This window comes from Dermacentor variabilis, chromosome 2 (assembly GCF_050947875.1).
Source record: "Dermacentor variabilis isolate Ectoservices chromosome 2, ASM5094787v1, whole genome shotgun sequence".
Taxonomy (NCBI): domain Eukaryota; kingdom Metazoa; phylum Arthropoda; class Arachnida; order Ixodida; family Ixodidae; genus Dermacentor; species Dermacentor variabilis.
In genome coordinates, this window is record NC_134569.1 from 201,508,785 (window position 1) to 201,652,963 (window position 144,179).

General features: G+C 47.3%; 1 protein-coding gene across 1 annotated transcript; it reads left to right on the plus strand.

Annotated features, from left to right (window-relative positions):
• Positions 1 to 44,320: 44,320 nt before the first annotated feature.
• On the plus strand, positions 44,321 to 114,009 carry LOC142573039 (cytochrome P450 4V2-like). The gene is made up of 11 exons (XM_075682539.1): positions 44,321 to 44,634; positions 76,098 to 76,207; positions 77,599 to 77,687; positions 83,961 to 84,160; positions 85,539 to 85,608; positions 85,976 to 86,102; positions 86,885 to 87,073; positions 89,916 to 90,089; positions 91,103 to 91,169; positions 111,471 to 111,650; positions 113,775 to 114,009. Exons 1-11 carry the CDS (start codon positions 44,391 to 44,393, stop codon positions 113,939 to 113,941), a joined length of 1,617 nt encoding a protein of 538 aa, XP_075538654.1. The 5' UTR covers positions 44,321 to 44,390; the 3' UTR covers positions 113,942 to 114,009.
• The last annotated feature ends 30,170 nt before the right edge of the window (positions 114,010 to 144,179 follow it).

Consider the following 144,179-nt stretch of genomic DNA (forward strand, 5'->3'; position numbering starts at 1 on the left):
TTCTGCTTCCGACTGCCCTTGCGTACGGTAGGCTGGGAGGCGTCCGGAATGCCCAAGATGTTTTCGGAGTGTTGCGTCTTAGCGTGCGTTTGACGGATGCGTCGCTTATGTATGACAGCCACCTGTGTCATCGTCAGTTTTGTCGTCGTAAATTTTCGGGGTAGCATCTTCCTCCATGCTTTCCCCGGTCGGAGTGTCTACCTCTCGTTGCTGGGAGGGAAAATTGGCGACGATGCGATTGGGGGCCACTCCCGCGGTATCCACCTCGGGCGTCTTCGTTGTTGTCGAGGGACGGGCGGCGGCGTTCTGCGTCGCCGATTGCGTCTTCTGCTCGTTGGAAAATGACGTTGCGGTAGATAAATGCTCCATCGGAACAGAGCGGTGAATTGGCCGAAGGCCTTTTGCACGCCCATTTAGAACATGGGCCTCGGAAGAGCTGGTCGCTTGGCGCTCTTGGTTCATGGTGTAGAAAACACGCCAAGGCAGCTATGGCCCCGGCAAGGGCAGCCGCGTTGGAACTGCTTCAGAGCTGTAGAGGCGCGGGGAGCGGCAAAAAGTCCCGGGAAGAAAAGGCGTCGGTGGGAAACGGCGAGAAAGCCGCTTCCCATATGACTCCCGGCGAAAGCGGCCCGGGCAAAGGCGGTCAAGGGCGGTCAAGGGCGGTCGGTGAAGGTCGCGAAGTCTCGGTGGTTGCGGAGCGCGCCGACGACACGTTCGTTCACTTCGGCCGACTGATTGTAACTGTAGATGAGGAGACGCGCGCTCGCCTGTTCCCCGAAGCGTGCTTGATCGCGAGACCTCCAACAGTGGACGCACAGAAGGAAAACGGGCATCATGCCATCATCGTTTTCCCCTAAAATTGCAGACAGCTGACAAATTTCAAAAAGAATTGAAAAGCTTCATGTTAGCTACCTCTGCCTAAGCTAATTAACTCATCGCGTCTTCGTTATTCTTGCTGCTTTTTTTCAGGCTTCCTTTTTCCTGTTAACGAAAACTGTCGAATTGTATATTCGTAAATTTAATATTTTGTTCGCAGCCATGCCCTGTACGTGCATAATTTGTATCATTATCATCATCAACAACAGCCTGGTTACGCCCACTGCAGGGCAAAGGCCTCTCCCATACTTCTACAACAACCCCTGTCATGTACTACTTGTGGCCATGTTGTCCCTGCAAACTTCTTAATCTCATCCGCCCACCTAACTTTCTGCCGCCCCCTGCTACGCTTCCCTTGCCTTGGAATCCAGTCCGTAACCCTTAATGACCATCAGCTATCTTCCCTTCTCAATAAATGTCCTGCCCATGCCCATTTCTTTTTCTTGATTTCAACTATGATGTCATTTACTCGCGTTTGTTCCCTCACCCAATCTGCTCTTTTCTTATACCCTAACGTTACACCCATCATTCTTCTTTCCATAGCCCGCCGCGTCGTCCTCAATTTAAGTAGAACCCTTTTCGTAAGCCTTTCTGCCCCGTACGTGAGTACTGGTATTACACAGCTGTTATACACTTTTCTCTTGAGGGATAATGGCAACCTGCTGTTCATGATCTCAGAATGCCTGCCGATCATGCCTATTCAGCCTATTCTTATTCTTCTGATTATTTCAGTCTCATGATTCGGATCCGCAGTCACTACCTGTCCTAAGTAGATGTATTCCCTTACCACTTCCAGTGCATCGCAACCTATCGTAAACAGCTGTTTTCTTCCGAGACTGTTAAACACTACTTTAGGTTTCTGCAGATTAATTTTTAGACCCACCCTTCTGCTTTACCTCTCCAGCTCAGCGAGCATGCATTGCAATTGGTCCCCTGAGTTACTAAGCAAGGCAATATCATCAGTGAATCGCAAGTTACTAAGGTATTCTCCATTATCTCTTATCCCCAATTCTTCCCACTCCAGGTCTCTGAATACCTCCTGCAAACACGCTGTGAATAGCATTGGAGAGATTGTATCTCCCTGCCTAACGGCTTTCTTTATTGGGATGTTGTTGCTTGCTTTATGGAGGACTACGGTGGCTGTGGAGCCGTAATAGATATCTTTCAGTATTTTTACATACGGCTCGTCTACACGCTGATTCCGTAATGCCTCCATGGCTGCTGATGTTTTAACTGAATCAAACGCTTTTTCGTAATCAATGAAAGCTATACATAAGGGTTTGTTATATTCCGCACATTTCTCTATCACCTGATTGATAGTGTGAATATTGACACGTGTACTTATCTTTATCGAGCGACCACGTTTCGCCGCTTGACAAATGTTATCGCACAGCGCGGGACGTGCCTGCATGTATCCGAAGTTTCTGGAAAGTTATCGATGCTTCTATCCGCTGTCTGTTGTCGCCGAACCTTGTGTTATCTGATTTCATCGCCTGACGCGAATGGTGTAGAACATTGTGGAAGGCACGCGGGTCCCAACGATTAGTCTGGAACATTCGACTAGTGCTGTATAAAAGCCGACGCGCTTGACTCGCTGATCAGATTTTCGACGATCGCCGACCGTGTTCGCCGCTATCGTTGTGCTGTAAGTGTAGCCTGTTTTGTGGGCACAGGTTCGCCCAATGAAAGTTAGTTTTGTCGTTCACAGTATTGCTACTGTGTTCTTCAACGTCACCACCACGTGACAATGTGGTCTATTGTTGAGTAGCCTTTGCGGAATCCTGCCTGGCCCTTTGGTTGACAGAAGTCTAAGGTGTTCCTGATTCTATTTGCGATTACCTTAGTAAATACTTTGTAGGCAACGGACAGTAAGCTGATCGGTCTATAATTTTTCAAGTCTTTGGCGTCCCCTTTCTTATGGATTAGGATTATGTTAGCGTTCTTACAAGATGCCGGTACGCTCGAGGTCATTAGGCATTGTGTATACAGGGTGGCCAGTTTTTTTAGAACAATGTGCCCATCATCGTTCAAGAAATCTGCTGTTACCTGATCCTCCCCAGCTGCCTTCCCCCTTGGCATAGCTCCTAAGGCGTTCTTTACTTCTTCCGGCGTTACTTGAGGGATTTCAAATTCCTCTAGACTATTCCCTCTACAGCTATCGTCGTGGGTGCCACCGGTACTGTATAAAACTCTATATATGAACTCCTCAGCCACTTGAACTATCTTCTCCATATTAGTAATGATATTTCCGGCTTTGTCTCTTGGTATCATGACATTTTAATAGATTTTATATTTTAATGTGTTTTGCTTGCTGCTACGGTTAAATATTTTTAGTCAACACGCACAGGAGGTGCCGTTTCGGTTTCGAACTACGGGACCCATTTCTGTTTCGCGCGGTTCACTGCCAGGTGGCGGTCGCACCATCGCAGCCTGGACGGCCCTCGATTACACAAACTGCTCTGTTGGTTGGGTCTCTCAGCTGCCTTGGTAGCTGCAGCAGGGACCATTGATTGGGGACTCGCTACAACTGGCTCCGGAGTCGTTCCGGGGCCTTCTCCTATCCCTCCGAACAGCCTCCAATCTACAAGCCAGTGGAAGCCCGCATACCGTGCCCCTTCTGCCGCATGGCATAGCATGGCAAGAACTTTATTTTAGTCCAGCGAAACTAGGGTCCGAGGGCACAAGCACCCAGGCTAAGTCGGTGGCTCCGCCCACGTAGGCACCGGTAGGCCAAAGGCTTTCCCGATCTCGTGCGCTCTCCGGACGGCCCGGAGCTGATGTTGGAGGACTTCGCTGGATATGCGCCGACTCCAGTCCTCCTCACTGCTGAGATCCGAAGCCCTTTGGTTGGGGCACAGCCAGAACATATGATCAAATAGACACGGAGTGTGTCCGCAACTTTTACATTCCGCGGGAAAATCCTGGTCAATTTTGTTCAGTACAAAAGGTGTGGGATAAGATTTAGTTTGAATCATTCTTAATGTGACTGCCTGAGCTCGGTTGAGTTTCTTGCGTGGGGGAGGAAAAAACCTCCTGCCGTCCCTATAGTGTGAGGTGATCTCGTGAAAAGTAGTAAGTGGGTCTTTGTAGGAGCCGCAGTCATCTTGGAGCAGTTCCTGATCTGATGCGCGGCATGTGAGATCTCGCACAGCAGAGTGAGCTTGCTCGTTAGGATTGCAGCCATTGGGGCTGACCGAGTGGCCCTGATGAGCCGGAAACCAGACTAGGTGTGAGCTATCCAGTTGGTCGTAATTATGACTAATAATACTGTGTATAAGTAACTTGTGTGCTTCCATTGAGATGAAGCCGGCTGAGTAATTCCTAATAGCTGTACGGGAATCGGAGAAAATCGTGGAGCCTCTCCTCATTGTAATTGCAAGTGCTATGCTTGCTTCTTAAGCGGCGTGAATGGAGCTCGTTCATAGTGGCGCCGCGCTTATTAATTTACCGCTGTCATTGACCACGGCAATAGCGTAGCGGTGGCCCGATCCATAACTAGTTGCATCGACAAAAAGAGCTGAGCTTTGTTGTTGGTGCACTTTACCCAGAATGGATTTGGCCCTGGCGTCCCTTCTGCCTTTGTTGTGGACAGGATGAATATTTCTAGGTATGGGGTCTACAACTAATTGTGTCTCCACCTCCTTGGGTATTTTGAACTTAGAGACGTCTCCTCCTCGAGGCAGTATTCCGACTTCATCTAGAATTTTGCACCCTGGCTTAGTGTTGGAGAGTCTTGCAATTTGTGACATCGAATGTGCCTCAATGACCTCATCTATAGCGTTATGAAGTCCTAACTTGTTGAGGAGTTCGGTACTCGTTCCGTCCTAGAGCCCTTTGGAGTCCGGAGCGTATAAGTGCGTTTAGCTTAGCCTTCTCTCCTTTCCCCCCGTTCAGGTATGAAGCAATGTACGTCACAAGACTGATGAAAAATGCATTATATGCTCTGATGAGATTGTCCTCCTTGAGACCTGCATTTCGATTTGAGACCCTGCCCAGGAGCTTTAAAGTACCTGACCTGTGAGACGGTTCAGGGCCGTAGCATTACAGCTCCTTGCGTCAATGAGAAGACCCAGAATTTTAATTTTCTCTACTCTGGGTATGACCCGTCCTGTGCTGTCTGTGATATTAATTGGCAGAGTTTCTAAAGGCGCAAGGTTTCGAACACCTTGTCTCCCCTGTCTAAAGAGCAGCAGCTCAGACTTACTAGGTGACAGCCTGAGTCCGGTGCCCTTAAGGAAGGATTCTCTGGTGTCTACCTCTGCCTGTAGTGTCTGCTCTACTGCTGCGAGTGACCCCCTTGGGACCCACACTGTGATATCGTCAGCGTATATGACGTGCCCCAAGCTCGGGATCTTGAACAATTCCTGCGAGAGCCTGTGCATGGCAATGTTAAAGAGGAGTGGGGACAATACTGAACCTTGTGGTGTGCCGTTTTTGCCTAAATTGTATGGACCGCCTGTGACTATCCCGAGTTTGACCCGAGCTGTCCGATTAGCTAGAAAGGATGTCACATAATTGTAGAAATTGCTTCCCAGGTTCAAGGTTGAGATTTCATGTAGGATATGTTTATGTGCAACCGTATCGAATGCTTTGATAAGATCCAGACCCAGGAGGTCCTTTACGTCCCTGCTAGGGTCGTTAATAATAGCCCGTTTGATCATGAGCATGGCGTCCTGTGTGGATAATGCCTTCCGAAAGCCTATGAGATTGTGCCTGAAAAGCTCCTGGTTTTGTATGTGTTCTATTATCCTGTTATGAATAGCATGTTCGGCTACTTTGCCAATACAGGATGTAAGTGATATGGGCCTGAGGTTCTCCTTTGTTAGTGGTTTGCCGGGTTTCGGTATAAACGTCACCTTGGCCTCCCTCCATTCCGGTGAGACAGTGCCGGATCTCCAGTGACTATTAATTTTGACCGTGATTATGTCTATGGCATCATCGTCCAGGTTTCGCAAAAGTTTATTTGTGATGGCATCCGGACCCGGGGTAGATCTCGCATTTAAATTAAAGAGTACATGCCTTATCTCAGCTGCAGTGAAGTCACTGTCCAAGTCCGGTTGCGATATTCCGGAGTAAGGTTCGCTTATTTCTTCTTCGTTTTCATATTCATTATTAAGTGGCAGGTACATGTGTGCGAGGTCGTTTGTGACGTCTCTTGCTGTCCGCCCTATAGCTATCTGTTTATTAACGAGTCTGTTTATGGCGAGGTTTGTAGTGCCTCTGGAGAGCTTGTCATTAAGTAGGCTCTTCAATAGATTCCATTTGCCTCCTCTGCGCAATCTGCCGTCTGTTCCTGAACACGTTTCGTCCCATTGTTGACGTGAAAATTGAGCCGCGTATGTTTCCATATCACGATTAACTTGGGCGATCTTGGCTCTAAGTCTTCTATTAAGTCTGTGACTCTTCCATCTGGTTAGAAAGGAATTTTTCGCTTCCAGCATGTCAGCTAGCTTGGAGTCCATTTTTGGGACTTTGATTTCTGTTGAGACTGCTTTAGTTGCCTTTAGTTGATCTAAAAGCTCCTCATAAGATTCATCATCTATGCTGGTTTCCTTACGCAACTTACGAAAGAGATCCCAGTCCACGTACTCATATTTCCTTAGTGGTGGTGGTTGCGTCTGTAAGATGACTTCAATTATGTAATGATCACTTCCTAAATTCTCCTGCAGATTGTCCCACGAGCCTTCAATTCCCCGAAAGAATGTTAGATCCGGGGTTGTATCTCTGGTAGTGGAGGTACCAGTTCTCGTGGGGAAGTCAGCATCTGTAATAAGAGCAAATTTTAATTCACTTGCCATGGTTGCTAAATTAGTACCCCTGACGCTCTGATGACCATAGCCCCTTTCTTTGTTGGGAGCGTTGAAGTCCTCAGCCACTACGAGTGGGGCTGTATCTGCCTTACTGGAAATGCGGCCCAAGAGGGTCTTAAAATCCCTTTTCCTATCTTGCGGAGAGCTATAAACGTTAGCTATATACACGTTAGCTGCTTTTTGGTTCTTCAGGATTAGTTCGATCATTTGTGCTTCTAGACCAACCTTTTACTTGGGAAGCTCGTGAGTTTCATAGGAGGTACCCTTTCGAACCAAAGTCGCTATTCCCCGACCCCCCGGAATGGTCAAGGTTTTGGAGTTGTAACCCGGCAGAGAGATATCCTCTTTAGCTAGTGTTTCCTGTAAGAGAATAACCTGCGGCTTAACTTTGGCCGATCTGATGGGCTGCTGCAGGGGAGCCTTGCGCCTTCGGAAACTCGCACAATTCCACTGCCATATTTTAATGTTATTTTTGTCGTTTGAAGCCATTATGATACCACTGGTTGACTACCCGAACCCCTAGAGTCCGCGCTCGGGCTACCGTTTGTGCCTCCGTGGACTGCCGATGCAGCCGCTGCGCTTGCCTTTGCCTTAACTTTGGGCCTTTCTAGTTGACTCACTCGAGCATCTAGATTAGTGAAGAGCTCCATGATTTTCGCCATAGTCCTGTCTATTGTTGCTAACCTTGCGGCTATTCTGACTTTTCTGTGTTTGGGGTTGCCTCACTCTCTCCCATCTCCTTTGCCTCAGAAGTTTCTAAATCTTCCTCCTCTGTTTCGCTAATGGGAACAGGGTGGGGGCTTTACGTTTAGGTTTGCCGGCCAAGGTTTTTGGAGCCGTTGTCTCCGACTACGGGGTGTTTCGGACCCTTCTTTAAAGGATTTGAAAGCCTCCCTGAGCTCAGACAGTTCTTGCCTTAATTTCCGATTTTCTGTTTCTAATGCCAATATTCGGGGATTTGACTCACGTTCCGGCTGTGCCCTAACATTAGTACTCCTAGACCTTGCCCTTGTCGGTTGTGCTGGTTTCCCTAGGCCTCCGTTCTTGACTCGATCGGCCCTTCTGCCGCGTCTAGGAAATATTGCGGCGCGCTCATCGAACTGAATATCTGCGCCGGGCCAGGCCCGCCGCCACTACGCTTTCCAATCCTAGTCTTCAGCTGCCGGTTCCACGCACTGTGGAGGCCGCTGTTGCTCTTCTCCGGTCATTGCGACCACACCTTCTTCGAGAGGAGGCCTGTGCTGCTCACCAGGAGCGTCCGCCGCATGCGGAGAAACTTACTCCACCTCAGCTCACATTCCACGCGCCACGTTGGGCACCAAGTGAGGGCTCAGTTGGGCCACATTGGGCACCTCATTAATGTCATATGTGGGCACAGCTGATGCTCTCAGAGGTGACACGGGGTGCAAGAGCCATTCAAGAGACAACCTTTACTGGTCGAAGGCCCAGACCAACCGGGCTGCATCCTGGTCGTCTCTCCTCGCGCTCCGGCCCCAGGTTGACTGCACGTGGGACCGGTGCATGAGCCAGGCGAAAAAAAAAAATGGAGGACGCTTAAGCTTCGTTTTCAAGAGTGGAACGCGATAGCGTTATCGCGCCCCGTTCGCACCACCCACTCATTCTCTCGGCATGCTCTTGAGTCACACAAAGACGAAACGTGCGCCTGAGCAAGCGGAACGAACCAAAGAACTCGGTGTCTCGGAGGGAGAAACGATCTACGCGAGCCAAACGTCGTGATCGGGACGGACAACCGGGCCGCGACGCGCCATGAAGGCGGACGTGACCTTGAGGCTTGCGCCTCGATGGGATCGTCCTCTATCTGACTTGGAAGTACCACGCAGACGCATGACTCCTCGCCAGCAGCCCGGCACACATCGCATGGGACGCTTTCCCACCAGACGCGCTACGGCGCAGCGATTACGTCAGAGGCGTCCCGCATCGGACGCTGCAACTAGGAATCGCGCTGTGAGCGGAAAGAGGAGCCGCATCGCGCGGGCGAGTGGCGCGCCATTTGTCGGGGCAGCGCCGTACATTGCGAGGAGGGGGTCTTCTGTGTTTGCCGCAAGATGGGTCTGCGCGCGCGCGCGCCAAGCGCACTAGAAATGTAGCGGAAACGTACTTCGCTACGCGTTTAACTGCGACTTCTGTAATTTACATGCTCATAATTACCGATATACACCGCAGTATAACTTTCTACGGCGCGTTTCTGAGGCAACACCGTATTCACTACAGGCGCTTTTGTCCCGCTTTGAAGCATCGAACTCATGGCTGAGTATGTATGATGTATTTCGCACATGCACGATCATATACTAAAAGCAAGATTTTCCAGTGAATATCTGGCCGCTGTTACTAGTAAGAAGTTGTATAAAGATCTTGTTGATGTATTCTTGCCTGTACCGTTGTATCGTACAGTATTTGTTTTAGGTTCAGAACGAGATGTCCTTAAAGGGAAGCTGAAAGCTTTTCCAGAAAAAATGAGTGAAGAGCAGTACGTCGTAGTTTTCAACCCTCTGAATTCGAGTATCGCATCGAAATTGAGCGAAAGAAAGCGCAAACATATTTTATTTCGACGAAAAGTGCAGCAGCAGATACGCCCAGCTCGCGCGCCTCGTTTCCGCCTGTGCTTGGTCGGGCGCCTCGTGACGTCAACAATGGTGTTTGTCCGGACCGAAGCACGGTGCAAGGTAGTTTGGTGCTGTTTTGCCGAGACGGTCATGGAAAATTTCGTGAGCTTGCGTTTCTCTGTGGAGTTCGGCGTTAAGTCCGAACTCCACGAGAGCGATCTTGCGCGCGACGGTGACGGGCGACGGCTTCGAGCGACAAAACGGGCCGTCGCTTGAACAGATCGCTGCGTGTTGTGGCTCGATCGCACGTTTCTAGAAATCTAGAACTCGTCGCTCGGAAGTGCTATTAGCGACTAGCAAATAGTGCGAAGCCGGAACTGGATGTACATAACTCAAATACTACTGTTAGTCGCACGGAACGAGCAAACTATTGAATTTTACACGTGCAAGAATAAGAACCTAGTGCAAGACCTTCAGAAATATTTTATGCTCCTTTTTCAGCAAAATACTTCAACTTAAATTGATAAAGCATGCGTCACGCTAGTTTCGGCGCGTATATTGCTGCCCTCATACCGGGAAGTCGCCGCTCAAAGCCGTCGCTCGCGTGGAGTTCGGTTCGCAGGCGACTAGTGAAAGCGACAGCCATCGCCTCGCTTGTCGCGCTGTCACTGTCGCGTGCAAGATCACTTGTAAGGGGCTTATTGGCCTCGAGCTCCACCACTGGAAAAGCTGGCGCCACCGTCGGCGTGACGTGCTATTAGGGATCACGTGGACATAGCTTCCGCACCGGCTGCTTCCGGAGCGCCGAAGTGAGCTGAAAACGAGAGTTTAAATTCCCTCGTACGCTGCGGTCCTCATTTAGTGGCGAGATTCTCCCGCTTCGAGTGTCTCCTTTACAACGCTTGAAAGCACCACAATAGGTAGTGGCTGCCTTTGAAGGCGCGCAACATGGTAGGCTACTGCTCGGTGCCGCAGTGCCGGACGTACGCAACGGAGCCCGGTGTCAGTCTTATTCACACGTAGCCGCAGGACTAGAAGCTGCGTGAAGCTTGGCTCGCGAAACATAATACCGGCAAACCGCCATCGGCTACAACTCGGGTATGCAGCAAGTACAGACGCGAGGGAGATTTCTGCTACGGCGCCGTGTCTGTGATGTTCGGAAAACGCGCACTGAGACGCTCGCCCGAGTCCGCTGCCCGACTAATGTCATGACGGTTCGGTCCATAAACTTGTCGATGCTATAGATACTGGCAAGTTCACTGGAGTGGAAAGGGAGCGGTAAGAAGCACATTAAAAAATCATGGCATATTGTCATGTTTGTGTTATGAATTAATGCAATGGATTACAAAAAAGAAGCAGCGGGAAATCGCACGCTCAGGACACCGATAAACATGCAGTGCGACGCCACTCGAGAAATAATAATATTGAAGCGTCCAAGAATTTAGAAGAGTAAAAAAAAAGATTGAATCACAGTCCCCGTCGAAGTCTCTACAATGAAATTATTTTTGAACAACTCTGATAGCGCCCACGCAACAATGGTTGCTTGCATACTGTTAAATGCTCATATTCTGCGGCCTAAAGCTCATGGCACGGTCCGAAAATGCGCACGCGGTGAAAGCAAAACAGTGCGCGGACAAGCATGCAGATGCGCAGTCGGTCGCTGCGAATATGTGCGATCGTTGCATTGAGGCTTCATTCTATTACGCTCCATTCAGTTATACAAACACTATAAGAACATATTTCACATACTTTGTTCTCAGCGTTTACATGTCTTTCACGCAAGAAGCCGGTTCGGGAAACTCCATCGCGACAACCGCGCGCAGTGGCGTTCACTGTACGTATTCGGTAACGAGATAGCGTCTGTAAACGATTCGGTACTTTCAGTTTGCCCATGATTATTATTAAGACAGTAACAAACTTCTCTCGTTTAGAAAGTACTTACAGAAATGTCCGGGAGAGCTCGTGCGTGGTGTTTTCAGTGAGCGCTGACAGCAAAACCTATGAGGAGCGCGCAACGTGATCCCTCATACTACGCCAGCCAGGCGCTTCCGATAGATGGCGACTCCGTAACTCCTCGCCGCCAATACGTTACTCCCTACATGTACGAGCACATTGCGAAGAGCCGGCCTCTCCAAGAAGCAAAAAATGCTGGTGCAAGCACCGCTTTCCACGCGAACGAAGGCGCAGTGTAAGCGTCTCCTTGTGTTGGAAATGTTCTTTGGCGAGTATGTTTCTTTTTTTCTTTTTTTTTTTTGCTAAGCTGCATTCAGCGTTCCAGTGAGTACATTTCCGGGCAACCAACTGTAGTGTTATGTTCCTGCATGCCTCCTCGTAGAAAGTAAGCGGTGATGCGAGCTTCGGCATTTGTGCGCTACCCCAAAGCTGTCGGCAATCTACACAGACGGGTTAAACGCGGGAAAAGTTTAGCGGCTGTTGTAGCACGTGTAGTATAGAACCTTCATCAGCGCGCCATCCGCACGCTACTCGTAGCCAGCGAATTCCGTCGGCTACGTGAGATGGTCGGTTTCTTCATGTGTGCAAGAGAAGGGGGAGCGCAGCGTCCTGGCGGGAGCAGGCTTTCCAACACATGTAAACTTAACGCTTGCACTGCGTTATGGTAGCTGCATGCAGGCTGTTTCACAACACACGCGCGAATAGAAAATTCGCGGCGCTTGGCGATGAAACCTGCGTCAAGGGTGGGAGATAAACATGTACCTTCCGTTCAGCGTTCTAACACGAATGAGAACCCAAAGCACGCATTATTGATAAACTCCGGTAGTAATCGTCACGGAAGTGGTTAGAGCACAACAATGTTCTTCTTGAGCGCTTTAAGTTGTTTCGCTTCACAGCAGCCTCCCACTTAGCTGAAAGCTTCTTGTCTTGCAAGAACTAATGGAACATCGGAACATCGTCGCGGCCGCTGGTGTTCGTGCAAGCGTAGGCTGCACAGAACACCGGCATGATCGGCCTACAAGTTCAATTGACGCTGCGCACGTCAACTACCACTCCTATATACACACAAACAAAGGAATGTAGGGTCGAGTGAAGCAGATTAGGATGGCGCGCACGCAGGAGTAAGCCCGGTCAGGCACGGTCGCGGAGACTGCGAAGAAACGGAACACCAGTGCTGACGTCACTACGCCGCGGTTTCCGGTCTCCGCTCGCATCGTCAGCATCAGCAGCGCGCGGCGCTCGACTGTGGGGCGGAGCTACAGCGCAATTTTAACCGACGATTGCGTCGCTCCTAAGTGAAATATCCCCCCAAAATTTTACCTGCATGGTTTATAAGGTTCCCGCAACCGTAAATGAGCGTCTTATTGAATTCTACAGACTCTTCAGCTTCCCTTTAAGAGAGTTAAACGAATGCCGGTAAGAACGTCTGTTAAATTTTTCTTTTTTCAACTACATACAGGCACTCTCCGAGTGAAACCGTGGCTGCAAAGCAAAGACATTTTTGAACCTTGGTCTGTGAATTGCTTTATATGCAAAAAAAAAACGGAGACGATTGAGCATATCTTTTTGGACTGTCAGGATGCAGTGTTTTTGTGGGATATTCTAAAACGTAGCTTTAAAAAGCAGTTGGCGTTAAGTGCTTTCAGGATACGCTCCCTGCCATGCGCGGAACCAGAGGGAGTGCCTGTCGATCTGTTAATGCTTCTGTGCATGCACAGCGTGTGGCGAACGCGTATGGATATTAGACATGAGCGCATTGTTCAGGCCCCAGCACATGAATACTTCATTGAAAGTGTGTTATATATACGCAAATTTTTCTGTGCACAGAGTGATCCTCCTTATTGGATAAGTGCTTTGGACAAAGTGACTAGCCTACATCGTTCTTATCACACCACGCTGGTCCGGCATTGACTAATTGTTTCTTATGGGCTTGTAATATTCCCATTGTACTTTCTTTTGCCAAGCCGGTAACAAAAAAAAAAACTCATGGTCGAGTGGTAGCGTCTCCGTCTCAAACTCCGGAGACCCTGGTTCGATACCCACGCAGCCCATCTTGCAAGTTGTTTTTATTTATGAATTGCCTTCCGCCATATTTCGCTCACGGCCAAAGCCGCCGACGCTGACGACACCGGCTTTTCTGCGACACGAGCTCCTTAACGCTAACGCGTTGAAATAGTTTGCACGGATAGCAGCTCAGCGGCGCCGCCATGCAGCCGGTGTCCCCGTAAGTCATAGTTCGTTTCGCTCCGTGCACCACGAACGCTGCCCTAACTTTCAACAATAGAAGCACTGCCGCAATACATGTTGTAAGAGCACTTGCTCTTTCACCAATCCGTTATGCAGTGCATTGGTTGAAAGAGATCGACCGGCGTCAAATTTACTTTCGTAATCTACATCGATGACAAGAGAAGCCCGGATAGCCATACAGGGAAGTACAGAAAATGAAAATTGCTTGTGGAGATGACCATATATCTGGTGGCTGAACAAGTAAGTGCCTTAGTAGGTTTTTACTAAATTGTAAGTGGGTAGTAACGCTTGGTTTTCACTTTCGACAGAATTTTCTCAAAACCTACATTGGTCCCACTATTTGGAAAACTACTTAGGCTAGAAAAAGATGTTTTTCCAATGATGAGCAAATGATTATAGATATCTACTTCAGTAAAATTACAAAAAAATCAATGAAAGGAATTATTTCTGCAAAATAAATTATCATTATTAATATTACCAGAAATTTGCACCCTTTTGGCAAAAAGATTAATACAAAAATAACTGCATACAACCGAGCAATAATTCTGCTTAGGTTAAGAGAGCTGCGAATTCTGAATAAAATAATAGCAGTATGACTACTTTCCCTTGCTCAGTTCCAAAGAAAACGGGTCACGAACATGCGTAAGAATACACGCAAATATAGGGCTTATTATGTTCCCTTAATGAAATTTGACGGAGTATTTATTTTAACATTGCGAACGCCCCATGTGAGACTCGCAAGTTTTTGAGAACTACATTCGCATCGAAGATTTTTAATTTGATGTGCGCATATTAACTGGTGGCGACAAACACGCCGTGAAACTCGGTTGTGCGAGTTGCGGTGTGACCACCACGAAATGACAACCACGATAGCGGTCAAAAGAGTCGAAAAAAAGCGACCCGCTTTATAACGCGCACCTCATATGCGTGAAAGGCAGGCTCACGACATGCCCTCGATATCGCCAGGCTCCTTGCGAAGGAGCGCCGTAGACTCGCTGCTGCAAGGGGATGGTTCTTTACGGTACACGTTTTAGAAGCGCCCGCCTCTTCCTTCTCACTGAGCACTACTTTTTGCGGGAAGTAATTTACATGCACTGCACAATTTGATGCCGTGATATCATTCAGCATGCGATATAAACGTAATACCGGCATACGGCGGATCAGGTGAGTACCTGAGGTTATAGGAAAGTGAGAATTTGTGCAGATACTGGGCGTACACTTGATTATTTATTATAGTTTGGTGCCTCTTTCATGACACCAAAGGGAAGCGGAGACACGAAGATGGAACCCGGGGCTCGCCGAGGCCTCTGCGATCTGCGTGCCGGAGTGCATAAGATCGGCTGTGCACTATAATGCACGCGGCAGGCTCCGGCCTCGGTGGTCCCATTTAACGGATGGCCCGACTCCAGCTTTGATCTCGCCTAGCGTGACGTCAAGGTTATCGCAGTTTATAAGCAGGAGAGGTATTGCCGCATAAAAAAAGCTGCGTTATAGATGGGGCGGACACGTGCAGTGTCCGGCCCATTCATATTCATTTGATATTCATATTCATATTCATATTCAGTATTCATGTGCTGGGGCCTGAACAATGCGCTCATGTCTAATATCCATACGCGTTCGCCACACGCTGTGCATGCACAGAAGCATTAACAGATCGACAGGCACTCCCTCTGGTTCCGCGCATGGCAGGGAGCGTATCCTGAAAGCACTTAACGCCAACTGCTTTTTAAAGCTACGTTTTAGAATATCCCACAAGAACACTGCATCCTGACAGTCCAAAAAGATATGCTCAATCGTCTCCGTTTTTTTTTTTTTGCATATAAAGCACTTCACAGACCAAGGTACAAAAATGTCTTTGCTTTGCAGCCACGGTTTCACTGGGAGAGTGCTTGTATGTAGTTGAATTTAACAGAAGCTCTTACCGGCATTCGTTTAACTCTCTTCAAGGGAAGCTGAAGAGTCTGTAGAATTCAATAAGACGCTCATTTACGGATGCGGGAACCTTATAAACCATGCAGGTAAATTTTTGGGGGGATATTTCGATTAGGAGCGACGCAATCGTCGGAACTGAGCAAGGGAATGTAGTCATACACCCGAAGAGCGACATGCGTACGACGAGCGCTGGAGTGAACAGCAAGGAGAATGTAAACGGCGCCGGCTCGAAATGCACTTCGCTTTTCGTTTGACAGCTTTGAGTGCCGTCAGCTTTCGCTGCCATTCCATCTTCACAGAGTGGAATTGATGTCATTTTTTTTATCATCCTGCACCTTCATCACGTGCAGGGTAGCCAACCGGAAGTACCTTTGGCTGGCCTCCCTGTCTTTCTATGCGTCCTTTCTCTCTTCCTCTGTGCCACCCGCTTTATTACATCATCATTGCTTCCCATGAGACCTCGATTTGCCGATATTATGTTTTTATTTTGGCATGCTAAATGATCTCGCAGGAAACAATCACTCGGGTGCTTAGATTTAGGTGGGCGTGAAACAAACCCAGGCGGTCAAAATTATTTCCGAATTCCTCAGTAAGACGTGCCCTATAATCATATCGTGATTATGACACGTAAAGCCACAGAATTTAAGTTTTGAATGTTAACCAAATCCCAAAGAAGGTAGAGGCGTGTGCAGAGAGAAGGTATAGGCATGCCCTCCTGGATCGTACTGATAAGGAACCGGTTGCGCGTCGATGCCACCTTCGACTTCTGGTAAATTTGCTGGTTCAATAAACATGTTAGAAAAGCAGTCTGGTAAAATACATTCGGCGTATTCTTGTGGTTCATTGCTTTTGTGCAAACCAAAAAACACGGAATTTCATCCTGAATGCGAGGCATTGATTACAAGAGCAAATTATTATACAGCTACACAAAGTAAGGTTAGCAGTTTCAACGGCCACACAAATTACCCTAAATGTTCGCTCACGAACTAAGTTAACAAGCACGATGTCATGCGCGTATCGGCTAACATAAATATACCTCAGTCGATGACCGCGGACACTGGCTATCAGAACGCTGGCCTGAGAACAGCGGCAGCAGCGGCGAGCGAACACTCCGTGCTGCCCCCAGCTTGAACGTTTCTCTGAAACTAGAGATTACGCGACCTCCAACAAATGGGGGGGCTAGAACACATACGGCGCGTGGCCGCGATATTATCGCACTTTATACGGAACTTTACGACAACGACAAAAATTCGCTTTGAGTGTCCGTGCATTTACTATAGTAATAAAACGCTGTACAATGGTCAGGTAAGACAACGGTGGAAGAACAGGTAAGGTGTATGAACGAGGCTGCCACACTAGCGATTGTTTCGGTCGTGGTTTACGTCTATCTCGGCAGATGGCCCGCATTATTGCGGGGTCAAAGACCTGCGGCGTCACTCACTCGAGTGACGCCGAAGGGAACAGACGTCCCGAGTGGCGGAGCCTTCTCAACACAGCAGGAGCAGCGTGCCGAAGCGACAACTTTTCTATTTCGTATTTCGCTCATTATTCTTTTTTTTAAATGTTAGGTTAGCCGAGCAGTGTCTATAATTTATTTTTCATGTTTTTCAGTTTCTAAGACTTCTTGCTTAGCTATAAGTAGCTAACGTATAATTGTATTTTTTTTTTTTCACAAGTAGGGTTACCTTGTACTGCACCTTGTTAATACGAGATGATGGTTGGTGCTAAGGGGAACCACGCGTGCGTTGTTCTGAGTGCGAGCGCTCTTATGCGTTGGAAGAAAGGCAGTTTGAGTAAGTACGCGAATGGGAACGGTGCAGCTTTCACCTTTAGGTTGCGTGTGTTAGGGTCATGGCCAGACCATCTAAAGCAGGTGAACCATAAGCTGGGTAAGCGGGTCGGAAAGTTATCTAAGGAACTCAAGAGCGAACAGAAGCAGAGTCAGCACCGCGAACGGTTCTGGCTCCGAAGCGAGTACATCGCGCCCCTGCGGCTCGCTTAGCTGCGCAGCTAACCAAGCCGAAACCACCACGCATGAAAGCAGTGGTGGCAACGTCAATGGCGGTAACGAACCAGCTACCACTGAAAACAAAGCTAAGGGCAAGGATAAGACAGGAGGAGAGGTCATCGCGGCCTCCGGTGCTGCTTTCGGCGGCAAGGACGAGGAAAGGCGTCGCTTTGTCATTGTTGGGGATTCGAACATGCGTGAAGTAGAACCGGCGATAAAAGAATCGGGGCAGGCGAACGAGTCCAGGTCAACACGCTTCCGGGAAAACCGACTAGGGCGGTGACAGCGAAACGAAGCAACGCATGCGGTACACGATGGAGGAGAGCGATTGATTGACGGGGTGATTGAGTAGCGCAGCGATTGACATACTGCAAGGACGAGGGGCAGGGATCGCGAAGCAAATAGTCAAAGGGGTCACCGACCTATGGAACGCGTCAAAAAAAGTACACATCGCCATGTGCATGGTGCCTGTGGCTGAAAGGCAGGGGTATGAAATTGAAAGGGCAGTGCTTGCAATAAACATCGGAATTCGGGCTCTAGCTAAGGCAACGAGTTTTACGGCCATTGACATCAACCGTGAAGTGCACAAAGCAGGCCGCGAAGGCCCACTTTCGTACGTTACAGCACACATTTTAGTGAAAATGTAGCAACACCGCTCGCACGTCGAATCGCGTCGTGGGCTGTAGCTTTTTTCAGGCGGGCCCCAGGTGATCAGGAAGGAAGATTAACTGTTTTCTATAGTGACGCACCAGTAAAGGACAGAATTAGACCACAAGGAGATAGGAAAAGGTGCACAAAGGACGAGAATAGAGAAGGTAAAATTCGCTACATAAACATGCATAGTGGTCGCAAGCCGTAAACATGGCTCGAAATTTGAACGCACCTGAATGACGAAGCGATTAGCGTGTACGCCTTGACCGAAACGCATCTACCATCATTTGGAGCAGTCGCCTGTTACTGACAGTTTTCTATGGGAAGGGTGCAAAAGAATAAGTGGGTCAAGGAAAGGTGGAGGCGTAGGCATGCTAATTAGGGGGGGGGGGGGTCTGAAGTGGCAAAGGGTAAAAGAGACATATCAGGAGCGTTAATGGATTGGCGGCACATGGCAAGGCAAGAAGACGTGGCTGGGAGTAGCTTACTTGTGGACAGGCAGTGATAGCAGAGATAAATATAAGGGAATGATTAGTTGCGCTAGAAGCAATTTTAATGAGTTCAAGGAGTCGGCCCAGGTGATATTAGTGGGAGATATGAACGCACACCGATGATTTAGATGGATATACTGATTACAGCGGTTCTCTAGTTCTGGATCTCTGTCATGAACAGAACCTTATCAGGCAGTAATATATAGACTGCGCCTTACTCTCAGAAATGGTCTACAAACGACTAGGCCAAATGATGATAAGCAAACACCGAAAATATAGCCCGGATAGCGATCATAAACGTTTAACCTTAAGATTTTGGAGAGATATTAACTCGAAACATAAACCAATAGCACTAGTATTTATAAAAATGAGTGAAAAGCAAATAATAGAGACAGCAAAGAACAGAGAAGAAAATGTGAACTTTTTCTACAGCAGTCTGGGAATATAAGGTACTGGCAGACGTTATGCAAAAGTATATAAGAGCTATAAAAAAAAAACTTTAGGTTTGGAAAGACGAAACCACCTAACTGGGGGAAGAAGGAGATAAATCAAGCTATAGAAGCGCTTAAGCAGGCGCCTAGGGATCATCGAGAGGCCAAAAAGTTGGCATTACGTGATGAGGTGCTCCTTAAAGGGAAGCTGAAGAGTCTGTCGAATTCACTAAGACGCTCATATACGGATGCGGGAACCTTATAAACCATGCAGGTAAAATTTTGGGAGGGATTTTTCACTTAGGAGCGACGCAATCGTCGGTTAAAATTGCGCTGTAGCTCCGCCCCCCGTCGAGCGCCGCGCGCTGCTGCTGACGCTGACGATGGAAGCGGAGACCGGAAACCGCGGCGTAGTGACTTCAGCACTGGTGTTCCGATCCTTCGCTGTCTCCGCTACCGTGCCTGACCGGGCTTATTTCTGCGTGCGTGCCGTCCTAATCTGCTTCGCTCGACCCTACATTCCTTTATTTGTGTGTATATAGGAGTGGTAGTTGACGTGCGCAGCATCAATTGAACTTGTAGGCCGATCACGCCGGCGTTCTGTGCAGCCTACGCTTGCACGAACACCAGCGGCCGCGACGATGTTCCGATGTTCCATTAGTTCCTGCAAGACAAGAAGCTTTCAGCTAAGTGGGAGGCTGCTGTGAAGCGAAACAACTTCAAGCGCTCAAGAACAACATTGTTGTGCTCTAACCACTTCCGTGACGATTACTACCGGAGTTTATCAATAATGCGTGCTTTGGGTTCTTCGTGTTAGCACGCTGAACGGAAGGCGCATGTTTATCTCCCACCCTTGACGCAGGTTTCATCGCCAAGCGCCGCGAATTTCCTATTCGCACGTGTGTTGTGAAACAGCCTGCATGCAGCTACCATAACGCAGTGCAAGCGTAAAGTTTGCATGTGTTGGAAAGCCTGCTCACGCCAGGACGCTGCGCTCCCCCTTCTCTCGCACACATAAGAAACCGACCAACTCACGTAGCCGACGGAATTCGCCGGTTACGAGTAGCGTGCGGATGGCGCGCTGATGAAGGTTCTGTACTACACGTGCTACAACAGCCGGTAAACTTTTACCGCGTTTAAACCGTTTGTGTACATTGCCGACAGCTTTGGGGCAGCGCACAAATGCCGAAGATCGCATCACCGCTTACGTTCTACGAGGAGGCATGCAGGAACATAACACTACAGTTGTTTGCCCGGAAACGTGCTTATTGGAACGCTGAATGCAGCTTAGGAAAAAATCATACTCGCCAAAGAACATTTCCAACACAAGGTGATGCTAACACTTCGCCTTCATTCGCGTGGAAAGCGGTGCTTGCATCAGCATTTTTTGCTTCTTGTAGAGGCCGGCTCTTCGCAGTCGGCTCGGACATGTAGGGAGTAAAGTATAAATCCCTTACAAGTGATCTTGCACACGACAGCGACAGCGCGACAAGCGAGGCGATGGCTGTAGCGTTCACTCGTCGCCTGCAAGCCGAACTCCACGCGAGCGACGGCTTTGAGCGACGGCTTCGCGGTATGAGGGCAGCAATATATGCGCCGAAACTAGCGTGACGCATGCTTTATCAATTTAAGTTGATGTATTTTACTGACAAAGGCGCATAACATATTTCGGAAGGTCTTGCACTAGGTTCTTATTCTTGCACGTGTAAAATTCAATAGTTCGCTCGTTCCGTGCGACAAACAGTAGTATTTCAGGTATGTACGTCCAGTTCCGGCTTCGCACTGTCGGCTAGTCGCTATAGCACTTCCGGGCGACGAGCGACGAGTTTTAGATTTCTAGAAACGAGCGATCGAGCGACAACACCGAGCGATCTGTTCAATCGACGCCCCGTTTTGTCGCTCGAAGTTGTCGCCCGTCACCGTCGCGCGCAATATCGCTCTCGTGGAATTTGGACTTAACGCCGAACTCCACAGAGAAACGCAAGCTCACGAAATTTTCCATGACCGTCTCTGCAAAACAGCACCAAACTACCTTGCACCGTGCTTCGGTCCGGACGAACACCATTGTTGACGTCACGAGGCGCCCGACCAATCACAGGCGGTAACGAGGCGCGCGAGCTGGGCGTGTCTGCTGCTGCACTTTTCGTCGAAATAAAATATGTTTGTGCTTTCTTTGGCTCAATTTCGATGCGATATTCGAATTCAGAGGGTTGAAAACCACGACGTACTGCTGTTCACTCATTTTTTTCTGGAAAAGCTTTCAGCTTCCCTTTAAGTGGGACAAAAACCAACAAAAGTAAAGGGGTGACGAGTGAGCTCTTGCAAGAGAAAACTAAATGAGCATGGGGTGTATAAGAGAGAGAGAGAGAGAGAGGGAGAGAGATAAAGAGGAAAGGCGGAGTGGTTAAGCATATATCGGTCTCCGGTTTGCTACCCTACTCTGGGGATGGGAGATAGGGGTTAGAAAGAGGACAGATAGGAAAGCGTTAAAAAAAACGCGCACACACGGAGGCACGCACACACAAGGGGCGTTCCAGTTAAAGTCGTTTACAAAGGCTGGTAGATCGCAAAAAGCGCAATAGTGCTTGCATGGCCTTCTTCTGTGACGGTAGGCCCTTTCGATGGTGTAAAATTCTTTCTTCTGATAGCGGTTGGTCGTCCAGCTGGTCAAGTTCGTGGCGAAGGCATTCCCTCTGTGGACTGTACTACGGGCAGGCGCACAAAATATGGTCAGTTGATTCTTCCTGGCTGCCGTGGTCACAGGTTGCGGTGTCGGTCATCCCTATGTGGAATGCATAGGCTTTGGTAAAGGCAACGCCCAACCAAAGTCGATATAGATGCGCGGCGTCTCTACAACGAATCTAATTAATTAGTTTAATTATGGGGTTTTACGTGCCAAAACCACTTTCTGATTATGAGGCACGCCGTAGTGGAGGACTCCGGAAATTTAGACCACCTGGGGTTTTTCAACGTGCACCTAAATCTAAGTACACGGGTGTTTTCGCATTTCGCCCCCATCGAAATGCGGCCGCCATGGCCGGGATTCGATCCCGCGACTACAACGAATCTGTGATGGCGCTGGATGACCTAATGTGGGATCAAGTGAGTACAGTCGCGTATTTCTTAAATGTGGCTCATTCCATTGCGACGCGGTGCACTGCCGAGCAAGTAGGCGGAGCTTCCGTGCTGCATCAGTTCTATAAAGAGGAATTGGGACGTGGTGCTCCTCAGTATGGGCTGTAAGAGTTGAGGAGGACCTTGGGATGCAAACTTGGGAGGTTTATTTCCATTATTTACAGTGAGACGACCAAGAAATTAACAGTCATAGAAGTCATTACGGGCCGGCAGCAACTCGGACGCTGCGGCCCGTGGCAAGAAGCTCGAAAGAGAAGAATCAAGGAATGCTCTAGGAATGCTCTGCTGCTGCTCCCGGTCTGTGTCTTTTAAGCCCTTCGGTGTCTCGAAGACACGTCACATTCGGCCAATGGGAGAGCCCGCTCAGGTGACGCCATATTCGGCCAATCGGCGAGCCCGCTCAGGTGTGGTCATTTTCGGCCAATAGTAGGCGCCCGTGCGATTGTGTCACACCCGGCGAAGACAGTCGCTGCTTGGTCCCGAATTGTCCGAGGGATTACTTCTCCCTGCGGTCTTGCCTTGCTGACTTGCAATGCGACGTCACAATAGGCGGGTGGGGGTGACGCTGCCAGGTTTTCACGGTGCATTACACCCGTCTTGCCTCTTGGACCCAAGTTACCTGGAACAGTGCCAGGCTCTCGCTTCACTTTCGGGAAGAGTCAAGCAGTGAATAGCTCCACCTGCGGCACATGAGGTGGAGCCGCCAATTTGTTTGCACGTGCCGCGCCTCTGGAATATGGTATCCGTGCTTCTGCGCTTCTTAATTAGCTGTGGCGCGATTCGATGTGGTCTGGTGAACTCGAAGTAGCTCAGGATACGGTCCCGTATCTAACAGGGCTGAGCGGGCAGCTTGATCCGCCCGTTCATTGCCGATAATCCCGCAGTGACTTGGAAGCCACTGGAAGGTTATTTCATGGCCTGCATCGCTTATATGGTGTAACGTCTCTGTAATATGAAATATTAGTTGTTCGTGCTGTCCGCGTCGTAAAGGTGACAGTAGAGACTGCAGTGCCGCCTTTGAATCGCAGAATGCCGTCCACTTGTGTAGCGGTTCATCACCAATGTGATGAAGGGCAGTAAAGAGCTCTGCAAGCTCTGCTGCTGTCGATGTTGTGGCGTGGGTTGTATTAAATTTGGTTGTTGTAGCTTTCGTTTGTATGACAATTGCCGCCGCGGAGCTGCTTGGAAGGACAGATCCATCAGTGTAAATATGGGGTGTATAACATTTGCGAAAGAGACAAAGGCGCTCCACAAAGTTTCTAGAACCACGTGAGAAGCTCGGAGCTCCAAGTAAAATTCGCAAATGGCTATGAGGGATGGAGGCGGTAACATCTACGAAGGAGACGATGCGCTGCGGTACGTCACAGACGTTAGTATGGATAACTCCGGCATTAAAGAAGGCTATAGTTCAGGCTCAAAGACATCTAGCAACAACAGAGAAGCCTGATAGATCAGAATTTAGCATGGGAAGCTTTTATTTGTAAAAAGCAGAAGAAAATGCCCCTAATAACTCGGCAGCAAGACCTGATGAAACTCCAATACAGCTAACTAAAAAAAATTCTGTCCAATGAGCAAGGCACTGCTGGCTAATGCCATAGAGCAACTGATTAGAACGACGAAAATTTCAGTTGGATGGCGTGCTAGCGAGGTGAAGCTCATCTACAAAAGCAAAGCTGACAAGGGTAAGACGAGCTCGCAGAGGCCAGTTACTGTAGCGTTGGTGATATATAGGGTGTCGCACATAACTTGATCCAAACATGAAGATATGCAAATGCCACGTAGCTGGGCAGAACCAAGGTAATGTTGTTTGCCGTCGCTTGGAGATGCCCATATTATAATTTTTTTTCATTCCGCCTAATTAGACAATTAGCCTTAATTAATTAATGAACTTCTCAAACGCTATAATCAGATTACAAGTGTCAGTGACAAAATTGTAGAGAAACATGAAAAACTCCCGACAAAGGTTTCTGTTGCTCGTCACGTGCTACAAAAATGTGTTTTTCCGACCGTGAAAGAAGCCCGCGAATACAAGCGAAGTGCCTCGAGCGGCCAGTCGCGTGGCAATGTCGCGTGTATTTTCGGGCTTCTGTCACGCTCGGAGAAACATTTTTATGTAGCATATATTGAGCAACAGAAAGATGTATCGGGAGTTTTTCATGTTGCTCTACAATTTTATTACTGACGCTCTTCATCTAAATAGAACTTTTGAGAAGTTTATCAAATAATTGAGACTCATTATGTAATTAGGCGGAATGCAAAAAATAATCAGTATCTGCAAGCCACGGCAAGCAACATTGCCTTGGTTCTGTCCAGCTACGTGGCATTTGCATATTTTTATATGACAGTTGGGACGGGGCTCTGTATACGGGGCCATCATATTTAAGTATTACGGAGTTCTAAAGGTAGGCTGTGGTAGATAATATAATTCTAGTTCTTGAGCGGGATTAGTCAGAGAGGCGAACATTACTTGCACGGGAAATCGACGCACATGTTCGAGTAATTAGCAAAGCTCCACTAATTATCTTCTTAATTAGCTACCTTACAACACATATTGCAAGTAACCCATTCTAGCCGGTGAGTTCACATAGCCTATCCACCTAGGTTGAATTTCCAGTCTGACACTAATTTGGAGCTACGTGCCCTCAAACTCGCCGCAATAATGCACTGTTGTTCCACTTTGTTTTTTTACCAAAATGCTCCAGTACGCATTGAAGAACAAAAGCAACTAAAACGCCCACGTATTCCATCCCACATTTTGGGAAATGGTATGTCGAAACTGGCGTCATCAAGGCAATTCCCTTCGAGTGGATCCGTCTTGCAGGTTCACCGGGGGCGATTTGTAAATTTCAATATGCGCTGTTAAGTATGCAATTAGGAAGTAAAGTAGTGATTTTTGTTAATTGGTAGAAGATCTGTTTTGATTTCACGTGCTAGTAATATCCTGATCAAATAATCCAGCTTAAAACAAGAAATATGCTATCTGCCACAGGACCTTCTTTAACAGTTACGTAAAAGTTAAAAATTATTACCCTGTATAATGTGCAAACAATACAGCAATAAAATAAAACCGCAAGTCCATATGCTGCGGATACACGGCCCGTTCTTTTTTACTCAGCAAATTCAGTTGGTTTGCGTCTCCCGCCAACATGCAATGAAGTGAAGTTCAAGCGTGAACCAAGATATTTCAATGGTGGGACTCTAATTCTACTATTTCTTTTTCCTTGGTGAAAACGCAAATTGCTTCGTCTGAAAGTTCCGTGGCTAAAGTTATTACGCTTCTCAATAGAACACTTTATATCCGCTTTTCTGTGTATTTTTCCATAGAACACTTTAGTATGTCACCAACGTCTTAACATACGCCAGAATAGCGTTTCCGCCAAAGTCAGGCTTTTATTTTAGAGGCTGTGTGCAGCACGTTGGCGAAAATAATTTTTTAGAAAATATTAGGTTCTAGGTAAAGTTCTATAAAAATAATTCCAGGTTTCCTTCCGTGACCGTGTTTCCTGAAAAATTTTGCAAGCACGTTATATTTTGCGCATTTTTACCTCGGTGCTAGGGATTGAAAAATATAGTGGAAATTTGTGAAGCTCATTTATAAGAAAAATCCCTATGTTCATGGAACGTAAAAACGTAAATGTTGAAAGAATGCACGAAGCGGTCGATTTTTGGCATCTTTGTTTCGCGCCCGGTTTTCCCCTGTTTCGTGAAATTCAAATGACCCTCACAGGCTCAAAAATATTTATCCGCTCAAAATATTTTGGGAAAATACTGTGCAAGTAATGCGTATATGCGTGTAATTTTTTCAAGTTTTTGGAGAGAAATAGATATCGGTAGGACGCCACGGTTGGGGCAGTTGGCGACCCATATATTCGAGCAGAGAAGCTGTAATTGGGCCCGAGCCAAAGCTTGCTCTTCAGGTGCTGAGTTAAACCAGGTGGCGTTCCAGTTTGTTCAAAGCCCAAACATATGGCGCTTTTTACGAGGCCTCCAGGGAGGATTAGATATCTGTCGAGTTAGTTTACAAGGAGGGTAGTCGTATGTGCATTTCTCCCGTCTTGAGTGCTTCTACTATAACCGACACCCTCTTGAGCATTATGTGTCCGAAAGTGGTTACACAAGCAGTTCGTATTTCAAATTACCTATTTACTCGATGCTTACGTGACCTTGATTGTAACGCGCCCCTCGATATTCCTTCTTAACGATATGCTAAGTGCAATATCCTCGATTGTTCTCTCACCATATTGTATTTCATTTAGCATTCTTTGAAAACTTAAGCCGCTTTGAGCGTAGTCCGTCCGTCCGTCCGTCCGTCCGTCCGTCCGTCCGTCCGTATCCATCCATCCGTCATAAACACGAGCATTTTTGCATTTCACCCCCGTCGAAATGCAGCCGTCGACCCCGGGATCGAACCCGCGAACTCGAGCACAGCAGCGCAATGCTGTAGTCACTGGGCTACCGCGGCAGGTAGTGCCTGCCCTCGGAGTGATTGTTTGAAATGTGTGACACGGCAATAGGTGTCAGCGATGTGTGACATCCACACATGCAGTGAAAATCCCCTTCACTGAATGAATCTCATACGAAGTACTCAATGATAAAAGTAGCACCTAGCAATGCCGTCCTGCAACAAAAGCGGCATTTTCACCTCCCTTATCCGCCCAAGGAGGAAAGCGCTCTAAATGCGTCGGCCCAATTACCTGAAACGCATATGGTCTCTCGCAACTTTAGCCACGCGTGCTTGCAAGGTCAAAGCCACTCGACGCAGCTCGGAGCGGTATTTACGTGCTTCGCCGTTCGCCTATCCATGTGCCCGAGTAATACGGGACTCGCATGCGCTGGACCCAGTCCAACGCCGAGGCAGCGCGTCAAGGGATTTAGGAAAACGGATGACGCAGAATTCGAGTCACCTCGCGTCCGAGTTAGCTGAAGGCCTCGCACTCGCACGTGTTTCCTTATTGAATAGCGCGCGTAAAAAGTCGTGACGGCGGCCCACGAGCCACACCATCCTCCCTACATTTATTTTGGGCGACGGCGGTGAGCGGAGCGGCGGCTGCGGCGACGCACGTTACAGGCTTCCAGAACTACGCATGCCGCGCTGTTATTCCGCCTAGAAAATACGCTCAGGACACGCGCAGAGAAATGAGACACCAAAGAGCGGCTACTGCGGCCGTACACGCGGCGTCAATGTCGTGTTCCGGAAACACGCACACACACTGATGGCAAGACTGATGGATACATGGTGACATGTATTTGGCGCAGAAAGAGAAGTTCAGGTGGAGCAATTGCCGGCAAGCTCGGCCAGGCTAAACCTACCTGTAGCAACATCACCACTGTCACCACATTAAAAACCGACTAAATGTCTTTATTTCAATTATAATTACGGAAAGGGGAAAAATGCTACGTAGTATATAGTTAATATGGCCTCAAGGCAAGGGGACCAGCTCCCGTACGTTCATCGGTATGGTATGTGATCGCGCTGCGCACGATTGTAGATGCAGTGCTCAATATATACACTCAACATCGGCTACCTCGGCAGCCGGTTCCCTCAACGATGCTGGTCGACGATCACGTCGACAGCTAACCGACGACGAAATGCGCCTTCCCTTCGCGTAGGATCCCTGTCGAAGGCACGGAAAACTGTCACAGCAGCCCTTAATAAGAAATGCAGAAAGAATCCGTGGCTGCCGACATTGCCCAATTATGACAGAAACCTTCACTGCATAACATCCACCAAACGTGCAAGTTTCGCTGTCTATCACGCTTCGACATCATATCAAGCGTTCATTGTTTCTTATTGGCTTCTCCTCAGCAGAGAAAACAAGATGGTGCCTAGCACAAGGTCAAGAGTTTTTTTCTCCTTTTTTTGCAGGTTCAGGCGGCTGCATTCCAACAGAGGCAAAATGCAAAAAAGTGCTTACGCACCAATATTGGGGACCGGTAATAAATCACAGGTTGGTGACGTCAGGGCCTCGAGCCCCTAAATACGCAGTCTGTCATAGCCCAAGTGGCACCGCATAGAAGTCAAGGCTGTTCAATCAACATCACCATAATGATCAGTACCAGCATTTCTATGACTTTACCAACCTCATAAGAACACACGTTCAACCCGCCGTGGTTGCTTAGTGGCTGCTAAGCACGAGGTCGCGGGAACAAATCCCGGCAACGGCGGCCGCATTTCGATGGGGGCGAAATGCGAAAACACCCGTTTACTTAGATTTAGGTGCTCGTTGAACAATCCCAGGGTGCCCAAATTTCCCGAGTCCACCACTATGGTGTGCCTCATAATCAGAAAGTGGTTTTGGCACGTAAAACCCCATAATTTAATTTTAACACACGTTCAGCTTTACGTTAAAATACTGCACACGCGGCTTGTTAGAGTTTTAGAATCGCGTTCGCAACCAAATGCAAACGCATCGTTGCGCACGCAACGAAGTAGCGTTGTCATCACTGTGCGCTAGCAGCACACGTCACAGGAAACGCTGGCTGCGCCACGTGTCCTGGTACGAAATGAGAACACGTATCGAGCTACGCTCAAATTTCGCATTAGGGAGTATCGTAATTGCCGGACACATTTTTTTGTTGTTTCATCTTGCATGAAGAAATATAGCTTAAAAGAACTATTCGCAGCCCCATAAGCACGAGTAAGGTCAAACTAAAAAAAAAATAAAAAGAACTGTACAATGCATCAAAACACACCAATGACAAGATTGACAGTTCTCAGGGTCGGACACTACACACTACTATTTGCTAAAACCCAATACAGTGTCATGACGAGTATGAAAAGTTCGCAGCACAACTTCAACGTTACTGCCTTCCAAAGCAGCGCACACCCAATACAGTTATGTACCTAACTGCTCAATGCATTTTGAGATCAGAAGGGAGAGCGTACCGCAGAGGTACAAGCAGGCGCCATCTTTGGCTTTAAGCGCGTTCCAACGGCTACTCGCGTCAGCTCGACTGACGCAGATAGAAATATCTATGTTCGTAAAACGGCTACCACCCTATATCTTGGCCTGATCTTCGACAGTGATCTCTCTTGGAACTCGCACCTTTCTTTCGTTTGTCAAAGACTTCGTGCTGTATCTTGTGTCCTGTATAATATTAGATATTTTATGCCTTTTTCTGTCCGTAAATGTGTTACACACGCTCTAGCCTATAGTGTACTAAGATACGGAATCACTGTTTATGGTCACTGCACTGTTCGCTGGCAGCGCAGGGTGAATTCGCTTCTGCGTTTACTTTTAAAAAATATTGCCTACGACCTGCCCATCGGTAATAACATTGATATTTTCAGAAGATTAAAGTTTCCAAATTTTAACGCTTTATTAACAGAAACTATTGCGCTTAAACATTTTTGGTGCAGTCAGTTCACCATTCCATATGTTCCTGCACGTGATTTAAGACCAAAATACCGTTACTGCATTCCTCGCTCCTCAACCCGGTACGGAAAGCGCACACGTCGATACTATGTACCTGCCTGTTTCAATATTATGCCACCTAGTGTATTCCGCATGAGAACAAAATACACCCTGAAAAAAATTTTGCGGTACGTCTCTGCGTTGCTTCCTACCCCGTAATTATTTAATCGAGTGTTACTATCTTAATTCCATATTGTTCTCATCCCTTTTGATGTTGTAATAGTTATGTCTCCATATCTGTCTCTCTGAGTTGTTAAATTTTCTTTTTTTTGTTTGCTTGTCGAGTTTGTTGCAATATCTCTATTCTTTGTTTTGCTAATATTCGCTGTCTGCCAGGCGCTGCCACTCAAGCCCTTGGTGAGGCTTTGGTAGGCCTGATTTTTGTGTATGAGAATTGATACGAATAAAAGTACTATCTATCTATCTATCTACCCTATCGTAGAAATTTATTCTTACATTGTCAGCTGCGAATACTGTTTAGGTTTTGTGAATCGACTTACGCTTACTATTGGCGCAAGTACGCAATTTCGCACCTGTGGTACCATTATAAACACGCCTTTTTTTTTTACTACAGTTCTCATCATTGCAGCGGCGGGCGCCGCAAGCTTGCTGATCTTGAGAACAGTTTTAGCTTCGTGAATACGCATTTCGCGTAAAATTTCTCTTATTACAAAATTTGTTCGTAAGGTCGCTTAGTGAATTCCGCCCCTGAATGGTAGCTAAACACTGACTGCACGATATGGCACAAGTGGTTGATGTGACGAGAAACGGAAGCGTTAACGAAATGGCCGACCACACTGTGTTAGAGCAGCATGTGACCGCAGACGTGCAGGGCACTACCACGTTGTCCCTTGTAACCGAGCGTACGAACACTGCGAAGGTTGAAAGCGAACGCGGAACGCCGCGCGAGATGAAAGACGGCGATAGCGAAGAGGCCGCGAGGAGGGAAGCGGAGGAGGAGGGTATGGCGTAAGCGTGAGAAGAAAAGCGTAGTGCCGCGCAAGACGGGCTTTGCGGGAACGATGACTGCAAGATGGCGCCAGAGTAGCGCGCGTTGTCTGTATGGATACAAAGCACTGCATGAGCAGAGGTCTGTCGGCGGCGGCTACTGTGACTCGCACCCACGCGTCACCCACACGCCGCCTCTCTCCATCTCCCGATTAGCGAGGCAGTTGTGTCGGACATCGCTTCCTTTGAAACGTGCCGCACGAGACAGATTACCCGCGCCAGACAATATATCGGAAATAACAACACGTGTACAGCCGGGCTTAAATTTCGCTTAGGGAGCATCGTAATCGTTGGCGGCATTTTTGACCATAATATATATTAACGATTTAATCGCCTTCAAGAAATAATGTAAAAAATTAACCGCTGAGGTCAAAAAGGCGAAGGCATGCTACTACAATAATTTTTTCTCTAAAACTGACAGGCGACGCCCAGAACGAGTATGAAAGATTATCAACGATGTTCTAAATCGTAGAACCAGCACGAATATGTTAACGGAAATAACGTTAAATGATGCGGAAATTACCAGTGCGTTCTCAGCAGAACAGTTCAGTGAGCATTCTGAAAATTTGCTGCAGCCACTGGGCAATGCTACTTCTGCTCTACGAGAAGAAAACCAGAATGCTGACACAGCGTTTATTGCGCCTAGAGTTGCTACAGTAGTGTGCATACATTTATGAGTTTAAGGAATAGTAAGGCGAAAGATGTTGATGGCTTCCAGGCAGAACCTCTTAGATGGGTAATTGACCTTCTAGCTCCTTGCCTCGAATATGTGTTTAATATAGTTTCAGAAACGGGGTGCTTTCCAGATTATATGAAGATTGCAAAAGTTTCAGCGATTAATAAAGACAAAAACAAAAGTGATGCCAATAACAACAGGCCAATCTGTACTCTACAACCATTTCCGAATGGGCTAGACAATATCGTATTCTTCCGAATCGGCAATTACTTTCGTAAAAAATAATATAATTTCTTAATGTCAGTATGGCTTGCGACCCCGTAAAGCTACCCACAGAGCATTGCTCAAACAAAAATAGCTAGTAATTAGAAACATTGTAAAAATAAATGTTAATACTTCATATCTTCGTTGGCTAGAGCAAAGCGTTCGATACTCTGAGTGATCATGTGCTCCTGGATGAGATGCACTCTCACGGTGTTCGTGGTGTAGCACATTCGCAGCCTCTGCGGTGGCTTAGCGGCTATGGTGTTGCGCTGTCAAGCACGAGATCGCAGCATAAAATTCCGGCCGCGGCGGCCGCGTCGCGATGAGGCGAACAGGCAAAGCGCCTGTGTTCTGCGCACTGTGGACACGTTACAGATGACCTGGTGGTCGACATTAATCCGGAGTACCCCCTTACGGCGTGCCTCAATACCGAATCGTTGTTTTGGCATGTGAACCCCAGCATTCAATTCCGCGTATTCGCTTTTTTTCCCTATTTCACTTGTAGAAAATAGTGCGTGCTATTGATAAGCATTTCTCTACTTGCAAACCTATGTTGGAGGGTGTACCTCAAGGTAGTGTATTTGTACCACGACTTTGAAACTTATATGTAAATGATGTTCGTGTTAATACTGATGTGTCTTTTTCTCTTTACGCCGGCGACACAAGCATACTTGCATCAGGTTCCGACGTAAATGAAATTACGGCGAAAGCCCTGGCGGTGTCGTCTGATTCCTGCAGCTGGTTAAGTTCAAACGGTTGAAACAATAACACAAAGGAAACGAAGGCGGTGTTATTTAAGGCCGTAAAGAAAGATGGAAGAATACATGAACCTGTACTACTCGGTGGCGTGCACACTGACATAGTCGACAAGCATAAAATACTCGGTGTGACGTTTTATAACAATACGAAATGGACATGCCACGTTGATACAGTGCTGGAATACCTTTCTAGTGCAACAGGTGTACATTCACGTTGCATACATTTGCTCCCACAAAACTCGGAACTGAATATTTTTTTTTCGTCCCTTTCCACACACATGAACTACTGTACACTAACTTGGGGTATGACCAGTCTACGGAACGCAGACGCAATTTATTTTCTGATGAACAAAGCCTTTACGTGTATTGCCAAGGTATCCGGTTCTTTCTCAGCCGACCTGATGTTCTTCCTTTACAATGTGGCAAGTGTGAAGCAAATATTTCATTTTCGAGTGCTTTTTTCTTTCTTCTATGCAGTATATAAAGGAGTTTAAATGTGATCAAGACAAGAAATGATAAGGAGCGACCCGAAGGCGCCCGCCTTATGTAACAGCAGTTCACGTCTACCGTGCACAAAAGTCAATATGAAAACGCACAGATGCCACGACTGTTCGTTTTCAGGACAGCTTGAATGTATGTGAGTTTTGCATACGTGTGTGTCAGAAAAAGCACATGTTGCCGCGACCTAGAAACTGCCACAGTTTACTATAGGTGACTATAATATTTATTCCCACACATGGAACCTTTGCGAACGTGCAGTTTGGCACAATGCCCACTGACGTCCTACTCAAGACAAAGTACTACGGTCAGTTATCTATCGCAGAAAGCGCCAAGTTCTTGTTGAAGTGCCTCGAGCGAACATTATAGTGCTTCTGTCAGAACATTGTTATATTTAAGCCAAAGAAGCTACTCATTATTAGTATATTTCGAATGTTCTTAGAACGCCTCCTAACCTCCTTAAATATTCTCTCACTTTTAAAAGAAACTTGTTTACCCTTGCAGTGAAGGAGTACAGCAGTTGTTGTTGCAAAGTATATCGTTAAACTTATTCGTAATTGTCCAAATAATTCAGCCTTTTCAATGGCATCTCTCGACGTGGTCACTGCAGTAAACAGTCGCCGTTTATGTTTGACCCACAATGATTTCTTTCTTTCTTTTTTTAGCGGGCACTGTAATGTTACCACATGACTGCTCATGCGACAGTCGCGGCTCCAAGGCAATCCTGCGACTTCATGTCCGGCATAGCAGGGCTCCGCAAAGCCACCTCTACGGCCTAATTAATTAATTAACTCATTCGTAAGAGTCGTGATGCACGAAAACCACGCAGAATAGAGATAGGAAAAAGATCGGCTGCCTCTCGTTTGCAGTATTTAGGCAACCTTGGAGGAAAGCTGGACACGATGCACTTATTGGGGTCGATTTTAATGCGGAAATATCCCATGCTGAGAAGCAAGGTTGCGTGTCCTTGCTCTGTATGTTTCCCTCTATCTCTCTTTCAAAAAAAACTTAAATTATGGGGTTTTACGTGCCAAAACCACTTTCTGATTATGAGGCACGCCGTAGTGGAGGACTCCGGAAATTTCGACCACCTGGGGATCTTTAACGCGCACCTAAATCTAAGTACACGGGTGTCTTCGCATTTCGCCCCCATCGAAATGCGGCCGCCATGGCCGGGATTCGATCCCGCGACCTCGTGCTCAGCAGCCCAACACCATAACCCCTGAGCAACCACGGCGGGTATCTCACTTTCCATTGGCAGTGAACACGAATCCACACGTATACTGAATTTGGTGATCTCAAAGTGTATACAACCGCCCTCAGTCGACGAACATAATACCGCGGTGAGTACTCTCAACGAAGTGCGTATTGCACTGACTAATGACCTCAACGGATGATTCTCTTCTTTAAAGTTAGGGGCTCTTGCTCAATCGGGCTCTAACAGGCAGATTGCCTGACAGACGTAAGGGCTCAAGGTGAACATCAATATAGGCAACACTAACGCTCTAGCACATTGAGCCGGATATTTATGGCTGATTATTTAGGAAATCTCTAAATTTACCCCACTTATATCGTCAGGAGAATCGGCCACGCAGTGCAAAATTTCCGAGAACGAAAAAAAAAAATTCATATAATGGTCTATACAAACATTTTCATGCGAAGTGTTTTTGAGACAATTTGCGATTGCTAGCTTCGTTAGGTTGCTGTATCACCTCGTTTACGGTCCCTTCAGTAAAGTATATCGTCTGGCAAGATTCCAACCAGGGTACTTACAGGGAGTCGGAATTATTTTTCCCCCTTGGGCCACGGAACCTGGCATGGAATGAGTGAATAATTGCTGACGTCACCACCTTCCTTTCCTGTAGCAACTGGTGCGCTGCGAGGCTACTGGCGCGTGCGCCACGTGGCCTAGAAATTATTTGTTTGCGAAAGTGAGGACAGCTGCGCACGCGTGGCAGTTTCCTTGTCGTCTCGAGGCGAGGACTTCGTTGCTACTGGGAAGTGGGCGTAGACGAAGCGACGTGAGGGCGCGTCCTGGCACAAAAACGCGAATTCGAATGATTTGCATAACCCATTCTCAGCACGGCTTAAAGTGAGCCATTCTTAAATTGCCTATTCGACTCGCCCACAAGTAACAAATAAAAGTAAATAGCATGCCCCAATGAATACGAGTGTTCTTCAGCCTTGGTCGTTCGGAAAGCGATAGTCTGTATACACGGTGCTTTTTGATTCACCGGCATCGGCGGTGCGCCTCCGTTTTGTGATGAGTGAGTGACTGAGGTCGGGAAATAAGTGGGTTGGATTACGGCCCAGAACAGTTCGATGTTCTAGGAAAGGCGTAGCGTGCCCATATGACACAATCAGGGGATGTTAAAAATCAAAGGTGAAAAAAAAGATGACTGGCGTTTTAGCTGTACATGCGCGAGAAATGCGTATTACGTCGAACCTTTTTGAAGTTCCGGATGCATATTCTAAAGCGTGTTCAGCACTTTAAAATTGTTGAGGAGCTTGCGTCCTGCCTCTTCGAGGAGCGAAGTGGTAGGACGAAGAGTGTGTGTGTGTGTGTGTGTGTGTGTGTGTGTGTGTGCCGCATTCCATCTCTACCTTTACCAAGTGTCCGGCTTACCGCACTTTACAGACAAACTTTTCCCCCCACTTAGACACTCCTAATGCTCACTCATAAAAGCGTGCAATGAGAGTTGGTTCGCTGGTTGCACGTATTTTCGACCCGAAAGCTGCTATTCTAGTTTCGCCAGCGCCGGCTGATGGAAAGCCAGTCGCAGTGCGACAAGTTCTAGAATATTCGTCACCTTAATTTATATGATGGCGACTGTGACCTGAGGAAGTGCAAATGAAACGAAGTCCGCACAAGTCGCCACGTCGCAAAACTTCCTTCTCGCGGACATATGTAAGTAGAATCACTGGATGTCGCGAGATAGGTGAATACCTGTACGTCAATTCATCAACGAACTGATTCTTACTTAACCAATTACGTACTTATCAATTAATACTTATTATAGAGAATTAATTAGACAGTCAGTTAACTAATCAATCAATAAATAACTAACTGGCTCAATAAGCGACTAACTAACCATTTCAAGGTACGCCCAAAGGCCTTCAGTACGAAGGTATTACACGAACGGAGGCGCAAAGCCATTGGTCACACATTATAGTTGTCAGTCCTACTAGAAACAAAAGAAAGCACAAAATAGTAATTGAGTGAAAACATAGGTACTACGCAAAATGAGTCACAATGATTGCAGAGAAAGGATTAGTACGTATTCGGAGGATATGAGGCAACTGCAGCGAAAAGCAAACAGACCACCGATTCCGCGAAAAGGCGTGCGAACTTTTCCCTTCCTTTACGGTGGTCGTCAAAATCCTCACGGTTCGACCCACTGGTAGCACGCACGTGCAAGCTGCCATCAGAAGTCCAAGGACCGGTTGCCGCGACCCAAGGGGGCGGCGAGGGGCGCGTTGAGAGAGCTCGCGGGTATTCTGGGCACCTCTCCGGGCCGTCATTGACGGACAACGTCGGCGCGAGCGCGCGGGACCCTTTGGCGACCTTGTCGGCGTCGCACACGGCGAGCCCTGGCCGATAGCGAGGCTGTTTTTCTACATCGGATCGCGAGGCGAAGGTCGCGCCGCGGTGCGTCGACGTCGAGCAAAGTGCGCGTCTGCGCACCGTATAGGCGGCCCGCGTCTGCGCTACCGGCATCCTTCGTATCCGTCAAATACCGTGAAAGCATCGAGACAGTTGTCGCGCTGCGCGGCCTTCTTCTCTGCGGGAAGTCGGAGTGGTGCGAATTGGAAGGCTTTCGACTTAACGTCATGAGGAAGCTGTTAAGTTTCGGTTTATTGAAAACACCTGGGGGCGAAAGGGGGGGGGGAGGGAGGTAGCACACGTTTGCAAGCTGCGCGGAAGAAAGGCGTTCCGGCTTTTCAAATTTACATTATCTAAAGGCGCTGGGAATTGACTATCTCAATGACGAGCCTTAGCGACGGCTTCTCGCGGAGCCTCAATGGGCCGTGAACATGCGTGAATAACTGCGCAGTATAGCGCGAAAGAACGCAATATATAAAGAAATGGCTCATTCGTTTTCCATTTACAAGTTTTGTTTTAATGACGATGACGTCCTGGAGTTGTCAAAGCTGCGAACGGAGCGCTTGGCTTTGAAAATGAGCCATTTTGTCCGCAAGGCTTTCACACGGATGGTCAAAGATAAGCGAGCTTATTCGGCGTGATTAAAGAGTTACTGGTAGTGAAAAATTATCCTCGAAATTTCCAATGTGTCTGTATAGCCCAGTGTAACGGTTGTTGTCACATAAATATATGCAGCAGATGATGATCTCACTTGGTTGCATTTCCGATTCGGTATTTTCATGCCACGTTGATTTTCTTGCATCCACGTTTTCATTCGCTCGCGAGCAGTTCTTGTGTTTCTTGAACTACATTATTTTCCATAGTAAAAGTAAATTCACAGTAAGAAGTCGCAAGCCGTATCCACTTCTTCCGTGTGTTTCGATATAATCGTTACACGATATATCTGTCATTCCACCCATTGCAGAAAATATTTCATTCGCAACAGCTAGTAGCAGTAGCTAAAGGGCAACACCTGCTAAACGGTGATGACATCATACGTTTCAAAGGGAGCTTGTCAATCAGCCGCACTGCCAAGACCAGAAGTCTATTTGTGAATCGATCTGCCACATTTTCGATGAAAGGAGCAACGAAGTAAAAAGAGAGAAAAAAGAAAAGAAAGAAAGAAAGAAAGAAGGAAAGAAAGAAAGAAAGAAAGATCCACTAGCTCATAGCCTTCACGACCTCGTTTTATATCTCCTTTGCAGAGGCTAGGTAGGTATGGACTCAATGGGATCCAAATGCAGAGGTTCGAAGCTCTACGAGCAGTACGACTCTGGCTGCTGTATTCAACTTATAGGGAAAATAAGAATTTGCTTAGAGAAATAAATAAGATAAAATGGAATAACAACAATAATAAATCAGGACCTGAATTAAAAAGGAGACATTTAAAAAAAGAGGAAGTTTGATAGCTCGTGCGTCAGTTCGCCTTCGATTGCACTTGCATCTCGGGAAACAGCATATCTTAACAAGGTTTCAATGGCAAACATCCAGTGTGCACTGTCGGCACGTGGCTATCATTATTTGCATTGGAATAGATGGTCAAAGTTTTTGCCGGTTATTCACATGTTGCGCGTAGTAGCCCCTTGAGTATTTATTCCTTCATATCTTAATGAATAAACTGTTGCAAGTCGCTCTCTCGTGCCGCGGTCTTTTTGGCGCTGTGTTCTTTTTTTTTCCACTGATTCACCAACCCACCCAAGCTTCCACGCTAAGTCAAACATTTCAGCTTGGCAGATGGTACGCATTGATAGCACTGGCTTATCTTCGTCTCACGGAGAAGCAATCACGGCTTATATGCACTCAGCGGCACGTAAGCCTCGTAGTGAGTCAAGATACACTTTTGCGCCTACTTGGTAATGAATTATAAAACTTCCAAGACTACGCACTATCCCCATACAGAGGGAGCATGGAATAACCCGAGTGTCCTTGTAAAATCAACTAACGGGGCCCACTTGTAAGTCAGGGACACAAAGTGGCTCGTAACGCATAACCTTGACATGCGGTAACATTTACACATGTAAAACTGCTCGTGCAATGCAGTTTTGAACGACGCAGCGCTTACTCTGCACTTCCCATTCAACCGTGGCATAGGAAGGCTTTCTCGCGTGACTTTGTAAACAGTGTAGGTGTGTTTGCCGCGCTTCGAAGAGCGCAAACACGCCGCGGTGGCTCAGTGGATATACGGCGTTCTGCTGCTCAACGCGAGGTCGCGGGTTCGTTTCCCTGCCGTGGTGGCCGCATTTATATGGGTGAAATGCAATAACGCTTTATATTTAGGGGCACGTTGAAAAATAATTTGGCGGTGAAAGCTAATCCTAAGCTCTCCTCTGCGGGTCCCTCACAGCGTCAGAGCTGCTTTGGCAAGTTAAGATCAATCAATCAATGGACACATGAATGAGTGAGTGAGTGTATTCATTGAGGCCCTTCATATAAATGGCGCAACGAAGGTTGCGTCAGCTGTGCTCCGCTGGCATTGTCTGATAAAGAATAAATGCACCGTAAAGGTGTAACTGGCGCATGTTTGCAGTGATTGATGTCCAGATGTGGTTACTTTCGTGTCACTTGTATGCTTTGATTGCGTTCCCACGTGTTGTATACCGCATGTCTTTTCTTTAAGTTCAGACAGTTTATTTTAATAACCTGTGCAAGATGGCACTGCTCCGTCTTTCCAGGAGGATTTCAGCAGGATGCAAAAATCGCCTGCTTGCGAGACTGCGACGTAGAGGTTGTTGATTGAGACTATTTATTATTAATCCTTTAATTATTTAGGTTAGGACCCGTATCGAAGTTGCGAAATTAAAACGAAACAGGAGTGCGGCCATCTGTGCATATTAGACACGCGAAGGCTAGTAGCGCTTCCGAGGTATTCACCCTCTAAACCCGCTGAAAGTCAATTGGTCTCGCAGTCAATATCGTCCTGAACTGCTAAAGTGAGGCTTTTGGTAAAGTTAACTGGAAGTCCTACCAATTCCGTAGCACACTTTTAAGGACAAATATTTTGGAAATGGCGTTAGACTTAGCATTTCTGCTAGGCAAACATTACACTTCGCTACTGTTATACAATTCAATTTCGTAATTTCGGTGTCAACGTAATGTGAAACATCTCAGAGTTAACAGCGATCTTTAATTAGCGACCTAGACATGCGATTTGCAGCTCCTACAGCAGTGAATGAGTAGCCATGTCGTTCCTGCTGCTGAGCACCAAGTCGCGGGTTTGACTCCCGGCCACGGTGGCCGTATTTTGATGGAGTCGACATGCAGAAACGCTCGTATACTTGTGGCGAATTCCACTGGCCGATGTAGAGCAAGTTTGCGTTTCACTGGTTTATCCGCATCAAATCGCGCCTCGACGGCGCGCTCCTCGTTGATCCGCTGAGCAGGGACTGATTTCACCTGAACTCCAACCACGCGCTTCCGTCACTTCCGGATTGGCTGGGTGGCTTGGCTGTTTTCAGCACTTCTTGAGGCGTTCTCTCATATGACCGGCGGATGCGAGGCCCTACTTTCGCGGTGCTGCCTTACGGAGCATGCTGATTTTTCGCAAGGTCGATCCAAATAGGTCGCGAAGCTTCGGGCGAAAAGCGCTCCAGAATAAATTGTCGCCAACATCAGCTAGGTTGGTTATGGGAGCAGCGATTAATTGAAGCACGACTATGTTTGGAGGGGACAAAGACAGGGAAAGAAAAAAGCGTTATTCAATTAAAAGGAGACAAAGTTACATTCATTCAACGAAAATAATATTCCCAATCAACTTGATGTATGCATGGCGAATAAAGAAAATATAACTGTATTTGATTTTGTCATTATCAATAAATACATTTTTTCAGCGCCCAACGTAAGTAGTGACGCCGCTATCACTTGCAATGCAATGCAGCTCTTGAAGTGTGCAGGAAGGTGCGTTCGGGAATATCAAATGTCGCAATATGCCCCCTCTCACATGTCGTGCTGTTTCGCTTGTTGACGCTTGTGTGGATGTGGTGACGCGGGCAGCTTCATCGTTTCTTAACTTGTACAGTCAAAAGCAGAGAGTTACGACCGCCAGATAATTGTTTACTTTAGTTGTTTTCGCGCGATTGCGCAGGCCGGTGGGCTTGGCGTCCGACGATAGGACCAGCACTCTACACACAAAGCTTTCATCGGCATCCAAAGAAGGTATGTTTTGTGCAGGGGTGCGATTTCGACAACTGTACGGCTCCATGGCCTTTTCTTGCATGGCTTTCTGCGCTGGAAGCTCGAAACGCCAATCAAGTCACTTCAATGGCAGGCCACCAAAACAAAGTTCACGCCTCTGAGAACAAAATGACGTCACTTCTGTTTTTAGTGGATATGGCGTCACATTACTTTTCGTTCTGCCGAAAGTGTTCCCTCCGCACACAGATGGCTCTAAGCCCCATGAACCGCTGCTGAACCGCGATGTTTTGAACGTGTGGGCTTCTATGGAAGCTTCGCTACCAGGTATATTTAAATTATTTTTCGCTCTTCAATCTGGATTCGCTCGCCACGTGCCGCATTTTGTAGCTCTCGCATGGATTCGACGCACTGCTCTATAGATCGACCTGTGGAATTCACTATTTGATTGAATTGCACTTTAATGAACTACAGGTAGCCAAAATAATTCGGAGCCCTGCTTTACAGCATTCCTGGCAAGACGTGTACTGCTTTCCGATGTTGAGTATAGCCAATCTTTCTAATTAACATCACAGCCTTTGTTTTGTACCCTTGAACACTATAATTCGATCCGACTTCTCGTACAAAGAATGTCCATCGCTTCAGATATAATCCGCCTGTATAGATGCGAAACTGTGCTATATGAGCAAGGCGATTTTTTTATGCTTCTTTTACGAAATTATAATATTAAGAAGAAGGAAAAGACATTCGGTATATATATTCGCCGTAGGATAACAAAACCTGATGCTGGAAGTCAGCGCTTTAAATTATATTCGTAACAAAGCCCGTCACCCCGCAGAGAACGATGCAGACAGTCCTTACGAACGGAAAAATCTCGCCAATTTGACCAGTGGGCCGATAGAGGAAAAACTTTGTTACCGTAAATGAGGTTCCTTGTTTCGCCGACATCTTGGTGATCGCTTGGCTGGTGTTCTCAATGTGGCCCATTGTACACACAGAGTTTACGACAAACATTACTTGAGGAAACTGTGCCGCTAGTGTTTTTCGGGAGCTGCAAAGCATGTCGGTTCGGCCAACGTGGGAATGATGGACAGTGCATGGGCTTGGCTAAACTTCGACCTTCTGGCTTTCAAACGGCTCCGTAGATTTTCCAACCAATCACTTTCAACAAAGTACGGTGTTGTAAGCGAGGATAAATAAATAAGCATAAATACTATTGTCCGAACGCACGATTCAAACAGACGATCTCTAGCACAGAGTCCCGATATTGAAATCATTACGTCACGGGCGCATTCGTCGACGAGCGGTATAGAACGCCCATAAGAAGTTCCCGCGGGCAAGCCAACGCGTTTCGATTTGGCCACCTAGACATGCGGAACCACTGCAGTTAATAGCTCTTATGCATGTTAGCAGAAGTTTATTGCCTTTTACATCGAGAAGAGTATACATTGCTTTGAAATTTAATCCAACAAAGGCAGATAAAGCGTAGTAGTAAACAAAGTCACAAGAACGTCTGAAGCCACACGCACGAATATCAGACAAATTCTTATAGTAAATATCACTCCCATGGTGTCTGAACCATTGCCGCGCCAACGTGCCATCTAGTAATTTTTTTATCGTAACTCGATGATAATAAAGGCCGGCGCGGCTATCGGTGTGATGTTAGATACAACCAGGCGACAGCAGCTCATTAGGTTAATTAATTAGGTTAAAATTAGCGTACGCCGCTAAACCACACTGTTACCATGTTTTCTTTATAGCCGTAGAAGTTTTTGTTAGTACGCTGGTCAAATCGGGGTTGAACAATGGGGCCCTAAGCTAGAATTCACTTGCGCTACACATGTTCGTAACAGCAAATTCTAGCCAATCCTGTTGCTTTGAGAATGTGGCCTCACATCGAGAAGTACTGACTGTTGGGCGTGTTGGTAATCCATACTCAATGAAGAATGGCGCAAGCGAATAGGGACGATATAGAGCAACACGAAGGGAAGAAGACTGGCAAGGACGGTTTATTGCGAAAAAGACGCAAAATACATATTCTGACACAAAAACGTGTAACAGCTTAAATATCATTGGTTAAACGATCAATTTCTAGTTCGTGCAAACTCACGTCCCAGATGTCTTCCGGAGCCAGCGTGTGGACAAATTCCTGAACGTTATTTTTATTATTAATAATAGTTGCTTTCCCCTTTGCTGTGAGTGTGCATGCATTCGAACTTTTGTTAATACGTTTATTTTCGTTCAATTTTGCGCTTAGATTTGACATCACGTCACCACGCCATTTGTCGTTGTTGTTGTTGTTGTTGTTCTGAGTGGTTGTGGCGCATGCCCACAGTGAGGGATTAGCGATGAATCGTGTGGGTAAATTAAGCGGATAAAAGACGAGGGAATAAAATTTTCGATGTTGCAACTGTTCTAAACGAAGGTCACTCCTGCTGATGCGCGCGACATCACTTCGTCTCCGTGCTGCTATATATGTGTACAAAAGAAAATCGTGCGTTCAAGAAAAGCAAGAACGGCTGTGTGTGTATGTGTTCTTTCGTCTAATAGTAATCAGTGTAAAAAAAAAAGAAACAAGGATGTCTTTTTTTGTTGTTGTTGTTCATTGCCATCCTATATGTATAAGCCAATCCTTTAAAATTTTACCTCAATGTGAAACTTACGAGGGCCAGGGAATTCCAGCGAGCGAGTCACGGTGCTGTTTCGTCAAATCAAATTATTTGTTTTAAAGTCTCAAAGCAGCACACGGGCTATATGCTAGATGTTGTAGTGGAGCGCTTCGTGTTATTGTCGACGATCATCTCCACTTTTATTTATTTATTCATTTTGCATTCTACTGACATCATAATACAGCAGCCTCCGAGGCCCCAAATGGAAGCCGCAGCCTCGCACCCGGCAGGGTGAGCGCCACAGCTACAGTGCGCTGCTGCAATGGGTATCCCGCTGTTGCGTCGTCTGACCGGCAAGCATCCCACTGTGAGAATTCTCTGTAGATAGCTTGGGCTCCAGCAGAGCAACGGAAATTCTGACTGGTTAGTCACTAGTAATTAGGAAGTAACAGTTGCTCAAAACACGGCACGCGCCGAAACCGGATAAAGTATACGCAATGGCTCTGGCGCTTTGCGTGGTCGGGCGCGCGACCTTCCTGTGGTAAAGCGGCGGCTGAACAGGAAGTTTCGACGGGGCATTCTATGTTTCTAATTCGACGCGCGCGATAGGAAGGAGGTGCGCATATTCCAAAAGGAGGAAAAAGAAAAAAAAAAAACAATCAGTCCGCGTAAAAGGCCACCGATGAGCTGATGACGTATTTTCTGTATTTCCTCACGATGACCTCTGCAGCAGCCTGCGATGCAGTAGAACTACCCCCTTCTTCCTCCCCCTCCCCCTAGATGAAGAAGGGTGCCTAGCAGAAGGCGAGACATCAGATAAACAAGTTGTTTCTCCTGATGACGGAAACAATTTGCGTATTGCTCTTTCGTTTCAAACGACGAAGAGGCGCCAACGGGCGAAGGAAACTATCGTGATTCGAATTTCAAGGACAGCTTCTGGCGCGCTAAGTCCCGTGCCAATCGTAAAGTTCCGTTCATCGCCGCCTGGAAGCACAACTGGACGCCATACATTGCTAGCGGAGCCGGGGAGTGCTAGCTGTTACTTATTCACCAAGACAGGGTTGGCGTCCTTTCCTTCTCTCTCGCTCTCTCCCGTCTTCTTTACATTATGGCAGACAAGTCGAAAGACGGTAAAACTGAGGGGATCGAAAAACGAAGAAACGGAAAGGTGAAGGGGTGGTCGGTGCCCGTCACGCCCCGACGTTATAAAGAGGCGGCCAGGCGTCCCGCAGCGGAGACGGAATATTTTTCTTCGAGCGGCGCCGGCAGGAGTGACAGCTCGCGCGCGCAGAGATGGCCCAACAGCCGCTGCTCGCTTCGATTGCGCTCCCCCAGCTGGCCGCTTGGCCGGCGCTCGCGTGGACGGTGGCCGCGCTCTTCGCTGTGTGGTTCGCGAAGAGATACTACTTGCCCTGGCTCAAGACGTGGCTGGCGTTGAAAGCAGTGCCCGGACCCTGGGATTGGATACCGTTCTGGTACCTCGCCTCCGTGTACTGGGCGAGGAGGAAGCAGCTGAACGCGGATAATTTCACGGCAGGTGAGCGTTGCGTTGGAAGCCGGAGTGCTTGAAGCTGACGCAGCGAATGATCACACCGGCGAGGCACTTAAAGGACGTGAAATATTTAATCCTCTGAGAAACGGGACATACTGCGAGTCCGAAACTTGTCAAAATGATTTCTGCTGCGTAGCCTGTTACCACTGTCTTAAATGAATGGATACTGCACTAATCGAAATGTTCAACTTACGACAAAATAGAAAAAAAAAAGCTGTACAGGGATTCCCAGCTAACTTTAACCAAGGTTTGAAAAAACGCCGTAGCACTTTAGGAGTACATAACGAAATGCATGTTGTTGGCTATCACATTAAGCAATTTACACTATTTTTGTATTCTGCTTAATTACGTAATTAGTCAAAATTAACCAGCTTCGCAAGCAGTAGTAGCTTTGGGGCCGAACTTCCGATAAGAAAGTTTTGGAGCGTTCTTGGAAATGTCTAATTTAGCAGCTTCGAACTTCCTACTTGCTATGTAATTATTTTGTTCGAGTCCTAAAAAAAGCCTGCGATAAAGAAAGCACGTGACATTCCTGCTTGCGCGCCGCGACAGCATGTACTCCCAACAATGCCACGTATGAACGGACAGCGCATTTATGGTGGCGTGCTGCCGTCTAAAAAATGAGAGGGCAAATAAGAAGGCAGCCACTGGTGTGCTTTCCTCGCGGCAGTTCCCAATGGCGATAAATACAAATGACGGACAAAGCGACGCATACACCATAAACAAAGGAGTTCCGCAAGGAAGGGTATTAAGTCCACTTCTCTTCAATGCAGCCATAGCAGCTTTACCAGCAGTACTTCCAGCAAACATAAACATATCTACGTATGCTGATGACATTTGCACATGGACATAGAAGAAGTCTAGAAGTTGTCAAGCATCGGCTATAGGGAGCTTTGAACGCAATACGTGATTATTTAAGAGAACGGGGCATGAAGATAGTGCTACGAAACAGCCACCACAGTGTGGCTGCACTGAAGAGGAGAAAGACGACGTGGACCCGCTTGATATAGCGTCGCCATTTTGGCCTTCCGTTAGCTTCCTCTAAATAAATTGTATATAGCATTGGGCTACAGCTACACGTAACATTAATTTGGTGGAGGTGGACGTTCCCCGTACACGTCATGGAGCTTCGCAGCGGTCGCAACGGCGACAGTGCAACTTCGGCTCCTGCTGGCGGCACTTCATCTACACAACCGTCTCCGCCTGGAGCCCCGACCTACGTCCCCCCCCCCCCTCGGGATCCTGGTGTTTTCAACGGAGTCGGCAGTCCTAATGTTGACGACTGGCTCTGCTTATACGAACGTGTCAGCACCAGTCACAGGTGGGATCCGACTATTATGCTAGCGAACGTTCTTTTTCTACCTCGACGGAGCTCCACTTGCATGGTTCCAGACTCACGAAGAGATATGGAGCTGGGATCTCTTCAAAGAGAAGCTCCGCGACCTTTTTGGCAATCCGTTCGGTCGCCAAGTCAATGGCAAAAAAGCCCTTGCCACACGTGTACCGATGTTGACCGAGTCCTACGCGTCGTACATTCTCGACGTCTTGGCCCTTTGTGCTAAGGCTGACCCGACCATATCTGAGGACGAGAAGGTTAATCACGTTCTCAAAGGCATTGCTGACGACGCCTTCAATTTACTGGTATTTACGAACGTCACCAGCATCGATACGATCCTCAAGGAGTGCCGCCGTCTCGAGCATGCTAAAACCTGCCGGGTGTCCCAGCACATCACGCGACTTCCCAACACAGCTGCTACGTCATCCTGTGACGACCTCTACCACCAGCCGTCGCGATGTGACCACTTGACCCGCATCATTCGTCGTGAGGTCGAAGCTGAACAACCGGCGGCCCCTTCATTCCCGTTACCTGATCATTCTCCGGTGACAATCTCCTTGATACAGATCGTCGTCCGTCAATAATTGTCCAACGTCGGCCTGCAATCGATTCGTTCCGTACGCTCGGAACCTCTCTCTCCACACACGTCCCCACCGCACTCTTCTTACTCTTAAGGACAGCGCAACCCCTCCGAATGGCGAACCGTGGACGACAAGCCGATCTGTTTTAACTGCCGACGCATTGGACATGTCGATCGCCACTGCCGCAGCCGCTGGACTTCTCCGACGCGCTATTCTCCTGATTACCACCCTCGCCCCTCTAGCGCGTCCTTTCCCTTCGCCCCTTCGATGCCCGCTCCATCATCTGACCCTGCGACACCTTTGACACGACCCCGCTACTCCCGCTCGCCTTCTCCCTCCCGTCGTCAATCTCGTTCGCCCCCGTCACGCCGTGCTCCTTGTCCGACCTACTCGCCGCACCCCCGACCGGAAAACTAGACAGTGCAGCTTCTGCAGGTGAAGCTGCAATGACGACATTGGCACGAAATCCTCGCTTCACATTACCCACGAACAAGAATCTTTTGGACGTTCTCGTCGACAATGTTCCTGTGTGCGCGTTGATTGACACCGGGGCGCATGTGTCCATTATGAGTGCTGGTCTTCGCCGTCGGCTCAAGAAACTTCTGACGCCCGCCGCGAAGTGAGTTGTACAAGTCGCCGACGGAGGGACTGTCGCTATTGTTGGCATGTGCTCTGCCCGACTCGCCATTGCTGAGAGACACATTGTCGTTCTCTTCACCGTCATCGAGCATTGCCCTCACGAACTCATTCTCGGTCTGGATTTCCTTGCCAATCATTCTGCCCTCATTGACTGTTCGGCCGGCTCACTTCGCCTTGACTTGCCTCTTCTTGCCGACCCTGTGGACCCGCCTCCAAGCTGTTTGAGCTGCATGGACTTTATTCGCCTACCGCCCCACTCTGCGACACACGTCGACTTATTGTCCTCAGCAGCTGTACCTGACGGTAATTTATGTAGTCGCACCAATTCCGGTAGTTACACTTACACGTGGTGTTACCGTGCCGCACACTGTGCTGACAATTACTGGCAACCGCACCTGCCTTCCCCTTGTCAATTTCGCGCTAACCGCGCAAGTTCTGCCTCAGGGGATTTCATTGGCTATAATTAGCGCTTTGCAGGATGATGAGATCGAGCCATTCACAGTGGAAGATCGTCACAGCTCAGCGCATACCGTGATGTCATCGCACGGTACTGACGTCGACATTGAGAAGATGGTTTCCTCTGACCTTACACCTGCTCAAGCTGAAGCTCTTTGCCGCGTTCTTGAAGGCTATCGCGACATTTTTTACTTTGACAATCGACCCTTAGGTCAAACGTCCGTCGTGACCCATCGCATAAACACTGACGATGCGAACCCTATTCTCCGATGTCCATATCGTGGTTCTGCGTCCGAACGAGCTGTTATCCAGCAGGAAGTCAAAAAGATGCTTGCAAAGGACATTATCGAGCCTTCCTGTAGTCCCTGGGCTTCTCCCGTCGTACTTGTCAAAAAGAAGGATGGAACGTGGCGTTTTTATATATATTACCGCCACCTGAGCAAAATCACAAAAAAGGACGTGTACCCTTTGCCACGTACTGATGACGCTCTAGACTGCCTGTACGGTGCCACCTATTTTTCTTCTGTCGACTTACGGTCCGGCTACTGGCAGATATCCGTCGACGACATGGACCGAGAGAAGACTGCATTTGTTACCCCTGACGGCCTTTATCAGTTCAAGGTGATGCCTTTCGGTCTCTGTAACGCACCCGCCACCTTCGAACGAATGATGGGCTCCTTGCTTCAGGGGTTCAAGTGGTCCACCTGTTTGTGCTATCTGGACGACGTCATCGTTTATTCGCCCACTTTGGCACGCACCTAGGCCGTCTTTCAGCGATTCTTGACGTGTTCCGCCGCGCTGGTCTCCAGCTGAACTCGTCAAAATGTCACTTCGCTCGCCGCCAAATCACCGTCCTTGGACACCTCGTGGACGCCCGAGGCGTGAGACCTGATCCGGACAAAATTCGCGCCGTTACGAACTTCCCTGTTCCGAAGTCTACCAAGGACGTTCGTACTTTCGTAGGGCTGTGCTCTTATTTCCGACGCTTTGTGAAGGATTTTGCGACCATCGCGCGTCCCCTTACCGATCTCTTGAAGGAAGACGCCCTATTTTCTTGGGGACCTGACCATGCCGCATCTTTTTCGCAGCTCACTACTCTCCTTACCACGCCTCCATTTCTGGCCCAGTTTGACCCGTCTGCCTCAACGGAAGTTCGAACTGATGCCAGTGGTCACGGCATAGGAGCAGGGTTAGCACAACACCAGCGTGGACATGATCGTGCTATAGCCTATGCCAGCCGACTTCTATCACCCGCCAAGCGCAATTATTCAATCACAGAGCGCGAGTGCCTCGCTCTTGTGTGGGCTGCTGCGAAGTTTTGTTCATACTTGTACGGACGCCCCTTCTGTGTCATCACTGATCACCACGCGCTCTGCTGGCTATCCTCGCTTAAGGACCCCACGGGACGACCTGCTCTCTGGGCGTTACACCTGCAAGAATATACCTTCTCCATGGTATATAAGACGGGACACTTGCACCAGGATGCCGATTGTTGGTCCCGCTACCCCGTCGGCGAACCGGCTGATGCTGACGCCATCGTTTGCGTTTTCACTCTGTCCCAGCTGCTTGAAATCGGCAACGAGCAACACCGCTATCCTTCATTATGAGCCCTCATCGACCATCTGGAGTCAACGCCTGGCGACGTCTCTCACCGGATGTTTCTCCTTAAGGAGGGGACATTATACCGCCGCAATCTCGATCCACACGGCTTCGACCTTCTGCTCGTAATTCAATCGCACCTGCGTTCGACTGTCCTCCAACAACTTCACCACGCTCCCTTGGCTGGACACTTGGGCGTCTCGCGCACATACGACCGTGTACGACGTCGATACTTTGGCCGGGTCTCGCCCGCTCCGTGTGGCGCTACGTTGCAGCTTGTGAGCCCTGTCAGCGCCGCAAGAAGCCCTCCACACCTCCAACTGGATGTCTCCAGCCGATCGACATCCCACCGGAACCCTTTTCCGTGTTGGTCTAGACATGCTTGGACCGTTTCCTCTCTCGGGCTCCGGAAACAAACGGGTCGCCGTCGCTACCGATTACGCTACGCGGTACGCAATCACCAGAGCCCTTCCGACAAGTTGTGCTACTGACGTTGCTGACTTTTTGCTCTATGACATCATTTTAGTGCACGGTGCTCCGCGCCAATTACTCACTGACCGTGGCCGCAGCTTTCTGTCGGCAGTCGTCGAAGACATCCTCCGCTCCTGCTCGACAAAGCACAAGTTCAGCACGTCCTACCACCCACAGACCAACGGCCTCACGGAGCGCCACAACCGGACCATCGCCGACATGCTTTCGAAGTACGTTGCGACCGACCACCACGACTCGGATCTTCACTTACCATATGGGACGTGCGCGTATAATTCATCGCGTCACGACACCGCCGGCTATTCACCATTTTATCGCCTATATGGCCGAGAACCCGCGTTGCCCTTAGACACTTTGTTGCCCTCTGCCACACGTTCAGCCACTGAATAGGCCCGCGACGCGATCGCACACGCCGACTACGCGCGCCGGCTCGCCCGCACCCGCCTCGAGGCCTCACGGGAGCATCAGAGACGCCTCTATGATTGCGACCATCGCGACGTGCACTTTACTCCGCGTTCTCTGGTGCTTCTCTGGTCAGCCATTCGACGTGTGGGCCTTTCCGAAAAGCTGCTGTCACGCTACACTGGCCCATACCGTGTAGTGCGACAAGTGACCGATGTCACGTATGAAGTCGTCCCCGCCGACCTCTCAGCGTCATCGTCGGCTGCAAGTGACATCGTTCACGTGGCGAGACTAAAGCCGTACCATACACCTTTCACCGCGGATGTGTAGATTAAGCACCGGGACGGTGCTTCTACTGCCGGGGGTGATGTTACGAAACAGCCACCACAGTGTGGCTGCACTGAAGGGGAGGAAGACGACGTGGACCCGCTTGATATAGCGTCGCCATTTTGGCCTTCCGTTAGCTTCCTCGAAATAAATTGTATATAGCATTGGGCTACAGCTACACGTAACAATATCTTACGCCAAATCAGTGGTTCTGCCTTTCACAAGGAAAAAGGTTAGAAATTTTGGTCTTTCAACAGACGGCCATGAGATCTAGCTGGTTCGGAAACATCGTTTTCTCGGCGTGATTTTAGATCACCAGCTTGGATGGACTCATCATTTGACCGCCCTGGAGGACCTAATTAGTTTTATTATAAGTGTTCTCCGCAGAATTGCAGGCACGAAGTGGTTTGGAACAACTGCATCCCTGCTTCACGTCCACTCAGCACTTGGCGTCAGAGAATTGCTTACTCCGCCCCTATATTGCACAAATTATCTGTCACGTCCCTCCATCGGCTGCAGCTGTTGCAGGCTTGGAGTTTACGAGTGTGCCTAGGAGTCTCGCAAGTTACATCGAGTCACCTCACTAATGCAGAAGCGCGAGAACCGCCTTTCACGGTGATTCGCAGCCTGGAAACATGCCGACATCTGTTCGGAATTTCTACTCAGCATTCTGCACATCCCCTTCTCTGTCTGGCAGGGAACCGTCCGGGTGCACAGATACACGCCTTGTTCGAAGAGCATAAAGCACGACTCGCACGATCACTTCTTTTGGCACTCAGACCTCTGCTACCCACCATGGCTTCTGCAAGCGCCGAATATAGAAACGTCGATCGAAGGGCTTAAAAATAAAAGTGACGTTTCCGCATTAGCAGCAAAACAATTAGCGTTAAATCACCTATTTGACAAGTACCATGAATCTATTTACGTCTACACGGACGGTTCTGTAATAAAAAAAGTGCGACTGCAGCTTATGTTATGCCAACTTTAGAGGTAGAGTACGGCTGTCGACTAGGACACACGTCGTCACCAACAATAGTGTAATTAGTGGCAATTCTCCAAGCAAGTCATTTTATCATAAGATATCAGACACCAACAGAGTGAGTAATATCCACGGACTCCTTATCGGCTTTAGCGTGTCTTGAAAATATCGATGACAGGTAACCACACCCACGAATAACATACGCTGTACTGAACAGTTTAACTCAGGCTAATGAAAGGAAACATGAAGTGATATTACAGTGGGTCCCGGGCCATGCTGGCATATCAGGCAACGAACTAGCGGACTCATTGGCAAAATGGGCCCGTAAAGATGCAGAAATTCAACTCACCCCTTTACCACCAATGGACACAAAACGGATATTGGGAGCACCAAAGACAGAGTTGTGTATGTCAACATGGTTTAATGAAAACACTAAGGAATCACTCCTTTGCGAAGTGGACTCTCAACTCAAATACCAGCTGGATGTACAACTTTCTAAAAGTACCGAGACACTGATTCATCGACTGCGCCTTGAGACAACATACACCACACATTTCCTATATCGCATCAAACGGGCTCCTTCCCCGGCTTGCTCCTGCGGCCACGACGATGAGGATGTTCGCCGTCGACTCCTTGAATGCCCCATATATGAGATGCAAAGACGGCAGCTAAAGCAAGAGCTACACTCCATTGGTCTTCACCGGGCTTTCTCTTTCGCAAAATTGCTGGGCCTATGGCCATCGAAAATAGCACAGCGAAAAGCATTGAACGCACTTGAACATTTTTATGAAGAAACAGGCATCCTTAACAAATACAAGGTATTGCACTGAATAATCACACTATGTTACTATAACGTTTTTCCATTATTTGTAATTATTAGTGCTCGTATATTACGTGTTATACATTTTCTTATTTATTTTCCTTTTTGTGCGTGAATTATTTGAACACTGTGTCATTCCTCATCTGTTTATATGCTCATCGAACTCTACATCACGACCGTTTGTGTGTGTTTGTGATTTTGGTCACGAACTCATTGTGGTGCAACTTGCATTTGACTTTTATACTGTTATGTTCATGTGCGTATAGGACTGTGCTGTGTATTTCTGACCGTATGAAGTGATTTATTTTCATTTTCCTACTTATTTTTTATATTGTTTCCGCTATGAGAAAAAGAAATAGCCGTCACCATTATTAAGTGACTACGTCTCTTTCTTTTATTTTCATTTCAATAAAAAAAACAGATAAAGCGGACCAGGCAGTATATCAGGCTAAATGCGCTCTTCACGTGGTTTTCAGCGAGCATGTCACATGTTCGCTTTTTCTTTTCGTATTTCGCAGGCTTTCTTAAAGGGAAGCTGGAAGCTTTTCCAGAAAAAACGAGTGAAGAGCAGTACGCCGTGGTTTTCAACCCTCTGAATTCGAATATCGCATCGAAATTGAGCGAAAGAAAGCGCGAACATATTTTATTTCGACGAAAAGTGCAGCAGCAGACACGCCCAGCTCGCGCGCCTCGTTTCCGCCTGTGATTGGTCGGGCTCCTCGTGACGTCAACAATAGTGTTCGTCCGGACCGACTGCTGCCGCTACACATGAAGCACGGTGCGAGGTAGTTTGGTGCTGTTTTGCTGATACGATCATGGAAAATTTTGAGAGCTTGCGTTTTTCTGAGGAGTTCGGCGTTAAGACCAAACTCCACGAGAGCGATTTTGCGCGCGACGGTGACGGGCGACGGCTTCGAGCGACAAAACGGGCCGTCGCTTGAACAGATCGCTCGGTGTTGTCACTCGATCGCTCGTTTCTAGAAATCTAGAACTCGTCGCTTGTCGTCCGGAAGTACTATGAGCGACTAGCCAATAGTGCAAAGCCGGAATTGGATGTACATAACTCAAATACTACTGTCAGTCGCACGGAACGAGCAAACTATTGAATTTTACACGTGCAAGAATAAGAACCTAGTGCAAGACCTTCAGAAATATTTTATGCTCCTTTTTCAGTAACATACATCAACTTAAATTGATAAAGCAAATGTCACGCTAGTTTCTGCGCGTATATTGCTGTCTTCATACCGGGAAGCCGTCGCTCAAAGCCGTCGCTCGCGTGGAGTTTGGCTTGCAGGCGGCGAGTGAACGCGACAGCCATCGCCTCGCTTGTCGCGCTGTCGCTGTCGCGTTGCAAGATCAGTTGTGGGGGGTTTATACTTTACTCCCTACATGTACGAGGCGATTGCGAAGAGCCGGCCTCTCCAAGAAGCAAAAAATGCTGGTGGAAGCACTGCTTTTCACGCGAACGAAGGCGAAGTGTTGGCATCTCCTTGTGTTGGAAATGTCCTTTGGCGAGTATGTTTTTTGCTAAGCTGCATTCAGAGTTCCAGTGAGTACGTTTCCGGGGCAAACAACTGTAGTGTTATATTCCTGCATGCCTCCTCGTAGAACGTAAGCTGTGATGCGAGCTTCGGCATTTGTGCGCTACCCCAAAGCTGTCGGCAATCTACACAGACGGGTTAAACGCGGGAAAAGTTTAGCGGCTGTTGTAGCACGTGTAGTATAGAACCTTCATCAGCGCGCCATCCGCACGCTACTCGTAACCAGCGAATTCTGTCGGCTACGTGAGATGGTCGGTTTCTTATGTGTGCGAGAGAAGGGGGAGCGCAGCGTCCTGGCGTGAGCAGGCTTTCCAACACATGCAAACTTTACGCTTGCACTGCGTTATGGTAGCTGCATGCAGGCTGTTTCACAACACACATGCGAATAGAAAATTCGCAGCGTTTGGCGATGAAACCTGCGTCAAGGGTGGGAGATAAACATGCACCTTCCGTTCAGCGTGCTAGCACGAAGGAGAACCCAAACCACGCATTATTGATAAACTCCGGTAGTAATCGTCACGGAAATGGTTAGAGCACAACACTGTTGTTCTTGAGCGCTTGACGTTGTTTAGCTTCACAGCAGCCTCCCACTTAGCTGAAAGCTTCTTGTCTTGCAGGAACTAATGGAACATCGGAACATCGTCGCGGCCGCTGGTGTTCGTGCAAGCGTAGGCTGCACAGAACACCGGCATGGTCGGCCTACAAGTTCAATTGATGCTCCGCTCGTCAACTACCACTCCTATATACACACAAACAAAGGAATGTAGGGTCGAGCGCAGCAGATTAGAACGGCACGCACGCAGAAATAAGCCCGGTCGGGCACGTTCGCGGAGACTGCGAAGGAACGGAACACCAGTGCTGAAGTCACTATATGTATACGCCGCGGTAGCCGGTCTCCGCTCGCATCGTCAGCGTCAACAGCAGCGCGCGGCGCTCGACGGGGGGCGGAGCTACAGCGCAATTTTAACCGACGATTGCGTCGCTAAGTGAAAAATCCCCCCCCCCCAAATTTTACCTGCATGGTTTATAAGGTTCCCGCATCCGTATATGAGCGTCTTATTGAATTCGACAGACTCTTCAGCTTCCCTTTAAGGACGCAGAAGAAATTATGTTCAAGTAGGAAATTCGTTGCTGCTGAATTAGGTGTTTACTATAGAACGCTCTACAACTTTCTTATTAGAAACGTTGCCCTAAATTTAAGATTGGCGAAGTCGGTGAAATAATATAGACTAATCAGGCAATTAGCAAAATAAATTCTGGTGTTTTGCGTGCTAAAATCCCTATGTGATTATGAAGCACGGCGTGGTGGGGGACTCCGGATTAATTTGGATCACTCGGGGCTCTTTAACGTGCACGCCATGTAAAGCGCCCCGTAGTTTTTGCATTCCGCCGCCACAGAAATGCCGCCGTCGCGGTCATAATTTGATACCGCGCCCTCGGGCTTAGCAGCGCCACACCCTGTCCACTACGCCACCATGGCGGGTACAATTATGGAAATAAGCTGAATGCAAAATTTAGCGCGACTTGTCCCGTACAACAGTTGATAATACGTATTTGGTCATATCCTCCTAGAGTACTTCGGCATTATTTTAACGCTCGGCTAAAGCTAGCCTGGGCACCCTGTATACAATACAAGCACTGTAAGCGTTGGCACACACGTCGTTCTTTAGAACTGACTACGAAGACCAAATCATTGTAAAGAGCGTGCCTAGGTTTCTGAACTCATGCCTTGACTTTAGTCTTGACGTGCAGACGCCGACCCCAGCGGAGCTCCCTCTCTTGTTAAACCCTCCGTTATCCATCCTACCCGGTATTTCTCACTGGGATTAGGAATTGCGTGTCAGTGGACCTTATCACTTTCTTCCTTGTTTCTATAGCTCTGTGATATATGTTAGACTGCTCATGTTTGTTCAACTCAATACACCGTGCTGCCTTTGCAGCAGTTGAGGTCCATCCGATCTTCGCCACAGCAGCTTTTTCGTCGGCCTCTTCCGTTCTTTTCTTTTTTTGTAATTTGACTGATATCAATAAACGAAAAAGATGGCAAGACAATATCTGCAATATGGAGCGCGGGATTGGGATTGAGAGTGCTCACAATAATCGGCATGCGTGAAACCTCTACGGTGATATTATAGCGTGAGCACAAAGCATAAAAAAGTGGTTATATATACACCCTCAGACTCTAGTTTTGGTTCACACCAAGAGGGTGAAAAACACATACCCGCCGTGGTTGTTCAGTGGCTATGGTGTTGGGCTGCTGAGCACGAGGTCGCGGGCTCGAATCCCGGCCACGGCGGCCCCATTTAGATGAGGGCGAAATGCGAAAACACCCGTGTACTTAGATTTAAGTGCACGTTAAAGAACCCCAGGCGGTCGAAATTTCCGGAGTCCTCCACTACGGCGTGCCTCATAATGAGAAAGTGGTTTTGGCACGTAAAACCCCATAATTAAAAAAAAACACAGACACAAGGTGTGGTGTTGATCTCTGTCTAGGTGTCAGCGTTTATCGCGCTCTTGATTTTGACAATGCGATACCAACAAGTCCAAGCATCCGATATAGTGCTCGTGATTCTTTGATGCCTTTGCAGCGCTGTGTGGTTGCGTTATAATTCCACCATATTCACCTACCATACTTACTGAGCCATTGATTATATTATAGGGAGTCTCGTGTGATAAAATAATACTGGTAGGTTCATTTTCATTCATGGAATCGTACGATATTAAGGTTCACACAACTTCACCGAAACTTTCGTAACCTTTCTTTTTTTCAAAAAGTATACACACCAGCATCACTTCTTAAACAGTCTTTGCTTCACATTTTTACATGCATTTGAAAGCCGTCACACGTCATAATAGCAGATCTATCTTGATGTGCCTATGTACCGGGATAGCTTAATAAATCGCGTTATACCTAAGCTTTTCCTTGATAAACTTAGACTTCTACGCTTGTACCTTGAAATATTATTTTTAATGTACCTTCCCATTTTCTCTCGGGAATTTTGTTTTATGGCAATTGATCGCATTTGCGGCTCCTGCTGCTCGAATATGAAGAAACTTAGAAGCGTTGTGACACGAAAGTATACCTGAAGGCTTGGAACTCAACTAAAATGAAAATAAAAATAAAGAGTGCGAGGAACCGATGATCCGGATATTGGTAAGGCGCATGAAACCGACAGACGATAAAGCCACGCGCACGTCACATGAACATTCTGGGTTCGACTCCAACCCGAGGCAAAAATTACCTGTTCCTCCATTTTCATTTCTATGTTCTGTTATTTAAGTATGAGATATTTATAGTAAATTTAACTAGGTATCATTTATAAATGTCTACCGAGTTCAATGAAAATAAAAAAAGTTGATGGTCCCTTTAGTTTATACTAAAGATAATGAAGGCGAAAGCCTGCGCACTCACAAGACATTAATAAAATTACTTGACATTTTAATTCAAATGCGTTGTTACTTTTTGTTGTTTTCTCCCATCAAAAGATCGTGGGTACGAGTTCCTTAGTTAACTATAATTTACACAAGTGTAACTTCATTAACTTCGTTGTAAATACCACAAAATGTCGTGGGTTCAATTATCAATGGTGGCACCATCAATTTTGGTACCATTGAATTTCGGTCCCACCAAAGGTCGATGACTGGACGTCTGTCAAAGGTCGTGTGTTCGAGTTCCTTATTTAAGTATATCTTAATTAACGTCGCTTTAATTAATACCAAAGGTTGTGGGTTCGATCATCAGTGGTGGCACTATAAATTTTCATGCCATTCAATTTTGGTCCCATCAAAGGCCGAGGTTTCGACTCCCGCCAAAAGGTCGTGAGTTCGAGTGTCTTAGTTAACTTTGCCTTAATTAAAGCCAAAGGTCGAGGGTTCGACTCCCACCAAGCGGTCGTGGGTGGCACCATTAATTTTGGTGCTATTGAACTTTAGTACCATAATGTCCGACGGTCAATTTTTCTATAACGCCGGACGACAGATTTTTCGACTCATAAAGACCTTAAGGCTTTCGTTGACTTCAATGAGCGCTAGCCTCTTTCTTTCATTCTGTAATTTTCAAATGGGTGGGCGGGTGTCTTCTTTAGGAGGCAATTGCTAGTTTGCTTCTCTTTCTCTGTGTGCATGTCTGGTGTTTATAAGTGTTTATATGATTAATAATAAAAGGGCCAATTGTCTGTGAAAACAGCCTCTTCGAGAAGGGCCCGGTGGAGAGGCCAACACATCCCGCCTTTACGCGACTTCGGTTTTGAGATATCACCCACTTATTTTTCAGAATAACCTCGCCAGCGCACGATTCGCATCAGCGCCGTCCATTCCCCGCTGTAGTAAACTCCTCAGTTGATGAGAAAGTGCGGTACAACCCCGAAACGTTGCGCATAGGAGAGTTTTCTAACTATTCGACCTTGTTATATACGGGACTTTTTCCTGAGCCTGCTTCGAGTTCACCAGACCACATCCAATCGCATCACACCTAATTAAGGAGCACAGAAGCACATCTACCACGTTTCCGAGGCGCGGCCCGTTCAAACAAGTTGGCGTCGCCCACCTCGTGCGCCGCATGTGGAGCTATCGTCCCACTGCTTGACTCTTCCCGAAAGCGTAGCGAGAGCCTGGCACGGTTCCAGGTAACGTGGGTCCCGAGCCAAGCTGCTTTGCGGCTCTGACAGGTCACTCGAAAGCAAACCGCCTGCCCCCGCTGTACGCTTGCAAGCCGCGAGGCAAGACGGCTGTAATGCACCGTGAAGCCCTGGCAGCAAACCCCCACATCCGCCTTTGTGTCGGCAGTTCCAGACGAGGAGAAGAGAGAAGCACTCCCTCGGATAGGTGGAGACAATGGAGCGACCCTCTGCGCAGGGTGTGACTTACATTCGCACGGGCGTCTACAATTGGCCGAAAATGACGCCAGCTGAGCGGGCTCGCCGATTGGCCGAAAATGACGACACCTGAGCGGGCTCGATGATTGGCCGAACGGGTTAAAAGCCAGAGACCGGGAGCAGCAAGAGGCATTCATTCCTTCATTCATCTCTTTCGAGCTTCTTGCCACGGGCCGCAGCATCCGAGTTGCTGCCGGCCCGTAATGACTTTATGACTGTTAATTTCTTTGTACTCTCACTGTAAATAATGTAAATAAAGCTCCAGTTTTCATCCCAAAGTCCTCCTAAACCTTGGCCAACTCCCGCACCCAACGGCAAGGTCCAAAAATCTGGGGGACAGCAAGTGGGATTGTCCTCCAGATCCAACAACCTCCGCTAGTAATTTTTCCCAGTAGGCCGTTGCTAGTAGTGGTCTTCGCGAAAGCACGTTATCACTCACAGGAATGGCTGACAGTGCTCCATGCGACATATCCTCGACCTCAAAAAGAACATTTACGGCGCGTTGTACCACCACTTTATTTTTCAGACCGACCATCCGCGGTTGCCGAATGGCTACGGCTGAGGTCGAGTTCGCAGCTGTGATTCCGTAAGTTCAATTCCGATCCTACGTGAAAGGAAGGCGACGACTCTCGCGTACTTGCTTACATTCAGATGCGTGTTAAGGAACCCCAGGCGATCAAGACTATGACGGAGCCCTTCGTTACGGCCTAACTCATCGCCCCAGTATTGCGTAGACGCGTTAAATCTCACGAATAAATAAGTCACCATACACTTACGTTGTATTGGGGCGACTAGACATTAGAATAGACAATGTAAGGATTCTTGGTAGGGGCAAGGGCAATGAAGAGCGAGAAATACTGGAAGCGTACTACATCAGTTTATTAGGTGACGTCTGCATTAGTACAACCTCGGTGCGCTTACTTGAAAAAGAATTTGCATTTCTAGGTCGGTCACGATAGATGCGATATATTCTCTTTTCATGCTCTGTGATTAGCGATGATGTAGTTGCGCTTGCTCTGCTGGCCTTGCTGGGATTACGCCTTTTCTAATAAAGCTCAGTTGATAATCCAGTCGTTGTGGTGTGAACCTCTCCTCTTTGTGTTTTTTGACTGGTGTTTTCCTCAAAGTCAATAGAGTAGCATCCTTTCAAAAGATACTCAAATACTGACATCAACAATCACCGGCGCACAAGGCACTGGAAAGATTTCTGTGATTATCGATAGCAACTCGCTGGTTCAGACACCTTTGACTACGCGGCGCTGTTCCTGTGCGCGAACGTGTTCACTCTAGATCTCCTTGCGGCACATCTGAACGCTCGTGGCTGATATCAGTGCCTTCACCTACAAGATATTTTTCTTGCCACCAACACACAATGCCTGGCCAATTAATATTTGATTACGAAACAATACGTAGTCCTGTGTTGTGTCTGTCTGACCGACCCTTCCTCCTTCTCTTTGTCCCTCTAATATTGACCGCGTAATCGAGGATTATTGAACTCTGTGCCCTGTAGCACGACACGCAAGAGATGAAGCTAAATGACAGACGAAGCGCTTCGAACTTTCACCTTCACTTTGTTTCATGTCAGTCGCGGTACGGCACAGCACGTTCATTCGACACCAACTGGCCAGACTTTCTGTTCTTCTAGGCGATTATCGAATAACGAAGCTTTACAACCAAGAGGTTGGCCTCAACTACGAAAGACTCTGAAGCTGAGGGTTGCATTTCAATTTTGACAAGGGAATCGCGTTGAAAAGCACTTTGGCGGTTAGCCATTGTCACACTCAGCACGAAATAGTAGTTCACAGAGTTTACATGTAAGTCAGCGCTGCATAATGAATTTTAGGGATTGGTTCGCGTGAAGCCCATACCCGGACACCTTTAGCAACATTGTCACCGGTGTTATTCTTTCTCGCGAATGCGAAAGCGTCAAATAAATGAAGACGCGCACCGACAAATAATCATAAAATATAAGTAACAAAGAAAAAACACGAAATAGCAAGTTCAGGAGCCATCTTGGTTGTCGGCTTCTGCGTGTATTCGTTACCCGGGTGCTTTCTTTTTTCCTGCTTGGGCGCAACTGCATATCAGTCGAATCAAGGTCGGCTGCAATTACCGTGCGCGTGTGCAAGACATAGGGGAGACGTGAGCTCTTGGGCGGACTTTCCGGAGTGTCAAACACATTTACAGGTTTCGCTTTTCCTACGACGCTGCTAAGAAACTTCAAATGACGGTTCCCATCAGCCATAGATTTTTTCTCGCGGTATATCTTCCATTTTCTGACTACTTCCTCCTGCAGCAACCGCCCTTTCTTTTTTGTTTGGTGGTGCTCTCGTGATGTTTTCTGTCGTTCGGCGATGGCTACTCGTATTTCCCTGTTCCGCCAGATTTTCGCTCTCTTTTATCCTTTCCAACAGACAGGTCGCTTCTTTTTCCCATTTCTCTCGTAATTACACTTAGAAGCTCACTATATTCCCACTCTTTGTTTTTCAATTTGCCGAGCTCCTCCTCGAGTCTTGTGATTATATATCTGATTTATTCAGCGTTGAAATTTGGACTGAACATTCTTCGCTCTTTGCTCTCTCCCCCAACTACATATCCCATTTTCAAAATGATGCGTTTGTGGTAGCTCCCTACGCTGCTATAACCTTCCTTGTCAATGACCACTTCTCTCAAGTTATCATAAATTCCTTCTGTCATCAGAGAGTAATCAATGGTCGATGGCCGGTTTCCCTCTACCAACGTCGTCTGCTCATCACAGTTAGGCCCTGTATTCACGACAACGAGGTTATGTTGCTCACAAAGCTCTAGCATTGACTTTCCTTTGTTGTCGGTATTATTATCTAGGCCGTGTATGTGGGCATTCATGTCACCTAACAAGATAATTTTGGCGTCATTTCCGAAACCCCTAATATCAGCGCATATAAGCCTTCCACTAACTCTTGATTCTTCTCCCTGCAATTATTTCCGGCCTACAAACACGTTATGTCCAGCCAAAATTGATGTCCACTCATTGTACATAATAACCAAACATGCTCTTGAAATTTTGAATTTACTCTTTTCCACTTGGCTCCCTGATGGATGAGCATTCTGACTTCCCCACCCTTTCTTTCAGATTTAGTTTTGTTGCACCCTTACCAAACATAATTCTCAATCACAGGCGGCTCTTAGTCTCTAAGGTGTGTTTCTGTTGCAACTTCACGTGTTTTCGCAGTGCGCGCTCCTTTTATCGCCTCATCTGGCGATCCTTCAGAGTTCGGACTATCACTGCTAACACGTGCTCCTTCCTATCTTCCTGCCACTCGGCTACTTATAAATACGCTCTACACCTTTGAATAAACGTTCATTTTGTTCTACTGACTACGCTGATGCTTCGCTGGTCTGGCGTTATTGCGAGCACGCCATGGCTATGCCACAGTTTCTGTAACCACATACGCCCCTATTTGTTCTCTATTTAGCTGCTCCTCAACCTCTATCCACTTCTCCTTTCTTCTCTTCCCTGCATGCTAATGTAGCCTATTTCGTGACGAGCTTTTTTGTTTTCCTCCTTTTACTGTTATTGATGGCAACAGTTCTGAGCTTCCCATAGGGGACCTTCTTTATTACTACCTACCCTGGCCTCCTGAGCTCCTGTGGGCCCCCCCAAAAAACCAACTGCGCGACCAGCAAGTCGCCAGCCCACTTCTCATTCAAGCCCGTGATTGAAGTGGATCCCGTCCCGTTCAGAACCACCATACCTCCTCACTTCCCTGTTTAATTCTGCAACCTCGAAGCCTTGCTCTCGGCTCAATCTCCATATAGTTTCATTTGCAGCCACAAAAGCTCTTTGTACGTTAATCTCACGTAAAAGCACCTCCGGCACCGGGCATACAACAATCCGCGCCTTAGGGGACGTCTCGCGCAAGTAGTCTACCCCTTTCACCAAGCGCTGTGCTAGTAGCGCCCCTTTTCTGTTTAATCCGTCATTTAGCCCGCCTTCTATTACTACAAGGTCGCGTCCGCGGGTATTTTCTGCGACGCAACCTTTTGCTTGGTCCATGACGGCGCCCATGTCCGCCCTTGATATGTTCCTACTGCCACTCTTTTCTCCCTTTTCACCCTCTCCACAATTGCCCCTGAGCACCTAGCGAGGTTTGAGTCGCCGGCGATAGTCACCTTTTCACTACTGCCGAGGCCTCTCCCTGCTTTCCTTTGTCCTTCTTTTCCGCGTGATTCGGACTTTACAAGGGACATTGACCCCTGCGTTCCTGCTTTTCCTTTGTGGCCAATTCAAGGTAGGTGAAGCGCTTTCCAGAAACCAGACAATCGAGCCCTCTGTTTGCTACCCTGCACTGGGGGTAAGAGAAAGGAGGAACATGAAGAAGAAAGGAGGGAGAGAGTGACCACTGAGTGCACGTGGGATTATGCACAGGGACACTGTAAGCGGTCTCTTAAACCGGTGCCAGTGACGGGTGTAGCCACGGCTCAGTGGCCATAGCGTACAGCCGCTGAACACTAGGTCGGGGGTTCAATTTCAGCATTGCCATGGCGGCAAATTGCAAAAAGAAGATCGTGTACTTCGATTTAGTTGCACGTTAAAGTGCCGCAAGTGTTGAAATTAACGTGGAGCCCTTCACTACGGCGTCTATCATCGCCCCAGTGTTAAAATTAACTATCTATCTATCTACGCCCGCACGTACGCACACACGCATACCCACAGGTATGTATGCATGCATGCATGCATGCTGCATATGCGCGCCATAGCGCAAATCATTGGCGAAGTGACAGGATACCGTGCTTTTTTGGCCATCTGTTATCGCACTGCGGCTTTCTCATGTGGGCCGGCAGTTAGCTGTCGAGAAAAGACATAAAGAAGCAAGCTTAGTGCCTTCCTTCTTGGTGTGGACTTTAGCGTATCCTCGCGAAAAGCAGCCGCAATCGTGGCTGTCCTTTTCGCAGCGATGCTTCTTGTTGAGGGGCGCGCTGATTCGTTCGTCGTGAACGGTGGCTGGCAGCGAAAACAGATGACGCACACATACATTCTCGAGTTCTCCGAATAAAGTGTGTCTTGGGTGTTCAGCGCTCCTCCCGTCTTTGCGTGGCTTTCTGCGTACCGTTTGTTTGCACTGCTGTAGACCACGCTCTCAGTCTTCACAACTTTCCTCTCTTCTGCATTTTGTGTTTTTTTACGTCCATAAATATAATACTTTCCGCGTTGTATGTGACATAGTGACCTAAGGAAACAGCGTTTACATTTTTGCAATCACAGGCGGTCATTTTCAACCATAAAAGTAAGGGGGGGGGGGAATTGGCTCCGTACAGTATTGGGATATGGCACAAACAGACGTGAAGCATCACCAAAGCCAAATGCGCGCACAAATTTGTATGTGTAATGACGTAGAAAGAAAAACCTGCAAGGTAATAAGCGAACAAAACTCAAACATAAGCACGCACTCAAGAGCGCTTCCAAGCAGTGTAACTATTATTTCTCGTTTTTCTACTTTGTTACAAGAATATCGACACGCGTACTTGTTCATCTTTCACCGGTGACCACTTTTCACCAGCCAACAAATATTATACGCTCTCGTTCGGCGCAGGACGCGCCTGCATCAGTCGGAAATTTCTGGAACGTGCTATCCGTTGTCTGTTGTCACCGAACCTTGTTTAAACTGATTGTGTGCGCGTGATACTAATTGTGTAGTCCTTTCTGGAATGCACGCTGACATCAGTGACTGCGTTGTAACCTTCGACGAGTCCTGTATGAAAGCCGACGCGCTTGACCCACTGATCAGATTTTGATGATATTGTCACCTCGTAGTGAGGGTTAAGAAGGCAGAAAAACTGTGATTAACGAAACGAGCGTTTTATTGGGCGAACTTGTGCCCTCAAAAACAGGCTACACTCGAAGAACAACGGTAGCGGCGAACACACTCGGTGATCGTCGAAAATCTGATCAGCGGGTCAAGCGCGTCGCCTTTTATACATCAATCGTCGAATGTTCCAGACTAATCGTTGGGACCCACGTGCCTTCCACAAAGTTCTACACCATTCGCGTCAGGCGATGACAATAGATAACACAAGGTTCGGCGACAACAGACAGCGGATAGAAGCATCTATAACTTTTCAGGAACTTCAGATACATGCAGGCGAGTCCCGAGCTGTGCGATAACATTTGTTAGGCGGCGAAACATGGTCACCCGTTAAAGATAAGTACACGTGACAATATCCGGCTGTGGTTGCCATTATCATTGAACTGTGAGTGTAACCAGTTTTTTTCGGGCGCAGGTTCGCCCAAGAAAGAAATAGTTTCGTGATTCCCAGTATTGCTACTGTGTTCATCCCCATCACTGCAACGTCGCAATATTCGAAATCATTGCCCAGAGTGTAGTAGCTAGCTGTTGTATAGTTTTAAGGATTCCATTCACCTCACAAGGTCCTTTGCTTCAGAAGGCACAAAATTGTTGAGAACCGAACGAAATATTTTTTGCCAGTATGTACGATACCATACATTAAATCAATCAATCAATCAATCAATCAATCAATCAACCAACCAATCAATCAATCAATCAATCAATCAATCAATCAATCAATCAATCATAATATAGAAGGCGACGGCAATTATGTCAGAGCTGTATGAAGCGAACGATTTCGATTGGTTGGCGTATCACCTATTCCAAGATAGAACTAGATATGACTTGATCTGAAAGCACAGACCATCTGTTTTTTCACAAAGGCTGACGTTGGATACTTGACTGCGGAATGGTGGCGTTTCCATGGCGAAATACATACCGTGTCTGTCAGCTAACGTTGGCCAAGCTGTTTAAGGAAGAGAACGATTAAACAATCAGGGTGCAAGATACGACTGTAAGACCTACGGTGTTCTCTCGTAAAAGCTCTAACAACCGAAGAACGTAAGTCCTAAAATCGTATCTCGCAGCGTTTTTCTTAAATCTTTCTCTTTATCATAAAACCTTGGATACGGTTAGCTGGTACACTCTGTATTCATAAGGAAATGCCCGGAAGCAGACGTACATACTTGAACGAGAACTGACATAACTACAAAAGATATTACAGGATGCATTCATTAAGAGGCCTTGACACAATTTGATGCACTTTAAGGTTTGTAGTACAGCTGCAAGGTCAAGGCTTAACTTAAATTTCACGGCAGAATTTCCTTATTTTTGAATAGAAGTGGATTATTGGAATAATGATCAACACGTGTTTGAATCGCACCGCTGGTACGAGTTGTTGTGGTCGTACCCGCTGGTACGATTTGTTGGGAACTCGGCGCTGACGCCCGTGGTTGTACCTGGGTCGCAAGCCCCAAGGGTAGCGTTGGCCTGGCGGCCTGGGGTACAACTGGAAGCATCCGAAGGTCCCGGCAAAGCATGAGTCGACTGGTAACAACAAAACAACTTGTTTATTTTAACATCGCAAAGAGTTGGCGGTCAGGTTGACCGAAGTAGAGAGACGGGAGAGCACTTTACTCAACAGAAGAAATCGGAGCCCTCCTTTTGGCGTCCGGGGGCAGCTGTTTTTATACTCTCGCAGTTGAGGGCAAGAAGGAACCCCTCAATAGACGAGCACGTGATTGTACAATGGGCTAAGGTGACGCACACTGTCGTAGCGCCGCCGGTCGGGCACAAAGACTGGGAGGAGAAGGTAACCTCGGCTCTCGTAACGCCTCTGGTCAGGCACAATGACTGGAAGGAGAAGGTAACTTCTGCTCTCGTAGCGCCTCTGGTCGGGCACAATGACTGAGAGGAGAAGGTGACCCCCTGCTGTCGCATCGCCGCCGGTCGGGCACAATGGCACATACACTCACACACGCACATGAAGACACGTGGCATCGGAACATGCCTGGAAACGCCTGGAAACGCCTGGAAACGCCTGGAAACGCCTGGCGGGGAGCGTAGCGGCGACGCCGAACGGGCCAAAATGTCTGCCGCTTTGTTGCAATCGCGCCGGCTAAACCGCGCGTCGTAGGCGAAACGTAACAGACCGCCCCGCCGGGGGAAGGAGATCCCGATGGACAGGGGACTGCATCCGCTGTCCGGAGGGATGTCGCTCGATGATGCTCATAACCGAAGTCGGGAGTCCCTCGACGTTTCTTGAGCGCAGCGCACAGAGAAGGCCTCGTTCTCTCGTTCAGGTTCGCACGGGACACTGCAAAGTGACTTCGGGAGAGTTCACATTCTTGTTCTCGTTCCCGGCAAGCGTTAGAACTACGCTGAAACTCAACCGCTCAGTCAGCAAGCACGGCACAACCCTCACTAAGCCCTGCCAGGCTCTTTCCCCTGTTTATACCACTGCCTAGTTCCTTACAGTAGTCTAGCATCACTCAGAACGCGTCCACAAATTGGAAAATTGCACTAGAAAGCATATCATCACTTTGAAACACTAAACAAAAGCAATATGTTAAACAATCCTGCCTCAGGAAGAAAAACATCAGTAACAAACAATTTTGAGGCTGATTCCTACGTTAGGGGCTTCGACTTAAGCCATCGGCGTTACCGTTGAGACTCCCCTTTTTGTAACGCACCTCAAAGGAATATTGTTGCAAAGCGAGGCTCCAGCGCAGGAGGCGGCCATTTTTGGGAGAGATGGTCTGCAGCCATTGGAGAGGGCAGTGATCCGTCTCAATGATAAACCTCGAGCCGGCTAGATAGCATGACAATTTCTGAACGGCCCACACGAGACATGCACACTCTTTCTCGGTGGCGCTATACGCCTGCTCACGACTGGTCAGCTTACGACTAGCATACAGGACGGGGTGTTCTACTTCTCCCTTTTCCCGTTGGCACAGTACAACGCCCATGCCTCGCTCACTAGCATCGCACTGAACAACGAACCCTTTTGTATAGTCTGGCGATCGTAGCACAGGTTGGCTTGTTAGGGCACTCTTTAGGGTGCTAAAAGCTCTTTCCTTTGTCTCGTCCCAGACGACTGTTTGAGGCTCTGTTTTTCTTAGAGCATCCGTCAGGGGAGCCGCGATATCAGAGTACCTGGGGATGTACCTCTGATAGTAGCCGGTGACACCTAAGAACGACCGAATATCGGTCTTCGTGCGCGGTTGCGGAAAGTCTCGCACAGCGGCCACTTTTATTTCAGAGGGGCGGCGACGACCCTGACCAATCACGTGACCGAGGTAGACAACCTCGGCCTGTGCTAACTGGCACTTAGGAGCCTTGACTGTCAAGCACGCTTCGCGCAGGCGGGTTAGCACTGCCCGCAAGTGTGCCATATGCTCAGACCAGGATGCGGAGAATATCGCTACGTCGTCTAGATACGGTAAAGCGAATTCTTGCTGTCCCCGCAACACTTTATCCATGAGGCTTGAAAAACAGTATGGCGCGTTCTTCAAACCAAAACTCAACACTTTAGGACGGAATGTTCCCATTGGTGAAATGAACGCCGCATACCTACTAGCCTCTTCTGTAAGTGGAACCTGCCAATAACCCCTGACAAGATCTAGGGTGGAAATAAACTGAGCGCTACTAACTTTCTCAAGGCGCTCCTCGATGTTAGGGATCGGATAAATTTGATCCTTAGTGATGGAATTAAGCCTGCGGTAGTCGACGCAAGGACGAGGTTCCTTGCCCGGTACCTCAACTAAAATCAAAGGGGAGGTATAATCACTCTCACCTGCCTCAATAACACCGAGCTGTAGCATTTTATTTACCTCAGCCTCCATAATATCGTTCTCGCGGGGTGACACCCGGTACGCCTTGGATCGTACTGGCTCTGGGGAGGTAAGTTCTCTATCATGAGTAAGTACAGAAGTCCTACCAGGCCTCTCAGAGAACAGACCTTGAAACTCTTGTAATAGCTGGTGTAGTTCGGTTTTCTGCTCAGGCGACAGCGGTGCTTTACTGATAAGGTCACTAATGACTTGACCGGTGTCTTCCCTGTTCGTTACTGAGCCTAGTCCCGGAAGCTCGACCGGAAGCTCTTCAGGAACGTTTACCATCATGCACACCACTGCTTCCCTTTGTCTATAAGGTTTGAGCAGATTACAGTGGTAAACTTGCTGTGCTTTCCGCTTTCCTGGCAGACTTACCACGTAGTTAACGTCCGACAGTTTCTGAACAATTCGTGCTGGGCCCTCCCACTGCACGTCTAGTTTGTTGTTTAGCGATGTGCGCAATATCATGACCTCATCGCCCACCTCAAAACGACGGGCCCTGGCGGTCCGATCATAATAAACCTTGGCCCTCTGCTGGGCCTTTGCCATTGCTTCACCTGACAACTCCTGTGCCCTTCTTAAGCGTTCGAGGAGCTTAAGTACGTACTCCACCACGACTGGGTCGTCGCCCCTGCCTTCCCATGATTCTCGAAGCATGCGAAGCGGAGATCGAAGCGAGCGACCGTACACCAGTTCAGCTGGCGAAAACCCCGTAGCCGCATGCGGCGCGGTTCTTAATGCAAACATCACCCCAGGCAGACACAGCTCCCAGTCAGTTCGATGTTCAAAACACAATGCTCTCAACACGCGCTTCATGACGGAGTGGAGCTTCTCAACGGAATTCGACTGTGGGTGGTACACTGAGCTGTGTAGCAGCTTTACCCCACACCTTTCGAGAAAAGTTGTCGTCAACGCGCTAGTAAACACTGTGCCCTGATCTGATTGGATTTCCGCAGGAAAACCAACTCGCGCAAATATGGACAGTAGTGCATTGACTATCTCAACTGAGCTGAGTTCTTTAAGCGGCACTGCTTCAGGGAACTTTGTCGCTGGGCAGATCACAGTCAAAATGTGTCTGTACTCCGTGGCTGTTACCGGCAGAGGTCCCACTGTATCAATAACGAGCCGTCTAAAAGGCTCCGTAATGATAGGTACCAATTTCAACGGCGCCCTCGATTTGTCCCCTGGTTTGCCCACCCGCTGACAGGTGTCACATGACCTCACGAAGTGGTCTGCGTCCCGAAAACACCCTGGCCAATAGTACTCTTGCAAGAGACGGTCCTTAGTTTTCTTAACTCCTAGGTGTCCGGACCACGAACCCCCATGCGACAAGCGCAACAGATCCTGACGATAGCATTGAGGAACGATCAGCTGATCGAACTCCACTCCTCTTCGGTCTAGATACTTCCGGTACAGGACTCCACCTCTTTCCACAAAACGCGCATTTTTCTTGGCGATACCTTCCTTGACATTGCAGCGTATGTTTTCTAGGCTACCATCCTTCTTTTGCTCGGCTATCAAAGCCGACCGGCTGACTTTTAGCAACCTATCAAGTCCGTCTGACGTAGGCGCGATGAGCAAATCAGTAGATAGCTCTTCTAACTTTCCCGTGTCGGGCGTTTCCTCTCCAGTATCTGGCGCCTTCAAGGCTACAGGCTCAATTTTATTCAGTTCGTCAGCTTGCTGCACCTCTGACCCTTTTTCATTGTTCGATAACGTCGGCCCCGCAACTACCGCCTTTGCAGCGAGCTCCCGAACCTTCGATCTGGTTAAGGCCTGAACGCTAGCCTCACCAAACAAAAGCCCCTTCTCGCGCAGGAGGTGATCGGACCTGTTTGAAAATAGGTACGGGTACAGGGGTGGCAGCATAGATGACACTGCCGCCTCCGTCTCAAGCGCTCCGAAAGGTCCTTCAATAAGCACCTTTGCTACTGGCAGACACACGCTATGAGCTTCCACGGCTTGCTTGATCCATGCGCACTCGCCCGTGAACATATGGGGTTCTACGTAAGAGGGGTGAACTACATCCATCGTAGCTGCGGAATCGCGAAGCACTCGGCACTCTTTCCCGTTCACGAGGAGGTCTCGCATGTAAGGCTCGAGAAGCTTCATGTTCTCGTCAGTGCTGCCTATTGAAAAAAACACAACTTTTGGTGTTGTTTCCGGACACTGCGCCGAAAAGTGACCCGGCTTCTGGCACGTATAACAAACGCGCGCTCGCCTCATCTCGAACCGCTTTCTGCGTTTGGCTGCCGCCGTCTCTTTACGTTTGGTCGGACTGCTTTCACTCGCATCCTCACTACGCGTGTCCCCCTTTAATCTCATGGGCGTGAATTTCGGCCTCTCAAACTTCGAGCCAAATTCACCCTTTTGACCGTCCTTAGCTCCGCGAGCCCGACGCGTCACAAACTCCTCGGCTAGCTCAGCGGCTTTAGCCACCGTACAAACGTCTGGCCTATCCAAGACCCAGTACCGCACGTTCTCCGGTAACCGACTATAAAACTGTTCTAGCCCGAAGCACTGCAGAACTTTATCGTGGTCACCAAACGCTTTCTCTTCTTTGAGCCACTCCTGCATGTTTGACATAAGCCTATACGCAAACTCTGTATATGACTCACTTTTGCCTTTCTCATTTTCCCGAAACTTCCGACGGAACGCCTCCGCAGACAGCCGGTACTTTTTTAGAAGACTCGATTTCACTGTGTCGAAATCCTCTGCCTCCTCTCTATCCAAGCGAGCGACTACGTCGGCCGCCTCGCAGGGTAACAAAGTGAGCAAGCGCTGTGGCCACGTTTCCCGAGAGAACCCCTGCTTCTCGCACGTTCGCTCAAAGTTAACCAGGAACAAACCAATGTCCTCTCCAAGCTTAAACGGCCGCATCAGGTCAGTCATTTTGAACAATACGCGTTCTCCTGCACCGTGTGCCTGACTTCCATTACGAGTGCGTTCCATCTCTACCTCAAGACGCTTCATTTCCAAAGCGTGTTGACGGTCACGCTCTTGTTGCTCTTGCTCTTTCTGTTCTTTACGTTCACGCTCTTCTTTTTCTTTCTGTTCTTTACGTTCACGCTCTTCTCTTTTTGCAGTCTCCCTTTCCTCAATGGTCTCAAGGCATTCCGACAGCTCGTCATCCTCAGCTTCTAACTCAAGAATAGCCTTTAGCAGTTCCGGTTTTCTGAGTTTGTCTGAGACATCCAGACCCAACTCTCTTGCAAGCTCCAACAATTTCGGTTTGCGCAACGACTTCAAATCCATGGCTGCTCTGAATGCTGCTTTCTCTACTGCTTACTATTGTCTTGCCGCAAACTAACCCGGCAGCAACGACAACCACAATTACCAGCTCTGTTTCTGACACTAACAAAAGCCTGGCAAAGCTCAGAAGAAGAAAGTCCCGCACTCACCAAACCTCGCAGGCAGGAATTCAGCGCAGTCGTTCCGCTGCAGGCAACCAGTCATCACACAGGGCTCGTTGCACTGCTCCCGGATCGTTGTTGAGCTGCTCAGCATACAGTCAACTGCATATCTTCGCGGCTGGCCTCCGTTGTCGCGATCTCACCGCTGGCAGACATTTGTTTGAATCGCTCCGCTGGTACGAGTTGTGGTCTTACCCCGCTGGTACGATTTGTTGGGAACTCGGCGCTGACGCCCGTGGTTGTACCTGGGTCGCAAGCCCCAAGGGTAGCGTTGGCCTGGCGGCCTGGGGTACAACTGGAAGCATCCGAAGGTCCCGGCAAAGCATGAGTCGACTGGTAACAACAAAACAACTTGTTTATTTTAACATCGCAAAGAGTTGGCGGTCAGGTTGACCGAAGTAGAGAGACGGGAGAGCACTTTACTCAACAGAAGAAATCGGAGCCCTCCTTTTGGCGTCCGGGGGCAGCTGTTTTTATACTCTCGCAGTTGAGGGCAAGAAGGAACCCCTCAATAGACGAGCACGTGATTGTACAATGGGCTAAGGTGACGCACACTGTCGTAGCGCCGCCGGTCGGGCACAAAGACTGGGAGGAGAAGGTAACCTCTGCTCTCATAACGCCTCTGGTCAGGCACAATGACTGGAAGGAGAAGGTAACTTCTGCTCTCGTAGCGCCTCTGGTCGGGCACAATGACTGAGAGGAGAAGGTGACCCCCTGCTGTCGCATCGCCGCCGGTCGGGCACAATGGCACATACACTCACACACGCACATGAAGACACGTGGCATCGGAACATGCCTGGAAACGCCTGGAAACGCCTGGAAACGCCTGGAAACGCCTGGCGGGGAGCGTAGCGGCGACGCCGAACGGGCCAAAATGTCTGCCGCTTTGTTGCAATCGCGCCGGCTAAACCGCGCGTCGTAGGCGAAACGTAACACACGGTAACTTTATTCTAGCATGGTTCAAAGGCTCATTTTGCAAGCAATATTCAGACTTTTTTCTAGTAGGGCTTGTTCAACGTTTTTTGAAGTTGAGAAAACCTCTCATTATTATTATTCTAGCAATAACTAGAGCTCGAGCCCGCAGACGGACCTCGAAAAGATAGAAATCTGCTGGAAGAGCTGTATCGGCTAATCTACAACACAAGCAGATGTGTTCAAATTGTCCTGACCTAAACGCCACTAAAAGCCCTGCCTCTATAAGTGGATTATCCCGTACACACAGGTATAAAGTTCAGCTCGAGGATCGATTCAAAGCATGTCGAATCATTCAAACTTCTGGACGAACGGCCTGATATTAATAAATGAACCGCGTATGTCGAAAACGCGTAAATGTCCGGTGTGCACGTGATCTGGAATCTCAATTGTTCGTGAGGAGCTCAGCCTGCTACCATATTTTGTTCCTTCGCGACTTCCGCAGTCCAAGAATTTCAGCGGGTTGCGCTGTAGGTGTTGCTAGCAAACGAAAACGTGACAGTGAATTTTTGCAAGTCCTTCTTCAATCGTCGTAAAATAATTACGTGTATTGCCTCATTTGCTGCCTTGGCTAAATGGCGGAAACATATTTCATAATATCAGTTAATTGGCGATTTTTTTTCATGCAGCGTACTAAATATTGCTTTGGACACGATGGCAACGGTGCTATCCTCCAGAGCTGCACCACGAGCTGCATACCGTCATGACGTTATGATATATTGTCTGGTTTCCATTCCTGCGAGAGCTGCTGTTTCCACACAGAAGCGCACCAAGAAGAAACGCGAGCTGTTCTCTCTCTCTCTCTCTTTTTATATGAAGCGTCATCACTTACGTTACCTTTCTACAAGACACCAGCGAATTCTGCTCTGCCACGATGTGGCGATAATATCTGTGACGCCATCTCAGGTGCTTTGAGACTTACTTTATTATCAAATTCAAAATTAAAACATCTTTTAAGAGTTTCCCAACATTCATATTTGCTAAGTATCATCTTCTAACGGGCGGGAAACGTGTATGAGAGTTTCTATAACTTGAAAAATATGCGTCAGTACTCTGGTAATATTACTCAGTACTCCATTAGTATACTGCACAGACAAAGTTCGACCATTCATTGCCAAAGGCGACTAGAATTTCCTGAATTAGGCAGAATACTGTCCCTTGAAAGAACAGTGCAAAATGTTCGAACTTTTATAAGCCCACGCACACGCGAAAAAAAAAACATTCCCGAAGTTTTAAGCAGTCCACATTAGTGTTGCAGGAAGTCTTCACCTGTCGAGTAGCGTTGCAAGGTGTGACAGTCAGTCGGTCTTTACGTCGTATTGATACGATCACCGCTATGAAGTATGCGCGATTGCTTTTTGCTTTAATTCAAGACAATGGCCGCGGGGCGTTCATAACAAAATATCAAAGAAAACCAACATAAAATAGACGCATGCAGCTCTATCAATACCAGGAATTTTCAACATTGCCCCTTCGACACTTTATTGGGCTTCACCATCATACACAAGCCTAAGTCAATTGACAGCGTTTAAGTATTACATTTCCGAAGATTGCTCGAGTTTTAACACATCTGTGTTAGAATCGCCAAGAGGGTGCTTCTTTCTATTACCACACGCATTTACGACACTTAGTCGACACTTAGTGTTGCGTTATCGCTGTCTTTTAATCGGCGTCAGAACACATGCCATAACGCTCCACTAAGTGCCGACGAAGTGCCATAAATGCACATGTTATTAAAAGAACGTGTCACTCTCGACGTTGCTATTTGACACTTGTCTAAATTCGCTCGATTATTGGCTTCTTTTTTTAGATGCTGCGCATTCAGTTACGCTGATGTATTACCAGGAAGTTTAACAGACTGCTGAAGGGAAAACGTCAAAAGCTCCTTGGCATGGGGATGCAGATACTGCAGTAAAGGGTTTGAGCATTTTTCTATTATCCCCCGGGTTTAGTGCTCTGGACCATCAGACCTAAGTTTAGCCTCCCTGAGGATCTTTGAATTGAATTGAATTGAGTTTATTTCCATATTGTATGGGGGAAGTGCGAACTAAAAAGTGAAAGTTAATTCACTGGATAAAGGTTCCGATCCCCTTTACAAGGCATACAGTAGGATAAACCAGGGATACTCCTAACATTTCAAACATAATGGGAGCATGAGAAGCGTTAAAAACAAAACAGCATACATTTCAATATCAAAATTTCAGGCACAAACTACTGTTTCTTGTGCCTAATCTTGTGCCTAATATTCCGTGTACCAGAGCACAACTACACAACGTGATGATTGTTCGTCGTAGATGCAGGGTCCAGGCACTTGTGACATGTTCCAGCATTATATGTTGCGCAATTAATTGTACGATATTGTTACGATGAGGCGAAGAAGAGAACCACGACGCTGCTGAAGACGATGAAAAGTGGACACAGCATGGCTAGGCTCTATTCTTTCTCCGCGAACGTTCACTCTTTGTAAATATATTCTAAATGGTTTCATACGCGTAACATTATGTTTTATGCGTTTACACGTGCTTCGCATCGTCGTAACATACTCTGTAAGGCGGGTATAAAGTTTCGCGGTAGCTCCTTTGAAGTGCACCACTTGTATTTGGGCTGTGCAGCAGCACAAGAAGTACTTCTCGTACGGCGATGGGGATCTTAGCCCTGTTACTGGACACTGGCTGTGAGCTTGTCAACTTAATTACCTGTTACAGTGTGTGCTTCTGTACGCTGCGTGCGCATGTATACTGCGTCTGAACGATTCATTTCATGTAAAGTCGAACGCTTTCACAACGAAATGACCTGTATAACGAATGAATAATCCTGTTCCGGTTCTATTGTGAGCTTTGCGGTGCGCGAATGTTGCAACGAATTGGCAGGTATAACGAATGATTTAGTAGGCCCGAAACACTTCGTTGTAAAGCTGTTCGACTGCGCCCCCCTTCTCATTTGGACTAGCATTCAATAAGTGCATGGCCAGGCAAAGGGCTCCACTGCGAGTTGGAACAGATTCTGCCTGTGAGCGAACAGTAAGAAAGACTTTAACGAATGGTGAAATCGACGGCCGTGGGTAGAGCGGAAAACTGACGGGAGCACCAGGAACGCCCGTGTCGTTTGTCCCTCGTGTTTCCACCAGTTCTGCACTATACCTATGGCAGTGATCTCCACCATCAGTTGAAGACTCTCCGTTTTTCCTTGTTGGCTTAGAAAAACATCACGGAACGAGCCGTCGGGATTTCTAGTACTGGCAACCGGAAGACGTGCTATATCATGACAACACGAATTGGTACAAATATTGACGATCGTATAGATTGCAAACGCGCAGAAGTATACGTTGTAACCCTTGGCGTCCCTCCTTGTCTCCGTAGCCGTGTTCAGCGCCGTATGCGACGTGTGCAAAGCGTACGAAGGGAAGACCTTGAAGGGATACATGTTCCTGACGCCCATCGTGGGAATTCACACGCCTGAAGCGGCACAGGTGACTTCCATTGCAATACTGCGTTGCTCTCAGTAGCTTGTTGCATGACTGGATGTTCCATGTGGGAACAGAAAGCGTAAATCGCACAATGCCACAATGCAGAGCTATAGCGGATTATACAGAAGTGTTTCATCTTCGTCGTAGAGTTACCGCGAATAATGGCCAATCATGCCCATTAATAGAAAGTGCTCTGAAAAATCTGCCTAGCGCGATGGAACAGCACTATGAACTATGCATTAAGAGCAGTTAGGTATCATTACGACAGACCGGTTAATTTGTTTTTCTTATTTCACTGATCAGCTTGAGATCAAAAAAGCAAAAGAAAGAATACCCCGATTCGTGCCTAATGTTCGGGATAGACTGAAAAAGATCTTGCGAAAACTCATATCCAATAACTAATTTCTGTAAATGTTTTAACATAGTCTGAAGTTTATTCTAAAGGAAGACTAAGCCCGATTGTAGATCGGCTGCACAACCTGTTATATTGCGAAAGATCTAAGAATGCGAGAGAAAGCAGAAAAAGGAGGACAGGCGGGAAAGTCTGGCCGGCTAACGTCTTGTTTGCTATCCTACATAGAAGTGAGGGAGAAGGGAATGTAAAGGTGAAACAGAAAAGCGATATTTATATCACCGGTACAATGCACCGAACACTCTCTCTCTCTCTGCAGCGTATGAAACAGCAAGAAAGAAAGGTTATGTAGATAATTCAGTGACACGTGTCAGAAAATATCGATGTACGGCTCCTGTGCATGCTTCTATACCTGCTATCCCAACTTAATGTCGCTAAGGAATAAAGGTAATGGAGGGCTTTTCACGAACAGCGCCCACTGTAGGTTAAAGGACGTTGTTCACTGTTTATGCTAATCATGAGCGTTCATGTTTTTGTATTCCTTGTGCACATATAATTTTTTTTAGTTTATTAGCCAACATTCAGTTAACTCACCCAATCGATAAGCTATCAATGTAAAAAAATATTGAGAAATGCCGGATAGCAGCGTTTAAAGCTATCTATATCTTTTGTGTGCGTGCGTGCTGCGTGCGCGTGTGTGTGTGCGCGCGCGCTTGTGTGTGTGTTTGTGTGTGTGTGTGTTTGTGTGTGTGTGCGTGTGTGTGTGTGTGCGTGTGTGTGTGCGTGCGTGCGTGTGTGTGTGTGCGCGCGCGCGTGTGTGTGTGTATGTGTTTGTGTTTGTGTGTGTTAGCTAACAGACCACTGATATCGCGGTAGCGATATCAGTGGTCTGAAACGTAAACCACTTCGTACAGTAAACCATTCATGTAAAGCCCTCTGTTATGCTTGTTTTTTGGCGACATTTAGTTGAGACAGTCCGTGCAATAATGAAGGCTCCTTGTTTACGCCTCATCAATGTGCGGAATGTTCGTGCATCTTCCAGGCACTCCTCATGGGCAAAGTGAAGTCGGACAAGCCTGTCCTCTACAGGTTCCTGAAACCATGGCTCGGGCACAAAAGCCTTTTGATGATGTGAGTGAATCACGCCTCCTTTTTTTCATGCACAGTAAAAATCCGTTCGGACGTATTGAAATATTACGAATAACGCATCACGTCGGACATATGCGACTTTGTAAAGGGCAGACTTACAAGCCACGAAGCAATGTGCAACTTTGCAATGCCTGTCGATGTCTGTAGCATACGTTGACTGAGAACGAGCGTGCTCATGACACGTACGACTGTGTAAACAATAGGCTAGAATTCCTCGACCAACCGACTCATAGGCATCGTTAGCGCTTCATGCACAAATCACTTGATTGCGCATTTCAGCTGCCACATGTATACCACGCGTCCCAGCTAACGTTAGTTGAACGGTTCAACGAAAAAAAGAAAGATTAATAAAGACACTGTTCCAGACCGACTTATGAAACCTATGGTATTCGGTTGCCAGAGGTATGACGACGAAACATAGCAGATTTTAAGATCATATCTTGCATCCTGTTTTCTTAATTCTTTTTTTTTTGTTGGACAGCTTGGATAGCGTTAGCTATGACACCTTATACAAAATTGCGAACATTTTATCAATTCAGTATGAAATAAACACCACCTGCGTTTTAATTTAGGGAGTAGTTACTTATTCCATTAGATGCGAGAATGCGTAGATGAATACCCTTTTACCGACGGTATTCTGCAATACACTGAACGTCTTGACCATTTTTTATTTCATTGTCTACGTTTATTGGATATTTCTGCCTTTAAAATATGCACAAGCGGCTCGTTGGACTCCTGTATGTATACGTACTTAATCTTTCTCGTTTTTCTATTGTTTTCACGGTTTAATGGAGTTAGACGAATAGGTAAGGCTAGTCTAACGGGCTCATCTCTGGACACTGGCCACACTCTCTTTAACAAAACCGCCATGTTTTTAGACTGCCTCACTCTGAGAGGGAGGGGTTGAAAGATTGAGGGAAACTGCAAGGTGGCGAAAGAGCCTTGACCCACGTGTAGCAAGCGCCTTTATTTCTCACATCCGTCCTTGTACGAGTGTTGTCAAGAACGTTGAAAACCCACGCAATCCTATGCGGCCATGCTCGAACGACAGTGCAAAGCAGACCCTTACAAAGCGCTAGTAGTTGATAGGTGGGTTCAATGAAAAGAGGGATATATAGACGAAATGAACTAATACATCCTCGGTTCCTTTCCTGAGCGCTATTAGCTCTATTTCACGGATAAATATTTATGATGTAAGTGATCGAGTGTTTATATGTTACACATTTCTATTTGCATTATGTGGATGCGTGTTTAACCTTTACGAATGAATCATTAATCATGCACGAATGAATCATGTGCATTTCTGCATTCACATCCTGAAACTGACGACTTACTTGTAAAATGGGGGCGGTCATTGTCAAGATAAGTATTGCCTTTTTTTCTTCCCGAGCCCCCAGCATCATGTGTGCTTACATAATGATGAATAGTTTTTTTCTCCTAAAAAGCAGCGTGCGGCAAGTGGAGAGACAGAGGCGTAGCAAGGAGAGGAAAGATAGGGAGGTTCACCAAACGACCATGTGGTTCGCTACAGTACCATGTGGGAAAGGGGGATAGAAAACAATGGCAGAGAGTGAGCGTCGTGTACCATGCAGTACGATGCATACGACCAGAAACGGCCACCGAGTCCAGTGCGCCCTCAAAAACTGCACTAGCGCACGAATAGCTTTCTGCGCCAGCGAAGGATGTGGTCACGGTCTAAGAGTCTGGCCTGCTTAGTGGCGGTGCATAAAGAGATGCGCTATGCGCACGCGCTATGCGCACGCGCTATTCAAGTCCACCTCGGCCACACGTCTGGCTTATCGGTCGCTTCAATACGGCAACGGTCAGCGTCCGCAAATGCCACTCCCAGCTGCAGCCAGGGCATTAGAAAGTGCGGGGAGAACATGCAATGAGACTTCTCCATGAGTGATGGTCTTCTCTTTGTACACGGAGTTGCTACCGCGCACAGAGCTCTCCGATTAAACAGGTCAGCGAATTCTGGCCTTTGTGGACGAAGTGTGGGCGGAGAAACGTGCGGCGACATATTTCGCGACCCAGCGCGTGCATCGCTGGCATCGGCAAACATGGGGACGCGCCGTGAGGCACGATCATCTAGCGCAGACTCGCGTGGCCCGTATCTCGCTGCGGTGAAACGCGCACCGGGAAAGGTGCTGTACGTGCATGCGAAAGTAGATGCCACTCGGCCCACGAGAGGTGGCACGTTGGCAACGTTAAGATTCGCGTACCTCCAGAGAGCATGGTCTCCCAAGTCGTTAACGGATTGTCTCACTTTGAAGGAACACTATTTAGCGAGGTAAGGTGTCATAATAAAATGTGCTTTTGCAGCAGTTAAAAAAATGTCAAGCTTCTGTTTTGTGCGACGTGGCTCGTTAATATAGAGAATGACCAAAAAACGAATAATCGGGGGCGGGGGGTTCTTCGTCCTGAAGTTTTTTCGAGCAACAGATCGCCATGAGGTCTTGGATTTTGGCAGCCCCTATTTTTGGTGTAGTGCATTGGTTATCGCTAAAACTGCACTACATTGCATTCTAAAAGAATGGCAAACTCAACACAGTAAGCTTTGAGAACTTTTTCTTGAAAAGGCCACCTACGAAAAATACTCTGAAATCCTTGACGACACCATGGCTCATCCACATTCAACTTCCCACGCGGAATTGAAAATGAATGAATGAATGAATGCCTTAGCCTTGGAAAATCTTTGCAGAAGTGGACTGGGGCCAAGCTAGCGCAGTGAAAGTAGATAACCGGGAGAGGAGAGTGCTGTTGGGGGACGTCACGAATGGTCCGCTTGCCCTCGCTTAGCTTGTGGTGGCAAGTCGGAAATCGCGGCGGCCTGCAACGGGGAGAGAAAAATGCCGCTAGAACGGATCATCAGCGAATAAGAGTTGGCAGAGCGACGTCGTATACTTGCCGAAAGGGCTCGGTGACGCATTACTGCTACGCAAGAATTTTAGTTATACGCAAAGAAATCCACTCTCCTCGGCAGCTCCGAGTAGCCAGTGACAGAGTGACCGGCGGGCAGACTTCTGTTTCTTTCGGAACCAGCAGTTTGCCGCTACTCCGGAAACATTACTTTTGCTCATCCCTTTAATGTGTCTTTAGTGAGCGCACAAACGAGAAGAAAGGGGGTTAACCGAGGGACCCGATCTTTATTAGTCAAATCATAAGAAGCCAACAAACACTGACACCAAGGGCAACATAGGGGACATTACTTGTGCTTAATAAATGAAATAATGAAACGATAAATTAATGGCAATTAAAGTTGATGAAAATACAACTTGCCGCAGGTGGGAACCGAACCCACAACCCACAACCTTCGCATGCGAAGGTTGTGGGTTCCGTTCCCACCTGCGGCAAGTTGTTTTTTCATCCACTTTAATTTCAAATAACTTATCGTTTCATCATTTCATTTATTAAGCACAAGCAATTTCCCCTATGTTGTCCCGGGTGTCACTGTTTGTTGGCTTTTTAGTGAGCGCATGTCACTTTGACTTGGCAAGCTTTCGCGGTTTCCTGATATCCAGTGATAGACAGGGAAACTGGGCGCAGCCCGGCAAATTTTTATCGATATCGGTGAGCTAATCTTAGAAAGGCGTAGGATCGGGCATATTCGTATCACGTCTATTTTGCATCATCATGCATAATCAGTGTGCACGCGTCGTATCAGATGCGGTGTTTTTGCAGTTTTAGTGAATTCGCGTGGGAGACAGGCGCAGTAACGCTAAGGGCCCCGTGCCGCAGAAAATTCGGTGCCGGCGTCGGCGCCGCTGCCGACGTTGGCGTCCCTTGAGCGCAAATTGCCATACGCAGGGTGTTTCACGTAACTTGAACCAAGAATTTTAAAAAGCCGCTTGACCGCAGCTAAATGAAACCAACGGCATATGGTTTGCCCTCATGTGGCGCTCCTTAGAGTATTTTTGTTATATCCCGCTTAATTAGTCAATCAACTAAGATCAATTATGCAAAATGTTTAATATTCACTTTAGGGCCAAATGCGTTTCGTTTCGTTGTAGAGGGAGTTCGGAAACAACCGATCTAATTTTCTGCCCCAACGTACATGCTGCGTGGCGATCATTTTTTTTTTATTTAAAGAAAGCCCGCGAAATAGCCTTTAAAACCACGTGACTGCACTCGTGCGCTATCGTATTGCAGCGCTCTCAACCGTGCGTCGAGCCTATTGCTTATCAGAGACGACGGCGCTTCCTTTCCGTGTGTTACCGCCAAATATGCTGACGCACTGCGAGTCCCATGACTGGAGCCGCGGCCGCTCACTTCACCACGGTCCGCGCGCACGGTTCTTTCGCACGAAGCGCGGTTGAGAGCTTTGCAGTACGATAGTGCATGAGCACAGTCACGTGGTTTTATTGCATATTTCACGGCTGTCTTTAAATGCCGAAAAAAAAATCGCCACGCATCATGTACAGTCGCGGTCAAAAATACGCGGCCCACGGCTCCAGTCGGCGGAGCGGCCGCGAGCCGCACCGCGGCGCTCGCGTCGGCGCTGCGAGAGTTTGCGCTCTGACGACAGGTATCTCCCTCGCTCTCGGGCGGATACGTAACGGACGATACGTAACGGGCGGATACGTAACGGATACGGACGATACGTAGGGAGATACCTGTCGTCAGAGCGCAAACTCTCGCAGCGCCGACGCGAGCGCCGCGGTGCGGCTCGCGGCCGCTCCGCCGACTGGAGCCGTGGGCCGCGTATTTTTGACCGCGACTGTACGTACATTGCCACAAAAGAATTCGATTGCTCGCAATGAAATTGAATGACACAACGAAACGGGCACTTGGCCCTAAATTAATATTAGAAAGTTTGCATAATTCATCTTGGTTAATTAACTAAAAATACTCTAAGGAGCGCGACATGACGGCAAACCATATGCTGTTGGTTTCATTCACCTGCAGCTAACCACTGTCTAATCAGCTAACCACAGTTTTTAATCATTGGTTCAATTTACTTCAAACACCCTGTATGTAGGTAAACGTATATGTCAAGCCTTGCTATGTGACATGCCGTATAAGCGGGTTACATTGTCGCAACATTTTATCAATAAGTTGCTCATATCTTATCTTACATTTCTGACAAAGTTATTCCGCGAAATTTTGAGAATGGCAACCCAAAAACAAACGTCATCTGACAATACACTGACGGCGCATGCCTTTTATGTTAAATCCTCTCAGACTGGAATATTAAAAGTGCGAAACAATAACAGAAACATCAAAAAGATGTTAATTTTTTGGCGCGGCTTTGCACAACCTAAGCTAAGCGACCTCCGAAATTTTCTTCTTTCTTTTTTTTTCTTTTACAAATCGTGGAAGGATAATGGCAGGAATGGAATAGAAACAGATTGTAATAGCTTCGCGCTACAGCGCCCTGAGTTGCACAGGGCTGGAGGAGCGTAGCTGTTTGTGTACTTGGTATTGCGTCATGTTTGTGTGTGTTCTTTGTTTTCTTCACGCAATCTCACTTAACATAATGGCAGATTAAGTCAGGCCAAATAAACAAGCCTGAAGTCAACTTACATGTAGTGGCCTGAAAGTATAACTCACACAAACACACTAAAACACAAAAGTTAGCAAGTAAGGCCAGTACATTCATTATCGATGATATTGCATCTTGCAATGGCTAGTATCTAGTATGAATGTCTTTACCGTCAGAAAGTATTGGAAAGGCCATGATACTGTTGGTTCGGTTCAGCATAAAGAAACGCATTTGTGCTCGGGTGGGCGCGTAATTGCGTGTGTCTTTTGCCGCTAAAACGAACCCTGCTAAATGGAAGCTTGCGTGTAGACTCCGACAGTTCTGGACACTTTAACTTCTCGAGGATTCAGTGCACTTTTGCTAAGCTGAGTTTTGCGTTAACAGATTTGGAGGTGGCTGTAGTTTCATATTGTACGTGACTTTCATAAGTATAATAAATTGCATCTTCTGTTTCGGTCGCGACAGGTGCGTACCCATATAGCACATTTCTGAAATCCTTGACGTCACTGTGGCTTAACGGCCCTCAAACTTCAGTGCAAAATTTAAACCGACCGTATGACTGCTGCTCGTCGAACTGCGTGCGCGCAGAGTCTCTTTCTCTCTCTTCCTCTTTCTATTCCCCTTTTCCCTTACTCCCAGTGTAGGGTAGCAAGCCGGACGCTTGTCTAGTTGACCTCCCTGCCTTTCCTCTCTTTGCTTTTCCTCTCTCTGGTTAAAATTCTGCCTCTTGATTCGTCCGGTGTTTGACCAATCAATCTCTTGCCGTGCAGCGGGGGCGACGCGTGGAAGACCAAGCGCAGGATCTTCATGCAAGCCTTCCACGCAAGCGCCATGGACGGCTACTTGGGCTTCATGCAGGAACACGCCGAGTGCCTCGTGGCGAGGGTCGACCAGCTGCTGAAGGAATCGCCGGGCGAGCCCGTCGTATGCCTCCAAAACGTGCAGAAGTGCGCGCTGGACATAATCGGACGTGAGTACGTGTGCTGCCAGCTGCAGAGGTATCGTAAACGCCCAACAATTGCATGACGGGCTGGATAGAGTGACTACGGACAGGCTTTTATTTTTTAAAATCTAATTCAAATTTTGAGTTCGTACAATGCCTATCAGACAAGCACTATTTCCTTACGGTAACAATGGGGATACAACGAACGTTAATCAAAGGATGATTAAATGTCACGATGGTTATGCCTGCCGATCAGGTGTCAACTGCTACTTGCTGGCTTGTTGCGTTTGCCCCTCCTTCTTTGTCAGCATCTTTGTATCCACGAAACGTTGAAACAGAAAGGTAAACTTTCACAGGACTGCTGCTCCGTATGTAGACAGGAACCCTGCATGATCCCGTGTTGGCCGTGAACGGCGTTTCTGTCCGTATTTGGACGGTAATATGCTGTGCCTACGGACACGTCAGTAAACAGAGAAACATAAGTCATGTAGCACTAGGCAGAATTGGCGACATCTGAACACTGACATAACTATGAACGCAATTATGAACACAGGCATAGCTTTAACAGCCAGAAAGAGAGCGGTTTGAATCAGAGAGCGAACGGGTATAGGCGACATTCTGATTGACATAAAAAGAAAGAAATGGCGCTGGGCAGGTCGTGTAATGCGTAGAGTAGATAACCGTTGGACCATTACGGTGATATAATGGGTACCAAGAGAACGGAAGCGCAGTAGAGGACGACAGAAAACTGGGTGGTGCGACGAAATTACGAAATCTGCGGGGGCTAGTTGGAATTGGCTGGCGCAGAACAGGGGTAATTGGAGATCGCGGGAAGAGGCTTTCGTTCTTCAGTGGACATAAACGATGACGATGATGATGAGGATGATGACGACGACGACAACAACGACAAGGATGATGATGATGAACGCTGGTAACTCTTTGGATGCATAAGATCATGCAGCGGCCCTTGCACCGAATATCTGATCGTGCGAGGTGATCAGGGGTCCGAGAGTGTGCCACCAGTGCAGTGAGATACGTATCCTAGTGACGTACTTCCTAGTCACCTGATGAGCCCGAATACCGAAGTAAATTTCTGAGCTATAAACATTCGTACTGTACTCTTTGTGGCTCAACTTCCGAGAAACGTAATTTTAACAAATTTACACGTGAACAGCACACATACGGCGTGTGGTATAGACCTGCCGTATATGATTATGGCCTGCGCTATAGGCAGAGAGGCAGTGAGTAACCAATGAACGCTGTACCAATTTCTCTTGTCAATTCAGTAAATAAAATCTAGCATATGAACTAGACACTTAATAATGCACCTTTGAGCGGCTCATGTGCTTGAAACAGAATGTCAGCGAACGGGGCGCCATCAACCAATTTTACATTTTCATTTCAGGCTTTGCCTTGGGTGAAGAGCTCGGTGTTCAAAAGGAGAAGCATGGAAACTATGGCACCTACTTTCACATGTGGGTAGCATGATGAATTCACAAGCCTTGCTAATCTTTTTTCATATTTTGCGCTTTTCGCCTATTCAGTACATGTATAGAAACCTTAAACAGGCAACAAGAAAGTTGGTAGTAAGTAATTTATAGCGAAGGTTATTGGTGGCAAAATGTTTCTTGTGCATCGTTTGTGAAATTCCGTGAAGGTAAACCAAATTCTAGCTTCTTCTCTAAGCTGATTACTCTTGCATGTTTGTCTGATTTATTTCTCTGACAAAACAAGTGTATACATTTGTCCCATGACGCGTGTTTGGCCTTGAACCTGTATGGGCAGGGTCACGCTTCAAACCTAATTATACTCCTTGTTTTATTGTTTTCTTTTTACGTACAGGTTGACAGTGCTCATAAGCTCACGGACATTTCAACCCTGGAACTGGCTGGACACAGTCTACAACATTACCCCCAGTGGAAGACTCTTCCAGAAAACACTGCAAAAAATAGAAGCAATCGTCAAAGGCGTAAGAAATTGCTTACTGGCCGCATAAAGCTGCATGGCACGTCCGTAAGGCACTGCAGTTCGCAGCAATAAGTTGGACCGTCGTAGTTGGCTTAGACGCAACAGGGCTCACAACTATTGCACGAGAGCGCATAAGCGCTGTCATGCATTTATGCAAGTCAGAAAGCAGCGTAAATCGCATAGCGAGCTCGCGTATACTGATATAGCGTTCATTCGCGTTACATTATTTGTCATCACACAATAGAGCGACAACACGAAAAGTGCAACACTGAAGATATTTAACTCCGCAAAGCCCAGTGTATTGCTTTTGATACGCTGAATTTCAAGCCTAAAGACTGATTTAAGTGCTGGAAACCTAATATAAAGCCCATACTAGCGTTTTTGATAGACGGGAAGGAGTTTGCAGTTATGGATAGTTTAGCAAATCGAATACTAAGTAAGCATTTGATCGTTAATAAATGTTTATTCGATTATAATTTCGCTGCGCTTTCGCATACCAGTGGTATTCTACGTGGGCAGAAAAAATGAAAGGCTTTGTGTGCCAAGATTGTGTGGCAGAAGGCTAGGCGCTGGCTTAATGCAGCCCCCAAACGCGGCCAGCCATTTCATGGTACGCTGAGTCCTTTGTAGAATAAAAACAAATAAACGTCTACAAGGAGAATGAAATCATGAAAAGAAAATAAGTGCAATGTTACAACCATTTCCCACCATGCCTAACTATTCCAATAATCTTTGCGCTTTTTCCTAATGTGCATCTCTATTTTTCTTTTCTTTTTAATAAAGGTAATGAAGAACCGCAAGAACGTGCTCCAAAAGCTCCATGATGAGATACAGGACCACGAACAACAAGCTTTGCCGAACAGCGACGGCGACGGTTCTTTGTTCCTAGATAGTCTTCTGCTGGCCCACATAAAGAACCCGTCGTACACACTGGATGAAGCAAGGAAAGACGCAGACTTCATGATGTTCGCAGTGAGTCAGCCTCTGGCTTTCATACAACACTTTGCAAGTGTGCCTTATTTTGTAAACGCAAAACGCATACAGTCGTGCCCGCATAATTCCATGCGATATGATTTATTGCACGCTGCATGCAAGGACTTTTTTCTTTGTAGGTACTATACAGTTGTTCTGGTAAACAAATCTTGCTTCCCATTTCTGAACACGTTGAAGTTTACTGATTGGGCATTTATTGCTGGTGAGATGCCAAATTACATTGGCGTATTCAAAGGCTGGGCCTATCATAGCCTTGCAAGCTTCAAGTTTCACGCTTGGCGCAGCAGGTGATAGTTTTCAGAAAGCCTAGTTTGCGTTGGGCCGCTCCACAGATATTATCGATGTGATTTTTCCAATTTATGTTGTCTGTGATCGTTACACCGAGGTACGTAAGTCATTTGTTTCTTTTTTAGAATTTCTTTGCCGTTTACACCGTATCTAAAATTTAAGTAAAATGTATTATTTGAGAACGTCACGTAAATGAACCTATCAAAGTTGTTCTTCATGTCCTATCTGGAGCACCAAACAAATATTATCTGCGAGGATTAATTAATTAAAACTTTATTGCTGACGCTTTGCACACGACAGAACAGCAGGCTGTCCTAGGCAAATATTGATATTGATTAATATCATTCGCAATGTAATTTACCTAAAGTAAAAACAAGATAGGCCCAGTACCGAGCCCTGAGAAAGCCCCGATGTTACAGGCAATGAGATGAACATTCACCAGCTATTTCAAATAATTGTTGTCTTTTACTAGAATATGCTTCGACCCATCTGATGCTTTGTATATTGATGAAGAATGTCTAAAGCTTTCCAACAACATTTTGTGTGGAACTCTATCAAATGTTTTTGAAAGAACCGGGGATGTTAAATCGATGTGTTCTTAAGAGTTAATGACCTTGGCAATGCAGTGGACCATTTCGCATAATTGAGTGACGGTTGATAAGCGCTGACGAAAACCATGCTGTTTAGTATAAAAAAGATTATTCCTTTCTATGTGCTCTAGTAGCTGTTTGGAGATTATATGCTCTAGTGTTTACTTAGTGAGCACGTAATGGAAACAGGGCGACAATTTCGAACGTCAGGCTTACTTCCCGATTTTAAAACATGCACAACACTAGCCAACAAGCAGTCACTGGGAAGCTTGCTGTTCTGTAATGAGGCCGTAAATATTGTCTAAAAAACATGGCACCCATTCACAATATCGCTCAAGAAATTCATTAGGAATCTCACTGGGACTGCATGACTTCTTGGTGTCTAAATTCAACAAAAAAGACCAACTACACCTTCTTTCGAAATAAAAATGTCGCCATAAGGTGTCTGCGGCATAATTTCGGGACCAGTGGTCGATTTCGAAAAGACTGATGCAAAGAAGTAATTCAAGGTTTCAGTAATTAACGCGGGTTCACTGCATACGATTTCGTTCAAAAGAACGGCATTGATTACTCAGCTGTTACCAGATAGGTACTTCCAAAACTTTTTCGGGAGAATCAGACATGTAGTCGGTCAGCACAGCGGGAAAGAAATGCCTCCTGGAACCCTTTGGCCCGCATCGCACTTGTGCAAGGAGACCAGCGCTTTTCTCTGCGTTCTTTGGAATTCGTCGTCGTGCGCGACGTCGCCTTCGTTTTATAAGAATAAGGTCGCGGGTCATCCACCGATGGCGTTTTCCACAGGACTTATCTGTTTTCGACGCAAACCATGATAAGCAGTGATGTACGGTGTGCCGGCAGTATTTCCACAGCTTACTGACGTCCTCTTCATGCGATATCATGTCGAAAGCGATTTCTAGGCGACAAAGAATTGATACGTCATCAGCTCGATTGAAATTGTAAACCAGCACGGTTTCTCTTTTGTCCAAGCATCTCTTGCTATATTCAAGACTAGCTACTCCTATATATATTGTGGTTCAATACTCCTCCACCAATATCAATATCAATGTTGCGTTGCTCAGAAAGAACAAATCGAGGACCGCGTTCACTGATCACTCTAAAACTGTCGGTTCGTTAACCACCTATATCAGCCCCTGTTTTGTCATTGCTTCGAACATTCTGCGTTCGGTTTGTCCACTAGGCCCGGTATTCGTGGGTTACAACCTGCATCAGGTAAGTTGAAATCTCCGGTGATTATGATTCTAGTGCGGTCGTTGAAAACGGCCGCTAAGTGTCGAGGTCTTCCAGAAACTGGTCCGGGATACTCGGAGGGCGATGTACAACTTCGATTAGTATTATCATACTGGCAAAAAACAAATTATACCACCCATTTTTCTATCTATTCAAAGACGCAGGGGCCAATACTTTAGCGGTTCCTTAACAACGCCACACACCCGCCTGTCGTCAGTCTATCGCTCCCGAGATACACGGTACGAGCCAAGAAAATATTTCGTCATCTGTAATTTGCTGATGCAAGCATGTTTGAGTAATAGCAGTTATGAGCGAATAACGTAGTCAAGATAGCACTCCAAACTGTTCACACTTGTTTACAACGCTTCGGCCGTTCAGATTTAGTAGTCGAATTTCGCAGCTGCTATCATGTAAATCATTATGACGAGTATCGGCGTCTTGGTGATCACGCAGTTTTATCCTGTAGATCTCGAAATTCCATCCCACGTGCGGACATCGCCACTGACGCGAAGCCTATAGTGAACGAGCTGGATCACTCTGGAGACTTAAGCGTCAACTTGGGATTGCGTTTGGAAAGATAGGCAGCACTTATTAGCCGGGTTAAGGTTCTTGCGCTTGCCATCGTAGTTGTCGTTCTTGCTGTTTGTTTGTTTGCATTCGGTTTCTGCAGTTATCCAGTACTGAAATAATTGCAGGGCAGCGACTCCAGTTCGTGTGCCATTAGCTGGAGCCTCTACCTTCTCGGTCTCCACCCGGAGAAGCAGCGGAAAGTGCAACAGGAATTGGACGATGTCCTGGGCCACGACACAGACAGGTTCTACACGATGGATGACCTAAAGCGCCTGGAATACATGGAATGCTGTGTAAAGGTAGTAGCCGCTGTTCACCTAGCTCATTTCGCTGCATGCTATGAGAATTGCCCGTACACTCCGTTTTCACTAGCCAAGAAGCTGCTATACAGAGGACGTCATTTAGATTTACTAGATTTCTTCAGCGGCCACTAGAGCATGCACATGTCTTTCGCGTTGCTTTCTCGACATGCAGCGTGCTAAGCTGAAGCGATTTCAGGAAAAGTCTAGACACCCATAAGCAGTGCAGAAAGTGCAAGACTAGCTTCGGTTAACTCGAAATGCATGGTGCAAGTTTTCCTGCGAATTGTCGCTGTAGATTGTTCCCGAACATATTATTTTCACATTACTCAGGATGTTAGGCATAAGATGCTCAAAGAGGCCAGACTGAACTTGATGCTTGAGAGGACTATATGCGTTGGACCATCATCATCATCTATTTGTCTTTGTGTCCACCGCAAGAGGAAGGCCTCTTCCAGCGATCTCCAAGTACCCTTGTCTTACACTAGCTGATTCCAACTTGCGCATGCGAACTTGCTAAACTATCGGACAACGGGCAACAAATGCGATAATAAATTAGCTGCAGTACGTGCATGATAGAGGGTAGCATATTTTTATTTGAAGTTCCCTTCCTTAATTTTCTTGTACTTCATGCGCCTTGCATGAAAGCCTCTAAATAATATATATATATATATATATATATATATATATATATATATATATCCTTTTGAAGGCGAGATTCGCTTTTATTTGGGGCGCATATTGATCGCTGTTCCTGATTTACTTGCTACTTCCAGATAAGTGATGATGGTTGTGTTGCAAATTTTGCGAGATGAATGTTCAGTGGCAAATACTTTGTTGAACCAGGGTGCCTAAAGCATTACGAATATTGATTTTACTGAGCGCGCTAAGGCTGATAAAGTCAGGACGTCGCTCAAAAGTCATGCGCAGCAAGTGTCCAAATATAAAAAAAAACATTAGTGACCTTTCGTATGCTACGAAAAGACCTTCATAGTGGTTTCTGTGAATCGCAGGAGACACTACGCCTGTGCCCGCCGTTCCCCTTCATCGGAAAAGTTCTTGATGAAGACCTAGTCATTGGTAAGCCACTTATTCTTTACCCCCGTAGACTCCACTTGAAAGCTGACGTAACCATTTCTGCCCATCAGCGAAGTTCCTGATTGCAATCGTATCATCATCATCATCATCATCATCATCATCATCATCATCATCATCATCATCATCATCATCATCATCATCATCATCATCATCATCATCAGCCTGGTTACGCCCACTGCAGGGCAAAGGCCTCTCCCATACTTCTCCAACAACCCCGGTCATGTACTAATTGTGGCCATGCCGTCCCTGCAAACTTCTTAATCTCATCCGCCCACCTAACTTTCTGCCGCCCTCTGCTACGCTTCCCTTCCCTTGGAATCCATTCCGTAACTCTTAAATGACCATTGGTTATCTTCCCTCCTCATTACGTGTCCTGCCCATGCCCCCATTTCTTTTTCTTAATTTCAACTAAGATGTCATTAACTCGCGTTTGTTCCCTCACCCAATCTGCTCTTTTCTTATCCCTTAACGTTACACCTATCATTCTTCTTTCCATAGCTCGTTGTGTCGTCCTCAATTTGAGTAGAACCCTTTTAGTAAGCCTCCAGATTCCTGCCCCGTAGGTGAGTACTGGTAAGACACAGCTATTATATACTTTTCTCTTGAGGGATAATGGCAACCTGCTGTTCATGATTTGGGAATGCCTGCCAAACGCACCCCAGTCCATTCTTATTCTTCTGATTATTTCCGTCTCATGATCCGGATCCGCCGTCACTACTTGCCCTAAGTAGATGTATTCCCTTACGACTTCCAGTGCCTCGCTGCCTATTGTAAATTGCTGTTCTCTCCCGAGACTGTTAAGCATTACTTTAGTTTTCTGCAGATTAATTTTTAGACCCACTCTTCTGCTTTGCCTCTCCAGGTCAGTGAGCATGCATTGCAATTGGTCCCCTGAGTTACTAAGCAAGGCAATATCATCAGCGAATCGCAAGTTACTAAGGTATTCTCCATTAACTTTTATCCCCAATTCCTCCCAATCCAGGTCTCTGAATACCTCCTGTAAACACGCTGTGAATAGCATTGGAGATATCGTATCTCCCTGCCTGACGCCTTTCTTTATTGGGATTTTGTTGCTTGCTTTATGGAGGACTACGGTGGCTGTGGAGCCGCTATAGATATCTTCCAGTATTTTTACATATGGCTCATCTACACCCTGATTCCGTAATGCCTCCATGACTGCTGAGGTTTCGACTGAATCAAACGCTTTCTCGTAATCAATGAAAGCTATATATAAGGGTTGGTTATATTCTGCACATTTCTCTATCACTTGATTGATAGTGTGAATATGGTCTATTGTTGAGTAGCCTTTACGGAATCCTGCCTGGTCCTTTGGTTGACAGAAGTCTAAGGTGTTCCTGATTCTGTTTGCAATTACCTTAGTAAATACTTTGTAGGCAACGGACAGTAAGCTGATCGGTCTATAATTTTTCAAGTCATTGGCGTCCCCTTTCTTATGGATTAGGATTATGTTAGCGTTCTTCCAAGTTTCCGGTACGCTCGAGGTCATGAGGCATTGCGTATACAGGGTGGCCAGTTTCTCTAGAAACTGGCCACCCTGTATAACTGCACACATATACAGTTTACGTATGGAAGTATTGCACTAAGAAATCTTATCCCATTATGATAACAGCACATGTCGTCATAGGTAGATAGATCCATGCTGGTCTCCTGGGCGGGTATGGCTCTGCGTTCTATATTTTTATCATCCAATATTCTCGACAAGTAGCACAGAACCAGATCTAGGTCGGGGCTATAATTGAAGATATGTCTTTAAATGAGCTACCATATAATAGGAAACATATTCTTACATAGGAAAACGCAAAAAAAAAGAAGTGTTTTAAAGTAGAGGAAAGACTTAAGCGGAAAGAAGTTTATTCATGCCCAATATGTTTTAAGGAATTGTTACCAGTGATTGTAGCCGGAATCACAACCAAAGCAGCTGTGGTATGTGCTGTTTTGAAGCGTGTGCACACGTCAGTGACTACAGCTACAAGACAACTGCAGACGGTTTTGTGACAGAGCTCCTCGTCGACGTGTTTTCCGCTATACTGTCATCCACCGTAAGTTTAACACGAAGCACTTACAGGAGCTCGAACGCCACAGATGTTGCAGATTAGTGACAGCTGTGGCCGATGCGTACGCCTCTCACAGCAGCTCTTTGACGTGGCGAGAGAGCAACCGAGCGCGCCGGCGCATTTCCCCTTTCCACATGCCGATGCCTTCGAGAGTGCAATGAGCTCAAGGACCAGTGTTCCTCTGTACACGAGCTGCTCGCTTACGGCAGATGACGCACGCACCGCGTGAGTGACAAGCAGGCCTAACGCGTGAATGGGATAAGGTGTCTTGAGAGACGGCAGACGTTGTGCAGAGAGCGCACTTCACCTGGTATGCACAGCCTACGTCGGTTTGTCTGAAAAGACCTTCAGTTAAGGCCAGTAGGAAGTAGTCGGCCAAAATACTGTCAGCATTTCGTTGCTATCACGGCTTTGTGAAGGCAGCATTAAAGGGGCTCTTTTCAACAGAAACAATAGATCACTTTGGGCTCCTTGGCGCCATAGAATCAAATATTCGTGGAGGTTATGAAGGCGTAGCAGCGTCCTCTGATAATGAAAGAAAGTCTGGCTATAACTCCAATTTTTAAGTGAGCGCCTAACCCGCTTTGTCAAGGGTGCCCGCACGCACGAGGTCAAGATTTTGTGGTATTTTCGCTTCTTCAGACCATTTCAGTACACAAAAACTGTCCGAAATTTGCTTCCGTCACATTTGCGTTTGAATGCAACGTCACAATTAACTAGTTCCGGATAGGGCCTACCAATATCCAAGGTCACACGAGGATTTGATGCTGGAATGTTAGCACAGCAACGCTTCCAGCCTTTTGTCTTCGCGTCTTTTGTGGCGTGATAAGCTTGTTAACGTTAGTAAACTAAACTGAAAACGTTAATAAGACTGACTAGTCGGTGATGCAGAAACCCTAAGGGCAGAGCATATTGTACTGTTTCTCTTAGTTTCCGTTTCGAACTTTCTTTTGTGACCAGAGCAAGTATGCAGCCTCCTAAAACAATTTTTTTTCTCGTTAATGCATCCAAAGCAGGATTAGCATGCGCATTCTTTCGTGAGACAAGAGGAGGGAGGAGGAAAAAAGGAAGGAAAGGTTGGGAGGTCAACCAGATGCACGTCCGGTTTGTTACCGTACACGGGAGAAGGCGTCTAAAGGATGGAAAGAAACAAGGAGAGGGGGAGAAAAGGTACTGTCAGTGTGAACACGTGTGGTTGTCCATCATTTCGCGCCTAAAATCGGTCACCGAGGCCAGTCGATTTCATGAATCGTAGCAATGCCCGCGTCGCTTTCTAAGCCTGCGACGCGTGGGGTCATAGTCCAGCAACGGTTGTATCTGAAAATGGCATACTGTCTAGTTGGTTTAACACACTCAGAAGAACGTCGCGTTCGATTTCATGAAGATCACAAAAACACAGCACGTGCTCCATCGTCTCTTCACAGTTGCATGAGTAGCAAACCGGTGCATCAGACATTCCAATAAGGAATGAATAGGCTTTCGTAAAAGCCACTCCTAACCAGAGGTAGCACAGTAAAGTTACATCACGACGGAAAAAGTGCGATGGAGTCTGCAGCTTCAGTGTAAGGTTCAGCCGGTGGAGACGACAGTTTGAGAAAATCGGGGTGTCCCATGAAGTATCAGTCTGGGTTTGAGCAAGTAAACAAACGCCCCTCACATCGTCTGCCTGTGATATGGGTATAGGAACTGTCAGGGTTTCTTTATGATTAGGAGAGCAGATAGTTGAACTAGTTGGTTGAAATGCATACTTTATGGGTTGATCGGGAGGCATCATCAGCAAGGTCATTACCGACGATGCCACAGTTCCCTCGAATGCATTGGAAGATGATTTCCTGTCCAGTTACGAGGACTTAATGGCGAACCTGTCTACTTTCAAACACCAGTTATTCATGGGTCTGACGCCGTAAGGCTGACCGCTGACTCTGGACGGCTGCCTTGGAGTCTCAAAAAACGACCCACTTTCGAAGTTTTGCTTGTGTGACGTAATTAAGAGCGGTACGTAGGGCTGCAAGTTCTGTTGCCGCAGAGGTCATTATGTGAGGCACTTTAAACTCCATTGTGACTGGTAGGGCAGGAATGATAACAGCACTTGTGTTGTTGTTTACTGAAACAGATGCGTCGGTGTAATGTGTGTTCTGTTTGTAACGTTCGTAACTGTCGGACGGCGGGACTTCTTCGTAATTGTCGGAATTGTGAGGTGTACTTGTGACGGTTGCAGCCCTCACAGAGGTAAGAGTGGCTACGGAACTGGTGTAAAGCCCGACAGAACACAGCCTTGATGAGTCGCAACAAGTATTTAAAATGTGGCTTGATGTCCTTGGGCCGGCGAAGCAGCAATATAGTAACTGGGTACACGACACAGAGAGCGAGGAATATAGGAAGGCAGGGATGTTAACCAGTCAAGGGTCTGGTTGGCTACTCTACGCTAGGGGAAGGGAGAAGGGGAAGAAAGAGAAGGGAGAGAGAAGGTGCATATACGTGTACAGACAGTACTTGAGGTAAAGCCGCTCGCGCGAAACAGACGTTCTGAGAAAGCACAGAAGTGCATTCACTGCCTTCTGAGTCGATGATCGGTGGGGACGGTGCCCTAATACTATCTGTGAACTCAGAGGATGATCATCTAATTTCCTCAGTGTGGTGGACAAAGATTGTCTTTGTGCTGGAAATTGAGGACAATGGCCCAATAAGTGGTCAATGTTCTCCTCGCATACGCAAACATCACATTTAAGACTACCAGTCATTCCAATCAGTGCTGAGTAGGCATTCATGAAGGCAACTCCAAGCCACAACCGACACATAAGAGACGCTTCGCGTCGGTGCAGACCGGCCGGAGGTCTGAGTTGCAGTGAAATCATTTCAATTTAAACAACTAAAAGACCACATTTTATCATCTGCAACCACTTAGATAAGTATATTTCTCCTTTTTTCCCTTCCAAATGTACATTTGGTTGCGCTACACAAATAGAAGTTCATTTGGTTATGTCTCATTATCCATTTATTTTCATAATGGCGTTATAGTTCTGTAATTAGACGAATGTAATAATAATTATTATACTTTTTTACTAGCATGTCTGCAGCTGAGTTGTATAGTACTGCCAAACCTAATGCAATACTAAGTTTGTTATCTTTTGAATATTTTACACTATTAGTTGCAACTGTTGTTGTTTATAGTTTTACTTATACACTGTACAGGAAGTCCCATTACAGTCTTTGACCTTGGGAACTTCTCCTGTATATTATTGCCTTGTACTATATGTTGTCTATTAATAATAAAACCTCATTCAAGACGGATTCACTCTTGTGCGGCTTGTATGGGCGGTATTCCACTCTGCTAAGGAGATCGTGCGAGAGACTGCGAAGTTGTCTCGCGGCGTCGGTCCTTGAGAAAGGAATGGGGACGCAGCGGCCTTCTTGGTTTAACGTTCGAGCTGACTTGTCTGCGTCATCGTTTCCTATGATACCACAATGGCCTGGTATCCATTGAAAAGAGATATCATGACCTTTTTCTCTTAAGTGATGGACAAGTTCCACGATTTCGCACGTGAGCGGATCGTGAGGTCTATGTCGGAGAAACGACTGCGCACATTGCAAGGCCGGCCTTCAAACGCAGAACACTGCTTATTTTCTAGAACTTTCAGCATTCATCACATGAAGCGCGTCGCGGAGAGCCACGAGCTCTACAGCTGTAGACGTAGTGACATGGGAAGTCTTGAACCGCTGGGTTATTCTCATTGTTGGTATAACTAGAGCACCACCGGAACTTGCTGATGTAGTTGAGTCATCAGTATAGACGTATGTGCAATCACTGCATTTCTCGTACAAGAGAAGTAAAGTTAGTTGCTTGAATGCTGATGACGCCAAGTCCGACTTTTTCTGAAGTCCTGGGACTGTAAGGTTTACTTGAGTACGGCGCACACACTATGGTGGAATGGAAGGTCTTGCTGCAGGTGCGTAACCTGACCTGAGAGAGGCACGGTGCGCGAAGACAGTCTCACTGAATGTCGTGTGAGGCATATCTACTGGCCTATCTACGACACAGATGTACAATGTGTGCTCTGAGAACAAATTCTTATGTCGCACAAGGCAGCAACCTCGCTACTGTACACATCCTTCACGCATTCAAGAGAGGAAGCCTCAATTATACACAAAGATTAAAATGACTTGTTACAGGGCTTATATTGATGCGGTTTACCCCACATTATTTCTAATGGGGCGAAAATAGACACCACATCGAGAACTCGATATTAACGGATCGTCTGTCTTCTTGGCTGTGTGGTGCCTGCTTTCTTTGTGTTTACTTTGTGTGGTGTCTGTCTCGCCGTTAAAAAGACCGTACAGCCGTCAGCATTATAAAAGCGAACATGTAGAGAGAGAGAGAGAGAGAGAGAAATGAATACCGAGAAGGGCACGGAGGTTAACCAGAGGTAAGGGAATATCATATTTTTATACGCACGTAGAGGCCAAACACACATGTCCTTCCTAATTATACTCGGTGAGACTAAATGTTCAACAGGAAAGCTAATTGTTATGTATCAAGTTCCCAGAATTGAATCCACGCATCACAAGTTATCTTCGCTTTAAAAAAAATGTTCGCTGTACCCTTTTCTATTGCTGATGACTGTACAGTCATACTCAATTCTCGAACACACACCTTACATGAACCACACTACAGACATTGCATGGAATAGGGGCCCAGTTTCCCCTGCCTGTAAACAATGCTGAGCCTACCCGTCGGATAAATGCACAATATGAGAGTAGTTCACTGTCTTCACATCCACAAACATCGTCCGGTCTACGTTACCATCGAACAAGCGCCCGGGTAGGCGGCAGGAACGGCCCAACCGAGCTCGAGCGTTCGTGGAAATTATTGTGACCGTTCATGGTGCAACACGACAAGATTACGCTAGGCCAGGAGGCCTGCTCCTGTCAAAGAGGTCCGAACTGGGTCCTTGGTTTCATAGGAAGTAATAAATCTGATTTCCCCCTCTTCTTCTTAACGCCGAGAAGCCTCGTTCCGAACATCTTCGTTGGTTCTCCTGGTGGTTAAAACGTGAAGGCCCACTTTTAGTTTAGAGATTCTGAGGTATAGGTCGGCTACGTCAAGCCGCACTCAAACGTCAGTGGAGATCGTGTCACTTAACGGTACCACGTTCCTCAATGTAGCTTGCAACCGAACACATGAATACGGACGAATCGTCTTGCTCGGCATCGACTTAATAAATTTCGATGAGCTTTGTTCTCCTAAAAAGAGTCAATCTGTGGACAGCTGCGATCATATTTCGGATTTATTTCATCAGAATATTGCCAAAATCGTCAAGATTAAAAAGAAAAATGAAACACCGAAATTACTACCCTGTTACTCGGCAACAAAAGTCTGCAAGCTCCATTTATCGGGACGTTTGAAGCAGGCAAAATTGATATAAGCTGCTTTGAAATGTACCGCAAATCTGTGAGTAGGACTTTTGCGTGATTCGCGTGAACAATGTAATAATTTCATATCTATGCTCTGAACTAATACATCATATTTGTCCACTTTATATTATCTTAAACATTCATTTTTCTGAAATCTGATGTCTGTATTTGTCACGTTGCTTGGAAGTCGTAAACACGATGCTAAACGTTTTTACTGTACCGATTTTCGGTAATTTGAAAAAAAGTAATTTCAGGATTTATATTATTAGTCTACACCCAACAGTCAGTAGAAATGAATCACATTTCATTCAGATTTAATTCGGTGATTGTCTTATCATAACACTTCTCTATTTCCCATGTATTTAAATCCGAGCTGGCATAAGCGAAACCCCCCTTATAAACGAAAATTTAGCTTAATAGAATATCTTGCTGGGCTAGTTGTTTATTCTTGCCTGTAACTTGTGTTAGCTCCTGTCCCTTGGCCGTTTCACTGACCCATGCAACGTTTTCGCTTGTTATGCCATGCAAGGTTTAGCTTAGAGCCAACTCCACTCTCCGTATTGCAGTAGACGTGGAAGGCAGAAACACTGTCGTTAGAAAAGCGCTGAGCCAATTTGAACAAAGCTTGTTGCATTAGAAAGAGAGAGAGAAAAAAACCTTAATTGTGTCATCTGTAAAAGCAAAATTTCTCTTTATGGCTTTCAATTTCATTGAAAGAATTGTCGACAATCGCGAACATTAAAGAGTATTGAAGCACAAAGTACAAATCTCTAACACGGTACAAAAAAAAAATCGCAGTACTGCAAGTTGCATCTGTTAAAGCCTCTGAAACTGCTCAATTCTATTTATTATTTTGCAAATTTCATGGATTTATGACAACAATAACGACAGTATTGCAAAAAGTTCCACTCGCATTACGTATAGTAAGTCCGTGGGGGAATATGGCATAGGCTCTAGGAATAGCAGAGGAGAATTATTAGTAGAGTTTGCAGAACAGAATAACATGCGGATAATGAACACCTTTTTCCGCAAGCGGGTTAGTCGAAAGTGGACGTGGAGGAGCCCGAATGGTGAGACTAGAAATGAAATCGACTTCATACTCTGCGCGAACCCTGGCATCATACAAGATGTAGACGTGCTCGGCAAGGTACGCTGCAGTGACCATAGGATGGTAAGAACTCGAATTAGCCTAGACTTGAGGAGGGAACGGAAGAAACTGGTACACAAGAAGCCAATCAATGAGTTAGCGGTAAGAGGGAAACTAGAGGAATTCCGGATCAAGCTACAGAACAGGTATTCGGCTTTAACTCAGGAAGAGGACCTTAGTGTTGAAGCAATGAACGACTATCTCATGGGCATCATTAAGCAGTGCGCAATAGAAGTCGGTGGTAACGCCGTTAGACAGGAAACCAGTAAGCTATCGCAGGAGACGAAAGATCTGATCAAGAAACGCCAATGTATGAAAGCCTCTAACCCTACAGCTAGAATAGAACTGGCAGAACTTTCTAAGTTAATCAACAAGCGTAAGACAGCGGACATCAGGAACTATAATATGGATAGAATTGAACAGGCTCTCAAGAACGGAGGAAGCCTAAAAACAGTGAAGAAGAAACTAGGAATAGGCAAGAATCAGATGTGTGCGTTAAGAGACAAAGCCGGCAATATCGTTACTAATATGGATGAGATAGTTCAAGTGGCTGAGGAGTTATATAGAGATTTATACAGTACCAGTGGCACCCACGACGATAGTGGAAGAGAGAATAGCCTAGAGGAAATCGAAATCCCACAGGTAACGCCAGAAGAAGTAAAGAAAGCCTTAGGAGCTATGCAAAGGGGGAAGGCAGCTGGGGAGGATCAGGTAACAGCAGATTTGTTGAAGGATGGTGGTCAGATTGTTCTAGAGAAACTGGCCACCCTGTATGCGCAATGCCTCATAACCTCGAGCGTACCGGAATCTTGGAAGAACGCTAACATAATCCTAATCCATAAGAAAGGGGACGCCAAAGACTTGAAAAATTATAGACCGATCAGCTTACTGTCCGTTGCCTACAAAGTATTTACTAAGGTAATCGCAAATAGAATCAGGAACACCTTAGACTTCTGTCAACCAAAGGACCAGGCAGGATTCCGTAAAGGCTACTCAACAATAGACGATATTCACACTATCAATCAAGTGATAGAGAAATGCGCAGAATATAACCAACCCTTATATATAGCTTTCATTGATTACGAGAAAGCGTTTGATTCAGTCGAAACCTCAGCAGTCATGGAGGCATTACGGAATCAGGGTGTAGATGAGCCATATGTAAAGATACTGGAAGATATCTATAGCGGCTCCACAGCCACCGTAGTCCTCCACAAAGAAAGCAACAAAATCCCTATAAAGAAAGGCGTCAGACAGGGAGATATGGTATCTCCAATGCTATTCACGACATGTTTACAGGAGGTATTCAGAGGCCTGGAGTGGGAAGAATTGGGGATAAAAGTTGATGGAGAATACCTTAGCAACTTGCGATTCGCTGATGATATTGCCTTGCTTAGTAACTCAGGAGACCAATTGCAATGCATGCTCACTGACCTGGAGAGGCAAAGCAGAAGGGTGGGTCTGAAAATTAATCTGCAGAAAACTAAAGTATTGTTTAACAGTCTCGGAAGAGAACAGCAGTTTACGATAGGTAGCGAAGCACTGGAAGTGGTAAGGGAATACATCTACTTAGGGCAGGTAGTGACCACGGATCCGGATCATGAGACTGAAATAACCAGAAGAATAAGAATGGGCTGGGGTGCGTTTGGCAGGCATTCTCAAATCATGAACAGCAGGTTGCCACTATCCCTCAAAAGGAAAGTGTATAACAGCTGTGTGTTACCAGTACTCACATATGGGGCAGAAACCTGGAGGCTTACGAAAAGGGTTCTGCTGAAATTGAGGACGACGCAACGAGCTATGGAAAGAAGGATGATGGGTGTGACGTTAAGGGATAAGAAAAGAGCAGATTGGTTGAGGCAACAAACGCGGGTAAACGACATCTTAGTTGAAATTAAGAAAAAGAAATGGGCATGGGCCGGACATGTAATGAGGAGGGAAGACAACCGATGGTCACTAAGGGTTACGGACTGGATTCCAAGGGAAGGGATGCGTAGCAGGGCGCGGCAGAAAGTTAGGTGGGCGGATGACATTAAGACGTTTGCAGGGACAACATGGCCACAATTAGTACATGACCGGGGTAGTTGGAGAAGTATGGAAGAGGCCCTTGCCCGGCAGTGGGCGTAACTAGGCTGATGATGATGATACATATATATATTGCTACGCTGAGGGGACGAATTGTGCTTGTTTTTGGAGCGGCTTGGTTTCAGCGCGGTAGCACTTCTCCCTGTTTCATCAATTCATTTAGAAATAAACGTACCCCATCGAAACAGTTTTGGTGTAGGTGCGGAGTACGACAACGGCGTCTCCGAAGAACGACGACAAAGCGACTGCAGTGGCGCAATCCGTAGAGCTTCACCGTATTGCCGGTCTTCCACCAGATATACCTTCCGACGGCAAAAACCCGTGGCCTTTTTCCAGCATCCCATGGCAGCCCTATATTGAGCCACGAACCTTCGCCAGAAACGCCGCGGAACACGTGGAAGGATGACTGAGTCTCTATAATAACGAGCAAATTGGTTCGATGGCTGGAATGCCACCACCCAGCCCAAGAACGTTGCCTTCGTCCTCAAGGGAACCGTGGCTGTGTGGCTTTAAAACCACGAAGAAAGTTCGACAACGTGGGACAAGTTCGTAGACGAAATCAAGAAGTGCCTCGGAGATCTGGCAGCTAAAAAGAAACCTGCAGAGCAAACGCTAATGCAGCGAGCTCAAGTTCCCGGCGAAACCTGCGCGACGTACAACGAGGAAGTGCTCAAGCTGTGCAAGGGCCTGGATCATAAGATGACAGAAGAGGACAAAGTCATCTTCTAAAAGGGATCCCCGAGGACGTGTGCGAGTTACACACAGGAAAAGACAGGTTGGAGTCCGTGGGTGACGGTGTATCACATCGATGTTCGACCACCTGGCCAACATAACTCATGTTGCCAGTGTTGACGTGGTCCCAGCTCCACCCGACCTCGTGTCAGTGATTCAGAAAGTGGTAGCGAAGATATTTGACCGACGTGAGGCGGTTTCTCTCTCGGCTCCTCTTGTTCGAGAGGCTTTCTCTTCTTGCGAATTCAGTGAACCGTCCATCAGCGCCACGTCCGTAGATGCCTACAACTTCCTGCCGCGTCCAAGAATTCCAAACCCTGCTATCAAGGCGCTTCCCATTTACCAGTTCAACGACGGTTACTCACGCAGAACCCCTGCAGGTTCTCAAGAGTGCGACGGCCGTGCCAGTTGTCCTTCTGTTGAACAATTCAGCGCTTCCAGTGAGCGCCTCATCTGCTTCCAACGCGGCTTTCGCGGCCACGTCGCCAGATTTTGTCCTCGTCGTTGTCGCACGTCACCACCGTCCTAAGAACATCCGCGCACTTCTTATCGGCGTAGCAATCGCCACGGTGACGGCACACACTGTTCCTCTGACTCTGATAGCAGGATGAACCACCAGGTGAATTACCGCAGCGACTCACCAGCTTCTGTGCGAAGCTAGACGCCACCGCCTTCACGCCATCGCAGGTCTCCATTTCCGGGACGAGTTCTCTCGTCACCGCCGCCGGGGAAACTAGGTGGCGCGACCAATAGAGGCGAAGTCGCCAGCGATGTTAAACTACACGCTCCTCTGCCTTTACCAGTACTGTACATTTGGGATAACAAGATTCGTGTTTTAGTGGACAATATTACTACTTTGGCCTTAGTGGACGCAGAAGGGAGTGCGTCCGTTATCAGCCTGGATTTCAGAACACGACTAGGCCGTAAAGGGATGTTTTTGCTGGGATAACCCTAATACATTTCGCGCTGTGAGTGGAGAGTTGCTCCGACCTATTGGTGTGTGCACCACGAATGTTCATTTCTCCAATAACATACATCAAGCCAAATTTTCAGTGCTTGCTAAATCCACGCAGAACGTTATTCTTGGCCTCGATTTCCTACAACAGTGTGTTGCCACTGTTGACTGCAGTACCAGCTAGCTTTTTCTCTCTCCTCTTGCCGACTAAACTGCTTCCTGATCGTGCAATCTCTCCGTCGTTGTAGATTCGGCTTACCGGCAGGTTCTTTATCCAGAGTTCGAGTTGCTTCTTGCGCTGTCGACGCCGATACATTTGGTGCTATTGTTGAGCGTGTGCCTTCGATCACTGTGAAGAAAAGTGTGCTCGTACCTCGATGCCTCCTCCAGAGGCCTGCATAACTACGCTATGAGTGTCAAATTAATCCTTCCTGTCTGTTGTGCTACCCAGCAGAATGCGACTTGCCTCTTTTGAAACGGATACTAGTCTCAACATAGACGCTTTAACTGATGACACGTCGCACGAAGCCCGCCCCGGTGTCCCTGAAGACTCATTGCCGTTTCTAAAAATGATCAACCAGTCGCTATCTTCAGACAAGCGTCAAGCCCTGGTCAGCGTCCTCAGCAAGAGCGCTTGATTGTTTGCTTTCGCCCAGAACGCTACCAAAGTTCCATAAGGCAGAAACATCCTATAAGGCAGAAAGAAGCCTTATCGCGTGTCCGCGTCGGAGCGCAAGATCATCGCTCAACAGGTCGACGACATACGAGCCAATGGCATCAGCCATGATTCATCTGGTCGTTGGGCTGCGCCGGTTATCCTCGTGAAAAAGAAAGACGGATCCTGGAGTTCTTGTGTTGACTACCGGCGTCTCAATTCTGTGACAAAAAAGGATATGTATCCACTTCCCCGTATCCATGACATTATCGACGGTTTTCATTCCGCATCCTACTTTTCATTTGTGAACCTCCGATCGGGCTTCTGGCAGATACCCATGCATTCAGCCGACACAGAGAAAACCGCTTTTGTAGCCCCAGATGGCTTGTTTGATTTCACTATCATTCCGTTCGGTTTGTGCAACGCGCCTGCGGCATTTGAAACGTGTTCGAACACGGTACCGCGCGGCCTGAAATGGGCGATTTGTTTATGCTAGCTTGACGCTATTGCCAATTCTGGCCGCACTTTTGCAGAGCAATATCATTGACTTGACGTTGTTTTGACGTGCCTTAAACAAGCTGCCCTTACCCTCAACTCAAATAAATGTCACTTTGGCCAACGAGACGCGCTAGTGCTAGCGCATCTAGTAGACAATTTAAGCACGGTGCACGACCAGACCCACATGAGGTCGCTGAAATTAGCTGCCTTAAAGGGCCTATCCCCAGGACTGGCCATTTTGAGCTGACGAGCGTAGAGCAAACATTGCACGCTAACGATCGTGTCAGCAAAGTATTACACTGCTATGCGCCGCGGAAAGGTAAATTACAATCCGAACGCTGTTTTCCCTTTCCTTCGTGGCGACCGCGCTCCAAGCCGGACGGCGATGTAGTCATATCTCTGCGCCTACGTAGTCGTGTCCGCAGTGTGACGTCGCTAGTGGTGACGCGTGACTTCAGGAATTATTCAAGGCATCATCCGTTATTTGTGGGATCTGTTGCTTGAATGAACAAATTTAAGTTTAGAGAAATGATAAAACACACAAACGATAAGTGCGCGGCTTTTTGTTTTACTTCGCACCGAGAGAAGAGAGATGTACTTCCGTTTCGTGTGCTTGTTCCCACGGTCGTGCGGTCACGGTCGCAGGTATTAAAACTGTGCCATTTTCTACTGAGTTCCAGCGCGTGATCATGCTCTGCGATCCATTTGTTCTGCCTCACTATTCGTGTAACACTGAATTATGCCGCTAGTGATGCGGCCGTGTGCACAGCGGGAAAAATCTTGCGCTGCGCGAAACGAGATATCCCAACAGCTCGCGGGTTCGCGGCGCAGAAATATTTCTATCTCTTCAATTAAAGACCCAATTTGAAATTTTCTTGCGGTATAATGCTGTCTAGAGAACACGTAACAACTTCCAGCGTATAACCAAAATTTTCTATGGGTGCCTGGTGAGGGGCCTTTTAAACAACCGCAGTCACAAGGCGAGCTGAGAAGTTTCTTGGTTCTTTGTTCGTATTGCCGATGTTTTTAAATTCTTGCCGGAATAGCGTTGTACAAGGACGTCGAGGAAGGGAATTCTTCCATTGCTTTCTTCTTCAATCACGAATGTGACAGACCGTTCTATAGAGTTCAGGTCGCCGCAAGCGGTTGCATTTCTGACTTGTGGATCACGCCGAAACAGCCGTCTACGCAAGGAAGAAACGTTTTTGGAGGCCGTGCAAAGGCAGCCAATGGTTTGCTCTCGATGGCTTCCAAGACCAGGTTTGCACACGTCGCCGAAACGGAGGCACCCGTGGCTGTGCCAAAAACTTGTTTGTAGTAGTTCCCATTAAACACCAAGTAAGTGTTGCTAAGGCAGAAGTGCAGAAGGCGACAGAGATCTTGAACCTGGAACGGGGTTCTTGAGGGTAGAGACGAATCTTTGCTAAGCACTTGTTTGCTGGTCTCTGTGGTGAAATCTGTAGGTGCTGATGTGAACATTGATTTCACGTCAAAGGAAACCAACCCGTCTTCGTCATCCGAGTGCATTTTCTTCAGAATGTCGAGAAAATATGCCGAGTCTTTAACATTACAGTATGTGTTTCCGGGAAGTGATCGCAGCACCTGAAGCAGATAGTTTGATAACTTTTGACGCGGAGACCATGTAACGTCAACAACTGGGCGTAAAGGTATGTCTGGCTCATGTATCTTCGGCACACTGTGGTGGGGAAGAACCATTGTGGCACTTCCGCCCCCCCCCCCAAGAGGTGAAAATACTGTGTCTTCTTCTAGGGGGGGGGGGGGGCGACGAACTTGAAGAGGTTAGTAAGCCGCTTTTGAAGCTCCGACTGTACCTTCTTGGTCGGGTCCCTGTTCAACTTCACGTAGCTAGCTGTATCTTGAAGGAGAATTGCCGTTTTCGTTCTATAGACTTCCTTGTCCATTGTCCAGCCCAACCTTTGCACTACCTTTATCGGCGGGCAGGACAACAATCTTTTCGTTTCGTTGAGATGTTTTTACCGCATGTTTATACTGCAGTGCGATGTTGACCCTTTTCATTCGTGAAAGCTTCGTGAGCATCCCGACAGCTCGTGCTCTCGCTTCGTCCCAAAGGTGAGGTTCAACATGGAGCACAGCTTGCCCCACAGTGCAGGTCAGCTTTCTTGTGTTCGGGCCAAAGGCAAAGTTGAACTTCAGGCCCCGGTTTAGGTTGGACAGCTCCGCAGGTTCCAAGTTGTGCGAGGAAAGGCGCACGACGGCTGGTATGTCAAAAACGCAGGGGAAATCGCTTCTGCTTAAAAGCAGTGAAAACTTGGCATCTTGGCTAGCGCACCTTTCTTCACGAGTCCTGGCTGCCTGGCTGTTTGAGTGAAGTACGACGTCTATGTAAACGGTAGACAGAATGCATACCAGTTCTCGCTCGGCGAAAAAGATGTCATTTTCTCTGCTCGTAATATACTCATATATATATATGACTATATTAAGAGCAGACAAAATGACATCTTTTTCGCCGAGCGAAAAGTGATATATATATATATATATATATATATATATATATATATATATATATATATATATATATTATAGGAGTGGCTGAGGAGTTCTATAAAGATTTATACAGTACCAGTGGCACCCACGACGATAATGGAAGAGAGAATAGTCTAGAGGAATTCGAAACCCCACAGGTAACGCCGGATGAAGTAAAGAAAGCATTGGGAGCTATGCAAAGGGGAAAGGCAGCTGGGGAGGATCAGGTAACAGCAGATTTGTTGAAGGATGGTGGGCAGATTGTTCTAGAGAAACTGGCCACCCTGTATACGCAATGCCTCATGACTTCAAGCGTACCGGAATCTTGGAAAGACGCTAACATAATCCTATTCCATAAGCAAGGGCACGCCAAAGACTTGAACAATTATAGACCGATCAGCTTACTGTCCGTTGCCTACAAAGTATTTACTAAGGTACTTAATGAAAAAAGAGAGCGCTATGAAGACAAGGACGAAAGAACAACGAGTACGACAGACAAGGCGCTACTTCCAACTAAATGTTTTTTGAAGAAACAGAACTTTAAATAGATGCAACCAAGGACGGCCCATCGTGACATCACGACCTCCCTATCTCTTCAGAAAAGCCATCTCCTTTTCGGTAAGCGTCACTGAAGGGCAACTAATGCACGTGCCCTCGGCCTTTGCAATGTAAAAAGCTTCCAATATCTCCCGTTCTAGTCTATCTGTAGACCATGCCAGAAACCTGGTGTCACGAAGATACCGACGGCAATTGTGACGTTTACAGTGTTCTGCCAGATGGCCCCCCGCATTGTTATTTACGGCCCAATTGTGCTCACGCGCCCTTTCATTAAAACACCGTCCGGTTTGACCGATATAAACCTGTTGGCAACTTAGGGGTATCTCGTATACGACATTACTTTTGCAAGCAGTGTACTGCGCTGCGTGCTCTAAGAAACACGCAGCGCAGTACACTGCTTGCAAAAGTAATGTCGTATACGAGATACCCCTAAGTTGCCAACAGGTTTATATCGGTCAAACCGGACGGTGTTTTAATGAAAGGGCGCGTGAGCACAATTGGGCCGTAAATAACAATGCGGGGGGCCATCTGGCAGAACACTGTAAACGTCACAATTGCCGTCCGTATCTTCGTGACACCAGGTTTCTGGCATGGTCTACAGATAGACTAGAACGGGAGATATTGGAAGCTTTTTACATTGCAAAGGCCGAGGGCACGTGCATTAGTTGCCCTTCAGTGACGCTTACCGAAAAGGAGATAGCTTTTCTGAAGAGATAGGGAGGTCGTGATGTCACGATGGGCCGTCCTTGGTTGCATCTATTTAAAGTTCTGTTTCCTCAAAAAACATTTAGTTGGAAGTAGCGCCTTGTCTGTCGTACTCGTTGTTCTTTCGTCCTTGTCTTCGTAGCGCTCTCTTTTTTCATTAGGTATGCTCAACCAACTCGCCCACATCAAGCTTCTGTTACTAAGGTAATTGCAAATAGAATCAGGAACACCTTAGACTTCCGTCAACCAAAGGACCAGGCAGGACTCCGTAAAGGCTACTCAACAATAGACCATATTCACACTATCAATCAGGTTATAGAAAAATATGCGGAATATAACCAACCTTTATATATAGCTTTCATTGATTACGAGAAAGCGTTTGATTCAGTCGAAACCTCAGCAGTCATTGAGGCATTGAGGAATCAGGGTGTAGACGAGCCGTATGTAAAAATACTGGAAGATATCTATAGCAGCTCTACCGCCACCGTAGTCCTCCATAAGGAAAGCAACAAAATCCCAATAAAGAAAGCCGTCAGGCAGGGAGATACGATCTCTCCAATGCTATTCACAACGTGTTTACAGGAGGTATTCAGAGACCTGGATTGGGAAGAATTGGGGATAAGAGTTAATGGAGAATACCTTAGTAACTTGCCATTCGCTGATGATATTGCCTTCCTTAGTAACTCAGGGGACCAACTGCAATGCATGCTCACTGACCTGGAGAGGCAAAGCCGAAGGGTGGGTCTATAAATTAATCTGCAGAAAAGTAAAGTAATGTTTAACAGTCTCGAAAGAGAACAGCAGTTTACAATAGGTAGTGAGGCACTGGAAGTGGTAAGGGAATACATCTACTTAGGACAGGTAGTGACAGTGGATCCGGATCATGAGACTGAAATAATCATAAGAATAAGAATGGGCTGGGGTGCGTTTGGCAGGCATTCTCAGATCATGAACAGCAGATTGCCATTATCCCTCAAGAGAAAAGTTTATAACAGCTGTGTCTTACCAGTACTCACGTACGGGGCAGAAACCCGGAGGCTTACGAAAACGTTTCTACTTAAATTGAGGACGACGCAACGAGCTATGGAAAGAAGAATGATAGGTGTAACGTTAAGGGATAAGAAAAGGGCAGATTGGGTGAGGGAACAAACGCGAGTTAATGATATCTTAGTTCAAATCCAGAAAAAGAAATGGGCGTGGGCAGGACACGTAATGAGGAGGGAAGATAACCGATATTCATTAAGAGTTACGGAAGCCAACTTATATTATAGGAAGCCAACAAGCAAGAACACCAAGGACAACACAGGGGACGTTACTTGCACTTAATAAGTGAACTAAAGAAATTTTTAATGAATGAAAATAAAAGCGGATGAAAGAAAACTTCTGGCTGGTGGGGAATGATCCCACATCTTCGCATTACGCGTGCGATGCTCTACCAATTGAGCTACCGCGGCTCCGTTTTCCCATCCACATTCGGGGGTATTTTTGCGTTACTACGAGACCTAACCCTGGAAGTGTTAGCCAGCGCCACCACTCACAAACTTTGGCGTTGGATGTGCAACATTCTTTCTGCCGCAGGCGCCACAAGGACGTTATGATTCTGGGTGAAGGCAATTGGTCAGTAAACCCCACGTGCTATATGTATATATATATATATATATATATATATATATATATACTTCCTGCAGCATGAACATGTGAGAAAATTAGATGCGACAAAGCCGACAATGGAGGCCGGCTACCTTTGCCCACTTTGCAGCATACCGGGCACCCTTACAGACTTGTTCCTGAAATGCCCATGGAATGTAGACAGCAAAATGTAACCGGAAACGGACGCGAACCGAGCACAGCAAGCAAACGAAGGTCACCTAGTCGAAACCTGGGAGGTCAAACTCGCCCTCCGTGTCCTGGAAGACCAACGACAACTTGTCGCCAGGGCCAAGGGGGCAGTCCAAACGACAGAATTCCAGGACCAAGGAGTCGTCCCACCTCAGGATGTTACCGGGCCTCACTCGGGTCAATTCTTATTGTTTGGATCATTAGACGTTTCTTTCTTTCCCATTCCGATGCATTTAGACAGCAGCTGCTCAGGTCAACCTTCCTTCTGAAGGGTCCGCCAGGTTCAGCCTGAAATTTTGGCTATACGATAGAAGTGGTAAAACGTAGTGCAGGAAGCATCCTCTACCACAAGATCAATTTATAGTGTTTTTAGTAGGAGCTGTGGTACATGCAAATGAGATGTTGCGAGGCGATGGCACGATGAGGCGAGCTAAGACTACGGAAAGGCTCAACGTCGTTGCAGAACCCGCACCGCTACAAAAATGTGACGCTCGCATGGTGCGTTAGCTTGAGTTACATGAGCATAGTTCAGCTGCTGTTAGGCTGAATAGCTTGTCGCCAGAAGATTTGGTACTGTAAAGTTTTCATAAAGACATCCTGTATGCGGTGCCCCTGCTGCTTTTCAAGAGAATATGCTCGCTGGTTTTCGGAAAAGGAAGCATTTTAGTTACTGTACATTTTCCAAAACGTGAGACTGAAGTTTCAGTTCCCTCTATAACAATTACTCGCACAATAAGGCACCTCGTTATACTGACAAGATAATAAAGAGTTTTCCCAATGTTTTGGCCTTGCCACAGCGTACGCCAACAGTTTACATTTACGAGCATTGTGTAATTCTCGACACTAAACCATGCGTCGAACAACGCCTCAACAGTTCCATAGGCCGGGATACTTTCTGAGGAGTGCGTTCACTAGTACTCACTCGCACTCATTTCACAATCGCGAGTGTGACTACGAAAGAGTGACAAAGAGCGAGAGTGGACCGACTGGGGGCCGATGAGTGGGAGTGCGTCTCCTGAAAAAAAAAAAAGACATAGTGGTGAATGAGTGCAACTGAGTGTCCGCTTATTCTGTCCACCTATAGGCTCAAAGCATAGCCTTCCTTTTCTGCCTCTCGCAGATGGCCACACCTTGCCGCAAGGCCTGGCATGCTTCCTCAACATATTCAGCCTACACAGAAATCCGAACCAGTTCGACAAACCAGAAGAGTACATACCGGAGAGGTTCATGTCAGAAGAAAACAGCCGGCGACATCCGTACAGCTACATCCCCTTCTCCGCAGGCCCCAAGAACTGCATAGGTAAGTAAAGCGGGGATCCGCGTTTTTAAGCAGTAAAGGTGTCATCTTCTTGAAGCTATTCGCCCACTGGCCATGAAATAAAAAAGTATCAAATTACTGTCGCGTCAATTGTTACAGATATCATGCGCAATATCATGCAATATCATGCGAGAAAACTTTCCCAGTTTTCTCTCTTCGTGCACCATATCAATGGCGGATAAATCGGACTGCATCGATTCTTGAGAGGGAGCCAGACGCTGCAGCCATTTTTCCGTAAACCTGGTCGCTGGGCGTGTTGATTAGTGTGCCCTCGACACACCTCTGTTGCAGCTTGCTAGATTTTTCAGGCAAGAAAAAGAGTGTTAGTGCGTGTGCACCCGGTCTTCAAATGATCCTTCAACCTTGCTCTGCATTGAATCACTGTTTTTAGGGTGTATTTGACCCCTTAATATTCTACGTGAATGCTGCACACATGAGCTGGAGGCAATAGACTTTGTTATAATAGATTTTGTTATATAATTATTATTCGTAAACGTTCAAAAGATCATATCTCCCAGGCGTGGGCACTCGGATGAAGCGGCTTTGATCTTATTTTTTAATTTTTCGAATCCCACTGCCAAGAGCACGCGACCAGCGGTTTTATTCGAGGCCTGCGTCACACTGATAAAATCGCGCGGACGAAACAGTCTGCGCAAGAAGCGGTGCGCACACGAGCTCCGTCTAGAGAATCGTGCATGCAGAACTGGCATGTCGTTCACAATGCGTCCAGTCGACACACGTGCTGACTCGGCAGCTGTATCCGGCGGCTGCATCCGTGAGCTGCAAGTACGTAGAACGCATGGACGTTGCGCCGTTTCTACCAAGAACGGCGGCGCTTTGAACGCTCGTGCGTGGACAGAAGCCAAAGGGAAACTAGCCCCCTTTATTGCAGCCGGACTAGCATAAGGTGGGATCATGTTCAAGCTTTACCGAATTTCGAAAAAAAAAAGCACCTGTTGCAGATAACGTAATTCTACTCCTTGAGCTCGATCATTCAAAGAGACGGACATTACTAGCACGAGGAATCAACTTCAAATCAATATTCAACTAAGTAACACAAAATCACTAATCAAATTTTTAATTAATGACGTTACGGAACGTACTACCATTTACGAGTTGTAGCTGGTGAGGCTGAAAGAGGTATCTACTTCAGACTGATTTCCAGGATTACGCTAGTTTCTAGATATTACTGCACAAATTGTGGGACGAAATACATGGGCGTGGCAGTTACTTTTGTGATACAATGCATAAAATGCATAATAGAGCATAATGCATAAAAGAGCATTTTGTTAAAAATGCAAGCTGAAGAACAGCGCATTCTTAGGGCGAATTTGGTGGCGCATATCTCCAAACTGGTGTAATTCTGGAAATTGATACCAAGTGGACAGGCCTTACAGTTCTTAAATAGCGATATCTGCCCTAATGTAAGTAACTAAGAAGTTGACTTGTGAATATTTGTTAATTTCATGAACATGTGTTTCAATTTCTCCTGCAAGTAATGTCCTCCTCTCTGAAGAATCGAGTTCAGGGAGTAGAACTATGTTATATGCAACAGGGGATCTTTAACAATTCAGTTAAGCTTAGAAATAATCACCCTGTATTCACCAACTCGCAGGGCACACAATAAAGTTATTTCCTCCTCCTCCACCTCCCGTATATACGTGCACACCAGGTACGTCCCACATCACGTCAGTATTTACTCGAGCGAGTAACGGCTTCATCTGGCTTCGCGCATGTGGGTTGCTATTCTTTTATTTTGCGCAACATTTTCGCACACTATAGCTTTTTGAAGGTTTAGGCGCGGTTGTGTTGTCTCATGTGTTACAAGTTAGCGTCGACATGTCTATCTCGCTTATGCGCAGACATAATGCAAACGCTGACGATGCCAACGTCGCCGATCGCCATGCGAGATATATCCTTCTGTGTGTCGCTGCATAAAATACATCTCACACAGAAAATTCATTTGGAGTACTTGCACACAGAATGTGCCGTCTATCTGCAACGTTTTATTTACGTTTGCTTCCTTTTTTTAATGTACTACTTTTATTGAATTAGTTTAAATAGAAATCTGCATCTAAGCCTCTAATTATGTCTTGCGACTCGCAGGTCAGAAGTTTGTCATGATGGAAGTAAAGGTTGTGCTGGCGAAGATCCTCACCAAGTTCAACGTCGAGTCAACGCGCCCCCTCCAAGAAGTTGAGATGACCTTTGAGATTGTCCTCAAGGCTAAGGGAGGACTTCCTGTCTGGTTTCGCCGAAGACAGCAATTATAGCTGTAGTTGCATTATATTTGTACATAAATCAAAGCGTTGTGCACAACAAATGTGTTCATGTCTCGGAAGACTGTTCCCAAGCGAGAGATAGCCTTTCGCCCCACCTCATCGCGTTATTGGTATGCTGTGCAGAATACCAAGTGCTGATGTGTTTTTATGTTTATCCCTAAGTTTTCCAAATTCTCTATGACAAAATCTTTGTTTATCTTCACAGACGCAGGGAACTGCATCTAAATCTAATATTTATACTGGCAGGACTGATTGCCGACCACCATCTATCGTTGTTGCATTTTTCTTCTTCTGTATTGTAATTTAACTCCTCTTGTCATTTTCTTATGCGATGGAAAATTAAATTGTGCTTGGATGAAAGGAAAGCTCATTCATAGAGAAAGTCATAGGTCCTAAGTTTTACCCGCATAAGGACGAAGCGGTAATTATCTTTACAAATTATTCCTAAATATACAAGTTTGATTTTGTGCATTTCACGAATTTAACCATATTTAGAACTAGAAGCCGGTCTAGTGGTTGTTCAAGTTCGTTACCATTATTTACAGCAGTAATAAAGGGGACATACCGTAAATCGCAGTGGTAAGTCATGCGCGTCTTTTAAGATGCACTATGATTTCGAACAATTTTTTAGGCAGCAATATTCCATCTTTACCGGGTTGATTCAGAACCAAGCCTTTAAACCTGCCCTGACGGCTAAACAATGGCACAACTTTGAAGTTCTTTGAACGGTTAAAGGGTCATTCGACCACGAACAATGACCCAAACTTTAATTATGCCGTGACCGGGTAGCTAGCCGCGTTTCCGATGGGTGCAAAATCAAACTGTAACGGTGATGACACGCATTAAGAAAAGATAGCGGTTTAATTTAGGTTTGGCAAAAGTACTTCATTCGCCACTCAGTTACAGGCGCAAAAAACAGCTTCGCCGACTGAACGTCAAACGGTGAACCACAAGCTTAGAACGACAGAAAGATGAGCTAGTTGGTAAGGATTCATTATGCAAAAAAGAGGTGAGGCGTGCAGACAGGACACAAGAGTAGTTGTCCATTTCTCTACTCTTGTGTCCTGTCTGCACGCCTCACCTCTTTCTTGCATAATGGTGAACCACAACAGACGCAAGTATAAAGTTGTTTTGTGGGATCTTCGAGAATCGACACATATATCCTCGTACGGGGAAACGAAAGCGCGCAGGCCACGAAATTGAGAGAGAGAGACAGACGGTGAGGGAACGAGCAGCTGCAGCGTACAAGGAAGGCATTATTAGGCGGAACCCGTTTTAAGGGATCAACAGGGCGTTATTCATGGGCTTACATTAACGGCGTAGAGGAAGCGCGCGCGTGAAATGAGGTTTCTCGCGCGCGTCGCTTCTCGCCCGACGGCCTTGCCGCGGCCTCCGTTTCTGGCTCCACTTTCTCTTAAACGTTCTCTCCCTCTCTGTCCTGACCGCTGTTCTTCCCTTCCGACGCCGAAAGGAAGTGAAAGCTCCAGCGGCATGTGGTTTATGCGGCCAGCGCTGGTGAGTCGATGAGCGGCCGCTCGTTTTCTCTACCCCGAGCTGCTCCGCAGGCGGCGATCACGACAGAACGCTTCGCCGTCCGGCTTCCCTCGTGCTTGCCCTTTCGTGCACTCAATCTGTTCGCCACCGCAGCGATTTGCTTCCGTTGAGGCCAGCCACACACTCAACTCCGTCTCTTTCCCACCCCCATTTTCTTCCACTCTTCCTTTGCCGGTCTTTATAAACGTGATATAAACACCCGGGCTGCCGATTAGCCGTACGGCGATGGCGCTGCCTTGCTCTCTCGGCTATCCTCATATAAGATGCCGTGCGGGAAAGCTGTCCCCAATGAGAAAGCTAGGGGGTCGACCAGGAGCGTCGCATATGTGCCTTGTACCCGCGGGAAAAGAGCGGCTGAGTGACCGAGCAAGCCGCCGCCACCGTCACCTAAAATGTCGCGGAAGTGGTTCTCCCTGCTTGCACCCCTTCTTCTCTCTCTCTCTCCTGCCACTTCCTTCCTTCCGCTCCTGTCAAGTCAGTTATACAGCTGCGGAAAACCGTCCCGGATTCTACCACGCCTATCAACTACACCACGAAAGAGCTCGCTCGCCCGGCGTTTTTCGGGTCTCGCGCATAAACACGCCACGCCGCCCCTGGGCATGGAGGCAGGCTAATTCCAAACACCCCGTTGCGGGCGCAGCTCGCGCTAGTCCCACGCGGCGGCGATATGAGGTCGATTCATCAGCAGCGCGCGAGTCTTCGCTGAGAAGCGGCGGCGGCGGCTGTGTGTACATACGCGGGAAAGAGTGCCGACAAAGACAACCGGCGAGTGGGGGGCCAGCGTGGATTGGAGCCCACCGCTGGTCCTCGCCGCTTCGGTTCCCTGCGCGTGAGGCTCAGGATGAATGAGCTTCCCGGCTTTGCAGGGAAGCCCACCGGGAATGGAGCGATTTCGGTGCTGCGCTCTCTCCCTCGTCCCTTCTACGGCAGCAGCGACCCCTTACTGAATTTGACTTCCAAATGGGAAGCTATACCCGACTCTGCTGACTCTGCTTGCAGTTTCACGCTGCAGTGTGGTAACGGCTGCGAGGGCGGACCAAGTGGCTGGCCCTGGCGCTCAATGTATGAGCGCGCATGCATCGCATGTTGGCGGATAGGGAAGTGCGGTGGTAGGTACGATTGTACGAGGACCGGGGTTTTTTTTTCGGAAAGAGCTGTTCCTTCATTACAGTGAGCTTGGGTAATGTGTTAGCACGATGCTTCAATTTGCTAAATGTCTTCAAAAAAGGACAGGGGTAGCAGTGACCGTACTTCCTTGTTTCCTTATTCACAATGATATTGAGTAGAATATCGAATAATGGAGTAACATAAATGATGCTCTTCGATTCTAGTAGACCCTTCGGTTCGGCTTGTTTTCAGATGTATATTGTTTATTGAGACAATACAAGAAAAATCACCTCCCAAGCACTCCGTATAGATGGTTAACCAGCGAAGCTGAAGCGTGACGCCACGGTGTTAATCACTGCGTTACAACGACAGTTCATTAAACGACGGCTTGGTACTGGGTACTCAGTTGCAGCTTGCGCTCGGCTGCGCGAACCTGTTCTTGTGCCTGGGCTGCAGCATCGGCACGGAGTAAACGAGCTCATTCCCGGTTCTGCTCGCAGCGTTACTGATCGAAAGCTGCCCGCTCCTCAGGAGAACGCAGAACGCGCGGCCTACCCTTTTCGGAGCCAGAGTGAAACTGCTGCGCGTGCTCTCGGCTGCGACGGAGAGCAACGACGTCAATACTGGCGCAGCTAATCCAACACCACCTAAATAGCACAAAGTATTTTCACTCCGTTCCATGACGTCATGCTACCTGCCCTGACTACTATAGAATCTAGTGGTGATGCTCCCGAGTAGGCAACATTGATTTTAACATCACCGCTTCCATCACGCCAGCCTTGTCAGTCGAAATTTCGGGCCAATTAGCGTGACGCTATGGATCGGAGTAAACAGACCTTGTGCTACCTAGGCGGTGTCGGCTAATCGCGGGCCTCTCTCTCACTTTTGTCGCGCATGCGCATGGAGTTGCGCTGGAGGGGTTTCCGGCGTACAGGCGATCGACAGACGGACGGACAGATGGACGGACGAATCGGCTAGCCATATACAGCTTCGCTGTAAAAACAGTTCTATAAGTGGCTAATAAACAGTCACAAATGACAGACAGCGTTTCATGCGTGAGAGTGTATCGTGCTTGACAGTGTATGAGATCACATTTTCATCCTGGGGCGCTATAACGTAAAACTATTCCAGTATGTTTTTATTCCAATAACCTGCCGTCCAATTTGCGTAACCGCCGACGCAAGCATAGGGCGGTTACCCACAGGGTTGTCTGAACAGACCAATCAAACGCTCTGCTCTTCATAGGAGGTCACTTTTGTTTGCTTGAAAAAAGAATCACAGTGCCTACACTGAGCGGCTTGTCTTATGTAATTGGCTGACAAGAGGCGAGGAGCACGCTCAAGTGGAGAGGGATTCGATAGGGCCGACCCAGTGCACTGAAAATTTATAACCGGATGAAGAGGGTGATACCGGCGTTTGCGATTGGTCCGCTTTCCCTTACTTAGCTTGCGCTGGCTGGTGGAAAATCGTTTCGGCATGCAACCGAAGGTTAAGAATGCAGCTAAAACGGATCCTCAGCAAAAAAGTGTCGGCAGAGCGAGGTCTTAAACGTGCAGAAAGTGCTCGAAAACATTACACTGCCACGAAAAAGCTTTATTGCAGGCAAATGAGCCCATGCTCTTCGGCAGGTGCGAGTAGCCAGTGCCTATGGGATCAGCAGTAGCCATCTTTTATTCCTTTCGGAACGGAGCAGCCGGCGGCTATTCAGAAAAAAATTCAGTTTTGTTCGGCATATTAATGCCTCTTTAACGCGTACGCGTCACTTTGACGCAGTGAGTTCTTGCGGTTTTCTGACGTCACGTGAGAGGCAGGTGAAGTGGGTGCAGCCGGAAAACTTTTGACCAACAACAGCCATCAAGACCATCAAGACCATCAAGACCATCAAGCTCCCCGGTTTCCTGACGGTGGCTTCCACTGAAGGAGGAAGGGGGGTCGCTACCCTAGTCAGTAAAATGTTCACGTTCCTTCAGTGAGACCTTGGTCTCGCGGACAATGGGTTGGAGTTCGTCATGGCTGAACTCCTTGTCGACCCCCCTAAGCAGCGCTTAAGAAACAGTATCTTCATACTCAATGTTTACTGTAGACCCAGCGTTCACAGAGCCAGGCCTGGTGGTATTCTCAAGAAGGCCGTGCATTTTGCCAGGTCTAAGCCTCTAGTCATGGGGGATTTTTATGCCCAGCATAAGGAGTGGGGCTATTGTACCAATACGAAGAAGGGTAGAGACATATGGGACGCGGCAACGGAGGAAGATCTTACGCTGATAACCGATAAATACTTTCCAACCAGAAGATGGAACTCGGTGTGCCGAGATACGACTCCGGATCTTACCTTTGTCAAGAACCTGGAAAACGTCAAGTGGCCCAACACAGCCATGGACCTCGGTAGCGATCATTGCACCGTCGAAGCGGTGATCAAGGCTGCCCGTAACAAAACGAGGACCTTTAGGTCCACTGACTGGGACTTGTTCCGAGCCAACCACTCCGAGCGCGTCCTTAACAAGGATATGGACCTAGACTCTTGGTGCGACGAGATAAAGAAGGATGCGGCTAGAGCCACCAAGGAGGTCACAACCGATCTGGAGGTGGACAGGGTGGACAGTAGGCTCGCGCATCTATTGGAAGCCAAGCAGGCACTGCTCGCGAGATGGAAGACTCAGCGCCATAACAGAAGACTACGCAAGAAAATTTCCGATATAAACAAGATGATAGAGGCTCATTGCAAGGTACTATGCAAGCAGCAATGGGACGAGCTGTGCGACTCGGTGGAGGGTCACCTCAAGAACGGTAGAAGCTGGGGTCTCCTCAGGCGCCTTCGGCACAAAGGCAACATCAAGTTCAACCAGAAGAGAGCTTCGGCGAAAGCTGTCCATTTGGCCACCGACTCGACTCCAGGTGAGGCGCTCACAGAGCAGCTCATAGACAAGTACCTGGTGGCCACGGACAATCCCGTGGCCCCCCACCCAGTTTCCCGAGTACGAAGGGCGTGACGTACCATCTATGGACGAGGATTTTACCGTGGCTGAGGTAAAGCGGGTTCACGCATTCCTCAACGGCAGATCTGCCCCTGGGCCCGACGGGATCACCAACAAGATGCTCAAGCATCCCGACGACGACTCAATCGAGTTTCTTACACACAGATGAATGAAATCTGGTGCAGCGGCCTCTTTTCCAAGAGTTAGAAAGCAGCTTACACTGTACTCATACCCAAACCAGGTAAGGCGCCGAGTATCGACAGTCTAAGGCCCATCTCCCTGACGTCGTGTGTTGAGAAGATGGCCGAGCACGCAATGCTTAACCGCCTCACTGACCATCTCGAGTCTTACGAATGCCATCGGTTGGGGCTTTCGACTCAGGACGCCATGAGACTGATCAAACACCAAATCATTGACTCTACCTCCACCGACACTAAGGCAATTCTCGGCTTGGATCTGGAAAAGGCTTTTGACAACCCTTTATTTTCAAGAGCCTGACAGAGTGTAACGTCGGCAAACGGACGTACAATTCCGTGCGCTCCTTCCTTTCCTCGAGGTCCGCTAGACTCAAGATTGCCGAGTTTTTGACCCACGAAATTCAGCTTGGGCCAAAGGGAACAACTCAGGGAACACCTCAGGGGGCGATGACCTCCCCGACGCTGTTCAACATCTCCCTGATCAACCTGTCGAGGGCCTTGCACAAAATCCCGAACAGTAACCACACGATCTACGCGGGTGACATCACCATCTGATGCTCCAGCGAATGTGAGAGTCAGGCCGAGCGTGCTTTGCAAGAGGTCATCGATGTGACCGAGCGGTATCTTATCCCCACCGGGCTAAGGTACTCGCCCGCTAAATCCGAGCTCTTGCTTTACAAGAAGAGGCCCATAGGCGGTTCTCACCGGTCCTGGAAGTCAGCAACAGAGAGCCAAATTACGTTATTCACCGGTAAGGGCTCCGCGGTACCGCGGGTAGACACTATCAGGGTGCTAGGAATGTTTATCGGGTCGAACGGGGCGAATGGAGCCGCCCTCAAACGCATTTGTTCCAAGACCGAAAGTGCCCTCGGCCTGATCCAAAGAATCGCCAACAGGTAACGCGGAATCAGGGAAGACAATCTGATCCGGATTATCCACGCCTTTGTGCTATGCCACCTCGCTTATTCAGGGGCTATGCAGAACTGGCTCGTATCGGAGCGCAACAAGATCAATGCCCTAATCAGAAGAATCTTCAAGCTTGCCCTCAGCCTTCCCATCCGAACGCACACAAACGACCTCCACAATTTGGGAATTCACAACACGTTCGAAGAAATCGTTGAAGCCCAAGAATTTTCCCAGTTTGTCAGACTCTCCGGTACCCCAGCGGGCCGAGCCATACTTGGCAAGCTGGGACGTAACCCCACGATTGTCAGCCTCGACGCTGTGAAGCTGCCCAACGACGCAAGCTCCAAGATTTACATACACCGGATACCACGCAATATGCATCCCAACTACAACTAAGCAAAAGGTAATGCTCTGCTCGTTAGTGCCCGCTTCAACAAGGACCGAACATGCTTCGTAGACGCTACTTCGTACGTTCAAGAAGAGGCCTTCTCCTCAGTGGTCATCGACTGCGATTCTAAAATCCTTAGCTGCGCTACCATCCGCACTTCTCATTCCAGCGTTGCAGAGCAGGTTGCTATTGCTATTGCATTGACGGGCAGTGTACATGACACGATTTACTCAGATTCCAAGGCCGCTGTTAGGGCCTTTCAGATGGGAATGGTGCCTCCCCAGGCGCTACGTATCATACAGAGTGCTAAAGACATAAAACATCACTCTTTGGCCTGGTTCCCTGCGCACCTTGGAACCATTGAGGGTGCTTCGATCAACCTCAACGATGAGGCGCACTCGGCTGCACGAGGTTTGACTGACCGTGCGCTGGGTCACGCGTCCTCTCCTTGGCGACCCGAGCCTCTCTGCTCGTACAACGGAATTTGCAAACATAATTATCTGTCAAGAAGACTCCTGCCTTTGCCGCACTCCTCGCTGTGCAGGGCCCAGGCAGTCACTTTCAGACCTGCAAACAAGCACTTACCCGAGCCCCGCGGCACTGCACACAATGTACCCCGAACGGTTCCCATGCCCGGACTGGCCTCTGTGTGGTGATTATGCGGACTTCGAACATGTCCTGTGGGGCTGCGCCTCTGCCGGTCCCCCTTTCACCCAAGAGGAAATCACCGCTTTCCTGTGGTCACCGATGGTCACCGCTTGGTCACCGGTGACCACCGATGAAGCTAATTAGGGCCCAGGATCAGATCTCTCAAATCCTGGCAGTCCAGAGGGCTCTCGAGAAGACCGTCAGGTTTCACCTGATGGTCCCCGGGTGGGCCTAGCCAGGTAACGTTGAGTTTGCTTACGTCTATAGTGGACCAAATAAAGTTGTTTCACTCTCTCACTCACCAACAACAGCCGAGGGCTAATGAAGAAAAGTCGTCGAATCATAAATAACTATTCTTCTTTTGTTCGGTCAAATCATGCATATTCAGTGTGTGCACGTCACATCAGATGGGGAGGTATTGCGGTTTTCGTGAAGTCGCGTGACAGTCAGATGAAGTGGGTGCGGTTCAAAAATTTTTTGACCAATCGCGGAGGGCGGATTGCAGAATTGGAATAGAAGGGTTATGAATAGTTTCACATTATACCGCCCCTGTTCACACGTCCTTCAGGCAATAGGAGCAGCATGATCAACCTACTGCAACAGTACTCCGCGGCTGACTAGACTGAGCACCACCATCATGTGGGAGCACATGCTTTGTACCGAACATGTGGAAAAGACCGGGTTTAAGGTGTTGGTCCAAAGCAAGCATTGATGCAGGTGTGAGTCTGTTGTAAAATGTTTTTGTCATTTCTGTGGAATCCGACCCCGGTGGCATCAGCATATTTAGATAAGAGAGAAAGATAATTTAATTGAAAGAAGGCAGAGAGGTCGGCCTGAGCTAAGGTGCTCTAGCCTGCTACTCTGCACAGGGGGAGGGGGAACGGAGACATAAAGATGTGATGAGGGATGATGATGACATAGCAAGAAGGATGCGCAAAGGTGAAAGCAAGTTCAGCACTCTCATGATAAACATTCACAAATGTCATCCATGAAGCCACAATCTGGTTTCGCATCAAGTCTGTAGTCACGAATTCGAGTGAACTCAGAAATGTACAGTGGCGCATAAACAAAACATGTGCCTCTGGCCACTGCGGTTCACGATCGGCTGGAGTGCGCTTCAGATACTTAGGGCAACAGCGTGAATCGATGGCTGTGGAGCTTACTTTTATAACTTCGGTTCTGATATTAGCACTACTTCCATCGCAATGTTCCAGCATGAAGGTGTTGAAAAAATAAAGCCACTTAGGCGGCGTTGTCATGCACTGACGTCAGCAGACGGGCAGCACCACAAGCCTAAAGCTAGTGGCAGCTTACCATTTCTGCGAACTGTTGATGATTCAGGGGGTTTAAGGCTGCAACGCGACGCTGGGGCTATGAAAGACGCCGTAGCGAAGGGCTCCAGAATGATTTCCGTTTCTTTAACGTGTGTTTAAATCAAAGTAAATCAGATTCTGGAGTTTCATGGGGGAAAAAAACGCCATCTCATTATGAGGCACGCCGCACAAAGGGGACTCCGGAGTATTTTCAACCACATGGACTTCTTTAACATGCAGCTAGATCTAATTACATGCGCATGCTTGCATCTTCCCACATCGAAACGCATCCGCAGCGTCGGAGAATTGAACCTGCGACCTCGTGGCCAGCAGCACAATGCCATGACCATTGTTACGTCTCAATACGGCGATTAGCATTCGTTGGGCGTTTCCCACGAAGCCGTTCTGTCATCAGCGCGCGCCAAGACTATGACATAAGGCCAAACAACATGTATGCATGCCGACGCGTGAAAGCTCACGCCCGCGGGCCTTGCGTTTGCCACGCCTCGCGAGTAAGGGCGGTTTGAACCTACCAGACACGTGCCTGCGCGCGTCCGCTCGGCTCACATTGCCGCCTTGGTTTCGTTTCACATTTTTTTTTGTGAGGCAGCCAACAGAGCACCGATATTAAGACGTAAGCCTTTAGTGACTCACGAGTGACCGTGCACACTTCGTCGTGGACGCAGGAAAGCGGTGATCAATCACAGCCGGTGGCAGCTGTCACAGCGCTTGACGGACGACCCTAGGTGAACAATGGGTGATCGTCACGATAAGTAAAAAATAAAATAAAAAAGAAACAAAAGCAAATAAAAGAAATAAAAGAATATAGCCGAGTCAGTCGGATGTCTCCGAAGAGCGCGCGCACTGCGCTTGCATCCCATGCTCGCGGCCATGGCGGCTTCCGTTCTCAGAACAGTTCAGACAACAGCAACAGAGTCAGTCATAGATTGGCTTTCGCCCATCGCAGTTTTGCTCATCAAAGTGCCCATATATTTGTTGTCTAGGGAAGATGGGCAGTTTTAAAACACCGTTTGTCGCTTTACGTACATTAAACGCAAGTACCTTTGCCGGACTCATTGGCGTGCGTCCCTCCAATACTACTAGTTTAACGTCATAATCATCGTCATCACCCTGGCTACGCCCACTGCAGGGCAAAGGCCTCTCCCATAATTCTCCAACCACCCTGGTTATGTGCTAATTGTGGCCATGTTGTCCCTGCAAACGTCTTAATCTCCTCCGCCCATCTAACTTTCTGCGGCCCCTGCTACGATTCCCTTCTCTTGGAATCTAGTCCGTAACCCTTGATGACCATCGGTTATCTTCCCTTCTCATTACATGCCCTGCCAATTTCTTTTTCTTGATTTAAACTAAGATGCCATTAACTCGTATTTCTTCCCTCACGCAATCAGCTCTCTTCTTATCCCTTAATGTTACACGCATCATTCTTCTTTCCATAGCTCGTTGCGTCGGCCTCAATTTAAGTAGAACCCTTTTCTTAAGCCTACAGGTTTCGGCCCCGTAGGTTGAGTACTGGTAAGGCACAGTTGTTATACACTTTCCTCTTGAGGGATAATGGCAACCTGCTGTTCATGATCTGAGAATGCCTGCCAAACGCACCCCAGCCCTTTCTTCTTCTGATTATCTCAGTCTCATGATCCGGATCCGCGGTCACTACCTGCCCTAAGTAGATGTATTCCCTTACCACTTCCAGTGCCTCGCTACCTATCGCAAACTGCTGTTCTTTTCCCCGAGACTGTTAAACATTACTTAAGTTTTCTGAATAATGATTTTTAGACCCACCCTTCTGCTTTTCCTTTCCAGGTCAGTGAGCAGGCATTGGAATTGGTCCCCTGAGTCACCAAGCAAGGCAATATCTTCAGCGAATCAAAAGTTACTACGGTATTCTCCATTAACTCTTTATGGAGCTCTGTGGAGCATGATGTTAGAAACTAACTTCGCCCAAGGAAAAAATGCAGCAGCCTTGGAACCTTCCACTTCCATATACAGTTACCGAGGATGATGCAACACGTATGCGATGACAAGCTGCGCAAGCGCCGCCCTAGAAATCTTGACGCTGTAATTTGCACAGGGTTCATTCGCAGTTTGTTGCTCTAACCTCTCCGTGTTTGCAATCTTAAAGAAATTATGGGATGACACTTGCCAAAAATGTTCTGTCGTATTTTTCGGGCATCATATTGTCACAGGTATAAAACTATTTACACGGTGTGTTTACAAGGTGTATATAGACAGCATCCAAGGATCCCGAGAGGCTGTTGCCACTTCGTCGTCTTTACCGTCGACGACCTTGTTCTCTTTTGCCACCGTAACACGACCCGCGGCAGAAAAAGCACCATCCCGGTGCTTCAGACGGGGCCGTCGCTGAGGGAATAGTAAAGCTTAACCCGAGAGACATGTACGACGATAGGTGATGTGGAACCGGGTGGCATGACGGAGGTTTCGGGGATTATCTCGTAAGTGACATTGGTCACTTGACGTAGAACACGGTAAGGGCCTTTGTAGCACGGTAGGAGTTTCTTGGAGAGCCCCACTAGGCGGCAAGGGGGCCAAAGTAGCACGAGAGAACCTGGTGAAAAATGGGTGTCACGATGGCGGCGATTGTAAGCGTGCCGTTGATTCCTGCGATGCCAACAGACGAGCACGGGCAAGCTGGCGCGCATGGTCAGCGTGGGCGATGGCGTCGCGGGCATACTCGGTCCTCGAATCCTGTGTCAAGGGAAGTGAAGAGTCCAATGGTAATACAGGGTCACGACCGAAGAGTAAGTAAAAGGGAGAATACCCAGCAGTATCGTGGCGTGATGAATTATAGGCGAACGTGACATAAAGGAGCGCCACATCCCAGTCTTTGTGGTCGGGTGAAATGCACTTCGATAACATGTCAGTAATGGTCCGATTAAGTCGCTCAGTAAGGCCGTTGGTCTATGGATGATCGGAAGTAGCCAGTTTGTGCTTGGTAGAACATGAGCGTAGGATATCGGCGACTTGGGAGAGGAAAGTGCGGCCGCGGTCAGTAAGGAACTGTCGCGGGGCGCTATGTACTAAAATCATATCCCGGAGTAGGAAATATGCGACGTCGGTTGCGCAGCTCGTGGGAAGTGCCCGAGTGATGGCATAGCGCGTCACGTAATCAGTAGGGACAGCGATCAACCTGTTGCTGGAGCTGGACTCGGGGAAAGGGCCAACAAGATCCATGCCCAAGCGAAAGAATGGCTCAGGTGGAATGTCGATCGACTGTAAGTACTCGGCAGGAAGCGTCGCTGGTTTTCCGATGTTGAAAGGGCTTGCAAGCAGCTACGTAGCGCTGTACGGAATGTGCGAGGCCGGGCCAGTAGAAACGGCGGCGCACGCGGTCGTAAGCGCGAGCAAATCCAAGGTGTCCGGCAGTTGGGGTGTCATGAAGCTCCTGAGGCACGCACGGTTGAGCGGAAGTGTTGGGGAACGACAAGGAGAAGGGGAGGACCGTTCGGATGAAAACTGCGTCGGTACAGTATGCCGTCGTTGTGAATGAACCACCGTAACGATGGATCAGTACGAGCAGATTTCATGCGGAAAATGAGGGTCCTCAAAGTAGCGTCATGGCGTTCCTCGTTGACCAGGTCCAAAAGCTGGGGAATGGAAAGAACAGTTGCGGAGGCGTCCATGTCGGCGTTGGTCTTGCGGGTGTACAGGGTAACGGGACAAGCAGTCGACGTCCTTGTGTAGGCGACCAGACCTATACACCACCGAATAGAATACTCTTGTAACCGCAAAAGCCATCGTCCAAGCCTCCCTGTGAGAACTTTTAAGGACGAAAGCCAACAAAGAGCGTGGTGATCTGTTACATTGGAAGAAGGCCTGCCGTATAAATAGGGGCGGAATTTCGTCATTGCCCACACAACTGCCAAGCATCCGCGCTCGGTAATAGAGTAGTTCCGCTCCGCAGGCGATATAAGACGGCTACCGTACGCGATGACACGTTCATGGCCGTGTTGAACTTGTGCCAAGACAGCACCGATTCCGTAGCCACTGGCATCGGTGCGCACCTATGTAGGGGCTGCAGTATCGAAGTGTCCTAGAATCGGTGGGGTGGTGAGCATTGTGGTAAGGCGCGATAAGGCAGTGGCCTGAGAGGATCCCCATGAAAACGGCACACTTTTGTTTGGGAGGTCTGTGAGAGGGCGTGCAATGGTGGCAAAATTTTTAACAAAGCGGCGGAAGTAAGAGCAAAGACCAACGCAACTTCGGACATCTTTTGCAGACCGTGGAACAGGGAACTCTTTCATGGCGCGAATTTCCTCTGGGTCCGGTCGGATGCCAGTCGCATTGACGACATGTCCAAGAACAGTAATCTGACGATGGCCGAAGTTACATTTCTTGTAGTTGAGCTGTAGACCGGCCTTGCGAAAGATGGCAAGTACAGATGGAAGGCGCTCAATGTGTGTGCTGAATGAGGGCGAGAATACAATAACATCGTCTAGGTAGCAGAGACAAGTCGACCACTCGAATCCTTGGAGTAATGAGTCCTTCATTCGCTCAAGGGTAGCCGGATCGTTGCACAGCCCAAAAGGCATAACTTTGAAATGGTAAAGACCATCAGGTGTTATAAAGGCGGTCTTTTCACGATCTAGATCATCGACAGCGATTTGCCAATATCTGGACCGTAGGTTGATGAACGAAAAAGACTGTGCCCCGTATAGGCAATCGAGGGCGCCATCGATACGAGGTAGTGGGTTGACGTCCTTCTTCGTGACGCGGTTGAGGTGGCGGTAATGAACACAGAATCTCCATGAGCCGTCCTTCTTTTTGACCAACACGACAGGCGACGCCCAGGGACTGGATGATGGCTCAATGATATGTTTCGCTAGCATCTTGTCTACTTCCGTTTAAATGATGTGACGCTCCGAAGCTGAAACTCGGTAGGGTCGCCGATGGATGGGTGGATTATCGCCTGTATTTATATGATGTTTGACAAGCGACGTCTGGCCTAAGGGTCGGTTGTTCAGGTCAATTATATCCTTGTAGGAAAGTAATAGATTGCACAGCTGTTCAGTCTCCGCAGGAGTGAGATTCGGGGTGATCATTTTCCTAATGTCGTTGTCAGTACATTCGGCAGACCGGAAAGGCTCACAGGAAGCGTCGACGGCAAAAGTCTCAACGCAACTAGCTTCTAAGGCAGTGATTGTAGCCCGGGTGATATCTTTAGGCAGAATTTGCTTAGCGAACCCAAAATTCACCACAGGGAGGTACGTGCGATTGTCTGTGACCCTCAGTATTGTATGCGGGAACGCTGTCCCCTAACGCTGTCAAGGCCGAAAAGCCTTGACAGCGTTACAGTGCCATGCAAAAATTTTACAGCGAGGCTGTTAGGCTCCAGTTGCTCGGATTTCTCGCGGCGCGTTACTCAGACACACACAAAAAGAGAACCTTCAGTGTTTAAAAAAAACCTTTCAGCGATTGAAGCGAGAAGTGCATAATTCTCTGGTATCACGCATACAGCATGCCGCGCAGCTTTCGTTTCAATAAATAAGAAGCACAAAACAAGGAACCAAACCACGTCTCTGATGATAAGGCGCTCCTGATAACAATGCGGAACAGGTAGCACTCCCAGCATACGTTTGCCAGTAAAGATTACTGTCGCGCAAGCTGCCGCGGCGAAGGGAGATTGCGACGTGGAGAGTGACGTTACTAGCCTTATATATACAACATAACCACTCCCGCAACTGATTTTATTGTTGTTACAGCACCTCTAGGGGTAGGCGACGCCTAGTTAGGACTCCTGGGGAGCAGCGTGAGTACGAGGAGCGGCAAAGGGAAGAAACGGCAATACGACGAGCGGCGTCGCGGTGTAATAATTACCATTGCTCCCATTACTACCATTACTCTAAATTACCATTGCTATCATTACTCTAAAGCAATAAAGCATTGCATACCCCCCTTCCCCCCCCCCCCCCCCCCCCCAGCAGTTGTAGTGGTGGTTTTCAACAGTCGCTGGGCATCCACTTTCGCAGGGCCGGGATAGCGAGTCATTTCTTCGTATTAAACGCAAATAAATGTATTCTTGCCGACTGCTCCGATGCCAGTGCCACAGCGATCGGCGGCAGCCATCATCTATTCGCTTCCGAATGGTGCAGTTCCCGGCTATTCGGCGAAAAATTCAGTTTTGTTCGGCATATTAATGCATCGTTGTTAGGTACACATCCTTTAGTTTTCGCGGTTCCGTGACGTCGCGTGAGAGACAGGCGAAGTGAGGCCCGAAAACTTGTGACCATTTTCGGAAGGTCGATGACGAAGAAGGCGGATAGAAATGTATTTTCATTTTGTTCGGTCTAATCATACATATTCAGTTTATACACGTCATATCATTTCGCCGTTTTCGCAATGTCGCGTCACATACAAGTTAAGAGGGGTTGGTCCCTAAAAGGTTTATGCACTCGCGGAGGCCTGATTGCAGAAATGGAATAGAAAATATTGGAATAGCTTTAAGGTATAGCACCCCAGTTCTTTTCTTTTTACGAACATCGTCTCTGGTCACTCACGTAATCAGCATGACTGGCAGGTTGTGAGCGGTAGATGATAATAAACGATAAGAATCGAGCGTAATGAACCCTCATATACCAGCCATAACTTAGAACTGTTCCTTTCTTTAAAACATTGATTTCACCAGCAACTAATTTCCATGCTTGTCGTGCAAGATGAGAGCATCTACGAACCCTTGCTTGGTTTAATGGAGTATGGCTCAAAATTCACACAGGGATAAGTCAAACGAAAGGAACTGGGCAGGACACTTTACGGAACGCAGGAACCTGGAGCGTGACGCGGGATATTTCCGACTAAATTTGAACGATGAAAGCATTCGCCATCTCAAACGAACGAGGTTGCGAAATCGAAAAAGAAAATGCATTCCAGCTGGCTTCTTTTACGACGCGCTCGGAGTTCCCCGGTATGGAGCAAGCGTATACGTTTGAATCAGGAACAAAAGATGGCGACCGCAGGTGGTGTGTATACGGCGCATGCAAATTTCCCGCAGCGCTTCGGGAACGACGCAATGAACGCGAGTAGCCCGAGGCAATCGCACACAACGAGATCAGGCTCGTAATGGCAGGTGGACAGCCTGGTCGAGGCCGGAAGACGAGAGGTTCACCGCAGATTGCGCCGACCGCGCTGCGCCTCTCTCCTACTCGCGCTTGCTTCATCAGGCGAGAAACAACCTCCTGTTTGGCTCGCGATCGATGGGCGCGCCAACTAAGAAAACAAGGGCCAACAACACGACAAGCAGAAACCAGAGAGAAAAGGTAAAATGAGGAGGTGTTCAGGAAACACGCCCCCAGGGAGGCTACAAGAGACAGTTTCCGCGCGAAGGAAACAACATCGCACAACGCCGAGCCTTGTTGTCAGCTCTGGGGTAGAGGCGATTGCGTAGCAGTGACCGTCCACGTGCCTAGGGGTAATCTAGCTTACGAGCATGGTCGGTGGACAACAACTACTAGTTGTAGCCCTTTCTGATGGTTACAGAGCCGAAAGCAACGTACACTGCAAGGTTCGCCAGGAGAGCTTGGAAAACACGGATACGAGCGGTGCTGGCTACGAGACATTCCAACAAAACATGTTAGTAAGTTGATTGCTACAAACATAGCATTAGGCTGCTACCAACAGTACCTAATTATTTGAAATTTAAAGGCCAGATACACGAGCTAAGTTAAGACAACAAATTGACAAACTGTCTTACACGGTATAAATCTCAGTACTGAGATTTATACCGTATAAGACAGTTTGTCAGCGCGTTCTTTAGCTCCTGCGAATGAATCTTGCATTTTTTTTATTTTGTGCAGTGCATTCTGAGCACTTTAATTACAAAACAGAACGTTTGCACTGGCCATTCCCTCTACATGACTATTTGAGAACATATTTGCCGAAGCTGAAGTTTCGGCTTGTTTCGTTGTAACTTTTCACGCACAGTTTTCCTACTTCACTCTATGATATCGCTTAACAAATATCTTGACAAATTACGTCATCAGTGTGTAACTACGATATTTTAGATATTTTATTCTACCGAGCCTTTCTAGTGATCAGATACTGCCATCGCTGCTTCAAACGTTGCTTGTAGTCGGGAACTGGTAGCCACTTCGCGGATGATTGCAGCCTCCAGATAGATGCCGCCGCAATAATCCGTGCGTTTTTTCCTTGAAATCTAGAAACATTCATGTAAGAAACAAGTTTCCAGAAACCTCCAACAGAGATTTCGCTTTGAACGGTACAGTTTCGAGAGGACGACCACAAACGCAGCTAAGTTATGCAGCCCCTTCCGTCCTCGTACTCCTCCTAGCAAAATATTATTCACAAATAAAAAAAAAAACCTACAAGCTAAAGAAACCGAATAAGTCATGTTTTCCGTTGCAACAAGAAGTTGCAGAGTTGAAAATTTTGCTTAAAGTGCGCCAACGCCACTTTTTGATAGCTCGGCCCCGAGCAGTCATTGACATCAGAGGCCTGGAGCGTCTCCTGCTTAAAAGTTTTAAGGATCCATTAAGTTTCCCGGAATGCTTAAACGATTGTTTTATACTGTAGCTTGGGCATGCTTCTATTTACATATTCCTCTATTCAGGTAATTTTTTCTTCTTGTTTATTTCACAAATTACCTTATCTTTAGCTACTGGTTATATGTATACGTGCCGCACACGGATATTTTTCTTTCTAATTCCAGGGATTCGCCAATAGGCATATGCAGTAAACAGACTATTGAAATGGGCATCAAATGCACGCATACAGCCCTGCGTGATGCAGGTACTGCAGCAGTGAGTAGGCGCATTTGTTTTTCGTTGTCGAACAAGCACAGATAGTCCTCCGGCATATTAGGTTTTAGTTTGGCCTCCCTTGTGACTAATATCCCGAGTCCCTGGGCACAGCCACTGAAGGCGACGAAAGTCCGGCGCAGGCGCAGGTGCCGCACACGCTCTACCATTTGAGGCAAACTCTATTTCCGTTCGTGCGTCACCTGTCTGTCCTAGCAAAGCTGCGACAGGGCCTGTAGTAGGCGTGACTTGCCTTTCGTCCAAACTTGGCAGCGCGCTCAGCCATGAAATATTTCTGTCTGCATGTCCGCCCGCCAGTGTGTGCCCCCCCCCACCTTAAAGAATAAATAAAAATAAACGAATAAAACAAAATGGTGATGTTCACGCACGAATAAATGGGTGTACAAAGTACGCACGGGCCCCTGCGGCGCGCTGCATGGAATAAGATCTGTACAGAGGACACAGTCCGGCGGAAACGGCCGAGAGAGCGTCTCATCGGCGGGGATCGCTAACGGACCACATTCGCGGATTGCGGCGAAGCAATGGCGGGCAAGGATGCATCCTGGAAAGAGTGCAGACAGCGTGAGCGGGCGAGGAAGGAGGCGAGAGGCGACGCATGCGCGGCAGTGCAAGGCGATGTCGGCGACGAGACGCCCAGACGCAATTTCCTGCGGCGAAGCTCGACGGCCGGCGGGGCACGTGGAATCCTGTTACGCGCGCGCGTTAATGATGTCACGGAGTCAATTCTGCCGCGGGGCACAGCCTCCGCCTTTTTCTTGATTTTCTCTTTCGCGCTGCTTGTTTTGTTTCCTTTCCTTTCCATTTTTTTATTTGATTGTTATTATTATTATTATTTTCTGGCGCTCGCGACGACACGTGCCGCACAGCTCCCGTTGCCTCTTTGGTGACCTCGAGTCGTCGACGCCTTTTACTTCGCGTGTCCCGTCACCGCGGTTGGCTTCTGTAGTTATTTGTTTTTTTGAGCGAACTATCCATCGATTATTCATCGAAGAGCACTTGGTGAATACCCGGCCATTACGAGCTGCCATAATCTTGGCCACCGAAAACACCGCTCACTCTTAAGATATCGGAGGCCATTAGCCATTGTCGGAGCTTGTTGATCAAGCCGTCAGGCTAAAGTATGTTTTAGTGGTTGGTACATGTACACAGGCGGCTCTTCAATTATGAGTTCACGCACTGCCGCCTACTCGCACTCCATCCGCAACTGTAATTGCGACTTCGTGCCGGTGATTATACGCGGAAGTGAATGTGAACGCGAATGAGCACGAGTGGGTATGAACGGTCTACAATGCGAACGCGTGCGACCTCTCAAAATATCGCTGTAACTTGCTCTGCAAATAAATATCGTAAATGTTACAAATAATATAAGTGTCATAAGAAGCGCTCGCGCTTGTGGCTTTCTTTACTTCCTTGTGAACTATGCGCAAGATAAGGATTCTCTTCGATTAAAGAATGTGACAGCTTGGAGCACCCACTCATGAGTGCGCTTGCTAGCACTAAATAGGTCACTTTAATTATCTGATTGGATTTTACGGTCGAAATTCTGCCCTTCGGTTATGACACACAATGTTGAAGAGGGCTGAAGTATAATTTTGAGCGAAGTAGGCATTTTTTAAAGCACGCCCGAAGTACACAAGTACGTTCTCATTATATTTTTACACCTAAATGTAGTAGCCGCAGTGGGGAGGCGATCCCGCGACCTCATGTTTTATTAGCAGAATACCAGGGCTACTGACCCCTAGTGACATGCCTCGCAGTTACTTAAGAATAGTGGCGACGGACGTGGGCGATTGCGGGTGATTTTGAGAAAATACGTGCGTGATTGGGCGCATATAAAATGGTGAGTGAGTGAGTGAGTGAGTGAGTGAGTGAGTGAGTGAGTGAGTGAGTGAGTGAGTGAGTGAGTGAGTGAGTGAGTGAGTGAGTGAGTGAGTGAGTGACAATGAACGAACGAACGAATGCCACCGAATTTCACTGTAGTACAGACTTCCGAACCTGTGCTAAGCGGCGCTACGACCACGTTTCCAGGCAACGCGGTCGCGTAGTCGTGTTGTGTACGGGCTGCGAGATTGCGCCTCCCGCGCTTTTTTCCGTATAAACCTGCCGTGCAGTGCCACAACAGCCCCCAAAGCACGAAGAGCCGACAGCCCCCCCTGATTTTCCACCTGACTGGCTACCTCATTGGCAATCGTCAAGTCCCATCCGCAACAGCGTCAGCTGATGTCGCCAGTGTAAATAGCTGGCGTGGCCACGTCTGCACTGCTCTAAAGAGAGAGAGATAAAGGATGGATAGAAGGGCTCTACAAGGAGGAAGGAGTAGTAGCAGGGCGATAAAGAAAGCCAATGAAAGGACACACACACACACACACACACACACACACATATATATATATATATATATATATATATATATATAGGGGTTTTCTTCAAAGTTCAGCACGCTGGACCCGACGTAAAATACGCAGGAAAGAGACGACGAACTTTTTGGGAGACTTCTTTTTTTTACTTAACGTTTTCGGCTGGTGGACCAGCCTTCGTCAGAGTACAGTAACGCATGGACAACACATACACAGCTTTAAAGGCACCGTATCACGAGCAGAGGGCGCGCTATCTACACTGACTCGACCATACACTGCGCATCATAAATCATTATCATTGCGCATTATAAATGATTGTACATGACACGCATTTTGGAACATACAAAAAAATGAAATGCAGATGTGTTCACGATACAATACATACAAACATGACTCTCAAGTAAGTGCCAGCGGTTACAATGGTTATGTGTAGTGAAAACAAAATGACTTACACGTGCAGATACAAAGGCGTGATGTTTGACACATGGCATCTCTAAGTGCAACCTCGAATTATCTAAAAATGTAATATGTTAAGCGTTCAACTTCGAGCCACAGCGACATACGTCAAAAAAGCCACATGTAAAATAAGAGACAGAAAAAAGCGCTGAAATCATGTCTGTACACTGTGCGGGAAGTGTATATTTGTGCTCAATCTAAAGTTAGACAGGTTAGTTTTCCTTTGTTTTCATTTATTCCAGACGAGACAGTGTTAAATTTGTGAATCAGGTAAGATTCGCGAAGCTCGCGGTCATGGTTGGTGCGGAATGCAGATTCGAGTATTGTTACTTTGAGATTATTAAATGAGTGGCCCGGCATGTTAACATGTTTCGAGAGTGGTAGATTTGGTTGGGATTTGGCATGTGACCTGTGGTTGTTAAAGCGGATCCTGAAAGGTGTTTCAGTCTGCCCTATGTATTGCATGTGGCAAGTGCCGCACTCGAGCAAGTACACTACGTTATATGAATCACAGTTGAAACTGCCTTTAATAGTGAACATGAATTGGCTGGCTGTGCTGGTGGCAGTTAATGTAGGCGTTATATGAGCGCAGACTTTGCAACGTGGTTTATTGCAGCGGCTGCAACCGGTCGGGTTAGAAGTGGCGATTTTTGAAGACGTTAGTATGTCACCTATGTTTTTCGAACGTCTATACACGACACGAGGTGGCTCAGGAAAAATGGCTTTTAACCTGTCGCTTTGGGTAAGAATGTTATAGTGTTTGCGGAGTATGCCTGAGACCTTAGGGTTAGATGCGGAATGTGTGAGTATTTGTGAGTACCTGATTCACAAATTTAACACTGTCTCGTCTGGAATAAATGAAAACAAAGGAAAACTAACCTGTCTAACTTTAGATTGAGCACAAATATACACTTCCCGCACAGTGTACAGACATGATTTCAGCGCTTTTTTCTGTCTCTTATTTTACATGTGGCTTTTTTGACGTATGTCGCTGTGGCTCGAAGTTGAACGCTTAACATATTACATTTTTAGATAATTCGAGGTTGCACTTAGAGATGCCATGTGTCAAACATCACGCCTTTGTATCTGCACGTGTAAGTCATTTTGTTTTCACTACACATAACCATTGTAACCGCTGGCACTTACTTGAGAGTCATGTTTGTATGTATTGTATCGTGAACACATCTGCATTTCATTTTTTTGTATGTTCCAAAATGCGTGTCATGTACAATCATTTATAATGCGCAATGATAATGATTTATGATGCGCAGTGTATGGTCGAGTCAGTGTAGATAGCGCGCCCTCTGCTCGTGATACGGTGCCTTTAAAGCTGTGTATGTGTTGTCCATGCGTTACTGTACTCTGACGAAGGCTGGTCCACCAGCCGAAAACGTTAAGTAAAAAAAAGAAGTCTCCCAAAAAGTTCGTCGTCTCTTTCCTGCGTATATATATATATATATATATATATATATATATATATATAGAGAGAGAGAGAGAGAGAGAGAGAGATGCACAAACAAACCATGTATAGTATAGAGCGGTAGAGGCGGCGTTCTTAAAGTCTATCCTGAAGGCCCGTAGACCGCATGAACCTTGGTAACGCGAGTAAGCTCTTCAGCGCGGATATTCTTTGGCAGCAGTGGCTTCCAGCTTTTAGTTCTGATACTGGACGATTGTACGATTGGTCCAGCACTCTGCCCATCACTTGTCTCAGGACGCTACATCCCGGGCAGACACAGATAATGTGTGCGAGCATCTCAACGCTGCTGCATCTCTCGCACGTCGGGCTGTTGGCCGTTCCAATTCGGAAGGCATATGAATTCGTAAATGCAACGCCTATAGCCACAGACGGTACAGCATGGCCTGTTCACGTCGTGGTAACCCAGGCGGTAGGTGCATCCGTATATCCGGAGACAACACACACAAACTACACATGGTGAATACGTTCGAGTCCCACAGGGGCGAAGTACATTCACGGGACATCAATTGCAGCGCAGCCGCAGCTTCTGTACATCAATACACATTGGCCACTTTCATCTGTAGATCGGGCGGCTTCGTCGGCTTAGTCGTTTCCGCTGATATTGCAATGTCCTGGAAGCCATTGCAACATTAGGTTGTGTCCCTCGCCATGGCTGCGATGATATATCTGTCGAATTTCGGAGGCCAGTTGTTCATTGGGTCCCTGGCGCGTTAGACTTTCTACGCACTGAAGGGCTGCCTTGGTGTTACTGCAGGCTGTTCATTGTTGCGGTAGTTTCTGATCAATGAAATCAAGTGCAGCACAGAGTGCCGCAAGTTCCGCACCCATCGAGGTGGTAACGCATGAAATTGTTAACCTAATTTCTTCCAATTCTGGCGGGATGATGACTGCCGCAGCATAGCTATAGAGTTTTATAGAGCCATCTGTGTAGACATGTTTCCAGAATCGGCAGACATTGTAAATGTGTGTCAAAGTTGCTTAGTTCAAAACTTGCAACGACGCTGCAGGTTTCTTTTTGTTGCCCGGAGTTGTCAGTTGCGCTTGCGACCGGTGCAGACACCATAATGGGTCTGATAATCGTGTAGGAGGCGTAAATTGCGATGGCAAGTAGAACTGATGTCTTACAATACTTTTGACAAACCGTCACACATTCGCAATGCAGCATGCTTACACATTTTTGCTTGTTTGCTGAAAGGTCCGACAACCTAAACTTGCTAACAACCAGTGTTTTTCAATGACATTCTTACTGTTGAGCTGTGGAAACGTCAAAAGTAGCGTCGGCCCTGACACTTGGTCTAGTTCGCTCATAAATATTGAAAGTTGCCTGATGATCCCGCTGAACAAATGAATGTACTGCTTGACATCCTTAAGCACATGCATGTAGAGTCTTTACAAAGTTCTAAATTTCAAGCTGAAATAGTCCCAGATATTAAGGCTATAAGAAACAGCCAAAATACATTTGAGGCCAAGGTCACTGGTTTCCAGAGCTTGCTTGACGTAGTGGAGGAAAAGTTTAAACTTCATGAAGAACTCTTAGGCAGACAGAAACACATTGATGAACTAAAATTCGAGAAAACCATTCTAAGGGGGGGGGGGGACTGGATGATATGGAGGAGTAGTCAAGGCGCTCTAACTTTGTGATGCACGGTATCCCGAACTCCAACGAAACATGGAATGAAATTGAATCAAAGCTATCGACTACGCTCATGTCTGTTCTTGACTCTTTCCTTCTCGACTTGATTGAGAGCGGTCATCGTCTCGGTTTGCTTATGCCGAGGAAGTCTCGACATATGATTGCTTATGGAAGCAACATTGAGATGGGCGACATATCCTTTCTATCAGAAGAGAACTGAAGCAAAACTATAGCGTAGTTACTGAAATCATTTGCGTGCCAACTCGCACGGCACGCAAGGAGCATGTCGAATTTGGAAAGAGTCAACCTGGATCCCCTCAGTTACAATTACGTTACGACAGGATGTTCGTAAAAAGGAAGTGTTACGTGTACTGCGTCACACACTGAAAGCGTTCAAGAGACTCAACGACGAGGTAATAAAGGAATCAATAATCGGTCTGTTTCATCGCCAGCTTTTTCCAAGTGTTCCTCTTACCATTTATTTATTTATTATTTCTATTATTCTAATATATCTATTTTTAAATTTTTACTTTACGCACATACATTGACGTTTCGACACGTGGCTCCCGCGAGTGACAAGAAGGGCGCGTTACACGTCCCCAGCGCACAGGAGTATGTGCCATTGAGCTTGGACCCTTTCTGCACTATCACCAGGATCGGCCCAAATTACGATTTGTTTTTGTCAACATCTCGGACACATGTTTTTCCAGACCCTAGCCACAGACAACTCCACTGTAAAAAAAATCTCATGTGTCTCGCTGAACAGGCCGTACGTTGGCACGCACAGCGCAATGATTTCCGCAGTTTCATCGGCGAAATCATTGAGACCGATGAAAACGAGGTAATCAGCGGCAAGCACCTTTTCGTCTTCGACGAAGCGCCTCGTTTCGACAGCCCGAACGAGAAACGCGGGAGCGCAGCGCCGAGCGCAAGAGTCGCCGTTAAGCTGGATGTCGTAGTCATCTTTGTTTATTTGGGCAGTGTTGCCAGCAAACGTAACAGGTTCTGGACTTGCCAATTGTATTTGCATCTTGAAAATATGCACATCTCTTCAACGTGCACTTCATAAGATCTGTACACCGTAGCGTAATACACACTGAGCACCGAGTTTAATGCTATTGTGTGTCGCGAAATTCTTCATGAATACTCACTGTAACTGATTCAAGATCATTATACTGGCATGATGAGGAGAGTTCCGCAAATGTGATACTAGTGCCTATTGTAAATCAAGCGGAGCGTAATTATTTACCTCGCTCACCTTGCTTTGAGCAGACATGTACTTTCCTTATTCTTGCCTTACATGATCGAACCAAGCTTGCGAAATTAACTTTTAAGAGGTGATAAAAACGTTGTAGTTTTGACCGCAAAGCGAAGCATGCATTGCGATAAGAAATTAGTGAACAGCTCTATCCCTCCCTCCCGCGCTGCCTCCATGCTAGCCTCCCTTCTTCGCCTTCGCCTCCGTTATCGCCTAATACACAGCCACACGTATATATATATATATATATATATATATATATATATATATATATATATATATATATATATATATATATATATATATATATATATATATATATATATATATATATATATATATATTATGGTACGCACTAGTTACGCTAGAAGTCGAGGAAGAAGAAGTGTGCGTGGTAGCTGCTGCAAAAACGAACTGTAAACGGCCGTTTGCTTAGAACTGACTCACTGGCTTTTCCTCTCGTGACAAACTGGTGGAGGTGCTGGGTAAAGAGGGCTTGGGCGGGCAGAAGGGCTGGTACCATTTCTCCTTGCCGAGGCTAGGCTGGCGGGGGCCCGCGGTGCCGGATCGTGAGGTGAGGTCCTTCAGTTCGGACGTCGGCTTCTGGGACGCCATGCTCGATACGTTCACGCAGCGGAGCCTGTGTCCTTTGATGTTGTCCTTGGCGACGGATCTCCAGTGGTCAATTAGCTCGCGGGGGCTGATCTCGAGCGTCTCGAAGCCCGTGGTCATAATGAGCTGCTTGTCCGATGCGTGGAACTCCGAGCCTGGATTTTGGGCCACATTGACGCTCACGGTGCTGTTAAGAGGAATGATCCCGAAGAATGGCTTTACCTTGTATCCATCGATGTTATTCGCCTTAATCTTGAACGCGACGTGGCTGTCCGAGGTGTTTGTGAGTACCAAGCTCCCTGCATGCATGTTGAGGTCAGGCTCTTCGGCACCAAACACGAGGTCGGTGTCAGGCTCGACTTTGATGAGCGCTGCGTGGTCGTCGGTGTCGGCGCTGCTGAGCACCGTGAACATGCCGAACCGGCTCCGGTAGAATTCCTCGATGGCTGGCGTCCGTGGAATCCGCTCGCGTGGTTGATAATGAAGTCCACATCGTCCCATGTATACTCCCGGAAGCGAAGCTTTACCGATTCACATTCGAGCTTCCAAGATGTCGTCTTAGTTGCGCGGAAAAATGTGCGGAATATAACCAACCTTTATATAAAGCTTTCATTGATTACGAGAAAGCGCTTGATTCAGTCGAAACCTCAGGAGTCATTGAGGCATTGCGGAATCAGGGTGTAGACGAGCCGTATGTAAAAATACTGAAAGATAGCGGCTCCACAGCCACTGTAGTCCTCTATAAAGAAAGCAACAAAATCCCAATAAAGAAAGGCGTCAGGCAGGGAGATACGATCTCTCCAATGCTATTCACAGCGTATTTACAGGAGGTATTCAGAGACCTGGATTGGGGAGAATTGAGGATAAGGGTTAATGGAGAATACCTTATTAACTTGGGATTCGCTGATGATATCGCCTTGCTTAGTAACTCAGGGGACCAACTGCAATGCATGCTCACTGACTTAGAGAGGCAAAGCCGAATGGTGGGTCTAAAAATTAATCTGCAGAAAACTAAAGTAGTGTTTAATAGTCTCGGAAGAGAACAGCAGTTTACGATAGGTAGTGAGGCACTGGAAGTGGTAAGGGAATACATCTACTTAGGACAGGTAGTGACTGCGGATCCGGATCATGAGACTGAAATAATCAGAAGAATAAGAATGGGCTGGGGTGCGTTTGGCAGGCATTCTCAGAGCATGAACAGCAGGTTGTCATTATCCCTCAAGAGAATAGTTTATAACAGCTGAGTCTTACGAATACTCACGTACGGGAAAGTAACCTGGAGGCTTACGAAAAGGGTTCTACTTAAATTGAGGACGACGCAACGAGCTATGGAAAGAAGAATTATAGGTGTAACGTTAAGGGATAAGAAAAGACCAGATTGGGTGAGGGAACAAATGCGAGTTAATGATATCTTAGTTGAAATCAAGAAAAAGAAATGGGCATGGGCAGGACACGTAATGGGGAGGGAAGATAACCGATGGTCATTAAGAGTTACAGAATGGATTCCAAGGGAAGGGAAGCGCAGCAGAGGGCGGCAGAAAGTTAGGTGGGCGGATGAGATTAAGAAGTTTGCAGGGACAACATGGCCACAATTAGTACATGACCGGGGTAGTTGGGGAAGCATGGGAGAGGCCTTTGCCCTGCAGTGGGCGTAACCAGGCTGCTGCTGATGATGATGCTGATGCTGCTGCTGATGATTATGAGGATTGATAGTGTGAATATGGTCTATGGTTGAGTAGCCTTTACGGAATCCTGCCTGGTCCTTTGCTTGACAGGAGTCTAAGGTGTTCCTGATTCTATTTGCGATTACCTTAGTAAATAGTTTGTAGGCAACTGATCGGCCTGTAAGCTGATCGGCCTGTAAGTTTTCAAGTCTTTGGCGTCCCCTTTCTTATGGATTAGGATTATGCTAGAGTTCTTCCAAGATTCCGGTACACTCGAGGTCGTGAGGCATTGCGTATACAGGGTGGCCAGCTTCTCCAGAACAATCTGCCCACCATCCTTCAACAAATCTGCTGTTACCTGATTCTCCCCAGCAGCCTTTGCCCTTTGCAAACCTCCCAAGGCTTTCTTTACTTCTTCCGGCGTTACCTGTAGGATTTCGAATTCCTCTAGACTATTCTCTCTTCCATTAGCGTCGTGGGTGCCACTGGTACTGTATAAATCTCTATAGAACTCCTCAGCCACTTGAATTATCTCATCCATAATATTAATAATATTGCCGGCTTTGTCTCTTAACGCATACATCTGATTCTCGGCAATTCCTAGCTTCTTCTTCACTGCTTTATATATATATATATATATATATATATATATATATATATATATATATATATATATATATATATATATATATATATATATATATATATATATATATATATATATATATATATATATATATAATTTCTTATTATTATTATTATTAAATAAAAAATTTCAATCAGAAAATTGCAGGGCAACGTAAAAATTTGGAGGACGCTTAAGCTTCGCCTTTAAGAGTGGAACGGGTTAGCATTCAGAGATCCCTAACTGCATTCCACATTCCTGGCAACTGCAGCTTATTTGAGGGTAATGTTTACCAGCACACGCTGGGTGTGAGCACTATGCACAAAGGCGAGCCGGCGAGCCGGCGAGCGGGCGAGCTTCCTGGTACAAACGCTGCCCCTTGCGTGGGCCGCGGTTCGATGGATGGATGGATGGATGGATGGATGGATGGATGGATGGATGGATGGATGGATGTATGGATGGATGGATGCTATGAGCCTTCCCTTTGCAACGGGGCAGTGGGCTACGACACCAGTTCTTGTTATAATATTGCGTGATATCCTACGTATGATAAAAAACGAGAAAATAAAATAATATAAACGCCCCCCCCCCCCCAAATAATTCCCATCACTAAACTGTCTGTGCCCCCTATTGGGAACTTTGTTCTTGTACGCCTCCGTGTACCTCGCTCTCATTTACTATGATTTCTTCGCCAGTTTTTTTTTTTTTATTAACACTTGTAATCCGTATTTGTTGGTTAGCCAGTCTCATTTCACTACCTCCACAGTGGAGGTCATCTAGGAGATATCACGGCTGCGGCAGTGAAAGCTGGTGGCGTTGTTCAGCTGCGCGCCGCCTCCGTGGGAACCCCGAAGCAACATATGTATGACCAAGGAGTCCGTGATAACGCGCAGGCGGCGTAGGGTGTTGAATCGTCATAAGTCTTGCTAACAAACAAGGCCTCATTATTTGCGAAAAGCGTGAGGAGTTACTTATAAAGCCTCTCTCTGATTTGTCAGTTGGGAATGCGAGCAAGTGCGTAGCTCACGCCTTTCGCATATTGAGAAGAAGGTTGAAGAACTGCATGCTACGAACGCAAAAGGATGGTTATTTGTAAACATTGTGTGGAATTCGGCATACTTCCAGGCGTTCTGCACCTGTGGTGCTATTGGAGCCAACTTTCTGGAGTCTGCCAACGCACGATATCTTGAAAAGCCCGTGAACTTGCTCTAGTTAGTCTGCAAATTTCGCCTTCATGTCTTATTTACACTACAAACAACCTAAATGTAAAAACTTACAGGAAATAACTTATACAATTTGTTCATATCCTTTAAAATAAGAACTGCACAAGCAAGCAAAACATGACTGCGGCTAAATGTATCGAGGCAAAACGTTTATCAGTGTAGTCAGCATAAGCGGTCACTTCCGAAAACAGCATGTACCGAAAATGTAATAGTTAGGGAGCCCATTGACCGTTTTATCGGCGGGGAGGAACGTAGCTTCGAATCAGCATGCCGCGCCGCTCTCCTCCTCGCACTGGGATGTGCGGATTCCGTCGACTCTCAGCGGCAGGTTGGAAAGGTAGCGGGTTAATTGCGAATTATTGAGTTCTAGCGTGTTCTGTCTGGGAATTTTGCGATGTCAGATGACTCAAGGACGATGGGCCACCATTATTCTGTATTCGGTTGCAAAAATAACCTTTGGAAGCAAGCGTAAGGTGCATCTTCCGCCTCGGTGACTTTGTAGACACCGTCGCCGCAATAGCAGAGAAGCGTCCGCTTTGTATTGCCAGCATAAACAGAAAGGACTTGACGCCATCGCGTGTATGTTCGGAAGGTTTTGCCCCCAGTGAGCGCTCGGCGACCAACTCGGAACTCGGCACCCATGATCAAACTGGTATATGAAAGAAAGGTGCGTATTCGAGTCGATCAACTACTGCGAATGGATGAAGTTAACTATTTCTTCGTGCACGCACATCATACATATTCTATTCAAATGTGTTCTGAAATTATCATGCTTGGCAGCCAACGTTCTGGCGGAAGTTGGCCGAGGACGTATTATGAAAACAGTACGTGCCAACTAAGAAATTAAAGTGTGTTCTTTTCTGTTCTGTAACCGCATCTATGCCTATCGTATGCCGGCCGGCCCTAGTTCACATGGGCTCTCCCATGCTTCTCAATCTTGCTGGCAAGCTGTAAACACTGCTCATTACTGGAGAAAATAAGGTTCCTGTTGCAAAGACTAGTTCGTTTTTCAGCTCTCTCGAGTAGGCG

Excerpts from the sequence above, each read along its gene's own strand:
- LOC142573039 (XM_075682539.1), top strand. The coding sequence starts at position 44,391 with ATGGCCCAACAGCCGCTGCTCGCTTCGATTGCGCTCCCCCAGCTGGCC. Across the intron at positions 76,208-77,598 it reads ACACGCCTGAAGCGGCACAG|GCACTCCTCATGGGCAAAGT; the intron begins GTGACTTCCATT and ends TGCATCTTCCAG. Across the intron at positions 85,609-85,975 it reads TATGGCACCTACTTTCACAT|GTTGACAGTGCTCATAAGCT; the intron begins GTGGGTAGCATG and ends TTTTACGTACAG.